This window comes from Saccostrea echinata, unplaced genomic scaffold (assembly GCF_033153115.1).
Source record: "Saccostrea echinata isolate AGI-Se365-2 ecotype Australia unplaced genomic scaffold, CSIRO_AGI_Sech_v1 ptg000009l, whole genome shotgun sequence".
Classification (NCBI taxonomy): Eukaryota; Metazoa; Mollusca; class Bivalvia; order Ostreida; family Ostreidae; genus Saccostrea; species Saccostrea echinata.
The window spans coordinates 14,117,501-14,234,039 of record NW_026889758.1 but is presented as its reverse complement, the minus strand read 5'-3'; the positions used below and the strand labels follow the sequence as shown (position 1 = coordinate 14,234,039).

Below are 116,539 nucleotides of genomic sequence, written 5' to 3'. Positions count from 1 at the left end.
TTGTGGCCCCGCCCTACCCCCGGGGGTCATGATTTGAACAAACTTGAATCTACACTTCCTGAGGATGCTTCCATATAAATATGGCTCTTCATGGCTTTACTGTTCTTGAGAAGAAGATTTTTAAAGATTTTTCCTATATATTTCTATGTAAAACTTTGATCCTCCATTGTGGCCCCGCCCTACCCCCGGGGGTCATGATTTGAACAAACTTGAATCTACACTTCCTGAGGATGCATCCATATAAATATGACTCTTCATAGCTTTACTGTTCTTGAGAAGAAGATTTTTAAAGATTTTTCCTATATTTTTCTATGTAAAACTTTGATCCTCCATTGTGGCCCCGCCCTACCCCCGGGGGTCATCATTTGAACAAACTTGAATCTACATTACCTGGGGATGCTTCCATATAAATATGACTCTTCATGGCTTTACTGTTCTTGAGAAGAAGATTTTTAAAGATTTTTCCTATATATTTCTATGTAAAACTTTGATCCTCCATTGTGGCCCCGCCCTACCCCCGGGGGTCATGATTTGAACAAACTTGAATCTACACTACCTGGGGATGCTTCCATATGAGTTTCATCTTTCCTGGCCCTGTGGTTCTGGAGAAGAAGATTTTTTAAAGATGCTATTCATTTTTCACTAATTCTTAATTATCTCCCCTTGAAAGAGGGCGTGGCCCTTCATTTGAACAAACTTGAATCCCCTTCACCCAAGGATGCTTTGTGGCAAGTTTGGTTGAAATTGGCCCAGTGGTTCTGGAGAAGAAGTCGAAAATGTGAAAAGTTTACAGACAGACGGACAGACGGACAGACGGACAGACGGACTACAGACAAAATGTGATCAGAAAAGCTCACTTGAGCTTTCAGCTCAGGTGAGCTAAAAAGACTATCTATTTTTAAAATTACTAACACAAAGAGTATTTTATCACATAATAGTGAGTTTGTAGTCTGCTAAAATATTTTGTGTCATCTACAAGTACATACTGGACTGGAAAATATAACAGATGATTGACATATATTTGACAATTATAAGTACATCTATTACGAAAGTCACACTACTATTGCCAAGGTTGAAGTGTAGCGTACTGAAAGAGTTATTCTCCATTTTACATAATTATGCATGGTTAGTCTATCTTTGCATTAAGTTAAATAAAAATGCATTCAATCAAAAAGTTATATTTGTAATAATAAGGTGTGAGACAGTGATTAACAAATATATAAAGCTAAATAATACCACTCCCCAACACTGGGTGGGACTAAATTCAAATAAAGAAATATCACAGATAGTGTGGGTACTCATGAGGAAATATATAATATATTGTAAGAGTTTTATACATATGCTGTATGTGTACCAATATCCAAGCAAAAATATATCTGAACAATCAGTTCTCAATATTAAAGGATAATAAAAAAAAAACAAGAGACCCATGGGCCACAATGCTCACCTGAGTAACTTTGGCCTTGCTGTATTTCACCTGATTTCTCCCCCCTTGTAGTACTTATTGTGGCCACGCCCTTCCCCCCAGGGGTCATGATTTGAATAATTAGAATCTACACTACCCCAGGATGCTTCCACATAAGTTTCAGCTTTTCTGGCCCCGTGGTTCTTGAGAAGAAGATTTTTAAAGATTTTTACTACAATATTTCAATGTAAAACTTGGATTCCCTATTGTGGCCCCGCCCTACCCCCAGGGGTCAGAATTTGAATAATTTAAAATATACACTACCCTAGGATGCTTCCATGTAAGTTTCAGCCTTTCTAGCCCAGTGAATCTTGAGAAGAAGATTTTAAAAGATTTTTACTACAATATTTCAATGTAAAACTTGGATTCCCTATTGTGGACCCGCCCTACCCCCGGGGGTCATGATTTGAGCAATTTAGAATTTACACTACCCCAGGATGCTTCCAGGTAAGTTTCAGCTTTTCTGGCCCAGTGGTTCTTGAGAAGAAGATTTTTAATGACCCCATCCAATTTTTGTATTTTCTTGATTATCTCCCCTTTGAAGGGAACTTGGCCCTTCATTTTAACAATTTAAACTCTCCTTTACCCAAGGATGCTTTGTACCAAGTTTGGTTAAAATTGGCCCAGTAGTTCTTGAGAAGAAGTTGAAAATGTGAAAAGTTTACAGACGGACGGACGACGGACAATGGGTGATCAGAAAAGCTCACTTGAGCTTTCAGCTCAGGTGAGCAAAAAAACTATTTAACCTGTAAATACATATGTTATATTCACCCATTCATGCTCTCAATTATAAAAAATTTCAAACCAAAATCACCCTTTTAACAATTAATACATCTCTAGAGCTAAAAATCCTAGATCCTATTTCAACAATCCCTTTATAACTGGGAGAGCTGAGAAAATTGTCTTGGTTTAGGATGGAATGTTTTCATTGGTTGCTGACTTTTTGAAGCCCAATTGTTAATGGAAGCTTGTTTAATAAAAAGGTAGTATTAATTTATGCATAAAATAGCAGCCTATGGACCAATTAGTCATTTGTCACCCTCTTTACAATTTCAAACAATATAATATTGAGTAAAGTCTTCATTCTTTCATTTACAATGATAAAGTTCTCTAAAATGTCACATGATTTGGTGGTGGGGGGGGGGGGGGGGGAGAACCAAGTTTGGTGAAATTTGAAAAGATAACAGACAGGTAACCATCAATAAAGTTCACTTGAACCTCTGGTTCATGTGAACTGGTCACTAGAAATCAAACTGTACGATGCCAGTTTTCAGAATTAGTAATATTTAATGTGATCTAGCTATCATCACACTATAAGTACATTTTTTTCTCCAATTAAAGAATTTTAGTTTCTAAACTGGGTAGAAAATAAACTAAAACCTATGCTGTACATAGCCTTTCTATTTAAATATGTTCAATTTGTAAAACTGAAAAAAGAAATTGGTTCAGTGGTTCAAGAGAAGAAGCTGAAAATATCTCGAACACTAATGCACTACTAATCCACAAACTTGAATTTATACTACATGAGGATGCTTGCATATTAATGACTAATTATAACCCCACTGTTCTTGAGAAGAATTTATTCCCCTGCATTACCTTCTTCTTAACTGTTAAAAAGATTACACCCCCCTCCCCAATCCCCATTTTGTTTTTGGGTTGAAATACTACATGTACTTCAGTTTAAAACTAAATGTTTAATTTATGAAGTCTCCCTGCAAATTCAAAAGTAAACCAGTTGAAAATGCAGTCTGAACTTGTAAATGAACTAATAATGAGCTAATGAACTAATAAGATGGAAAAGAATGATGTTACAACAGAAGAACGGCAAAGCCAATTCATGGCAGAGGCAGAAAAATCTATTTCCAAAAATAGACAAAATATTTGTATTATTTAAATCTCGATCAGTTGTTGAATTCTTACTTTCAACTCATGTCAAAAATTTGCTCTTAAGAGGTTATGTTTTCATTTTTGAAATCAGCTGATTTTAAATAAAGATTATTGTATTGTTTTGTATTGTATGTGTGCACTTGACAACATATCCAGATGTAACTCTGTGTTTTGACTATAGTTATATGAAACGCTATAGACTGGGGGTGTCATAATTCTTGGAGCTCTGGATGAATATGAGACAGAATGAAGAAAGCAACATCTTTGTCTGTCCAATAAGATGTATGTGAAGTCAGCATGGAGAAATAGCTACTGGAGAAACTAGCCTCACGTAGTTGGTAATCCAATCTATACTCCAAGTCTGTAAAATTTATTGGAAATGATTACTGGTGCAAAAATATTACTACCAAAATGAAAAAGTTGGTCTATTATACAGAGAGGTAGATAAAAAGCATAGCAATTAAACCTTAATCCTTAAAGGACTTACCGCATGTTTCTAAATTATTTGAAATTAAGTTTATAAATTTTGTGTTTTTACTGCGGAAAAACCGCGGTAATTAACCAATTATTGACTCAAATGAAAACCCCTGAATTAAAAATAAGTTAATTAGATAGCGATCACGTGACCCTGTGACATCAAAGGCGACAATGCTGATCAGCTCTTCACGTAAATCTTACTAAAATATACGCGATACAACCTGAATTTTTTGCATTATGGACGACCAAATCACTGATTTTATCGATATGATTTTTAAATATCCAACCTTATATTTTAGAATTGTCAGCAAGAAATAATCTGAAAAATCCGTTAACATTGTAAAAATAGCAGCGACGATATTGAGGGAGACGCAGCGAAGACGAAGAAACTCGCCATAACAATACAATTTGACTTGTCATTTTATCACATGTATGAACTTATTTGATTCACAAATTTAAATTACATAACTTTGTTATTCTTCGTTTTTAACATAATATTAATTTATGCAAGATTGCCTTCAAATGTTTTGTAAAGAATGGCGGTCTTGAAAAATAATTTTCCGATCACGAAACATTGCCGTAATCAGACCTACAGATTCTAAATGTTTCGAATAAAAAACGAAAATATCTCAAAATTCTTACACCTTAGAACTAGTTAATGTTTCTGTAGTAATTGAAAATCACGTTAGGAATTAATTTTTTCAGCATTTTTTCATAATAAGCTGCATTTGTCGTTGATAACTCCATAAATAGTGTGCAACTTCTCATCTCTCTATCACTGAATTGTTGCCTATGACGTCAGAGCAGTATTTCGCCAAAATCCGACTGAAATATGCATATTGCCGTATTTGAATTTCAACTCTCAATATCTCTTAAAATATGCTTTCAATAATGTTTATTGTATTCAGAATTTTAATAAACAAGGTTGTAGATAATATTTTTCATAAAATTAAGATTTTTGAAAAATCATGCGATAAGTCCTTTAATTGTTCTGATGATGACTGCAGTCTTAATTGAATTCGGTCAACAAAATATATCTACCTGTGCAATCTCAAAATATGTTGTGATTTGTTTATGTCTTTATAGCTCCAGACTCTATTGAATATCTTTCGGTATCCACTCCTGAGAATCTCTTTCGCAATTTCAACTTAAGGTGTTGGTTTATATATTTTCTTGTTTTTGTAAATTTTGACTATTCCAGAATACCTTTTCTCAAAGTTTTTCGTGACAAAAACCTGTCAGTTATTGTAAACATGGAGAAAAGATAATAAATGGATGTCACTAAACCACTGACTGCTTTGAACAGTGGCCTATTTTTACCTGTTTGATCAACTTCCTGGAGAACTTCTTTGCGTTCTTTTATATGTTTCTCAATCTCTTGGACATCCTTCTCCATCTTCTCTAACATCTTTAGCTCTGCGGACATGTCCTCCGATTCCTTACCCTTCAACCATTTAACTGTCAAAGGTATTGTTTAAAAATTTTACATTCACAGCTATCCTGAACAGCATTTTCATTATAAAACCAAATATTAGTGATTTTCAAATAATAAAATTATTTTGGCTATATAATAGTGTTAGTGGAAATAGTTGTAAAATGAAAAGTAACAAAAGTAATGGAAAATATGTATATGCATACTGTGAAATACAAATTTAACCATCACCAAAGGAAAAATGGAATGGTTAAAACCATCACCATACATACAGATACCCACAAACAGAAAAGCCTTGGCTACGAGCAGGTGAAGATTCACGGCTACTATGAGGAACAGAATCAGTGCTATCATTGCCATCAACAGGATCACCTTTGTCTGATATTTTTTCTGCAGAGACTGATGGTTTAAAGGCAGCATAAGCTTTTGTTTTCATGGAGTTGTAGGATTCTTTTTGTTTGCCATCAAATCGATGTATAGGAAGAGGCATAATTGTGGAGTAATGCTTCAGAATGAGTGGTTCAAGTCTGTATGCCTGCAAAATCCATGAAATGCATATCATAAAAGCACTAAGCAATGATATTTTAACCATTTGCCACTAAAAGTATCTAATGCACCAAACGGGGGCATTTTTTCAAACTCTGGAGGTAATTTCAGAGTTAAGAAGACTGAGAGGCATAAAACATTTTTTACAAGTATGCAGCATCACATCTATAACTTTCTTTGTTATTATATAAAATATTAACAAGGATTTCTATAGTACAGTTTCTCTTTGATTTTCAAATAAACCTTTAAAATAAATTTTCTTACAACAGGGTCGTAGGGATGGTAGATGTTGAAGAGACGTTTACAGAGACTTGAGGGCATGATGTGATCTAGGGTACCTTTTCCTTGAGGTCTGAACCCCCTCAGAGCAAGGAACACTGCTAGAGGGGAACCCAAACAGAACATATTCTCTATCTATAAAGAAATAATCAACATAATATTCTACAACAAGGCACTTTTACACATAAAATCTGACTATGAGTATAAATTACAGATTCCTTTGTGAAGATGAATGACATTAATGTTTTCTAAAATGCACATGCAGATATTAACATTTACATATTTCATGCAATCTCCTCCTATTCTCCTAATCTTATACAGATCACAAGCTCTTCTTTTCCAGAAAGTTTAAAATGGTCTAAAAATGGCCATGGCCACCAAGTCCTATTAAACAGCAAAAATATCTTACTGTGAAAGAAAGTGTTGGTCCACTTTGTTTCTTGTGCTTTTCTTGAACATCTTTTAGAATTGATTCAACTGCTGTAGCTCTGTTATAGTATAAAAAGTTAACCAAAATATCTACTAATTCTGAATGAAATAAATTCAAATCAGAGCTCAAACTTGATGTGTTAGAATGCAAAATTCCACTGTCACAGTTAAACTGTCTTTACAGTGTTTTCTATAGTGTAAATTAATATTGCCAATTATGAATTATATTAATTGTGTAATTCTTATATAAAACTATAGTATGTCTTGATTCTTCTGGTTACTATCTTATTGTGTATTTAACTTAACCTTGTTCCTGCAATAAACCCTATTACCTGGTATATTTGGTTTTACTGTAACTTTTTCTTCACTATGTAGAAACCTCATTTAGTCACATTAGTCACGGATTAACTTACTTTTGCCTGGCTTCATGTATTTCTTTTTTTATTTCACTAGAATCAGAATCCTTTTGTTCTTCCTCCTACAGAAAAGATGTTTTTTTTATTTTACATGTACAAAGTTTACATTTAAGACAAGAGCAACATTCACCATCCTGGCATGTACAAGTTATGATTTCCACAAACTGAGGATGTTTATTAAATTGACAAATAGTAGCTGTTTCATTGAGAATAAAATCTTCAAGGTCTCCATCTGTAATGGTATTCCATCATAAACCATTAAGAACCCACTGTGGCCCCATCCTAGGCCCTAACTGCCATAAATATAACAAACTTCAATCTAAACCACCACTGTAACAAAATGCCTGATTGTTTAAATGATACAATTTAGCTGTCAGTTAGATGTGATTTAAGAAAATATGAAAAAAAAATGAAGAGGTTTAGATTTCTGACTGTGGGATAATTCAAGCCTTGGGTGTGATCTATACATTTCTTGATTTACACTACATTAGTATACCTGTATATAATCCGATTATCGGTACTTACTTTTTTCTTGATCATTTTTTTATATATACTTACTGACTTTCTATTATAAAATTTTCAACCCTATATTTTTGACCACACCTTGCATTTTTCTGCTAAAGTTGAAACAATCCTAGGCCTAGCTACATTGCACATTAATGAGGAGAAATATATTCGAGTACCAAGAAATTTGAAAATTTACACAGAAATTCTTAGATATTTTTCATTTTGCCAATTTAGCTTTATAACCATGATGCCATGAATTGCAAAGATTAGAATCTACATCAAATGTGCAATGGTGCTTTTGTAATGGTTTTGCTGAGTAAGAAATTAAGAATAATCCTCATTAATTCAGATAATTCTCCAAGTTACCTAATTGTCTCCCTTAGCAATACAATGTCAAATGGTCTCAAATTTCACAAAATTCAGTCTAGGACATAACTCATCAAGAAGTTTAATAAAAAAAATACTTAAGTTACAATTGCCAGGTTCCATTGAAAATGCAAAAACAGCTTTGGAGATAATGTTGAAAAATACTGACATATATATTTAAAATGTCTGTTTATAAAATATTAATGCTGCATTTGAACAGTGCAATAAAAAAGTAATGTATAATGATACATTGATATGAACTTACAATGACTGAGTTAACGAACTGATCATAGAGCTGGATTGGATTCCAACCAGTTATAATGTCATAGGAAATAACAGCACCTAAAAGTATTAAAAAAAAAAATTAAGAATATTGCAATACAATATTTCAAAAATATGCATCAAATTACTGTGCCTTAATTAAGTAAGTTTGTATATTTTAGAATTCACTAAAAAGTCTTATTTCCTTTTATATCTAACATATGCTCGCTCTCATTCCATTATAAAAGAGACAGAGTGACATACGTCACATGATATACCAATCGAACCTTAAAACTGCAGATATTTAAATCTTGTGACTTAATTGTTTAAAGCCTACATAAACTTTAATTATCAAGCTTGGTGAAAGTTGTTTTAAGTACAGTATACCTACTATCATTTTATATGCAACATTTTTCACATTTGCAAATCACCAATGAAAAACCTGTCTATATAATTAATATTTGCAATGGAGTTTTCCCATTTCACAAACATTTTAACGTCTATTTCTATTTCAATGTTTAGATAATGGGCTACATAAATGTAAGTCAATCTTAAGAACATCTCTCACTCTGCCTACTCTGTGTGTTTCAGCAAAAGTATCAACACTGTCAATGTTCTTCAACAGATATCTTATTTCTAATACATCATAGTTATTCAGGTCGAGGAAGCTACCTTATATGGTAATTGTTATTATGGTACAAAGTGGAGTTTAGCGTGAAAAGTTGTCCAATCCGATAAATGAATAGCAGAGCATTATGGTTTACTACATGTTTACATTTAACTACAAACACGCGGTTTGGGTAAACCTAGGAGGTAATATTTATTGAAATGCAGGAAAGACAATCGAAACTCAATGTCACTGCTTTTATAAAAAAATACAAAGATAAGGCACTATAAATAAAGATGTTCCAAGTTCACATAAGAAACAAAGCTGTTTCTCTGAGTTAAATAATACATTGAAATTCCTGTACAAAACCATCACAAAGTTAGCATTTAAAACTTAATATGGCTTACAGAAGATAATATGTGTGGACATCTTAGTGACTATAATTTTGTTTCAGGGATTCTACGTGAAATTTGTATTCACTAAAGAACAAAATGGGACTATAGACGATTGTCCATAAGTTGCCTTAGACAATAGAATGGAGAGAAAGAGAATTCTATGTCTATAAATCAATTGTTTGTAAATGTTAGCATTGAAATAATATACAGTAATTTACATATAGTATTTAATCTGTGAAAGCAACAAAAAATTATAATGTGCTTCCCAGAACGAGTATAAAAATTGCCATAAAATTTCAGACGTATTCTTGTAGTAAACCCATAATGCAATTCAACTCATTTAGCCGATTGGTCAGTATGTAACAGTAAGTCACGTTGGTATCTTATTTAATATGTAAATTTATTCTGATGTCAAAGAATATAGTTTCCTCGACCTGTTATTGTTAAGCTTACATTGTTTTATTATTGTTGTGACATTATACATACTGACACCAAGGAAAGCCATAAAATTTTAAATTGTTGTCTATTAAACTGATGGTTCTATTTTTAAAGTTTAGTTCCAGTGGTATTAATAATACATGTACAGTTTTATGCATCTGTTATTTCAACATTTCTTATATTTTACTGCTGAGATTAAAGTCAAACTTGAGGCCCATGGGCCAAAACATTCACCTGAGTCAATATGGACCTGCTGTTCTTCAGCAGCAGATTTTTTTTTCTCCTGTGTATTCCTATGTAAAACTTCGATTCCCTGTTGTGACCTCACCCTACCCCCATCTGTCATGATTTGAACAAACTTGAATCAATACTATCTGAAGATGCTTCCATATTCACATGACTAATCATGGCTTTGCTATTCTTGAAAAGAAGATTTTTAAAGATGTGACTGCACTATTTCAGTATACCTATAAATATTTCACAAATCTTGCTGCCATGTGTGTAAATTAGGCTAAACTCTACCCAGAGCTATACTTCTTGCTTGGTCATATTTAAACTGTTGCACAGTTTACATTTTAATTTAACCAGGCCTTGATCTTAAGTAAGTTGAAATATAACACATTTCCCATTCTGATATTTTTCTTTAATTCAATATACGAAAATTAGTCCGTAATGTATATTTTTTTCAAAAAGACCAACTTATGATAGCCATCAATTTATTGACAATGTTGTTATTCAACCAGGGTTTTTCTTCCCAATGTCAATATTTCATTCTTTATCCGGAGTTGTTGTTCCTGCTATGCTCCCACATACATGTTTGTTATACAAGATTCTTGGAAAATTTGTAAATGGTGAAAAACTGTATTCAAAATTGTTTAATAATAATATTAATAATATTAATCAGTGTATGGACTGAAGTTAAAATTTCTTGAGCAGTTTCTTTAAGACTGAACTAAATGTAACATGTGACAGACTGACAGATGAAAGGACAGAAGGATGGACATGAAAAGCACTGTATGCCCCAGGTATAATAATAGCTTAACATAATAAAACCTTTAAAATGCAAATTCAAGGTTTACATTGATACATACCTAAAGAATGGGCCACAATGGAGACTTTTCCTCCATTGACCTGGAAGTAGGGATTTCTCGTGCAGAACATTTCAAATAGTCGATTCAACTCGTTCTGTAAACTATGGGTTATCTTGAATTTAAAAAGTAAACACATCTCAGTTACAAACGTGTATATATATAAATATATTGTAGACCTACTTTTTTCCGTGTGGGATAAATTTACGCCATGTACGCAGTCACAATTTTTCACATGAAAAGGCTGGACAGACAGATGGACAGGAAAACTAATACCATAATATGGCATGTAAAAAGAAGATGTATGAAAAGCTAGTGTAATAAAGAATATCAAATGCACTAACCTCTGATTGAAATATACAAAGTGCTGAATAGCTTTGAAACTTTCTAACCTCTTACCTATATATAGGATTGTAGTACAGAATGTAAGATTTATTAACCTTTACCTAACCTATAAATAGCATTTAATATGCACTAACCTCTGACCTATATAAAGGGCTGGTATAGTACAGAATATCCATTGCACTGTTATTGAGAATAGAACGCATTCCTCTCATTTTGTGTGGTGTTATCAAGTCCACCATGTCTAAATGTAGAAGAATTTTAGAAATTACCATCTTGTGATACCCACAAATACATGATCTAGCACAGGTACACATTTCAATTTGTAACAAACAGTTTTGTTTGATTTCTTTCATAATTTGATAATTAACTGTTTATGTACGAGGGTTGTTAGAAAAGTTCGCGGACAAGTTCTATTGTGAGCGCGCTATTTGCATGAAATCAGTAAAACTCTGCAGGTAAAAACTATACGTATTTTCCAATTAATATGCAAAAATTTGGTGTTTTCCGATGATCTTTAAAAAATAAACAGCGAAATTATTTAGATAAAATATGCTTCATGGAGCATGTTACTTTTTCGCACTTTTACATTTCAGAGACATAATTTTGAAATTAAAAATTGCACTGTTGTAGCGCATAAAGATTTATGATATTTCACCTCTCACTAAGATATTTATGAAACGTCATTTGAATTACATTGGAGGAGTTATGACTATTTTATCACTAATTATAGATGATCAATGCGTAAAAACAAAGCCAAGAAATGGTAACGTCATTGAATGTCTTGGAGCACCGAGCTATTAAAAATGTGTGCAGACAGGGAAATGCCCGAAAGAGACTAAAATGTTTTTAAATGCTGTTGGGGATGGCTTAGACATATCTAGTACCAAAATGTTCAAGTGGTAGCAACTTTGTAAGAATTAATGGAAGGATGGGCATTTTTGATTATCAACTCCTGCGATACCCCAATATCCTGCTCATCGCAATGGATTTTGCATTGTTTCTCATATCTGATCGCTGAACTGCATAGACATTGTTTTAAAGATCTCACTAATATCCGATACGCCACAAAAGACATTAAAAAATATATAACATGTCTTGATATACTTATTTAATTTTTAAGTCAGAAAACGACAGGAAAAGTCTATAGATATGAAAGATATTTACAACTGTGAAAAATCTTCACAGGTCTGGAATCAGGTTGTCACGTCACCTACCGTCATAAAACGTCAAGTGATTGCTCCGTGAATCCGATGACCGCGCAGTAAAAATCGAAGTATATTTTCAAAATGTTTGTAAATGGACATGATCTTTTACATACTAATAAACAAAAGATAAGAATTCAATTAGATATACGTCATTCTTCAAAGTTTACAATCTATTTTCCTTAAATCAAGGTGTCCGCGAACTTTTCTAACAACCCTCGTACTTTGTAAAAAAAAGAAAAAAGAAAAATTCAAGTTACCTCCATCCAGTTTCAAGTTTGATCGCCATTCTACTGGTAAAAACTCCGCTCTGTGAGAGCAATTTTCTATCAGGCTAAAATACTTGGATTTCATCTGGGTTACCTTTTCTCTCAGCCTAAAAATGAAAGCTATGTGCATGTGATTATACAATTTTGAAAAGTTTTCAAGAAGTAAATAACATTTTTTAAAATCATTTGTTCATCATAACCATGCACTTAGTTTGTCTGATAAATGTGAAGAAATAAAGAAGATTTTCAAAGAATTAATGTATTTTCACTATATGAACAATAGAGCCCACCCTAGCATTAATTTATCAACTTCTGTTCCTCTTTACCTATAGATGCTATATGCCAAAATTGGTTAAAATTGGTTCAGTAGTTTCTGAGCAGAAGCTGAAATTTTCAAATGTTAATCCACAACTAAAAACAACAGATATAAACAGATAGCAACAAGTCACCTTAAGTGACTCGTGTGACCTAAAAAAACCTTGATACCAAATCTACTCAGATTTATTTTCTTTGATTCAGAAATCCTCATGAACAAAGCAGAACTTAGATGCACACAGAAATTAAGAGGCCCATGGGCCACAACGCTCACCTGAATAACTTTGGCCCTGCTGTTCTTCACCAGATGATCTTTTTGTAATACCTATTGTGGCCCCGCCCTACCCATGGTGGTCATGATTTTAACAATTTAAAATCTACACTACCCCAGGATGTTTCCATAAAAGTTTCAGCTTTACTGGCTGTAGTGCATGTGACCCCCCCCCCCTTTTTTAAATGATGTAATAATAGTAATGTTAGGTTACATGGTGTAACTTTTTATTTTATCCACGACAGTGTTTAATCATTCTGAGTGAATGACTGTAATATTTTGCTATATTTGTGTGAGCTTGGAGCGGGTTGATTTTTCTATCAAATAGGGTCAATGACTGTAATATGTTATCATGCATTGTGGTGATTTGGAGCGGGTTGATGAAGTTTGTTTATTCACAGTTTTATTTTGTTTTATATGAATGTGCTGTTCGCAGAGTTGTACCTAAGTCACTTAATTGTAAATGTATATACTTGTGAAACAAGGGTAGATTGATATATTTTTATAACATAAACATGACTGAGACAATTCGAACTGAGTTAGAGTTTGGTAAAAGATTAATAAAGTATGTCATTTGTAAATCAGCACTTAAGCATACATCCTAAGACTATAACTGTGTCAAATAGTACGTAATTGTTGTTTGGTTAGTGTTATTTAGTAGATATAATACCTGTGAAATAGTCTAAACTTCTGTTGTCACATTGTTTGACAGTTTTGCTCTTCATTACGATGTACTTCCGGTTTAGAAACTTGTTAAAGTAATTGATAAATTTATCCTTGCATTTGTAATATAACCGATAAATATATCGAGTTTGAATGGCGGTATCTTATGAATGACTGTATTTTGAGATAAACTGAATATTGTTTTAAGTTTAATTTGTTTTGTTTTAATTATTTATTGTGAAATATATTTTTATTTAATTGATAAGTATGTAAAAATTCATTATTTCATACTTGTATAGAATATTTGGTGACACTTGTTCACGTGAAAGATCGTGATGTTTTACAATTGACCAATCAGATTGTTCGATATAATTGATCATTAATTGTTAATCCAATGAAATTTCATAATTATTAATTCCATTAATATCAGTCATTTTCCAGCATTTTCCGTTATTTTCTGTCATAGAGTCATATAAAAGTTAGACGCTGAGATTTTTTAGTCACTCTTCTGCTTATTTTGATTTGGTAGGTCCGTTTTACGGAACTCTCAGATTTTTTTTAGGATTTTATTTTAATTTTTATTTTGTCTATCTTTTATTTTATTTATTTATTTTTATTTAGGAATTTATTTTTAATTTATTTATTTAGGATAGGGTTTTACCGTGTAGGACACAAAATAGTAAAATACTATTGTCCGCTATCGGTTGTTTTAAAGACTCAACAGTCTATGACTGAGTAGTCTTCTTTAGTAATTAATTTATCTAGGATTATTTTATTTTACATTTTTACTCAATTTTATTTCATTTTTATTTTAATGCAAACTATGTAACTAAAGTTATACGTTTGCTATCTTTCTCTTTTATGATGACTAAAGTTGATTAGTTCAACGAAAGTCAATTATTTATTTTATTTTCATACAGTAATTTAATTATTCTAGATATGTAAATTTCTCTTCAATTATTTTTAATAGAAATTATTTTATTAGAGTACTTGGGAATTTTTAAACGTTGCTTCTCGATAAACTTACTTATAATTATTAGAGTTATCTTTCTTTGCCCTTAGTGTTTACAAGCTAACCTGTTAAATACAGTAATGCTTGTTGTTAGGTTTAACAAGTCAAAGTTATAAATAACCATGGCTTGTGTCCTTATTTAATAAGTATTTTAGGAGTTTAACAAGCTAACCTGTTAAATACAGTAAAGCTTGGTGTTAAGTTTTACAAGTCAAAGTTATAAATAACTACGACTTGTTGTCACATATTTTTATATGCATAGGAATAGATACGTTAGATTTTTGGGGTGGTTTTTCAGTCTGTTTTATGGTATGATTTTAATTATTTATTTTAATTAAACATTTATTATTATTAGTTCGGTATGAATGTGGTGTGAATTTTGTCGTCTAAATAAATTGTTTGTTGATAATGCACTTAATAAATTTAATTGTTTAATGTTTATAATCTTATGTCTTCTTTACGAATGGTACATTTATAAAAGTAGTTAAGCGAATTATTAATTCTATGAAAACAATTTCTAGCTGAACCGCTAGTGTTACACTGGCCAAGAGGTTCTTGAGGAGAAAATTATCAAAGATTTTTCCTATATATTTCAATGTAAAACTTGGATTCCCTATTGTGGCCCCGCCCTACCCCCAGGGGTCAAGATTTGAATAGTTTAGAATTTACGCTGCCCCAGGATGTTTCTACAAAAGTCTTAGCTTTCCTGACCAAGTGGTTCTTGAGAAGAAGATTTTTTTTCTATATATTTCAATATAAAAATTGGATTCCCTATTGTGGCCGCGCCCTGCCCCCAGGGGTCATGATTTTAACAATTTAGAATCTACACTACCCAAGGATGCTTCCACAAAAGTTTCAGCTTTACTGGCCAGGTGGTTCTAGAGAAGAAGATTTTTAAAGATTTTTTCTATGTATTTCAATGTAAAACTTACTTTTACTACTGTGGCCCCGCCCTTCCCCCGGGGGTCATGATTTTAGCAATTTAGAATCTACACTACCCAAGGATGCTTCCACATAAGTTTCAGCTTTTCTGGCCCAGTGGCTCTTGAGAAGAAGATTTTTAAAGATTTTTTCTATGTATTTCAATGTAAAACTTGGATTCCCTCTTGTGGCCCCAACCTTCCCCAGGGGTCATGATTTTAACAATCTAGAATCTACACAACCCCAGCATGCTTCCACATAAGTTTCAGCTTTTCTGGCCCAGTGGTTCTTGAGAAGAAGATTTTTAAAATTTTTTCTATATATTTCAATGTAAAACTTGGATTCCCTATTGTGGCCCCGCCCTTCCCCCGGGGGTCATGATTTTAGCAATTTAAAATCTACACTACCCCAGCATGCTTCCACATAAGTTTCAGCTTTTCTGGCCCAATGGTTCTTGAGAAGAAGATTTTTAAAGATTTTTTCTATATATTTCAATGTAAAACTTGGATTCCCTATTGTGGCCCCGCCCTTCCCCTGGGGGTCATGATTTTAACAATTTAGAATCTACAATACCCCAGCATGCTTCCACATAAGTTTCAGCTTTTCTGGCCCAGTGGTTCTTGAAAAGAAGATTTTTAAAGATTTTTTCTATATATTTCAATGTAAAACTTGGATTCCCTATTATGGCCCCGCCCTTCCCCGGGGGGTCATGATTTTTAAAATTTAGAATCTACACTACCCCAGCATGCTTCCATATAAGTTTCAGCTTTTCTGGCCCAGTGGTTCTTGAGAATAAGATTTTTTAATGACCCCACCCTATTTTTGTCTTTTCTTGATTATCTCCCCTTGTAAGGGGGTTTGGCCCTTTATTTTAACAATTTAAACTCCCCTTTACTCAAGGATGCTTTGTACCAAATTTGGTTAAAATTGACCCAGTGGTTCTTGAGAAGAAGTTGAAAATGTGAAAAGTTTACAGACGGACGGACTGACAGACAGACGGACGACGGACAACAGATGATCAGAAAAGCTCACTTGAGCATTCAGCTCAGGTGAGCTAAAAAACTGATAAACTGAATACCCCTGGTATTTTTTTTTTCATGTGTTGTTTTTTTTTTTCTTTGCAAAAACAGAGGAGAATTTAAGGGTGTAATTTTGGAATATAAGAAACTAGGTTGTACACTGTAAATGTTGAACAGGATAAATCAAAACTCTCTTACAGCACAAAGATCAGACCATACAGCTTTAATTATTATACATGTACTTAAAGAGGAAAAGCTAACTGGAACTTCTAATGCATCATGTACCACTTTGCTGTTTTTAGTCTCTAAGTGAATTAACTTTTTTCTGTAATTTATACTATAGATAATGATGCCTACAATTAGTCCTTTGCTTCAAGTCTCATACAAAAGGCTTACAACAATCCCTTCTGATGTTGTTTAATATTAAAAGAAGAAACCATCAGTTTCAGTGAATAGATACAAGTGATCATCACCACTACCCCTTACTTCTCATACCAATAATATATATCTCATTAATGATTTCTTTTGAATGCAAAAAAACAGGATTGAGATTTGAATACACTATGATTTGTATCCAATGTCTTATCTGGAAACACTCACTCTTTAGCTCTTTTGACAATATTTCCTGTCTCCATCTTCTGTCCAATGCCATGAATGACAAATATAAGATGAGAAATGTCAGCTGGTTTGTCATCCATCACTGCTTCATATTTATAGCCTCGAATCAGCCTTGTACCAGCTGGTAAAGTATAATGTAAAGTACATGACTATTGTATAACCATACATGCTACCTATACTATGATTAAAAAGAGGGAGATTCAGACCTCAAAAGTGGTAGCATTGCCATACATGTGATAAGTCAAAGACCACAAAACTGTACAGGAGCCATAAAAAAACTGGAATTTGGGTGAAAAAACTGTACACTGCCTATCAAAAAACGGTACAAAAAATGGTATAAAATATCGCTTAAATTCTTCTGAAATTCCATAGTATTCATTGTAATAAACATCGTATATTTTATACCTACGAAGATCTGGGTCAGATTCAGAGCTCCCACTGGACCGAAAATATTTTTGGCCATTTTTCACGTTGAAAAGAATTGCAATCTTACATCTCGTCTCGACAAGTGTATATAATGCTAATCACTCCACTAATAGCACTATTTCAATTTGTTTATATCACAGGCATTGTTTTAAAATTGTAAAATTTAAAGTTGTATCCACTTACAAAACTAATATAAGAATTATTTCTACATTTATATAATTAATTTGATATTGATGTGGTAGTGTAAGATACATGGCATCCTACTAGCTTGGGCTAGTGGGTTAACCCTTTAGCTCAATTGGTAGAGCACTGGACTGGCAAGCCAGAGGCCCCGGGTTCAATCCCCAGCAGAGGCACAAAATGTCTCTGTTACATTTGGCGCCCACGTTGGGACCCGGGTGTTCTCTGGCGGGTGAAAGTGATTGCCCCCAGAACTTCGCCCCACAGGCGTCGGCACTCCAAAAGAGATGAGGACATCTCATTCTCTGGAGGGGGACAATGTGGTAGTGTAAGATACATGGCATCCTACTAGCTTGGGCTAGTGGGTTAACCCTTTAGCTCAATTGGTAGAGCACTGGACTGGCAAGCCAGAGGCCCCGGGTTCAATCCCCAGCAGAGGCACAAAATGTCTCTGTTACATTGATATTAGCCAACTCTTGACAGTAGATGTCCTCTTGTTCATAACATTTTTTTTAGCCTGGGGAGGGGGGTTACAGACTTAGTAAAAAAAAATGAATTTTTTTTTAAAAATGAAAAAATAATATAATAAGTGAAAAATTTAATCATATCAACAATTTATCGTGAAAAGAAGTAATCAAAATCAGGTTTAAAATTTAACAACTTGGACTGTTGGACACTGGATGTATGCAATCATGTAAATTCATATAATTGAAAATAATTCAGCATAATTGTATTGTTTTGTTTCCAAGCCAGTATCTCTTTCACTCTTTGTCAGTTTATGGTATAAATGAACACACTATTTTGACTTTAATCAGGTAAAATTAGCAGCCATGCTCTGCAATTTTCGTCATGTTTTCCTACTTTCGGTTTTAAAAAACGATCTATATAGATCCAGATTTTATTGATTAAAATCTTTTATTAACTAACTTCATCTCCCAAAAACACTTTGTCTTTCCTTTTTTAATCCATCTTATATTATTTCAAGTAATTTTGTATCCCCTTACTGCTCCAGGCTGAAGTTACCTTGTCAGCTGTGTGCGTTCAAGCGAGACGTGATTTCCTACATGTACATTGTTTTGTACGTTTCACGGAGTTTTCACAGCCTGAATTCACACGTCTGCTTGCATTAAATAAACAAAGGGGCTAATCTGTATACATTGAATAAACAAAGGAGATAGCCAGGAGTACACACACTTTTGTTTGGTATATCTGAAAAAAATTCATTTTCACCACTTTTGAATTTCTTTTCGCCACTTTTGGAAAAAAATCGCAATTGGCGCAAATGGCGAATCACAGCTCGAATTATGGATGTTTCGGGACCGCGATGTTTCGGGACCCCGACGTTTCGGGACCTGACAACACGTTTCGGGACTTGGGTTAACACGTTTCGGGACTTGGGCTAACACGTTTCGGGACTTCTAAATATTTTGTAATGGAAATGAAATAAAACTTGTTTACTTGTGTTTTTATGTTTAGACATGTATAATTTCTCAGTTTGATACACAATTTATAATTTAAGAAGCACTGATTGGAGTTTTTATTAGTTTTAAAGTTTGCCTGCCGCATGGAGCACGCCTGCCGAGAAAATCAAACGCCCGCGGTGTTGTCTCTTTAATTTCTTATTACAGTATTTGATATATTACCTTTATAAAGTATTTGATTAACATCTGACCAAAATTTAATTCAATTTTTTTTTTTTTTAGAATATGTATTTGATTTATTTATAGTGTTTGATACGGGAGTTTGTAGAATTAAAGCCGGGAGACAATCGTAACTGCTGTGTGAAGACCACGGACGTGTTTTTCTTTCTAAGACTTTCTTTCTCTCCTTTTTAATAATAATTTTAGGTATTTGATTTCATATTTGTTTACAAAATTTACAAAGGCTCAAGCTAGCACATGTGTAGTAAAAACTTTACGTTTTACGGGTAGTTGTTTTAAATCAGAATCTGAAATATTCCATGTTCAACTTTTTAAACATCAATGTATAAAATTTATAATTATTATTTCAGGTTATATATGCAGAAAAATCATAAAAGCAAATTTATACAAAATGTTACGGGTAAGAGAAATGTTATAACTTAAGCTATAAACTTCCTACACATCCATGTATACGTTAAGCAGAGAAGGAAAAAAAAAACGAAATGGGTAAGAAAATCAGCATGTATTTATATAACGTCAAAGAACAGCTTGTAAAGTAAATTTTACTGAAAGTATGATGTGTATATATATACCATGTATGCAACATTTGGAAATAAACCAAACTTACTAATTTTCAAAATATAAACACGTTTAACTTATTTTTCATCTTAACGTTTCAAAGTTAGACAATTTCTTCGTCTATGCAAAGTACATGTACTCGATAGCTTAAGAAAAATGATGAAAGTAATCGATTTTATTCATTTATTTTAATTAGAAAAAAATTATTCCCACGAAAGTCCCAAATATTCCCGCTATATATTATTGTACTATCAAAATTGTTAATTTGTATACAATGATATGGATGTCTGCATGAATTTATATGTTTACTGTGTATACACAGACTACAAATCTCAATGAAACTCAATTATCGATCTTATTTACCCGACCAGTGCGTAATATTATATGTGGTGTTACATAGTTAGGTACATGACAAACTTTAAATAAAACTGTAAATAAATACTAAATATTATTTATTTTGCAAATATTAAATTTTTCATGCTACATGTACGTTGTAAAAGTGTTTAAAAGACATTCGACATTGACTACGTTAACAGGTCAACTTAAATTTCAAATTTCCACCTTGCCACATTAAATAGATAAAGCTATGATGAAATTTAAAATGTTTTTAAAGACATTATTTGAAACGATATCAAATGAAATCATGTTGTTTATACCATTTAATGCTTTTTTTAAAGTATGGTATTTTTTTTTTAAATTTAGGGCCAATGTTCTCGCAACATTTGTAAAATATGTTTATTTACAATGTTTTGGAAACTTTAAAAATGTTTTCGTAACATTTCCAGGGAAGAATCTTACAGATACTATGCCAAAACTTTTTGGAAAAAAAATATTTGAAACCGTTTGGGAAAAGGTAGACAAAATCAAGATCAAAACATTTTGAAAACCTTTATATTTTGTTGAACTATTGTTTGATTCTGAATTATTTCATTTACCAATAAACAAACGATATTTTTTCCATATTTTTAGATTTTTATTTTCTTAAAATAATTTCAAAAGAAACCACACATGCAATCTTTTTAGTTCCCATTACCGGCGGCGTCTTTATACATGTACGTAACACCTCCCTATGTACAGAGTATCAGTTGGGATATGTGTACCTGATCCCAGTTGTTGTTTTAACAATTTACTGACATGTTTTTTAAAGATATATTCGACGGTAGCTGGAGATCACTTGAATATTTTAAAATATCTATCATCAACCTGAGAAGATTAAATTTTGGACCCCCCCCCCCATCACTACACACAAGAAAAAATAACTAATAAAAAAAACTGATAAAAAAAATAAAAAGAAATAAAAATGAATATTGTAAAGATTTATTCTTCTTCGTCTGTTATGAAAAAACCTCCATCAAAGTATATCTTTATGACAATTTTTATTATATATATACATAAAAATTAAAATTCGAATTTAGCTTGGAATATTACGTACTAAGTGTAATTAGAATAATATGCTATATCACCATAATAAAATAATTTGTTTAGATCCCGAAAAAAATTAACTCAAGTCCCGAATCGTCTTTACCCAAGTCTCGAACCGTCTTGTTGCTAGTCCCGAAACGTCGTATTAGTCAGGTCCCGAAACGTCGTGGTCCCGAAACATCGTGCCTCACAGCTCGAGCACTGGTCAGATTCACGTATATTAAGTCCTGTATATCAACTTTAAAATTTGGCTTTTTTTTTTTAAATCAAGTTACGTATACGAAACATTAACAGTAATTAAGTACCCCTTAAAAAATAAAGCTACCTAAAGGGGTATTTGATACGGATTTATAGCAAGATAATTATCCCAATTGGCAGTTCACACCTTCGCACGGGATGGTTTGTGTACACTACACAATTATCAGAAGGTCAAGTGTCAAACACAGGTGACGTTTCCAGTGTCTCGCGAGCGAGAATGAGAGGAAAATAGCGGCATTTAGCGAGAAATTCAAAATACTGTGCAAATTTTCATATTCCGTGAATTTTGGTGTCCCGCCGGTACACGATGAATGGGCTCGAAAAACTGTACATTTTGCGTACAGCCGGTACATATCACATGTATGCATTGCATGCAGTGTTTGATACTTTGATTTTGAGAGTATATATATGTAAATATGGCCTCAAATGACCATGGCAATAATCAAAATCAATAGTCAACTGCAATAAAGTAAACAAAAACCCCATTTACATAAACTATGCAAATAAATATTTTTCATGCTTATTACTGTAGCTTTGAGTGGATGCTTTAGCCTTTTGAAGAGTGATCTTTGTTGATATAGCCTGGAAGCAATAATTGTTAATGTTCATTTATTTGCCAAATAGAGCAAAGGATGTCACTTAACAATTCAGATCTACATTACCTGAGGATGCTTTTATATTACATTCAAACCTTGTTATCTCAAACTCAGTGGGACCAAGAAAAAACTTTGAGATATCTGAGTATTCTAGATATCCAGGGTAAAATACTTAAAGAATAAAGGGTTGGGACTTCCAAAAGAGTGTGGCTCTTCATTTGAACAAATTTGAATCCCCTTTACCAAAGGATACTTTGTGGCAAGTTTGGTTGAAATTGGCCCAGTGGTTCTAGAGTAGAAGATGAAAATGTGAAAAGTTTACAATGACGACAACGACAATGAGGACAAGGATGAGGACAGACAACAGACAAATTCTATCAGAAAAGCTCACTTGAGCCTTTGGCTCAGGTGAGCTAAAAGCAAATACCTTTCTGCATTCCCAGTTTCTTTTTAAAGCCTCGTACAAATCTTGATGATGCTGCCTCACTGTACAGATAAATTTCATTAGGATGATTCCATTCTATGTAAAAGTCAGTAAATCTCATGGAATGCTGCACTACAAGGAAATCAAGAAATCAAATGTATGGGAAAAGGGGGGATAAAAAAAAATTTCTGTGACAGTCTTTTTTTGGATAAATTGCTGTAAGCTTAACCATACTATAAGTAACTAGCTGTTTCTCTCTCGATCATTACGTGTATTATTTTGTGTTTGCATTTTTTAACATACTGTATACAGGGAAATTTTCGCCTTTTTCGCCCTACTCACAGGTGGGAATTTAAAACGCGGCAAATTAAAAAAACAGTATAATATCTTAAACAGAATTGTGACTTGGCAAATTTAAAATGGGGCAAAATTGTTCGCAAGTGTAAAAGGGCGAAAATAACATGGGACAAAAATAACCCTGTATACAGTAATCTTTATATAAATATGCATCTCTGTTATACTCATTGGACTTAAGTGTTACCTGCACTTGTATGTTTATACTACATACAATGTAGTTATAAGAGGTGTAGTGGTGTTTTCAGTTTTGTTGTAGCTAGGACTATATACTGGTAGATATAGTACCTAGCTGGGGAGGGAGACATCGTAAGCGATTTGAATAAGAACAAAAATTTACACTGCAATGATCGTAGTTTTTTGACAATATTCCTATACCTGGTTTTGGTCCTTTCTGTGGAGAGAGATGTTCCTGCTCCAAACTGTGCCCCATGAATTTAGCAACATGTTCTGTCTCTATCTGGATTCCGTAGCCATCCTCCAGTGGTTGTCCATTATATTCATAGAACCAAAGACCCTGTGTAATGTCGGACTCATCACCTAAGTATGTCAAAATTGTTGAAGGTTAAACTTGTGTGATATAACCATTCTACTAAATCTGAAAATATATACCACAATAACATGTACATTTATATATATACCAGCAAAACTGTGAAAGAAAATTATCTACATTGAATCATGGATAAAGAGAATCTGCAGGGACAGCCTAATTAAATTGCTACAGGACATTAATCAAATTTTACAGTATATCAAGCAAGCAATTTGTCATTTTACAAAACACAGTAGAAAAAAAACCTGTTATACATTTAGTATGTATTAATCAGAATCACATAAATGATTAAATGTTAAAGATCTTTGAGTTCCTTATATAAGTGAGGATAGATAATAATGTTTTCTCTCTTTAATTACTGGGTACAGTGGGTAAATATGGACCAAATATGCTTCAAATTGCATTCATCATGAGGGTCATTTGTTCTTATATATGACTGTACATTCAACATGTATACCATGAAATTTTATATAATTATTTATATGCATGTAAAAATGACCTCCAGCTTGAACCACTATACGTTTTATAAAAAAAGAAATATTAATAAAGTATCACATGCTTCAGTGTTCATGCTGACCAGTCAAACTTCAATATTACAAGTACATATGAACTAGGTACATCTGTTACCACATGACCAATCAATATATACTGTTTACACCTTGATACTCCCTCCTATCTCTGCAATAATAAAAGGATAACATAGGCTTAGTATTATATGTAAACATCCACTGGCCATCTCTGTTTGAACAGAAGCACTGGTCGGGTACTTCATCTTAAATCAAGAACATATGTACCGGGGTACTCAATGAAAAAAGTATCAGAATTATACATGTAGCTTAGGTCTACAATAAGCTTCTTCGATCTGCAGAAATTTAAACTACAAAATTTCTGTGGCACATGCAGATAAGAAAAATATTCAATTTTATTTATTTTACTACCCTGTTTTTTTTTTTACTTTTTAAATAAACATACATCAACTAGCCAAGGTTTTGTTCATTCTCATAAATTTAATATTAGGAAATGTTATACATGTACTTTCATGTAAACTACATGAATTTGATTCATCGAGGAATATTTGTGAAAAAAAAGGCAGTTACCCTCTGAATAATGAAACTACACCCTGCAGCACAATTATGAATAGCCAATAGAACTTAGCAAAAGTCAACATTGCTTGATGACATGTGATATTCCAAAAAAAATATTGACAGTGCTGAATCATTGCACTGTGCTTCACCTTTATTTGTATAAAGCATTCAGTATATAATAAATACTGCATGTAGTTTAGGGTAACACTGAAATTTTTCACTCCCTGAGCCTCAGTTGACAATGGTTTTCTTAGGGTGAAAATTTTCAAATGTTACCCTCAGATAAATATAGTATCTATATAATAGTGCATTTAAATGAAAAATGCCAAATTTATTAGTCCTGAAATAGAAAATTTAGGCCCCTATAATATATACACTGCACACAAAAAAAAGAGTTCTATTTCTGTGACATTTTCATGCAATTTATCATTTTATTAGACCAAGATGAATTAATTAAACTCATTATTATTTGCATGTGTTTTCTCCATTTAAGTAATTAACAACAGTGATTTAATTCTGATCATCAATACTTTATTGGCTGAAAATCATTCTTCATCTGCTTGGATATAAATTGAAGCTTTAACCTTGTTTGACACAATTTTCAAAGTCTATAGAAATTAAAAATGAGAATTTCAGCCACTGGTGTCAATTTAGTGCACGAAGGAGTTGTCATAAAATATTTCCATAGATTATCTGAGCGAGACCTATAAATAGATTCCAAACATGAGCTACATCATTATCTTATTGATGGCAAGTAATGGAAAATCATGCATGCATGAATAATGATGGATCCCTTTCCAAAGTGGTGGCCATTTTAGTAATGTTAAATCCCATTAGGCAGTGTCAATATAATATACTTGAACTTTTGGGATTTCTTTTAAGCAGAAAAATGGGGGGGGGGGGGATTAATTGATCTACTGATCAAAATATTCATGTATTTAAATTGAGAAATAATGTAAAAAGTCAAGTTGGTACCATGGGATGGACTCTAGATCCTCTCTGAATATCAAAGCGTTAGAACCCGACTTCATATCTTGAGGCATCTCAAAACTGCAACTTAATAACTGGCCAAGAACACACTGTAAATTATAATTGTTTGACTTCATTATCATTTATTACTCACCTGAACCAGTGGTTCAAGTGAGCTTTTCTGATCACCTGTCATCCATTGTGTTTCTTTCTGTCCATCTGTTGACTTTCATCTGATAACTTTTCACATTTTTGACTTCTCCAGAATCACCTATCTCAATTTCAACCAACCTTTTAATATCCCAAAACATCCTTCTGTGAAGGGTATTCAAGAACTATGCACACTAACTCTCGATTCCCGCCTACATTTTACACCCATTTAATTCAATACTAATGGCAATTTGGCCGTAAAACTTTGTTCAATGCAAAACAAATGTTTAAAAAAAATTATTTTCATTGATTTCTATAGTGAAAAACACAAGTTTTACCAAAATTATAGAGTTACCTCTCTTTGTTTTCCCAAATAAGTAAAGTTTTATGAAAATTCATATAAATATCTACATAAATATGAAAAATCATTCAAATGTGTTAACTTTTGAAAATTGACTTGGAGGTAGGCGGGAGAACAATACTATCATTCGCAGTTCTTTTAATCAAATAAAAAGCCACAGTTTCTTTAAAGGGGAGATAATAAAAAAAAGGCATAAATTGAGTGGGTGTCATAAAATATCTTCCATATTAATATGAATATCCATGACATTGCTGTTCTCAAGATTTTTTTCTATATATTCCCATGTAAAACTTTTGCCTTTTGTAGCCCCGCCCTAGTCCAGAGGGCCATGCCTTGAACTTATCCTAAATTATCTCCCCTTGAAAGATGGCATGGCCCTTCATTGGAACAAACTTGCATCTTCTTTACCTAAGGATATTTTGTGTAAAGTTTAGTCGAAATAGGCCCAGTGGTTCTCAACAAGTTGAAAAAGTGAAAAGTGTACAGACGACAGTCAACACACAACAGACGGAAGTAGGACAGCCTTGGATCAGAAAAGCTCACATGCGCCTTTGGCTCAGGTGAGCTAACAATACACACCTGACCAATACACAGGTGTACACTTCTTTTTGGAGACATCTACTTGGTATAAACCACCAAGAACCAAAATTACATCAGTGTCAATTTCCTTTTCATCCTCTACATTTTGTAACGCCCGGTATCGACATTCTATTCTCAAGGAATCATATCCAATAAACGGCGTCCATTCTTTATCGCCATCCTGTTTGTAAAACCACCGAATTTCCTCTGGTCTTAACTTATCAACATACTCCTTTTTAGGAAATAGGGGATTTTTCAGTCTCACAGGGGGAGGTGTTGCTCTGGCTTCGCTGTCTACCGACAACTCACTTGCATTGTCACTTTCCGCCTCTTCGTCAGAAGGAAACAGACTTGGATAAAGTCTATCATTTGAACTCCGAGATGAAGGATTCCGAGAACTTCTAATTCCATCGCCAAGCGACCCAAACTCACTCATCATAGCTACACATACACAACGTCTACAACTTGTTACGTTTTTGACAAATAATTACATTATCTAATGTTTTAAACCCGTCAATCTGTAATCAAACCATCAACATCTGTCGTCTGTATGCAAAATCAAAGTTCGAACTTTGAACCTATGGCCTTCACCTTTAATTATTATTATAGTGAAAACTACGCATTTCCTCTTTTTCGACAACATGAAAAAAGGTCTTCGAGAAATAGCATGATAATCTTAATTTGAAGTGGGGAACCTAAATCCATACTGGACCAAGAAAAAAAAAAAGGATTATAATATTCGAAACTACGCCTACGTGCAACGCACATTGGGTTTGGTTAAAGTTAGTTCCCCGATTGCCCGATATCGATATAGTTTGCGACAAATGTATTGGACTAGCTCAAGTCTCTGTTTTATTTGTTTAAAGTGGTATGGAGGTTCAGATTTCCTAAAATAGTAAAAATTTGGACAAAAAATTAATAAAATAAATAACATAAACAATAGAGAGACTTGAGCAAGTTAACACATAATTATAATAATGCAAAAATTAGATCCTTTGACCCTGCAGCTCTACTAGCAGACTAGATTGTTGCATACATGTATATGTAGTGATCTGGTTACGAGCAGATCAAAGGATCCAATTTCAGTATGACTAGTAATTAGGAGGATAAGCCTATTGAAAGAGTAATAAAAGTAGGAAATAAAATGGATCATTTTTAGTAACCGTTAACTATTGCAACATTGTTCATTTAAAATAAAACCCTAGGTAAACAGACTTGTGTATCTAAGCCCAGTCTACTTGTGTATCAAGTCCTATTGTGTATCTAAGCCCAGTCGACTTGTGTATCAAGTCTTATTGTGCATCTTATAAGCCCAGTCTACTTTTGTATCAATTAAGTCCTATTGTGTATCTTATAAGCCCAGTCTACTTGTGAATCAAGTCCTATTGTGTATCTTATAAGCCCAGTCTACTTGTGGATCGATCAAGTACGTCCTATTGAAATCATATCAAAACTGTAGAATGATTATCATTTTGAAAGAATTTCACAATAAACTCTTCTGGTCTCTGACCAATCGGCAATCATCGGCTGACTCTGCTATGCTCCATACAAACCTTGGATGTGATTGGTGGAGGAATATGCATCAAATCGATACATTTCTCCGCCGGATAATGCCACGTAACTCATTTCATATTTCACTCTGCACAAAGTTCTTCAAAAAGTTTTTTTAACTTGTCTAATTTTTCCTTGTATATTGGTTTTGATTACAACTTTATGTTAGTTTAATCTTTGAAAGCAAAAACACAGTGTTGGCGTGCCACAAAGTAACTCAGATTTCAAAGGTGTAGCATTTGGAGGAATTTCAATTAAGGTCACATGGCTTTATCAGCAAAATGGTAGAACACCGTTTATGCCTGAGGTTAGTGTGCAAGGCACGAGCCACCTGAGGAGCTCAGAGTGGGTCTCTGACCAGTAAACCAAAAAGAAAAAAAGCATCTTTGCTACTAAAAATGGAGCCAGAAAATCCAACAGGCTAGACTATAATTTGAACCCCAACTCCATGAACTCTTAGACAGGTGCTCTACCAACAGAGCTAACCGGCCATTGTAATTAAGTCTGCCTGACTGTCACATTCCTCCCTCCTTAAGCATCTTTTTCCACTAAAAATACCAACCAAAGCTCTTCCATGGAAGGTCTTCTCCTTGTCCCTCTCAGGGCATATGGGATGGCTCAAATGCAATAGGAAGGGAGAGAAATTCAAAGAACCATAATGATTCTATAATTAAGACATGTGATCTCCTATATGAGATTTGGCCACTATAGTGAACAGAATGGACCGTCCAACACATGCCTGAGCCTCCTCAGTCCTGGAATGTCCTTGCACTTGAAGGTATATACTACAGTACGAACACTTGCTTCTCCCTGTCATATATTTTCACCTCTTACCTTCAGGGCTTTGACACAAATGACATGAAAAAATAGAGTAAGGTCATTCCAAGTTTTTTTTCTATGTTTAATGTTCGTGTGCACCTTGGTTTTTGACACCCAACATCAGAAAAAACAAACAAATACAGGAGTCCTGAAATTGATTATTCTACTCTAAATCTTTGAGTTCTCTTATTTTTTGTTATGATTTGCCTACAATATGTCATTTTAGGTATATTTTAAGCATTTAATATCATGACTTTGCTAAGGAATACATCTTTCTTTGATAAAAAAAAATTCTATGAAATCAAATCCTGTGAATGATTATAATGACTATAAGGTCTGTGTTTTGCTTTTTTTGTTCAGTATGTTTTTTTTGTGAATAGGTAGGTAGGATTATGAAAGATGGGTGGACACTAAACATAGAAATTAAACTGGAATGGCTTAAATGCAATGCACCAGATGAATGTTACAGTCTGGCTCCCCTGAACTCTCTCTTTCTCTAATATATATACACCTATATTATAATATCAACTTTGCCATTTGGACACTGGTGATCTAACTTTCCAAACAATACTATACTTTTTTTTGAAAAACATTGTTTTTATTACAGCTCCATGTATTATGTAATTTTCACTAATCACGTGAATCAAGATCCAATTTACTTGTTATTCTAACTATCAATTTCAATCAGAACATGAGGAATGGATATATATAGTCTCCCTTACATACATGGACCAAAATTAGAATATTAGTAGCTATCATACAAGTTTCAGTGTTTAACATAATTTATTCTATACAAGAGATCCATGGGCCACATCTACCTGAGGATGCTTCCATATCAATATAACATATGGTTTTCCTATATATTTCAATGTAAAACTTTGATCCCCCATTGTGGCCCCACCCTACTCCCCAGGGTCATCATTTGACCAAACTTGAATCTACACTACCTGCAGATGCTTCCATATCAATATGACTAAACATGGCTTTGCTGTTCTTGAGAAGAAGCTTTTTCAAGTTTTTATCTTTATATTCATATGAAAAAATTTGACCCCTCACTGTGGCCCCACCCTATGCCCAGGGGTCATCAGTTGAACAAATTTGAATCTACACTATGTAAAGAAGTTTTCCTATAAGTTTCAACTTTTTTGGCCCAGTGGTCTTGAGAAGATTTTTTAAACATGCAACTTCTGAATTACATGTATCTTCCCTTGAATGAGGGCATGACCCTTCATTTGAACAAACTTGAATCCCCTTCACCAAAGGATGCTTTGTGGCAAAATTGGTTGAAATTGGCCCAGTGAAAGCATCAAGTTTAGTTGAATTTGGCCCAGTGGTTCTGGAGAAGAAGTCAAAAATATGAAAAGTTTCAGATGGACGAACAGACAGACAGACTACAAACAAAATGTGATCAGAAAAGCTCTCTTGAGCTTTCAGCTCAGGTGAGCTAAAAAATGCAATATGCATAGATAAAGATGGAAGTGGACATAGGGGGTTGTTCTACCACTTTACTTTCAAAAATGGTAAGGGCTGGATACAAGTGTCACTGCTTTCCCTTTTCCAGTCTATGTTGAGTTGCACATTATATATATATATATATATATATATATAAACAAAAAAACTACCACCCCCATTCCCCAAATGAAATAGCTTTATTACCTTTCTGTACTTCCATTTAAATCAAACTATAGTAAGTCACTTCTAGCAAAAATGACTTTTTTAACTCTACAATGAAAGCAGGGCTGAGATCACACTTTGCAAATAAACAACAAACAATATTTTTTACACTTTTAATGTTAAAAAATTCTTGGTATACAATTGTTTGCCAAAATTGAGTATTTTTTCAGTCACAGCTTCAATAAATTAATTATATAAAGTTAACATTTCATTTTAACAAAAAGACTACCAATTCATCAGCTTTTATTGCACTGCATTTTGTCTATAATTCAGCATAAGAAGAATCAAATGATTAATACCATTCTGTAGTAGAAATGACATTTTTCAAGGTTACCAGAGAGGGGAAAAATTGAGAAGTTATAAAATGCTGATATTCAGATTTGATGCTTTCAAGTAAATCAAGAGAAATTCTTTGACCTCATCTCACTAACCTGGAGAAAGTTGACAAATTACCCGGTAACTATGAATAATGTTAGGTACAGATGCCATTCATTTCATTCTAAATCAACTCCCTAATGTTAAAAAAATTAAGTTTTGCAACCGCTGTTATTTGCAACATCAAAACATCTATTATGGTCTCATCCTGTTTTATTCAATTGGAAACACAGGGCTGCATAATAATGTGTTGTTCCATGTTTCAGCAGTGCCTACTTTCTGCCTTCCATAGCCCAGTTTGGGTTTGAAAGGAGTTACTGGCCTTTAGTAATAGAATCTGTGGATTTCTTTCTGTTCAGATTGTGTCTTCAGTCATCATCATACAAGTCAGGATCATCATAGTCTGAAAAGGTTATCTAAAGGTGAATTGATTTTACTTCAAAATGTTTATTTAATTCTCCATTCAAACATACACAGTTAATGAACCTCGAGTACAAACAGATTAAAATTATTCCAAAATTGTGATGAATGGTCATTTATTAACAGCATACAGGACTAAACACTGTATTTTTCTTGAATGATTGAGTGTATTACTGTATACAGGGTTCTTTTTCGCCCAGTGTTATTTTTGCCCTTTCACACTTGCAAACAATTTTGCCCCATTTTAATTTCACCCACTCAGTTTTGTATAAGAGATCATACTTTTTTATTTGAATTCGCCCGGTCTTAAATTCCCCAATTTGTGTCTAGGGCGAAAGAAGCGAAAATAAAACGGCGTCAAAAATTTCCCTGTTTACAGTAATTAGTCATGCTAAGCAAGAATCTCTGAAGGAAGAGGTAGAATTCTAACCTTGAACCTGATGATGACCCAGAAGTTGGGCAGCACTGATTGGTTCATCCTCATCATAAAACTCCTCCTCCTCTTCCTCCTCCAGATTGGCTTCTTCTGTAAATATCAGGACACAAAGAAATCAGAAATAATCACGTTACAAATGAACCAAAATTATGTGTACCTAAAGAAATCATCAGGATACTAACAACAACATTAAAAAAAAACATTCAGATACTATTTACAAAATTAAATGAAAACAAGTGGGTACTGTTTTTTTTTTTCTACAAAAAAACCCCACATGTCTCCCCTTCTTTACTAACATTAATGAGTGCAATAATACAATCAAGGTAAAAAATAATAATGTCGTGCATCTCAGCTCAAATTCCTCAATCTGTGTACAAAATTTTGAGTCTTCACATCAAAAGGATTTCAAGTTATGGTATGGTCGTGTTTTTCTTAATTTGACTTTGAATGAAGAAAGCAGTCAAGGTCAAATATTTTGATGCAGTTCATTTAGTCTTAATGTTGTCTTTCCTTGTTCCAAGTTTGAAATCCTAATGTCAAAAAGTTCTCAAGTTATGACCTGGACTATATTTTCATGTAAAAGATTGACCTTGACTTTATTAATAGGTCAAGGTGATAAAAAATGTTGGCATTCACCTGTCCTCTATTCCACCTCTCCATGTTCCAAGTTTGAAGTCTTAATGTCAAAGGGTTCTCAAGTTATGGACAAATCATGTTTTTTTCTCTATTTGACCTTGAAGGAAGTGCATCTTGTATCAATGTCTTCTTTCTATGTTACAAGTTTGAAGTCCTAATATCAAAGGGTTCTCAAGTTATGGATTGGAATCTTTTTTTATGTAAAATATTGACCTTGACCTTATAAATAGGTCAAATTAAGTAAAAAATTTTGGTGACATGCACCCCTTCTCAACGCCATCTATTTATGTTCCAAGTTTGAAGTCTAAATGTCAAAGGGTATTTAAGTTATAGCCCAGACAAAATTTGGATGAAGAAGAAAATTGACAAAAACAATGTGTTCCCTTGGAAGGGGAGACATAATAACATTAGATTATTATTAACAGAAACTAAGGATACCAATAACAGAAATTATCTACAGAAAGAATAAGGATACCAATAACAAAAATTATTAACAGAAAGCATAAGGATACCAATAACAGAAATTATTTACAGAAAGCATAAGAATATTACCGGTAATAACAGAAATTATTCACACAAAGCATAAAGATACCAATTACAGAAATTATCTACAGAAAGCATAAGGATACCAATAACAGAAATTATCTGCAGAAAGCAAAAGGATACCAATAACAGAAATTATCTACAGAAAGCATAAGGATACCCATTACAGAAATTATCTACAGAAAGCAAAAGGACACCAATTACAGAAATTATCTACAGAAAGCATAAGGATATTAATAATAGAAATTATTTACAGAAAGTATGAAGATACCAATAACAGCATTAGTATGAAAGTTGAAGGAACCAAGGTAAAAAATCAATAAAAAGAGCTTAACGTCTAAAAATCAGTATTTTTGCCCAGTTCTAATCAATATCAAAATAAAAAGAAAATTTATAACATAAAATTACATTGTATTTACATAGCACTGAACATTTTCCATGTTTTTATACAACATGATATATCTGATGTATGATAGCCACCTTCTTTGAGATTCTGGATGTACTGAACAGGCCCGTGTTCAACAACCACAGCAGATGTCTCTCCCTCTTTAACACCAGCATTCAAGTCCTCATCCTCTCTCTTCTCAAGCTTCATTCTCTTTTTTTCTGGTTCCTTTCAATATAAAAGCCATTCAAACTTAAATACATCGTATTTTTTTCTAAAGCTTGAAAACATTACTGCTTTCATTTGAGGATTTATAACTGTATGACATTCAGCCAGCAGAAAAACTTGTTACTTTTCAGCACAGAAGGCAAATTTTTAAGGTATTTATTTTAATTCACTGAATTTCAATTCCCAAATTTGGATTTTTTTTGGCTAATAAGTTTCAGAGCAGATTCAATAAAAAATAAAATTACAAACTGAATCAGACATTACCTCTGCTTCTTTCTTGACACTACTTGGCATGGTTTTCTTTGCTCTGCATAAAAATGTACAATTCAGTAACAATCATCAATTTTAAAAAAACAAAAAACAAAACAAAACAAAAAAAAACAAAAAACAAAAAAAAAAATATTCCATACGTAATTGTGTTGGAAAATTCATTTAATGCCCTGATTATCATGGGGGAAAAAACAACCAAAAGCACATATAAAGTTAAGGTACAGAAATAAATTGAACAGTGCTCAGGCAAATGAAGCTTTATAATGCATTACAAATTCTTACCAAATATTCTGTTTTTAATTAAAGGATTATATATCAGATTTAGAAATTGTAGGGTTGTCAAATGAGTATAACCAGTTACCGTGTATTCATTGAAAGGTCTCAGTATCAAATACTAAAATCAGTATTTGAGTACTACTTGGAAAAAATCAAATCATGCAATATTTCTCATTGCTATTGTTATTTGTCAAGCACATTCTACGTTGAATTCAGAGATTATTGTATCGTTATCTCAATTACCTAGTGTACATTTAAGATCCTGTCGAGTTTTGACAACAATTAAAGTCATCAGCATCCCATTCAGTGGCTACACCAGGGACACAATGATAATGATTGGAAATCACAGTTTAAATCAAAATAGTTCACATTTTAAGCATAACCACATAGAAGAAATACTGGAGAAACCTTTCTAAATTCTCATAACAGCAAAAAATTGTTTATCATACTTAAGTGCATTTATATCAAAAAATTTATATTCTAAATTCTTCTTTTTACCCTATGACTGATTTAATGTCAGTATTTAGGTCCTAAAATTACGTTCAATCTAAAAAAACAACATATGATCATGAAGAAAAATAAATTCAAATTTTGAATTTTTTCTTGAATAATGACCGAGTACTTGATCAAAAAGACAGGCGAGTATCTGGTTACTAAAAATTGATCAATTTGACATCCTTGAAAAATTGTCATAAAGTTGTTCAGTAAAACCATTCACTTGTAGGGTTCCACCTATATTGTGAATGAAACCTACTTTATAAATATTCTATGTACCGGTCTGATTTTTATATTTGTTTTAAAAAGTTGACTTTAGATTATTAGTATGACTCACAGATTGACAGTAGTTGTATCGTCTATTTTAGGGGTTGTGAGGGAGGTTTGGGAGGACGCAGTTGTAACAGGAGGGGGACCCGACTGGCACTTTAAGTCATTAAGGACATCATAATTTATCTTGTTGGAGATCTTTTTCTCGTGAATCAGCTTATATATTGCCTCCTCTGCTGTCGCTGCCTGAATGGGCACTCGTTTCTTTCGAGTTCTTTTAGGCTAAAAGTCATAAAATAACTTCAATAGATTAAAATATTTACATGACGTATTACAATTCATAACTACATTTGAATGTTTTGAAAATGCCAAATGAAAAATGAAGCTGCAGTGTACTGGTACTGTATAAATTGAATACTGGTGAGTAACATGCATTATGATTAGAGTTAGGTTTGTAGTCCTTAGTGATAAGCTACAACCATAAATCACCTCATATCAGCCGTAACACTGAAACTTAGGACAAACTTACTTTCTTCTTCTCTGGATTTTTAGCCTCTTCTTCTTTCTCTTTAGCCAATCTCTCCTCTTTCTCTGCAACAATCAAGACAGAAATGGTTGCATTATTTTACATATAGGAGAAAGATTCTAGATAAATTTAATAAATTTGTAGATCTCAGAATCAGAAAATATTCTCAGCGGTATAGAAAGCAGAAATACTCATAGGGGGGTTAAATTTTGTGTATTTTGTTGTTTACAATCATCAACAAAATTATATTTCAAATGAAATTTTTATATGGGTATATACTGAATACTTTTGAAACAAGTGAATAACTGCACAGACATGGAAAGAAAACATTTCTTGCTTGACAGTGTGAAAATGGTAATCTAACTTGAATCTGTCCGCCAATGTGAAAAGTTATCTAACTTGATTTCTTTCCACCTGTTGTGTGAATAATGGTAATCTAACTTGATTCTATCCGCCAGTGTGAAAATGGTAATCTAACTTAATTTTTTTCCACAATTGTTAAAATTGTACTCCAACTTGTTTTGAAAATGGTAATCTAACTTTTCTTCAGCCAGTGTGAAAATGATATCTCATTTCAGATGAATTTGTAGAATATTGATTGGCTAAAAATCAATTACAATGCCCTGAAATTTTTTAATACACTATCTCCAAGCACAGGGTGTATCAAAGATCAGGGACGAGATTCTGTTCTACCTATCCGGGGCCTGTTTTACAAAAGAACTGACATGTACGACTAAAACCAAAAACTTTGATTGTAAAATTATGCAAAACTAGTATTAATTGTAACGGGGACCGTTACAGATGTTCCCCAAACGCTCCCCAACTTCCTTTTGGTGTCTTATTCCCTGTAAGCTTCATTAAATAAGGCAATCAAGTATATTCGGTTTTTTACGCATTACACGCGCGCGCACGGGCATGCATGTACAAAATGACCATGTCAACTTGTCCACACTTTTAATACATCTTTATATTCAAATTTCATCAAAAGATAAAATAAAATTCGGCTATATTAAGTATATCTGTCATTTTACGCATTGCAAGCGCGCGCACGTGCATGCATGGCCATGATGACCATGTCATCTTGTCAATACTAATAATATATCTACATATTTTGAGTATCAAAGCATTTCATCAAAAAGTATAAAAGTTAAAGCTATATCAAGTATATTGGTCATTTTAGCATTGCATGCGCGCGCATGTGCATGCAAGTGCATGTTGACAACATCGTCTTGTCTACATTTATAATATATCTATATATTCTGAGAATCAAAGCATTACATCAAAAAATGTAAAAGTTATAGTTATCAAATATATTGGTAATTTTACTCATTGCACGCGTACGCACGTGCATGCATGTGTGCGCTGACCATGTCATCTTGTCCTTACTATTAATATACCCTTATATTCTGAGTATTAAAGTATTTCATCAGAAGATATGAAAGTTTTGGCTATATCAAGTATATTGGTCATTCTTCTCATTGTACGCGCACGCACCTGCTTGCAAGTGCATGCATGTGTGCGCTGATCATGTCATCTTGTGTACACTTCTAATATATATTTGTATCCTGAGTTTCAAAGCAATTCATCAAAAAATGTGCAAGTTAAGTCTATATCATTTGTATTGGTTATTTCAACCATTGCGCATGCGCACACGTGCATGTATGTGCATTCTGACCATGTCATCTTGTCTACACTATTAATATATCCTGATATCCTGAGTATCAAAGCATTTCATCAAAAGTTATGAAAGTTAAAGCTATATCAAGTATATCTGTCATTTTACTCATTGCACGCGCGCGCACGTGCAGGCACGTACATGCATGTGTGCGCTGATGAAGTCTTCTTGTGTACACTTCTAATATATATTTATATTCTAAGTTTCAATGCAATTCATCAAAAAATGTACAAGTTAAGTCTATATCAATTGTATGGATTATTTCAATCAATGCGCATGCGCGCACGTGCATGCATGCGCATTCTGACCATGTCATCTTGTCTACACTATTAATATATCCTTATATTCTGAGTATCAAAGCATTTCATCAAAAAATATAAAAGTTACAGCTATATCAAGTATATTGGTCATTTTACGCATTGCACGCGCACGCACGTGCATGCGCGTGCGCGCAAAATGACCTTCGTTCCGCAAATCTACATAACATTCCTATTAACCCTAAAAAGGTTTCACCTCAATCGGATGTGTAGTTTACGAGATCACTCACGGACAAAAAAGTACCCAGGAAGAAAAATAATTATAACTAGATGCGTTTCTTGTTGCTAGGGCAACAAGTGGTCTTCCGACCGAACTTTTCTCCAGATCGCTGTGCTACCTCACTTCATTTAATACTTTATTGAAGGTATTTTTTGTTTGCGTTTATGTAACACAGTCTTTCAACATAGATCATGATTATTAAAGGATTTCTGTAGAATCTCTGTTAAAAAAAGCTTTAAAAAATAAGCAAAAACTATCACACATGTCTTCACAGAGAAAAATATCATTTACAACTGAAAAAAGAGAGAAACAATCTCCCGCCCCAGCAGGATTCGAACCGCAACAATACGAGAAAGTTTGGATCGGTCATATCTTTGCAATAAATGCGGTCATATGAAAGATATGGAGATAACGAACAGTATTCAAGCTCAAAAGTCCATTAAACAATACAAAATAGGAGCAGAGCAAACACGGACCTCCAAACATCAGAGGTGGGATCAGGTGCCATGGAGGAGTGAGCATCCCCTGCCGACCGGTCACTTCCGCCGTGTGCTCCTTGTCATGATCGGGAAATCACGGGAAAATCCGTCGACAATTCAGTGTGTAAATAATGGCCTAACAATTAGTATGAAAAACGTCAGTCAGCATTTGACTCAATGATAAATTGTATTTGCTGACAAGGTCATTGTATCGACCATAGAACTTACGAAATGATGACTTTAAACGAGACAGCTGATATTCTTGTTTCATCAACTTATTTGTCAATAATTTACCTCGTTTTAGAAATTGTACATACGTAGAGCATGCTCTTGCGTATCGAATCAACTGAGAGATATATACCCCGTATGCAGGTGATGAAGGTATATTGCTGCATAAGTAAGGGAAGTTGACGATTGAAAAGTTAAAGTCATCACGTTTATCATAAAGCTTGGTTGTTAGATTACCATTAACATCTTTTTCAAGTAAAATATCCAAATATGAAACAGATGTTTCAGACTCTGTGGTATCTTTTATCTCAAGTTCACCAGGATATATCGTATCGACATAAGAATGGAAATAGCCATTGTTAATTGACAATACGTCGTCGATATATCTAAATGTCGAGTTGAAGACCACAGCAAGTGTTTTCTTCTTTTCTTGTACAAGATTTTGGACAAATTCTGCTTCATATGAATACAAAAAAAGGTCTGCTAATAACGGGGCGCAATTGGTACCCATGGGCATTCCAATAGATTGTTGGAAGACCTGGTCTCCAAAAACCACATAGATATTGTCAATCAGAAACTCAAGCATCTTTTTAATGTCAACTTCAGAGTACTTGTGTGTACAATCAGAATGTTTTTTAACAAAATAATTTTGCAAATGACCAATGACAAGGTAAGTATATTTACGAGTTCCATTTTTATTGAAAAAGCAGCTGTCAATGATATCAAAAAGCCTGGACTTTAATTTATCGTGGGGAATGGTTGTGTATAAAGTTGAAAAGTCGTAAGTTTTAAAGCTGTTGATTTTGGTAAAATCTTGTGATTTCAAATTTTCCAAAAGTTCCTTGGAATTTTTAAGTATCCACATCTGATTTACACCACTTCTCGAATATATTGTTGCACAGTACTCTTGAAGTTTCTCTTTCACCATTGTTAATATCTTAGTGAGTAGTAAAGATAGAGGCTTGGTTGAACATATACTGGAACCCGCTATGTATCTTTGTTTGTAAGGATTTTTATGAAGTTTCGGAATCCAATATAAATATGGTAATTCGAATTCATTTTGGTTGTTTGGAATATTAAAAATATTCAAAACTGACATATGATTTTGAAGAAGTTCTTCCTTAGAAAGGGAACTATGAGTATAAGTTGGATTACTACTTGTAGAATTAAATCCAAGTTCCTCTAAAATACATTTAATATAATGAGTCTTACAAACAAAGACAATGTTGTTACCTGCTTTGTCAGCAGGGACCAGTACGTACTGATCATGTAATCTATCTTTGTATTACATATCTTTGCAACAAATGCATCAATCAAAATGATAAAAACAGACTTAGAACTCTTAGAAGACTCTCTATTAACCCTGTAAATCCCAGAGAAAAATATTGAAAAACAAAAAAGTTACAAATTTAACATTTTTGAATTCACTTCCGTTTGCGACCGGAAGTACGAACGACGGAAAATAATGGTCGATCAACATATCTACATTTGATGTTCTATCACCTCAGCAAGTTTCATATTCATATCTTATCATATATATCGAAAGACCTTAATAATAACAAGTAAACTAATTGTTCAGAGAACAATTAGAGGCCTTTCCACCTTTTTAAGTGTTTTCGTGTCGTTTAGGCCGAAAAAAAGAAAAATGCCAAAAAAGCAAAAAAAAAAAAGAAAAAAAAGAAAAAAAAAAAGAAAAAAAAAAAGAAAAAAAAGAAATCCTCCTCCACCTGGGATCGAACTCAAAACCCTTGGTTTGAAAGGCAGGTGTTCTAACCACTGCGCTACACATTCCGATAAAATTGAGTAAGTTAATTGTTTAAGACTATGGAATAAATACAAGCGTATTTTTAGAATCGGTAGGGGAAGAAAGAAGTTCCGTAAAAGGAAATAGTTCCTGAACTTGCAAGCAGTATATAAAATAACAAGGGACGGGTGTGCGTGAGAAAACGTTAACACTGTTCCCTTGTTCCCTAATGAAAATGTATTAATGGACTGTAGCCCGATTCATCGATATTGTGAGCATGCTGAATTTTTTGAAAATAGCTTTGTTGTAAGCTGAAAAGATCGGGTTCGGATTTTAACATTTCTGACTGAATATCCTGAAATAAATATGAAACATTTAAATAAGCATTTCTTTGGGTTAAATTAAATATGTGTAGCACAAATTAAACTCCCAACATGCATTTTTAGAAGGGAAACACGACAATGAAAGCAAGAATTGTTTTTAATATGCCAAAAATCGCTATTTCTGGAAACTGATTAATTCTAAATAAAAATCAAATAAATTCCAAATGTAAAAGAAAGAGAGAATGCTTGGTATTAAAATGTCGTATCATATCAGGAAAATCGAATGCTACTAACGACATCTGAAGAAATAGCCGATAAAAGGTTTAGATCATTTCTTCATCCACCTGCACTTTAATTTCAAACACAACAGAACATGTAGTTCTTGCCGTGAAACTTCATGACTTCTATAAACTTATAAGACTCACCGTAAAACTCTCAAGAAAGTTTCTCTGAGGTCTATGCTACATATGTACCAAATATGTTGTCGATCCGAGGTCTGGTTTGAATTTTACAGAAATATTCTACGTTGTTGTTGATGTGATTTTTTTTTAAGAAGGGGGGGGGGATGAATTATTTATTTTATGCCTCTCATAAACTAAGAATTGTAACTACTTTCACATCTTTAAGCCTGATTGTGACCTTTGGGTCAAGATCAAAGGTCAAGGTCATTTCCAAAAAAAAAAAAATAAAAAAAAAATAAACAAAACAAAACAAGGAAATCTTTACTTTCTATGTTTTTACCTGATACTGGAGCTGGATGCATGTCCTTACTTTTCATTTGAACCAATGTCAAGGCCAAAGGTCAAGGTCAAAGGTCAAGGTCATTTGGTGAATTGCTATATTTTACAAATATATAAGGAATTTCTTATGTTTTTAAATGACTTTGACCTTGACCTATATTTGGTCCCATGTCTCTAGGATACACCGTTTTAAAAAAAAGCTCATTAAATGTAAGCAGCATAAACTTTCAGGGGCAGTAACTCATACAAGGGACCAAAGAATGCTTTTGCAATGATAGAATGAAGAGAGTATTAAATGAGTCGAAGACACTGCTGAAGGCTTGGAATCTCTACGTTTTACGGTTTCGGAGGAGTAGCGATAACAAGGTTTTATTGCAAAAGGGGTGACAACTTTTGAATGGGTCAAGCTTTGGGGACAAGAATGAAATCCTTAAAATAGTTTTAGAAGGACATATTATAGATGCAAAGATATTCAGTATATGTCGGAAGGTTTTCTACAGAATCTCTGACAAAAAAGCTTTTAAAAATCAGCAAAAAATACCATACATGTTTTTAAGGAGAGAGAAGTCATTAGCAACTGAAAAAAAGAGAAAAACAAAGAAAAAAAATTAACTACCTCCAGCAGGATTCGAACCCCAGACAGTGGGACAAAGTTTGGATCGGTCATATCTTTGCAATAAATGCACGCATCAAAATATTGAATACATATTTAGGATTTTTGTAAAACACTCTATAAACCCTGTAAATCCTAAAGAAAAATATTGAAAAACAAAAAAGTTGAAAAATTGGACTTTTTGAATTCACTTCCGTTTGCGACCGGAAGTGGCGACGACGAAAAATAAAGGTCGTTCCCCATATTGGAATTTGATGTTCTATTTATTCATTGAGTTTCAATTTCATATCTTTAGCTGTTGTCGAGAAAAATTCTGGACAAAATGCCATTTAAAAAATACAAATTTCCCCAAAAATCGCAAACGGAAGTGAATTTTGAAAAAATGAAAAACACGTCTGGAGATATTTACATGATGCATCTTCCGCGAAAAGATCTCTGAAATCTGCTCACTCACAGCTGAGATATCGCCATAACTATGAAAAAAAGAATAATAATAATAATAATAATAGAAAACAGACGGAAAACAATAAGGTCTTCCGAAGGAAGTCGGAAGACCTTAACTAGAAACTCATTGCGAGCAATGAGAGGTCTTCCGTCCGATTCTGAAAAAAAGAAAACTCAAACTGAAAAAGTGATAAAAGACATTCAGACACTCTGGAGATTTAACCCTGGTCGTCAGCCTGAAAATCCAACGTGCTAACCATTAACCATTCCCTTATTTGCATTACTTTCTGTCACGACCGGAAGTAACGGCGATACAAGATTTTGTCACGATTCAAATAAACTGATCACTGACTATCAGTCCTGAAAGTTTCAGACTTCAATCGTTTACTGTTGCCGAGCAATAGACCGGAAGTTGACGTTTTATTTCCGGTGGAATCTAACATATTTCAAAACAGCGAAAGAGATGCAATCAAGTGATGCAAGTTTTAGCTTAAAAAAGAAAGAAGAGAAATAATATGATTGCATCCTCTGATCTAAATAATAAAACAGGTTTTGTAATCCTCAGAAAAAGTTCTATCATTTTATAGTTGCATATTTAAGATCAGAGGTTACGCTCTATATTAAATATCGAAAAATTAGCTTTAAAAATTGGTTTGTTTTGTAGAATTTTTCACGATATACGGAAAATGTCGCATTTCATGACGTCATAATGCATTGGCTAGCCAGAAAATTACGTCATTTTTGATATGCAGTCATCAAAGGTCTAAATGATATTTAATGCATTGTCAACTAAAACCAAGCAGTTTCAGTTTTTCTGAAATTCACAGGACCAAAAAAGGCCCTAAGTGGACCTTGTTCTTTAATATTGATACCACTACACTAGCGCAATGTACCAGCCATCATAGATGTTTACCTTGCACTCATTCCCTGAAGTAACAAGTGTCAGGCAGGTTAATCTTTATTTCTTATAGTGTGGAATTATAGGATGAAAACTAGCCAGCTAAATTTTGTGCAAGTACTAGTAGATTTACATCGGATTTGTTACTTGAGTTTTAACAATAACTGATAGCAGAGAAAATAATCTGTTACTGATAAAAACTAAAAAAAAAAAACTATTGTGTTTACTTCCTTTATTCTTTATGCATTCAACTTTCTATTCTATGCAATTCCAAATTCAGACATGTCCGTGTAATCTTTTTCTGTACTTCTACACTACTGCATCAGACCATTTGTGAAAGGCGGGTCAAGATACATTATTTCGCGCCAAACGTCACGAGTAAATCATCGCGCCTTTTCTTTGGAATGTGTCTTCAATTGAATAAGAGTACGTGATAGCTTCAATGAAATTTTTAAAAATATGTTGCTGTAGCCTGATTTTCGAGTCTAAGAATGTATATTTATCACACTGTACATATTACATATCGTATACGGGCAAGTAACATAAAGGCAGCACTAAGTTTTCTTACACATTTTATATTCCTCTTTACCCCCAAAGTGGATTATTGCAATTAGTAACACATTAATGAAAAGACTGGAATGTTTCGCAACAAAACACGTCTCGCCATATGACGCTCAAGGAATCTGATACCTATTATGTTCTGTAACTTGCATCTATAAAGGAATATTGCCCTACTAAAATCAAAGAAAAATATCATTGAAGTTTATTTTTCTCTCATTTGAAATTGCTATATATGTTATTCAATCAACATGAGAAAGTAACAAATTCTACTTTCAAAATACAATTCCGCAACTCTCCAATTTATGATACAATTGCATAGGTATCTAGCTACATATACATTTGCACCAACATATTTTCCTCATTTTGTCATATCACAATTGCATCTATGCACATTAATTAGTGCAAAATTAAACTGCAAACTCTTTATGAGGGAGTAAAAAGACACGCTGATATTGTGCCATCAAACACCGCTGCTCTGACGTCTAAAGACATAGCCCCCCCCCCCCTTAAGATAAAATCTTATATTTGAGCCCCAAAAAGTGAGAAAAAATTTGGAAATTCTTTGGATTGAATCCAGATCGCCCACTAGAAAATTCAACATGCTAACCATTACACTATCAAACACCGTCTCTTAAAATTGAAAAATGATAAATATTCAGAGTATGGGTTAATCAATTTTTAAACAAACTACATATTTAGCATTCTTGTAAGACTCTTTATTAAGCCTATCAACATCATAAAAAAATATTGAAAAACAAAAAAGTTCAAAAAATTACCCTTTTTAAATCACTTCCTGTGACGACCGGAAGTTACGACGACACACGAAATGTTTCCATCACACATCTACAAACCAAATTCTATCATACCTGAAAGTTTCAGACTCCTACCTTTAACAGTTTCTGAGAACATTCATGGACTAGATTTTTAGTGTAAAAAGTGAAAAATCGTAATAATTCCCGACCGGAAGTAAATTTTTCCAAACTTTTTCAATATTTCAAAATGGCATGAGATAACAAATCATTCCTGAAAATTTGGCTGAAAATGAATGAGTAGTTTTTGAGATATCGCGATTTGAAAAGGTCAGAAAAATAAAAATGAAAAATAATAATAATAATAATAATAATAAGAAACAGTAGAATCACTATAGGTCTTCCGTTGAAAACGGAAGACCTAACTAGAAACTCATTGCGAGCAATGAGAGGTCTTCCGTCCGATTCTGAAAATAAAAACGAAAATTCAAGCTGAAAAAAGAGATAAAAGAAATTCAGACACTCTGGAGATTTAACTCTGGTCATCAGCGTGAAAATCAAACGTGCTAACCATTAACCATTCACCTTTTTTACACCACTTCTGGTCACGACCGGAAGTACCGGAAATAACGGCTATACAAGATTTTCTCACAATTCAAACCGATGACTGTGAGATCAAATTCTAATTTTGAGGACAGGTAAACACGAGACAGGAAGTGAATTTTATAAAAAATCTCAGACTTTTCTCTAGACATTTGCAGTATATACAACATACATGAAGTCATTTCAAGTACTTTATCGATGATCAATATTTATGAGAAAGTTAAATATCAAAATAAAGTAGTTTATCTCCTAAAACCGGAAGTTGACGTTTTTGTTTCCGGTGGAACATATTTCAAAACAGCGAAAGAGATGCAATAAAGTGATGCAAGTTTTAATTTAAAAAAGAAAAGTTAATTTTTTTTTAGATTTCTTTGACCACATACTGTGACAAGCGGAAGTGACGACTGACGCGTTTAACCCAAATGGTTTTGCCTACTCCTCAAGGTCTATTACTCATAAAAGTTTGGTGTTTTAATCTTACCTGGTTTCGAGATCTCGCTCAGACTTCACATTTTGAGGACAAGAAAACATGCGACCGGAAGTGAATTTTTGAAAGATATTTAAGATTACTCTAGACATTCGCAGTCTGAATAACATATTTGAATTCATTTCAAATACTTTATCTAGAAAAAAAAATATTGCTGGGAAAGTAAAATACTCAAATTATGCAGTTTTTCGCTTATACCCGGAAGTTGTCGTTTTTATTTCCGGTGGGACCAACATCTTTGGAATCTGCGAAAAAGATGCAATAAAGTGTTGCAATATTTAATCTAAAAAAGAAAAGTTGAAATTTTCGATTTCTTTGATCACTTCCCGTGACGACAGGAAGTGACGGCTGACGCTCTTAACCCAAATGGTTTTGCCTACATCTTAAGGTTTGTTGCTCATTTAAGTTTGGTGTCTTAATCCCTTACCGTTTCCGAGATCTTGCTCCGACAACTTCTCATTTTGAGGACAAAAAAAAAACACGCAACCGGAAGTGAATTTTACAAAAATATTAGACGTTACTCTAGACATTTGCAGTCTGAATAACATATTTAAAATTCATTTGAAATACTTTACCTACAAAAGATATTATTTTGGAAAGAAAAATACTCAAATTATGTAGTTTTTCTCTTATAACCGGAAGTTGACGTTTTTGTTTCCGGTGGGACCAACATATTTCGAAACTACACAAAAGATACAATAATGTGATATAGGAATTAATTCAAAAAATGAAAGTTGAAATTTTACGATTTTTTAGATCACTTCCGTACACGACCGGAAGTGCCGACGACGAACGAAAAGGCGATTCCACAAATTTAGAAGTCACGTTCTATGCTCTCCAATAAGTCTCCAGTTCATATCTTTAACCATTCTTGAGAACATTCGCGGACAACATTCCATTTAAAAATCAGGAAATTGCCCGTAACTTGGAACCAGAATGGAATTTTCCAAATTTTCCTTGTGATGAACAAACTTCATACAATGACTAATTTTTCCTGAAAGTTTCACGTAAAACCACTCAATACTTTTCGAGAAAACGCCTGCACAAAATTTGGTCAAAAAAATAATAATAATAATAACTAGAAACCTTGTTGCCATGGCAACAAGAAGGTCTTCCGTCCCTTCTCTGTCTTCATAGATGTTGATTCCTCTTTAAACAACATGTTATGTTGTGCATTTCCTGTCACACCTTCATACAAAAAATAGTTCCTTCGCCATGCGCTCGGCACTTTGAAATGAAAGTTGCGGATATTTTGTATGAGACCTTAAAAACGAGGCCCCGTGTCACGGCAGGTGTTGGCACGATAAAGATCCCTCACTGCTCAATGGCCCTGAGTGCCGAGTAAAAGTCTAAATTTGAAGCCCTTCACCGGTGGTTACGTCTCTATATGAGTGAAAAATTCTCGAATGGGACTTAAATCAACATATAATCAATCAATCAATCATACATAAAATATAATTAAACGTTTATATTTTGAAAATATTGCAAAACTGGAATGAAAAAAATACGAGATATCATTTTAAGGAGGGGGGAGGACCTATGTTCCAAAACATATTTGTGTGAATTTTTTTAAACTTTGAGATTCTCACACTTAATTGTACAAAATATAAAATTATGTTAAATATTTTTTTTAATTTAAGACCCGATTTCATGCATTTCAGGTTACCCCCCCCCTCCCCCCCCCGAGTCAGCACCACACACGCATAACAAAATGATTGACACTTTACGTGAAAGCATATTTTTTCAAATACTGTTTCAAGTATACAGATTTTTATGTGATTCATTGTGTTAATACTGTATACCATTAATTAACCATACCTTTATTCGCTAAGTCGCTTTGAGCTCTTAATTATGACGGATCTTGCTCTAAACTAAATGTCATTGAAGTTCCCTCTCATTTGAAATTGCTATTTTTATTCAATCAAGATGAGAAAATAATAAATTCTACTTTCAAAATTTAATTTGACAAATCTCCGATTTGTGATTCAATTTCATAGGTACCTAGCTACATTAACATTTTTACCTTATTTTGTCATATCACACACATATGCACATTAATTAGTGCAAAATTCAACTGCAAACTCTTTATGAAGGAGTAAAAAGACACAGTACCATTGTGAAGTCAAACACCATTGCTCTGACGTTGAACGACATAGCCCCCCCCCCCCCCCCCCCCTCCTTTAAGGATAAAATATTACATTTGAGCCCAATCAACAGTGTGAAAAAAATCGGAATTTTGGGGATTGAATAGTGCAAAATTTAACTGCAAACTCTTTATGAAGGAGTAAAAAGACACAGTGCCATTGTGAAGTCAAACACCATTGCTCTGATGTTGAACGACATAGCCCCCCCCCCCCCCCTTTAAATATAAATAAAATATTACATTTGAGCCCAAACAATAGTGTGAAAAAATTTGGACATTCTGGGGATTGAATACGAGTTGCCTGCGTGAAAATTCAACATGCTTACCATTACGCTATCAAAGACCATCGTATCAAAGTAGCAAGCAATAAATATCTAGAGTACGGGTTAATCCATTTTTGAATAAATTACATATTTAGCATTCTGATAAGATTCTTTATTTAACCTATAAATATCATAAAAAAATAATGAAAAACAAAAAAGTTCAAAAAACTACCCTTTTTAAATCACTTCCTGTGACGACCGGAAGTGGCGACGACACACGAAATGTTTCCATCACACATCTACAAATCACCTTCTATCATACCTGAAAGTTTCAGACTTCTTCCTTTAACAGTTTCTGAGAACATTCACGGACTAGATTTTTAGTGGAAAAAGTGAAAAATCGTAATAATTCCTGACCGGAAGTGAATTTTTCCAAACTTTTTCAATATTTCAAAATGGCATGAGATAACACATCATTCCTGAAAATTTGGCTGAAAATGATTGAGTAGTTTTTGAGATATCGCGATTTGAAAAGGTCAGAAAAATAAAAATGAAAAATAATAATAATAAGAAGAAGAAACAGTAGAATCACTATAAGGTCTTCCGTGAAGACGGAAGACCTTAATAATAATAAGAAACAGTAGAATCACTATAAGGTCTTCCGTGAAAACGGAAGACCTTAACTAGAAACTCATTGCGAGCAATGAGAGGTCTTCCGTCCGATTCTGAAAAAAAGAAAACTCAAACTGAAAAAGTGATAAAAGACATTCAGACACTCTGGAGATTTAACCCTGGTCGTCAGCCTGAAAATCCAACGTGCTAACCATTAACCATTCCCTTATTTGCATTACTTTCTGTCACGACCGGAAGTAACGGCGATACAAGATTTTGTCACGATTCAAATAAACTGATCACTGACTATCAGTCCTGAAAGTTTCAGACTTCAATCGTTTACTGTTGCCGAGCAATAGACCGGAAGTTGACGTTTTATTTCCGGTGGAATCTAACATATTTCAAAACAGCGAAAGAGATGCAATCAAGTGATGCAAGTTTTAGCTTAAAAAAGAAAGAAGAGAAATAATATGATTGCATCCTCTGATCTAAATAATAAAACAGGTTTTGTAATCCTCAGAAAAAGTTCTATCATTTTATAGTTGCATATTTAAGATCAGAGGTTACGCTCTATATTAAATATCGAAAAATTAGCTTTAAAAATTGGTTTGTTTTGTAGAATTTTTCACGATATGAGGAAAATGTCGCATTTCATGACGTCATAATGCATTGGCTAGCCAGAAAATTATGTCATTTTGATAGATACGCAGTCATCAAAGGTCTAAATGATATTTAATGCATTGTCAAAGAAGTTTCAGTTTTTCTGAAATTCACAGGGCCAAAAAAGGCCCTAAGTGGACCTTGTTCTTTAATATTGATACCACTACACTAGCGCAATGTACCAGCCATCATTGATGTTTACCTTGCACTCATTCCCTGAAGTAACGAGTGTCAGGCAGGTTAACCTTTATTTCTTATAGTGTGGAATTATAGGATGAAAACTTGCCAGCTAAATTTTGTGCAAGTACTAGTAGATTTACATCGGATTTGTTACTTGAGTTTTAACAATAACTGATAGCAGAGAAAATAATCTGTTACTGATAAAAACTAAAAAAAAAAAACTATTGTGTTTACTTCCTTTATTCTTTATGCATTCAACTTTCTATTCTATGCAATTCCAAATTCAGACATGTCCGTGTAATCTTTTTCTGTACTTCTACACTACTGCATCAGACCATTTGTGAAAGGCGGGTCAAGATACATTATTTCGCGCCAAACGTCACGAGTAAATCATCGCGCCTTTTCTTTGGAATGTGTCTTCAATTGAATAAGAGTACGTGATAGCTTCAATGAAATTTTTAAAAATATGTTGCTGTAGCCTGATTTTCGAGTCTAAGAATGTATATTTATCACACTGTACATATTACATATCGTATACGGGCAAGTAACATAAAGGCAGCACTAAATTTTCTTACACATTTTATATTCCTCTTTACCCCCAAAGTGGATTATTGCAATTAGTAACACATTAATGAAAAGACTGGAATGTTTCGCAACAAAACACGTCTCGCCATATGACGCTCAAGGAATCTGATACCTATTATGTTCTGTAACTTGCATCTATAAAGGAATATTGCCCTACTAAAATCAAAGAAAAATATCATTGAAGTTTATTTTTCTCTCATTTGAAATTGCTATATATGTTATTCAATCAACATGAGAAAGTAACAAATTCTACTTTCAAAATACAATTCCGCAACTCTCCAATTTATGATACAATTGCATAGGTATCTAGCTACATATACATTTGCACCAACATGTTTTCCTCATTTTGTCATATCACAATTGCATCTATGCACATTAATTAGTGCAAAATTAAACTGCAAACTCTTTATGAGGGAGTAAAAAGACACGCTGATATTGTGCCGTCAAACACCGCTGCTCTGACGTCTAAAGACATAGCCCCCCCCCCCCCCCCCCCCCCTTAAGATAAAATCTTATATTTGAGCCTCAAAAAGTGAGAAAAAATTCGGAAATTCTTTGGATTGAATCCAGATCGCCCACTAGAAAATTCAACATGCTAACCATTACACTATCAAACACCGTCTCTTAAAATTGAAAAATGATAAATATTCAGAGTATGGGTTAATCAATTTTTAAACAAACTACATATTTAGCATTCTTGTAAAACTCTTTATTAAGCCTATCAACATCATAAAAAAATATTGAAAAACAAAAAAGTTCAAAAAATTACCCTTTTTAAATCACTTCCTGTGACGACCGGAAGTTACGACGACACATGAAATGTTCCCATCACACATCTACAAACCAAATTCTATCATACCTGAAAGTTTCAGACTCCTACCTTTAACAGTTTCTGAGAACATTCATGGACTAGATTTTTAGTGTAAAAAGTGAAAAATCGTAATAATTCCCGACCGGAAGTAAATTTTTCCAAACTTTTTCAATATTTCAAAATGGCATGAGATAACAAATCATTCCTGAAAATTTGGCTGAAAATGAATGAGTAGTTTTTGAGATATCGCGATTTGAAAAGGTCAGAAAAATAAAAATGAAAAATAATAATAATAATAATAATAATAATAATAATAAGAAACAGTAGAATCACTATAGGTCTTCCGTTGAAAATGGAAGACCTAATAATAATAATAATAATAAGAAACAGAGTAAAAACAATATGTTCCCAAACTTCGTTTGGGGAACATAATTAATGATAATAAAAGTATCTTTCTGCATACCTTTTAAAAAGATTAAAACCATTTTCTATTTAATGTAAATAGGAAAGTAATAAGAATTAAATTTTTGTCTTAGTTGTAAGTTCTTTTGTAAAACGGGCCCCTGATAGAAGCAAATGGCTGCAAGAAAACGATTTGTTTGTTGAAATTTATAGTTTGTATCTTTAACTATGGTGATGTTATACTGAGAATACCGGTATATGATATTCAATGATATTTTGAATAATATTCTTATTTAATATGTTACTGAACTCTACTGTAAAGGTCTTTAACTGGACAAATTCTTTAAACAGTTAGTTTGTGATCAATACGGAGTCATTCAGGGTGTGAAATGAAAATCCGACTTCGCCTTGCGTAATATGGATTTCCATTTCTCATCCTGGATGATTCATTAGGGAACAAACTAACTGTGAAACTAATAATAACTTGATTTTTTTTCCACCTGCAAATGTAACAAATTCTACTCTTATTGCAGGTGATAGTATACAGATATTAAGGATTAATTTAAAAAAAAAACAACTTAAAATTATTTCCTTCAGAATTTAAGTAGGATAAAATTTTCTCACCTTTCAAAGCAGTGAGGTAGTCTTTGTTCTCAGCCATCCACAAACTAGTTTTTAATTTAATCTCCTCCTCCGTTAACACAAATTGCTGAAATTTTAGTATATGTATTGAATTAGTTTCTCTTAAAAGTTTTTCAAAATTGCTCTCAGAAGAGAATGTGTACAACACACTCTGGTATTGTCTCTGTAGTAATTTATTTTTATAATTCAAGTATTAAACACAGTGTCTTTTCAGAATGTTAAAACGTTTTCCATCATCCTTTTTTTTTGTTGTCGACAAATTTTTACAAAATAATGTTCTATTCCTGATAACACAATTTCTGAGACTTTTTAGCCATTTCCGAGTACAAACCTTCTCCAATTCATCATCATCAATCCCGGTCAGATCTAACTCCCCATCAGCTGTTTTCTCTGCTACAAATAATTAAGGAATCCTGTCTAGTTTGTTGGGTATGCTAGTTCATTATGTGGGATAATTTGCATTATGAACGAAGCTCATTATGCATAAATTATCCCACAATTCCAACTGTCATTTAGACCTGTCATACCCAATAAAGTAGACAGTGATTTCTTATATATATGTAACGTAAACATAAATCAAAAATGCTGTCTCATAGAAATAATATACATGAGGCATTCCATGTTAATGTCCTCACCCACTAATGTCAGACATAATGACAATAGGTACATGTACATGTATTACGAACTTTACTTTTTACTTGGTGAAATTTACATTCAGTTGCAAATTTCAAGAAATTAACTTTCTAGGCGTTATCAAATAGACAACAATTGGAAATGTGAGTATTTTGTTCTCTTTAGAAAAAGGAAATTAAATCTCAATTTTAAAATTATCTATTTTGTTCTCTTTCGAAAGTAGAAAATAAAACTCTTTTTTAATTATCAATTATCAAACTTTCTCCAGTCATAACCACAACACTAGAGATTATGCTGTATTTTTCCACACATTCTTTTAAGTACACCATCCTTCTTTCACTCCTTACATATCCACTCTGACCATTCATTCCTTCTCTCCAACTTTCATCTTTTATCTTCTCTCACCATCCTCGTCAACCTCCTCTTTATTGACACATTTTTTGACAACGTCAATCATTCCTATGGTTTCCTGCAGTGGTTTCTTATCCGTCATTATTACTTCCTGTTTCAGAGGCTTTTCATTGGTAACAAGGTCATCTTCATCCAGACATGGTTTCAGAGTCTCGTTTTCTAAGAAATCACTGACATTTTTTATCTCGCTGTCAGCCATGTCAGGCGAGTTGGCTCGAGAGTTTTCCGCACTTATATCTGGTGAACTGGAGGCATCTTAAACAGATAAAAAACACCTGATAGCTATCTCACAGGCTTAATGAGTAAATTAAGTACAATTTTCCTATGTGAGGCTTCTGAGTGGAAATGGTTCTAAATCACTATATATAATTATATTGGCAGTTTCAATCTAAAAGGCATTTCATCTATGAGTCATTGACCACATCATGACCTCATTTTAATTTTAATATTTTAAAGGAAATTGTATCTGGTCTTTACTTTAACTTGCCAATGTACATGTATGGTAGAATATTTATCAAACTGTCATACTTGCATAAGCTGCCCAGATTCCCCGAGGTTTAACAGGAACCAAGCCCTTTTCTATTTCTTTCTGCAGGTCAGACATTTCTGATTCAATTTGTGGAAACATGGCTTGTTCAATCTATAACAGTAACAATTACTGAGCATTTTAAAAATTGCAGAAATCAAAATAATGATATTGGGTATAACACTCTTAAAAGTGAGTGCAGTGAGCTGTATGAAGCACCACTTGCACTGCTAGCTCTTAAAGCAACACCTGGAGGAAGAGAAAATTCAGACTGTGCACACTGATCCAAATGAATTTTTTTTGACAGTAAATTATTAACTAGGGACCCACAATACTCTACAATCCTTTGCTCAAACTATGTTCTCGCAATAACCAACCAAAATTTACAAATGAAAAAGAAACTCCCCTTGCTTTAATGGAAATTTCAAATAGATGGATGCTTAAATGCTCTTTTTTTAAAAACTATGCAGTTTAAACTTTGTTATGAAATGTACAAACAATGGCAATACCACAGTCTAGACCTTCAGAATGTCTTGTGTCATTTGGAAGGGCGGTTCTAAGTTAAAAATGATAGACTTAGCTATCCTGTTATAAACAACTGTGCCCACCCAAACTGAGCTGCACCCTTAACATTATTTTAAAATTAATCATAATCTCAAGTCTTAAATTTCTGGGACATATTTTACATGCCCTTTGGCAGTGAGTGTTTCAGTCTCTTTGACCAAAGTGTGATATTAATGTTGATTACTGGACACAGGGTTTTTTCTTTCTCTCTGCTTCAAGTATTTACCTGTAGCTGTTTTGCCTTCAATGCTTTGGCTTTTCCCTCGGTATAAGAAGGGGGGTCCTGTTCCTCCTCTAAATCAATAGTCTGAAACTCCTCAATTGTCAGCTGACTCGATGGAGTGTTTTTAAACTCTGTTAATCTACAAAAAGGCATCCTCTGTTGAGTTACATAAACTTTACCAAGAAAGTAAGAACATTTTATCCCGTCTTTGTTTCCATTTGATATGGATACATCATATTTCCTCATGTCTGTTTTACACAGCATATGATAGCCTACTCTGGTTTTGTTTTGTTTGCTAAATGTTTCAGAAGTTGGGGATAGAGCAGGGGGTATTAACTAACATGCAGAGAACATAATCCAGCATTCAAGTAGATACATTTATACTTATATACCCTGTATACATGAATATAATTATCCTGAGTTGTGCATTCAATCAATTAGAGTTGGATTTAGACTCTAACAAAACTTAATACACAAATAATGTACCAATCTGCAACATTTTGTTTCTAAATAAAAAACTCCTTCATTTATTTTTGTATCCTGTAAGAAAACATAACCACTTGTGAATTTCCATCTAGTCTCTTAACTTACATTACAAGAACAAGCTATTTATCTGATTTAGATGTTAGTGTCAATACATACAGTACACAGCGGTTCCTATTTCACTTGTACTGTTAGTACAATTAAGTGTTTTTGTGTGTGCTATTGCCTTAAAAGTTGATAGTCAATGTTGTAAACTTTAATGCCCTAACAAGATCTGTGCTAACTGGTTGGTCTACATCATCACTGATGTTTGCTAAATGCAATAACTGCTATAATGCTATGTACAACTGCTAAAATGTTCACAGATTTCTGCATTAAAATGCTTCATAACTAAATTACTTTCATATTTTAAAGGCCACATAAACACATGTTCCAGATTCTTGTTTTCTAAATTCCAAATTCTGATTTGGAAAAAAAAAAACATGGGATGGGTGGATGGATTTATTTTCTAAACTATCTATACTCCATTTTTTTAAAAGAAATTACTCAGGTTTTTCTTACTATTTTAAGCTGATATGAGAACAAAAAACATTTTTATAGGTTTACAAATTTGATTCCCTATAAAACTAAAGCATGGATATGTTCCTTTTTATACGTATACCTAGTCAATATTTAAAAAAAATTATATTCCCATCCTTTTTAAACCATGGGTAGGGATGACAATTTAAAAAAAAATAATTTTAATTGCCTTAAAATGACAGAAAAACATAATGGATTCCATGTATTCCCGTTAACAGACACACACAGCGGGGAAGCTGCCTCCTCAGTGCTGACAACACAGTGAAAACAATGTTTTATAAAAACATACCTTTTCCTAATGGTGGTATCACAAACTTTGACAATCTTTATTAAGTCTTTAACACTTCTTGAAAAATCATGCATTCTAGCTGCCACAAGAAGAGCTGAAAAAGAGAAAAAAAATCATTATTCTTTTTATTTTATTTTATTCAAATCTTCTCTGTTTCTACCATGTAACTTAATTTTTGTACAAGTATCAATAAGTAGTTTAACAATTTAAGTATATTCTAAAGAAGAGAAGATTTTTTTTTAAATGTGCAACAAAAAAGACTCATTATCCAGTATGATCACTGCTTATAAATTTTGCACTAACTCTAGATGATCAGATGTAAAGAAGATTTTAAACATTATGTGCATTTTCAAATTCAGCCTTGATCAGGACATAAACCCACAAAAGAGGACATCATTAAAATTTTACGACAGGTCATTCAGTATGACTACACATATATTTTTTGTAGATATCCAGGAGTTATTTTGTAAAACGGACCCCTGTACTGTACATCGATCTTAAACCCACCTGCACCACATAGTCCTGAGGGTCTTCTCCCAGTGTGCATCCAGTCTCTCTTCATTCGAGATACAAGACGAAGTGCAGTCATAGAAACCTCATGTGTTTTGTCACCAAACTCAAGCTTGTGTGCAAATCTTGGAATATACAAACAGGGATCTGGAAAAATATAAATTAACAAGAAACTTTCAGAAACAATTTTAACAGACATTTACATAATTTCCCCATTATTATGCTATTTTATGTATAATCATCATGGTGTTGCAATAAATGAATCGAATAATTTTTTTTTAGCATTTCACAATTATACAGATTTATTTGATTAGAATTTATTATACTGTATATAACTGTAGCTGTAAAAAAAAAATGTCATCAGACGTTTTAATTTAGGGGGGCACAAGCATATAGTAGCTATATTTTCTATATTCTATATATCGGCAAAATTATTGGGGGCATCCCCCTCTCCCCGTTCCTACGGCCATGCTGTATTGTCAATTCATTTGGTTTGAGTTATCTCCCGTGGAATGTCAAGCACCTGCACCAGCAGTTGTCGTTCATAGTTGTGACGTCATGTAAAGAAAAAAAAAATATGTTGGTGCAGTTTTGGACTCTTTGAAACTTTGAGGTAGGATTCATTATAGATTATCCATATTATTTTGATATACAAACGGTTAAGATATAATGAATAATATTCGCAAGATAAAACGATTCAAACGTGATAAATTGTTCGTCTTTGTAAGGAGAAGGGGGGGGGGGGGATTTGCGTCCGATAATTTACCAATTTTCTATAATCCTTATCGTAAATATTCTCATAATATGAATTGTATCTGAACAAATTATCCAACTCATTAACACAGAATACACGCACATTTCGATCGCTACGTGTGTTTAGATGCAACATTAACGTTGAATGTGTTATATCAGTACAATATCATGACAGTCAGGTGGTCATTTGTTATCATGGTAATAACAAACTAGAGAGTGAAAGGACATGTTACAGATATAACTTCTATTTCCTGTTATTGCCTCTAAATTTAACTTAAAAATTGTGGGTTTTAATTGAAAAAAAAATCTTTTTCAGATGGATCGCCCACAGAAAAATGAACCTAAAAGTTGTCTAAAACAAAACAGAGAGTTCTCAGACGATGAAGTCAACCAAGAAGTGCCACAAAACTTTGTTGTTGGTAAATTAACAAATGTGCAACGTCCTGTTCGCCAGAAAGAAACATCATGGCAGATTCCTCTCTCACCCCCTCCCCAACTGCCAACGGCTAAGGTTTCAGAGGAGTTTAACTGGCAAGCTACCCTTCCTACAGTGAGGGAAAGGAATGCCGTAATGTTTAACAATCCTCTGATGGCTGATGTCCATTTCCTTGTTGGGACCAGTCCAAATCAGCAGCGAATACCAGCACATAAATATATCCTTGCCACAGGGAGCTCAGTTTTCTTTGCAATGTTTTATGGGGGTCTGGCCAATCAAACTGGAGATATTGAAATTCCTGATGTAGAACCAGGAGCTTTTCTGAATTTACTGAGGTACATAAGATAACAAAAGGATGACTGCACTTAACGACATACAAAATTTGCTTTCAAAAATAGAATTTTTCTTTAAATTACATGAATGGTTAAACATCTGAACTGCAACTTTACATAATTACAATAAATTAAAGTTTTTATTTACAAAGTGTGAATCCATTTCCTTAGGCAGGAGTCAACACGATTTCTTGAATCTCCATATGATAATGAGGACGACCATTTTATTTTTTGTTAATTTTATTGACCATATGCATATTCAGAGCATGTTTGTCTATTGTTCTCCAATGAATGGTAGTAGTATATTTGTACATCCAAATTTTTGTTAAAGGAGATCAATAGATAAACATGCACTCATGTTTTAAAAGAGAAAAAAACTCTTTTCTTCTTACCTTCATTCTCTCATATGTAACCAAGCATTGTGACTTATAACATATTATTCACCATGTGATTTCCTACTTCAGGTAACTTTGTGAATACTAAATTGTAATATAGCATGCCATATGCTTTACCAACTGAGCTACTAGGGAATATTGTTTGAAGACATAAAATTATCAGGCTTTGATTTATGATCATCTATAGCTACTAGTATGTGTAAATGACCATCAGTCTATGCGAAAGTCACCGGACCATCGGTTTTTACCGGTAAAATTTGGTTTGGGTCGGTAAAAAAAATCAGGATACAGGACCAATTGTCCGATGAAAAAATAAGGCCTAAAAATCAGAATTTACATGTAAATATGATGTTAACTTCCACATATATCCTTTATTTGATCCATTTAGCAGTAATACATGATGAATTTTAATTTATAAGAACCTTGTCATGATCGTTTATCTCTAATTCGACTTTCCTCTGTCATGGAATAGAGATCTATAGATAGCTCATACGTAGATTAGGTTTGGGGAAATTATTTTCATTATTAAACAAGAGTAACCATTATGAGTTATTTCAGAAAAGAAATAAATATGCATTAAAGTGCATTTTAAATTAAAATGTATATTTCGTTTTGTTTGTGTCAAATAAGCAGAAAAAAATAGAAAATTTTATGCATTTGTATACTACCTTTTAAAAAGAAAAATTATTAAGTAAGCTTGTTCATTTCAATAAAATAATTTTTATAATCTTATCTCTGGATTAACTTAAGGTTCAACTTAACAGTGAGAATTACCCCAACCCCCTTTTTCAATCTCTGTATCATAATAATGCATAAATTTAAAGAAAAAAGGTCGGTCTGGTAAATAAATGATTGGTCTGGTAAATTATATATTTTTACCAGACCGAATGTCCTGTAAAAATTTTAGACTTTCGCGTAGACTGGACCATACTGTTAATTTGAAATCTTTGTAAATACTGGTGCCATATAGAAAGGAGAAAGAGAGAGGTATCACATGTACAGTCAAACCTCGTTATCTCGAACTTGATGGGACCGAGAAAAAACTTCGAGATATCTGAGGATTCGAGAAAATAAAATAAAATACTTACGGAATAAGCATTTGGGACTTGCAAATCACTTCAACATATCCAGTGTTCGAGATCCCGAAGTTCAACTGTATATATATTTTTCTTTACATGGCATGATACATGCTATTGTTATGATAGAGTCCAATTTTAGACCCATTCTTACAGTATTTGCTCCACCTCTCATGCATATTTATCAACCTAATCTTCAATCAAGGGCAGGTAAATGAAAATGCTCCTTGAGATTTGCAAAGCAGCAACGGACAAAAGAACTGATTTTTAAAATTATATCACAGTCTATAAAAATCATTTTGATATTCAAATTCAGCACCAACTGACCAAATTCTTTGACAAATTAATAGAAATAAAATTAGATATGAAAGTAACAGAAGCTACTGAAAAAGAACTCAAAACCCAGTGTTCAATGCAGTCATCCTTTTTAAAGTACTTTTTTTTAAAGAACCACAGACCTTCTGTTTGTTATTTCTATCCTTCAAATAGCAAAATCCTCCTGGTATCATTTCAAATAAATTTTAGCCCTATTATGCTTTAAATTTTATTTGCAAGGATTTTTTCCCAATAATTATGGAATTCTGTTCATCCCCAAAGATTTTAATGAACAGCTCTTTCATTACAGATACATCTACTGTGATGAAATTCAGTTGGAGCCTGACAATGTTTTGGCAACTTTATATGCAGCTAAAAAGTACATTGTGCCACATCTAGCAAAATCCTGTGTGCGTTTCTTGGAAACTAGTCTTAGTGCCAGAAATGCTTGTATTCTTCTGAGCCAGGGAAGACTATTTGAGGAGCAGGAACTAATGCATCGGTGTTGGGAGGTCATTGATGCACAGGCTGAAGAGGCTCTTCATTCTGATAGTTTTTGTGAAATTGACATTAATACCCTTAAAACGGTCCTTAGTCGAGAAACCCTAAATGCTCGAGAAATATCTGTGTTCACTGCTGCCTGTAAGTGGGCAGAGGCTGAGTGTAATCGAACAAATCTCGAAACCACTCCGGAAAACAAACGTAAAGTGTTAGGGGATGCTCTATATCTCATTAGAATGCCCACTATGGGTTTGGAAGAGTATGCCAATGGACCTTCTCAATCTGGTATACTGACTTTACAGGAAGCAAACGATATCTTCCTTCACTATCTGGCTAGAAATAAACCTGAATTAAAATTCATCAAGAAATCTCGTTCTGGACTTACACCATTTAAATGCCACCGATTTCAGTCGTCAGCTTACAGGAGTAACCAGTGGAGGTATAGAGGGCGCTGTGACAGTATTCAGTTTGCCGTTGACACACGTATTTTTGTAGCAGGCTTTGGTTTGTATGGATCCAGTAATGGTGCAGCAGAGTATCAAGTTAAAATTGAATTAAAGAAAAACGGAATTATTCTTGGTCACACGTACAAAAAGTTCTTCTCAGATGGATCAAGCAATACTTTTGCAGTTTTGTTTGAAAATCCAATTCAGATAGAACCTGACACTTTCTACACTGCTAGTGCCGTGTTGGACGGAGTGGAGCTGAGTTACTTCGGTCAGGAAGGACTAACGGAAGTTCAATGTGGAAAAGTCACATTTCAATTTCAGTGTTCATCAGACAGTACAAATGGGACCGGTGTTCAAGGAGGACAGATCCCAGAAATCATCTTCTACAGCTGATGTCATTAGCTTAGCTGCTTTGTCCATGGATTTCATCATGTCACTAGTATATTCATTATCATATGCCATTCATGAATGAATCAGTAACAATTTTGGGTTCCTTGTGTATTAATATTTTCAGAATTTTGTTAGAATGATTTCAATAAAATTTTCCATATGTGTACTGTTTGTTCTTGGTTAAAATTCATTCTTGTCACATTCCATTACTGTAACTATTGTAAATATTAGGGATGGGACTTTTATAATTACCTATAGCAGGAATGTTGATACACAGAGCTCTGGAGAGCTGGAGATAGGTTTTTCCTAAACTGTATACATTTATCTGTAAGAAAAATAAAATGTCAATAGATTCTTAAACATTCCCATTCTTATCTGACTATAAAAACTAGATATGACAATATTGAATGAACATAATGAATTTCTATAGAATTCAATTTACTATAAAGAATTAGATTTGTTCTACAATTACTGGCACTGACAAACAGGATTCAAAGATCCTCATGCTGTACAATCATTCATAACCAGCACTTGAAGTATTTTTTGGCAAGAGAAAAAGGATCCACCATTTTAAGTACTGGTAGCAAAATGTATGTTAAATTCCTACCTGTAACTGGTCACTTATATCCAGCAGCATATGTAAAAATAATTGTCAAGGTCTAATAAATATCAAAATACTGAAAATTAATCAACAGATTTTTTTCTTCTTTTTATCTCTGTGGCAGTTCATATTCAATTCAGATCAGAAAAAATGGAAAACCAGTATCATTCTACGCTTTTTTTTTTAATTCATAAACAAAAAATCATCCAGTCTTGAACAAAAGGGCTAATAACTTTCGTAATATTTTTTCTAATAAAAAATCTGATAAAGTATAGAGACCATTTGAAATCCTTTACTTTGTATTATTTACGGGTACATAGATACAGATAACATGGTGCTATGATGGTAAATTTACTCTATCGCCATTTTATTTTAACCTTTTTTAAAGCACTGAAGGATATGAGGTGTGCCTTCTGTTCTACACACAATATACAGACAGGCAGCTATAACATGAGTTGTTTTTCTACCCTGTGTCATTCGTCTGTTTACAGCCATCTTGAAAAAGTTGAAAGCTGTATCTATGCAGTGCTGATTCAATTTCAACTGGACTCCAAGCTGTTGAATTCGTTTTCGACCTGAAAGAAAAAATTTGGTGATGTTTATATAATCACAATAATACCCTTAGAGGTTGACATCTCTGAATTTTTCAGTAAACAAACAAGAGGCCCATGGGCCATATGACTCATATATATATATATATAGATAGATAGATGGATAGATAGATAGATATAAAAAACTTTATTTGCCTGATGTGGTCCCAACCTAACTCTGGGGGCAATGATTTGAACTCTTATGAATAACTTTAAAAAATCTTGTTGATTTATTTATTACAGTGCACCCATGAGAACCCCATCCAAGGTATATTTTTCTTGCATGATGAAATGTTCCTTGTACTATGCAAAATAGAAAGATTAAGGTCATAGGGAAATTTAAGGTCAGAAAATTATGGCACGAATAAATAGTTCTCATTAATTATGCACCCCTTCAAAGAAGGCAGGGCATATTGTTTTGGTGCTGTTGGTTGGTCAATCTGTCTGTCAGTCCATCAACAGTTTCCATTCAATTTCTTCGCAGAGGTTGCACATACTGAAAGGACGTTTGGTTTACAGATTTATCATAAGAATATCTAAGTCAAGCTATGTTTTGGGTACAATCAAGAAATTTTTGACAGAGTTATGCCCCTTGGACTTAGGAAAATTCCAATTGTTTGCAGTTTCCATTCATTTTCTTTGAAGAGGTTGCAAATATTGAAATGAAATTTGGTATACAGATTTATCATAAAAATATCTATGTCAAGTTCTGTTTTGGGTACGATCGAGCAATTTTTGACAGAGTTATGCCCCTTGGACTTAAAAAAAATTCCAATTATTGGGGGGGGGGGGGGGGGGGGGAGATAAGTGTTTCACAAACATCTCTTGTTTTTCTTCTTTGATTTTCTTTCAAAATATAAATTTACACTTAATGCAATTAGGAAACATAGGTAATAAGAGATTACAGAGCTCACCTCAATGAATGTTCTGTAAGTATGATATGTTCGGGTGCGCCGTGTGAATGGCTGCATGTTTTTGAACTCTCTGTTATAATATCAAATTTTAGCGTTATTTCAAACGTAGAACTGTGAATTTTTATGTCAGCATGTTAGGAAAAACATCAGGAAGGCATTTGAGGATATCATTTGCGGATTTTATGGCTGTTTTATGCATATTATTTGGATTTATTTTCAAAATGCTGTAGATATAGACTGCAGGTAAATGATTCCTTATTGACAGGTAACGAGTGGGCGTGTACCTGTCTGTTATTAGCCAATGAAAGCAATCCACCTGTCTCCACTGTACCCACTGTACCTTGGTGACCTAGAGGTACCTTGGATAATTTGCTACTTTCATTTTCCAATGGTTTTGTGCTGTACCCTTTTTGTAACCTTTTGTCCATACATTTCATAAGAGTGTACCCTAGGGTACAAAAGTGTCACCTAAAAACGTAGTACCAATTTCTTGCCATATATGGCTGATGGCACTCAGGTATAACAATGTGCTTATTACAAGACTTGATGTAAGTGTGTGGAACAAAATAAAACTCCTTGGAATCAAGAGACGTTACCGCGGTCATCGGTCAAAAAAGAAAAAAGGTAAAATAAAAAGACTGGAATAATGGTATTCATCTGAATTTATTACGACCTCTGAGTAAAAGACTCATTGATTATTCTGAGAACAAAAATCTTTCTTTTGCGATCGTTAATACACAGTCAATATGTAATAAGGTAGATGAATTTCTTCACCATATTACTGAAAGCAAATTAGACATTTGTTGCATTACGGAAACTTGGTTAGCAGACAACAATCCGAAGTATACAATGGTCAGATCTGATCTGCATGTAGCCGGTTACAATTTTATTGATGTGCCCCGCAAAGGGAGATCTGGTGGCGGAACAGGAATCATATACAGAAACACATTTGATATCAAGTTGGTTAATTCTGGACAAAAAAATTCTTTTGAATTTTCCATATATAAATTAAAATTTCAATCAATAACTATTCATTTCCTGAATGTGTATCGTCCTCCCTACTCAGCAACTCATCCAGTGACTACAACGATGTTTTTCGACGAATTTACACCTTTTCTAGAAGAGTTTGCCACAACGAACCACTCTGTTATCATCTGTGGTGATTTTAACATCCATTACAATAAAAGTGACGACCCAGATACTATTGCCTTGACTGAACTTTGTGAAGTTATGGGATTGACACAGCTTGTAAACTGTCCGACACATTGATCCGGAAATACGCTTGATCTAATTATGGTGCGGAATAGTGGTAAGATAGTTTGCTCAGAACCAACCGAAAACTTTCAAATTAATGATTGGATGAATTTGAACAGACTTAAACTTAACCCAAGTAAAATGGAATGTATATTATTCAGAAGTCAAAAAATGCTATCTGCGTCTTTGACGAAATCGATCAATGTGGTTGGTGCAAATGTTCATGCACTCCCGTATATTAAATATCTTGGATATATAGCAAAGTTTCGATGAATCTTTACCACATCAGATACATTCGCCAATACCTTACTGAAGACTCATGTAAACAGCTAGTACAGTCTCTAGTAATAAGTCACCTGGATTACGCCAACAGTTTGATATACGGTTTGCCAAAATGTACCATCAAACGACTACAGTTATTACAGAATCGAGCAGCAAAACTCGTGCTTAAACTAAAATCAACTGACAGTTCTACAGAAGCTCTTAAAATTCTACATTGGCTACCAGTTACCTATAGGATTAAATTTAAAATAGCTTGTCTTGTTTTTAAGTGTCCTAATGACAGTGACAGTCCCATGTATCTGCCGGAAATGCTTAGCATTAGAACTTCCACTTACAAGATTCGCTCCATTGATAATTTGGCTAAAACTCTCACCGTCCCCATTGCAAAACGCAAAACATTTGCTTCAAGATCCTTCGCCATTTCAGGACCTTCCGTGTGGAACGAGGTACCTCCTAACATACAAACCATCAGTGATTTTAACGTTTTTAAGAGACATTTAAAAGCTTTTTATTTTAGAAGTGCATTCAATTGACATTTTAATTATAGGTTAACTATAGAACTTTGTTTTATTTTCAGTTAAAATAGTTTTTATACTTATTTTATTTAGTTGTTTAACTTTGTTTAGGTCATTTTAATTACATGTACATGTACAGCGCCATTGATTGCATTTTATTTGTAAAACTGCGCGCTAATAATAATAATAATAAGTAAGGCAAAGTCACAAACTAATAATCTAGTAGTGTGCATCCCTAGATTAACATTTATGCAATTTTGGTCTGATAGGGCTTACAGTTACTTGGGAATGGACTTACCTAAAAACTTTAAACTAGTCACTCATCCAGAAAATTTAAGTCATATCCAGCATCTGAACACAAGTTTGAGAGTGTTCATCCCGTGATGCATCATCCATGCAAGTTTGATTCAGATAGCCTTATAGTTTACTTTAACCTGGTCACTCATCTAGAAAATGTAGGTCAGATACAGCATCTGAAGCAAGCCTGGTAGTATGCATCTTTAGATGTATCATCCATGCAAGTTTGGTCTACATATGGCTTAAAGTTTCTTGGAAATAAGACCTGCTCCAAAAACTTCAACCTGGCTCCGGGGCCATAAAACTTAGACAAGCTCACTTTTGATCTGAGTCTAACTTTCCTACTACATTGTATTAATTCCTTTGGTAAAAGTGAAACTGAGATCAAAAGTGAGCTCAGATGTATCATCCATCAAGTTTGGTCAATACCGGGTATATAAAGGCTTATAGTTACTTGAAAATGAGACCTGCTCCAAAAACTTTAACCTGTTCCAAGAACTTTATTTTTTAAACCTGCTCCAAAAACATTAACCTGGTCATTCTTCAGCTGAAATTGCAGCATCTGAAACCTTGACTTGTACAACAAAACATACTAGAAGCATCCCCCATGCATCTCTGATTAATAAAGGGCATAGAAGTACTTGAAAAGAAATCTGCTCCAAAAACTCTAACCTGGGATGCCAACGCCGAGGGTATTACATAAGCTCTCCCAACTTCATTGAAGTGAGCTAATAAAAACAATTTTAACAAATGAATATTTATTGAATATTTTACCAAGAAGAATGATAGACTCAAAATTATGAAGAATGACAGGGCACAGGTAAAAAAAGTAACCTAGTACATGTACATGTATTGCTATTTAGTATTCATGTGTGTACTTTGGAAATTGCTAGAATTTGATCCCCTGATTAAATAGACTACCTGTCACATGTGACCATGTCAAGATTTCCCTTTATAGTTCACTTAATACAAGTTGGACTGTATTGAGTGTTCAAGCAGTCTGAATAAAGGACAAAGAAGCTACACTGACACGAAAAAAGTATTTTAATGAGTACTCTACTTTCACTTGAACAAAGCCCCTGATTATTCCATTAGGCTAACCAAATGAAATTGACATCCCTAGTATTATAATATATATTGATTTTTATGTTAAACATCCCATATTTTAATAAAGAAAAAGCTGCATTTAAAACCAGAGGAAAACTGAAAGATATGACTTCTTTAAACTCTTTTAAATCAAACATAAAGAATATAAATATTTGTTTTCTTATATATACTGTGTTGGAACCCAAATTAGTTGTGATATGACAGACACAGATTACATCATCTTTATTATCATTTTATTTTTTTTTTTTTAGGCCAAATGAGTTTTTATATAAAATGATATGCTCTGGGGGCAATTTTGGGTATACCTTTGAGAAACCTTCTAGTAAAATGCTTGCACTACTTGTACAATCATAAAATCACAATACAAAGTAAAAAGATAGTGCGTTCAAATGGTTGATCGAAAGAAAACAACATACCATTATCAAATGTAACTGTTCGTGATTCCCTTTTCATTCCATGAGGAAAACTGATACCTAATGAGTGTGATTTTGAGCCTGAAAAATAGATATAAACAAACATTTAAAATTAACCAGAAGTCCCGATGTGACTGCTGAGAGTCCTGGTTTAAATACTGACTACAAATAGAATGTGCCTGTGAGTTTATAACATTTCCCTTCTAATTTTGAATAGTAAGTGAAAGTTATTTTAGTTTCAGAAAAAGGCCAACTGCTATATATTGAAAAAAAAAAGACAGAATTATATACATACTTGAAAGTCCATGTACATTTTTATTTAGTCTACATCTTTCACCCTCTTCCAAAAAAAAAAAAGACAAGAAATAGCATTTTGGCATTCCCTGAAAGATTACTTTATTTTACTATAAACATGAAATAATGAAAAGGAGAAAAATATTTCTCTTGTGTGTGATACCCTGATGAAGCCTCTGTCACACCAGGGCTGGATGCATTCCCATCGATTTGGTACAGCATTGTGAAATTTCCAGGATTACCGTGGGATATCAGAAAATTCATCAGAAAAATAATGCAAATTTATTTGAAAGTTTCAAAAGATGATGTCATGGTCACATGGTGTCCTGACAGTGACCGAGGCGTTTCTACAGAGCTGAGTCTCATGCTCATGATGTGCTAGGAGTTGTCACCTTGTGTTCATACTGTTGAAGACTTATCATGCTTCTGAGTATCCTATGGCATTTCTACGTACTGTGTGTACATCAAAATGCAGAGCCATATGGCACATACTTTGTGCATGCTCAAAGTGTGCACCGTCTAATGGCATTCTAAGCGACCTAACTACCTAACTGCGTCACTTGGAGATGTGCCAGTGTGTTGCTGCAGTGCTCTAGGACTAACTCTACTAAGTGTACTTTGACATTCTGCTTTTTTCAAGGATGTGAGGATCGACACAACCTTGTTGTGACAGGGTTTTAGGGCACACTATATGAATTATCAGTACCTGTTTATTATATGTGTATTTTAATGCTCCTTTCCAACTATCCATAACAAATTGAATTTTGTAGATTCCAAGTACATACCATCTATAGTTGAAACATACATACCATCAGTAGAGACAAACTGTCCAATTACCGAAGATGCCCCAGTAGCATGCTCCTCAAACTGGATTTCGGACACGATAATCTGGTCCTCCAACACAGAGCCACAGTTTGTGCAGACAGCATCACCCCTTGCTGGATCCTTGTCAATCTCTGTACAACCACAGTGGGTGCACACACCTGTACTTGACATGCGTATAGATTTGACCTGCACAAATAAATATTGGCAATGTATCATACAAGTTATATAATCATTTTTTTTTCATCTAAATGCACTTCACAATATAAGTTTGAGAAAAATAAACGCTCTTCTCTATTTTTTCCTAACCTAAAAAAAAAAATTCTTCACTTTAGGATTCGAACTCTTACTTGAGTGCCCCAAACTCTATCATCCACAGGCAAAACTACTGAGCTACAATGGCATACACACACTCGTGGGAGCACACAGCTATATAAAATCAATGTTATTCCAAGTTACTCCTCATGTCTTCGTCCTCTATCCATGTATACATACAATTTCACTTGATACTAGACAGATAAAGAAAAAAAAAATAAACAAAGTTGTGGAGAAGAATTTTCTTCAGATATGGTAAAAACCACACGGATCACAACCAATGGCGAGCGAAATCTTTATGGACACGATTCATTTCATATTTGTATATATTAAAAACTCACAAGAAAGAATTACAAAATTTAGGCCTAATACAGCTATAGAAAAACAGCTTCAGGCTCATTCGAGTCTCAGACTTTAGCTTTATAATGATGCAAAGCGTGTGAAACCCAAACTATAGGTGGCGCTATTTGGTGAAGTGTGCGTTTAGAAACCTTGGAGTCAAAGCATTTTCTTAACCAAAAAACTTTTTTTTTTAAAGTTGCTTGTTAATCAACATCATTAATTTTTCTACAGAATGATATTTAATATTTCTCACACCAATGCTTGAAATAAAATTGTTTTTCTCCTAAATTTTTTCTCTACTTTTTTTTCCTTTAAATTCATAAACGTACGCTTAGCAAATCGAGTAGGACAGTTTTTCGAATTTCCTCTGTAAAATACTGTTTATACACATACTCAGAGACATATAACAGAGGGACCGCTGACTCATTCGGGGCGTCTCTAGACTTTTCACTTTAAGCTGGGTACTTTAATTCCGAATGGAAAATGATGTTCCGATTTTCGCAGCGCCCTCACCGGGAGGCATAGAAACTATTAACAGTATGGCGTTTCATCATAGCATGGGTAGTAAACATCGCTACAACTCCAATTTTAAGCAAAATTTACTCGTGGCATTAATCGTCGGGGGATGAGTTACTTTCGTTTTCATGACGACAAAGAATTGAGAACAAATTTATCTACAGTAAATAGATGGAATCGATCTTCTAACCCCGACTCGAGTTGCATTTGTTCATGATTGATGGCTTGTCTTCTTTACAACCTCCACACTAAGAAATACACTGTAACATGTATTTTATTGTGTAGGATAAGAAGACCTCTTTTGACGAGGCCATTTGTTTGCCGTGTTGGTTTTGCACTGGCATGCATTATATTATTTAGTGCACGGTTACCTACATGTATACGTATAGGTGCTAGATTTCATTCAGCTAGGTTGGTGTATTTCCCGTATTTTTTTTATATATATCGTTATATAAATATATACATTCAATAAAATTAAACTAAAAAATCGCTAAAATTAGCTTTTTTAAAAAAAAAATCATATTGCTGTATATAAAATATATTATTTTATATTTGATTTTTTATTATATTTATAACATATCTAAAAACACAAAATACACCATCCTGAAACCAAGCATAGATTGCGACTTGTAATCTAATCAAGCAACTCATACATTTTTTCATTTACTGCATTTTTAAAACATTGTTACAAGTGCCATTTTGCTTTAAAGAAGTTAGATGAAAAAAAAAATTAACTAAAGTGATGCTTATCAAGAAAACCCTATCAAAGTGCACTCGGTCTATGCAACTTAAGTAATGATCATAATGGTTTTAGGAGCCCTCTATTCATTGCACACTTTAGACGTATTATGTGGTACTTATATGCAGGAAGACTGACCTTCTGTTAGATCTACATTCTAATTAAAAATGAAATAATTTGAAATTTACAGTATATTCATTCATATTAATCAATTCAAGCATTCTTAAAATTTATTAAGCCAAAATAAAATTTAATGAATACTTTATTTACATGTATATCAGCCCTGCAAGCTGACACAGTTAAAGAATGTTTTGCCCATACAAAAACCCTTTATTTACTACAAAGTATATTTATATGTAACAAAGCTTTAAACAGTTTAAATCTGATGAAATGTAAAAAAAAAAAAAAAAAAAAAAAAAAAAATCAGTGAGAGGATGATAAAGACTCGATCTTTGTGAATATGTAGAGGTACTTGATTACTTTGTCTTTTATTCAAATCTAAATGACAAACATGTACTCTTGTATGTACATAACATTGTATATATATATATATATATATATATATATATATATATATATATATATATATATATATATATATATATATATATATATATATATATACTTGAAAAAGTAGGTGTTCAAAAAAGACAAAAATACCGGTATGTATTGGTTGACTTCAAGTTAGTTTTATTGTCACACATTTAGGCCTTGCACTAAATTCCAGTTCATATGCATCACATTGAAATTTGAAATGTACATCACATATATCTTTTCTTTACTCAGAATTTACAGTCCAAGGAGTGGAAAAATATTCAATCATTAAATTCTTGGAAGTCATGAAAAAAACCTTTATAAATGTCCTGGAGTGAGAGATAGCTCAGATTTTACCATTAAAAGTTAAGGATATCATTAATTCAGTTGCAGTATTGTTGAAAAACAGCGCAACAGTGGTGCGATACAAGCCAATGGTTGTTTCAATGGCATTTAGAGTTTGACCAAGTTTGATGCAGCAGCATGGTACAATTTTAAGCTTCGCAGCTTACTAAACTACTATTCTTCGCCTTTTTCATCCTAAGATCTCACTTAAAACACCCTTATAAAGCAGGTCAAGGTCCAAGGTCTTCTGGGAAGACAACAGGAAACTTCAGAATCTTGTTGAGTCAATCAGTAGAGGTACCATAATATCTGAAAATATGAAAATACAAAATCAATAAATAAAAGAATTAATAGCTCCATGAGATATACTTGTAAAACCTGGGTTAAGGCAATTGTCCATTATAAATATGTATATTTAAAAAAAAACAACACACACACACACACACACACACTACAAAAGCAGTTTAAAAAAAAAAAACATTCTCCCCCTAAAACAAGGGCACAGCGAGGCGGAGCATCCCCTCACAAAGGGCATAATTATCTTTAAATCAAGGCAGCATTCGACATCGATCCTGATGCAAATTAATTTAGATGTTAACAGTTACATGTAGCAGGTTGATACATTTTTTTAAATCATTGTGACATAATAGAAAGAAAATTGCCACTCACTTGAGAGATTTATGGTGGTGGGAATAAAGTCCCACATTAAAATAAGCATTCTGCATTTTTTACCGCTGGCAAGCTGTATCTGTTGCTGAGGAAAGTGATTTCATACCTGGAGATTACATGAAGAAACAATTTTCATTAAAGTGAATAATTAGTACATGTTTACATGATGTAAAAAATTAACATGCTGATTATTCACTCTTGGATATACAAAAATTCAATCACATGACAGATTACATAAAACCATTCAACATTTTATATGATAAAATAATACATCCCATGACTATCATCAGGTCTTATGTTGAGAAACTCTCAGGCCCCACAGGTGGGAAGGAATTTCAGTTTCTGGAACACAACCCATTTTAGAAATTTTGGTTGAGCCAAAAAAAAGTTTGACTTTAATTTAATATTTTTCTTAGGGGACACATTAAAGTAACTGTACAGTAGTTTCTAATGTTTAGGCTTTGTATACACTCTGACATGTAAGATGTAGTATCGGGGGGGGGGGGGGGTTCCCTTTTCCAAACATACCCTTTTACACAATCTTTTACTGTTGAAAATATCCACTGAAAACTGCCCCCCCCCCCCTTCTCCATGAAATAGGATTTTCGAGTTCTGACAATTTTACTTTTTTTTTTTTTTTTTGCTTGTCCAAGATTTTCAGATATAACCCCCCCCCCCCTTTAAAAAATGATACTTAACTACGTGCCTGTATACTGGCAAAATTATTTTCCCCTTGCTCACCGGTTCTTACGGGCCTGAGTCTACAATTATCCTGATGATATAAGGGAACAACCTATACAAGACAAAATTTTAACTCAAATTACATGTATTGTATCGATGTGACCATGACTTGCGTGTCAACATCTGATGATCTAAGTTCTACTTCTTTTTTTTAAATTCTCGTTATAGCTGGAAAATCACATCTAAGATATCGCCTTATGTAAATAGTAATTGACGTACAGGCTATATATAATAAAATATAGAATATAATCGCAATATTTACCCCAAAGGCTGTGAAGACAACACAGCAGCTGTTATGACAGGAAGTCTTTCTATGCCTCCCGGTGGGGGCGCTGCGAAAACAGGAAGATAATTTGGCGCGAAAATGAGTCAGCGGTCCCTCTGTTATATGTCTCTGACATACTCAACTGCTGAGGCTTGCTGCTAGCAACTTTGCACAAAACGTCAAATACGTGTTTTATAAGGTACAACGCAATAACCATGATATGTTTTAAATATTTCATTATTAGCTCAACATAGCTAAACGCTAAATGAAGCTTTTCTGTTCGAAAAGTAGAGTCACTTTACTTTAAAAGTGTTCGTCGTCCGCCAGTGCAGACTGTTCATTTTGTTTGTAAAATAATTTTCGGTTCAAGCCTAGTATTCCGACGGTCCAATAGTTCGACGGTCCGATAGTCCGACAGCCCGGTAGTCCGACGGTCCGATAGTCCGACGGCCCAATAGTCCGACGGTCCGATAGTCCGACGGCCCAATAGTCCGACATGTTGACCATAACCAAATTTTTTAATAGAGTTAAAATTATTCCTATCAGACTTTATTTCAAGGAAATTACGAGAACTGAAAATCAGAGAAACCGGGTATATAATAATGAAAATGTACATTGCCTACTGATGAAGTACAGGCAAAATATGTAGTAAATGACCATTATCATAGCAGAGAAGCTGCTTCAATTGAAATCTTAAGGTCAAGATCTAGTAAATGACTTTACACTGTCTTTTTGGTGCTAGATCCATTATGACGTCATAATCAAATTAAACTTTCTTTTTTCCAGTACTTTATGGCTGTAATAAAATTATGTAGAAAATAAAGTATTTTCCTGGAATTCATTTTGAAATCATGTGAAAAGTAATCCCGAAACCTATATTCAATTTAATATTATTTTAAAGAAGAGACTAAGAACATACAAATTACCATTTTCTGAGAGACTGTAGGCAATCTGGATACATTTAATTTGTCTGATTTAGAAAAAACTCCCATATTCATGACTGAATTTCTTAATTTTTCAATGAAAATGACAGTTTAAAATATGATTTTTCATAGATGTAATATTTTTCATTAATACATAACAAAATCGTTTCTTTTCTAAAATATTAAGGATAAAGTTAAAATTTGTGTAAGTGCAAAGATGTGTTAATCAAACAGGTCCCGGAATTCGTAGTTCCAATAATTTCCAGATAAATAAGTTTTTAAATATATTTTCGTGTGAAATGCTATTGCAATATATAAATCGTGATATTATACAGAAAATTTGAGAAAATATTAAGTTCAAATCTGTGTCTAAGCACCTTTAAGAATCACTAATACTGAAATCTTTTCTGTCATACAACCAGGGACGTAGCATACTTTTTGAAGTGGGGCAACAGAGAAAACAAATTCAACTTATCAGAAAAAAAAAATGACTAGAAAAAAAGAGAAAATTGTCCAAAATTCGAAAATCCTACTTCGTGTGGGGGGTGGGGGGTGGGGGTGGGGGGGGGGGGTTCCAACGACTTTCAGTACCAAATCACATATATATATATATATATATATATACTACATTACCCTTATTTGACTTAACGCAAATGCAAAAAGTGGGGCGGGGGACCGGCCTTTCATGAACATTTTCAATAGTAAAAATTTATGTCTGGAAAGAGTAAGGAGGGGGTCAGGCCCCCCTTCAAACCCCTCCCCCTCCCTTACTAATGATACGTACCTGGACAACAAACTGCGTGTGGTACGTGGAGAAGTGTAAGGGATAAAATTTTATTTCTATGGCGTCATATTTCTAGATACTGTTTTTGTTGTTTTTTTTTTAAACGAACTGTAAACTTTATCTTTACATTAATTTAAATTAGATGAATTTTTTCTCCGGTCGATTCTTTTCTTTTTTATTTGCAATCAACAACAGATTTATAGCAAAGAAAAGTATTAATCTTAACAATGAAAGATACATGTTACAATTATATGTAAACAGTGGTATATATAAAGTCTCTTAAAAGTTACTGTGAAATTTATTAGAGACTGTTTTGAACATAGAAGTCAATATTAATTAAGCATTGAATTCTTATTTTTGGATGTCGTCGGTCCTATAACACACCTGGCCGTGCCGACAAATTGAATACCGCGCGTTAGCGCGGTATGATAATTTGTCGGCACGGCCAGGTGTGTTATAGGACCGACGACATCCAAAAATAAGAATTCAATGCTTATATTTACATTCTCTAATTTTCTCTCTTCATAATTGTTTATTTCGTTAATCTTTATTATGAATTTAGCGCCTTTCAGAACTGGTGTGCTTAATTGATGTAAGAGCCGTTTGTGATGTTGGAAAGTTAAATAACGCAAATGAACATTGCGAGGGAAAAAAAATACAAATTAATTTTAAACGCACAGTTGTTGTATTTTACGTTAATTTAACAGGACCGTTGTTTTTTTTTTTTTTTTTTATTAAATTGAGTCAAAACAATATACAATTTTGTGTTCTTAAATATTGAAAATGCATATAGTTCTTACCGTGTAAAGAAAATTACACTGAATGTAAATATTTCTACATAACATAAAAATTATGTACATATCATCTTATGATGTTCAATGGGCCTTTGCCAATTATTGTAATTGTGTTTGTGTCAATAAATATTTGTATTTGTATTTATAAATACATTCAATACGTTGAATAGTAGATCTAATGAAATTACTTACAATTTAATTTCGATGACGTCACTGAACATCAAATAGAAAAAACTTACATGTAGATGTAGGTCGAACCCAATCAAATTTTCTGTGCGAAGTCGCTCTTGACAGTTGTGTCGGACGTGAAGAATTGCCCAGATACGCGGCTATTGGTCCTGTTTTCTGCTGTCTAAACATGGGAATTTGTTACATGTGACTACAAATTATCGGACCGTCGGACTATCGGGCCGTCGGACTACCGGGCTGTCGGACTACCGGGCCGTCGGACTATCGGGCTGTCGGACTACCGGGCTGTCGGACTATCGGGCCGTCGGAATACTGGGCGGTCACCAAAATTTTCAACTTCTTCTGCAGAACCACATGGCAAATTTCACAATGCATCCTTGGGTGAGGGGTATTCAAATTTGTTTAAATGAAGAGCAACACTCTTTTTCAAAGAAGGGGGTAATTTAAGAAAGAGTGAAAACAGATAAAATATATGGTTAAATCATAGGGGCTTGCCCACAGGCTCTTAATTTTAATTTCAGTTTAATTGTATGGGGTCACCCCTTCTTTTTCTTTCCACAAGGTACCTAACTCAATTTCAGGCACCCCCGCTTCAAGCTCATATTTTGTTCATGCATCACTCATTAACCTACTTTAAAATGACACTCACGGTTTGCTTCAAGAAACTTTTTTCTTGTCAAATAAATCGTTTCAGACATCTCAGGTGGAGCCTCTTTATTGTAAACCACTCATTTATTTCTCGAAAATTACCTCAATACATTTTAAAATGCTAGAAGGGATACAGGAACTTCCAATTGGGGTTATAAATGTACGATAAAACCAGAGACTTCTGAGTTTTCCATTCTAACTAAGGTATCTGGTTTTATCGTTCAGTATACCACCCCAACCTGAAGTTCATGCATATTCATGTACATGCAGTATCTGTAGGACTTGTGATAATCTAGAATAGATCCTGTATGTGATTTTTCAGCCAGTTTCTGTAGATAATTAATTCCATTAGATCTCTTAGATGATTAACAAGACCAGATTTTGTAGGTGATTAGATCAACCAGTTCATGTAGTGATTAATTCAGCCATATCCTGTAGATATTTAATTCAACCATTTCCTGTCTAGGTCACTGGGTCAAATATCATAGCACATTCTGAAACTTCTTGTTGCAGGAAATGCTCTTGTGAAATATGAACTCCTTATCTTCTCAATCAAAAGGTATAACCAAAGTTAACATTTTTGATAAGAAGGTCAAACTTCTAGGTCAAGGTCATGGGGTCAAAAATCATAGTATATTTGGAAAGGTCTTGTCACAGGTAATGTACATGTGAAAATATGAAAGCCATATCTCTTCTCATTCAAAAGTTATTTCCAAGGTAAAAGTAATGTTAAAATCTTTGAAAATAGGTCAAATTTCAAGGTCAAGGACACAGGGTCAAAACTCATAGTTTAATTGGAAATGTTTTGTCACAGGTAATATACAAGTGAAATATGAAGGCCCTGTCTCTTCTCATTCAAAGGTTATGACCAAGGTTAAAGTTTTTGAGACAGACGGACAGACTGAGATGAATGAGATTTAAGGGGATGAAGGACACATGGTCACATGACTTTGTTAAACTACGTCATGGTCTCCATTTATATAAGAGCAAAACGTGTAAAGCATCAGTTCTTGTAAAAAATTTTGACAATTTTTTTTCTTTAATTATCATCTTATATTAAAAAAATAAAAAGTTTAACATTCTTGTAAACATGATCAAATTATGAAAAAAGATTGATCCACTCCTCTGTTTCTTTAAACTGCGCGTCCAACAAGTCGGTGACGTCATACACGATCTGCTAGTACAGCAAGATCATACTCGGTGAATACAAGGGAGGTATTATTATGTAAAAACAGGTCATAATCAGTATATGATGAAGTATTTTGAGAAACGGGGAACACAAAAATTATTTTTGCATGACTGATGACGGAAATCTTATGTAGGTATATCTTATTTCGCTTATTTAGCTTACGTGTGACGTCATAGTTGGTTTTTCCCGTACTTGAGAAATGTAAACATGACAAGTTTTTGTCCTGCTTATGTCGTCTTCAACGATGTCCTGTGCAATATTGAGGTCAGCTTCACCATTCGAAATTTTTACAGTTAATCAATAATTTGAAGGACTTGCATTTCAACGTAAATTTAAAAATATTGAATGATAGGATTTTTTGTAAATTACGTTTTTTGTTGTTTAAGTTGTCTTAAAAAGTTCATAATTTTCCCTATCCAGATGCAGTGTGACAGATGAAACTTGCCTTTTCGAATTTTAAACCCAATTCATACTCTGAAATATTTTAAAAGATACATGTTCACTTACATATTTTTTATATATGCTTTAAAAATCCAATTATGGACAGAGTAATGAGCCCGGCAACATGGAGAATTAAAACTCCACTTAGATACTGTAGGGCATAATATTTGTCAATCAATATCTCTAAAATAAGGTAAGAAACCTAATGATATAACTGCTTTAAGATATGTGGGACATACTTAATTAGAAATATACAAAATATAAAAAAAATTGAATGACAAGTATTTTTTCAGCTAAAGGCCCTTCTTCCCCTTAAAGTCCCCTTGATTTTGCTAAAGCAGGGGACAAGGTTCTGAAAAGGTGGTAAAAGAAAACAAAAATTCTTCTATTGGATTTTCAAAAATATTATAAAATTTGTGACAATTTTTTACCTTACATATTACAGAATGGAATGAGAAGAGTGCAAACTTGTTGCAATAATTTTGCTATGCAACAAGTTAACAAGACAGAGAATCTGGATGAATATATAGACTCATGACATCATGTCATTATCCAATGTGGAAAAAGAGCAACAATGCACTTTACACTGGTTTCAGACTTGGTCACCTATGCAGAAGAGTGATTTTCTGAAAGACTTGGTGGAGAAAGCAATTCCTGGCAATGTTGACACTTTATTTGACGCAATGCATTCTTTGAACATGCGAGATAGACCCCCAAGTATATATCAATGTCAGATGAAGCTATTTAGCCAGTGGTTCGAAGAATGGTCTCAAAAGGATAGAAATGAATTTATGATTAAACTCCAGCAGATTGATCCTGTATTCATGAAAACATTTAATGAAGAAGTAGCAAAAATGAGTTAGAGTGATTTATTTGTATCAAGATGCAACTAACTAGAGAATGGACTTTCCATGAATTCTGTTTATCTTATTACATATTTTATAATTTTTGTTTCTTTTTAACTGCTCAAATTAAAAAAAATACAAAATAAGTATATTTGAAAATGATCAAGAGTAGATGGTATTAATTCAAAAAAAACTTTTGTGTAGAGATTTCCTGTTCAGATGTATTAAAGCAATTAAATTCTTGTGGTTTATGGAAATATAATTTTTAAAATGTGATTGCATGGCCATCAAACAGTTATATGATTTAATAAAAAAGCAATCATTTCATTTTTGCTTTCTTTTTTTTTTAAGAAACAGAAAAATCAGTTTCTGTACCACTGATTTTAGGTATTTTCATATGCCTGTCTTAGGACGAGACATATTTTGGTAGGTTGTTTATGTCCATGCATCCACACGTCTGTTAGCTTTTCGTGTCTGGCTCTTAACTTGAATACTATGAGGCCTAGAATAATCAAACTTTGTCAGGTGATATATCTTGGGTAGGTGTGTCCACATTAAAAGTAGGTCACTGTGACCTTTAAGTAAGATGATATGGAAAAATCCTGTCCGGCTCATAACTGGAAAACTATTAGATATAGAAACATCAAACTTGTTAATTTAATGCATCTTAGGTAGAAGGTGTGTCACATCTTACGTAAAGGTCACTGTGACCCTAAATTCAGGTAAAATTTTAAGAAAAAGTATGTTTTTAAGTTACACAATCCCAATAGATTTAAGAGCACTGCAGTAATTAGGAGACTGCAAGGATTTGCAGGTGCCCTATAGTAATTACTGTATACGGGGAAATTTTTGCCCCCGTTTTATTTTCACCCCTTTTGCCCTACTCACAGGTGGGCAAAATTAAAACGGGATGAATTCAAAGAACACAGTATAATTTCTTTAACAGAACTGTGACTGGGCGAATTTAAAACAGGGTAAAAATGTCACCAAGTGAGAAAGGGCAAAATTAACACGAGGCAAAAATAACCCTGTATATAGTACTCTGTCTGTCTGTCTGTTCATCTGTCATTCTTCAGACCACAATTTTTTTTCTAATAACTTTGTTGCAGTTGTCTTATTAAGTTCAATTTTGGAATGTTGGTTGAATAGGCAGTAAGACATATTTTGATACCAGTCCCATCTGGTTGACAACTGGGGTGGTGGGGGTAGATTCCTAATTTATAGGAACATAATATCATCAGCTATCTCCCTTTGCCCATTCAATCTTGTATTGTGAACTGTGAAAGCTGCAATGAGTTCCCTGTGATTAACTAGCCTGGTGCAGAAAATCCAGAGCCTGTTCTTTATCTGACACATTAAGATTAATTAACACCTCTGTCTGCAAGTGATGAATATTCTGAAGTTAAGGTCAAGCCTGGGTGATGTTTGCAGTCACAGAAGGGAGGATGATCATTTTTATTTGATGTGCAGTACTTTAGTCTGGTTCAAATACACATTTTAGACTAAGAATAAAAATATGAGAGAACTGTACAATGAATCCCCTGGGATTATTTATCTTGCCTGCTGCTGAAAGTCCAAATGCTTATCTTTATCCCTCACATTAAGATTAATTATTTTCTCTGTCTTATATCTATTCCGAAGTTAAGGTCAAGCCTACATGGCTGATGTTGGCATACATTATTAAAGGTTGGCATTTTATAAAATGCATAATTCAGTTTGGTTCAAACACATCTAAATTAAGTTATCTTCATAAGATATGATATGTATTTACTGCCTTTTGTAAATCAACAAGGATACTATTAATTACCCACAGGTAGTTGGATTATCACCTCACTTGTTCATTATCTTTAAGTTTTATGATTATAGTTACTGGTTCACATTCTTCTTCATAAATTTTTTTTATAATAGTTTTTCTTTATCAAAATCCCATTCGTTGATCCCTTAAACTGCACATTTAGTTGTATAATCCATCGGTGGGGCCCTTGCTGACTCCAGGTCAGTTTTCTAGTTACATATTGTATATGAAAAAAAGTCAATTAAAGAAAATGAACATTTTTTCTTGATATACTTTACAACAATATATAACAAATATATAATTTCTTTTGTGTCAGTAACAAGGGAATTCCACTTGTCCCCTGGATGTAGTTATCAAGCAATGGTGTTTCAAGAGCTGTTTGATAAGACAGGTTGCAGTCTGTCATATTAGAAATTAATTAATATTAAGTTAGTGTAAGAAGATTTCTGGTAGAGCTTGGTCTCTGATTAAGCAGGTGCTATCTACTGTATACATGGAAATTTTTGTTGGGCGAATTTAAAACGGGACCAAATTATTCACATGTGTAAAAGGGCGAAAATATAAACACGGACAAAAATAACCCTGTATACAGTATATCTCTTGGGAATTGAGGCAGCTGGCCTCTTACTTGCAGTTGATAGCGTCTGTCAATGCTGTTAATGATTTGTGTATAATTGAAGCTCTTATTATAGACAGTTATGCAAAGGCAGATTTCTTAATAACATATGCCCCTCCCATTTCTCTCTCCTTCCCCCCCCCCCCAATTTTCTATGTCCTGGTTGTTATTTGAATAACAAGGGTTACATTGTAGGATGGGGCTCTGTTGATCTAGTGAAAATGCATATATCTTTTAAAACCTTCTTCTCTGCTCCTGGGTACATGTATTTGGCAAACTAAGTGTATGGTTATGATGAGCAAGGGTTCTTCTTTCAAAATTGTGAAATTCATGGCCCATGAGTCAGGAATTCTGGTGTTTGGGTGGGGCTCTATTGATCATATAGTGAAAATGCACTTATTCTTTAAAAATTTTCTTCTCTGCCCCTAGGTATTTAGCAAACAAAAAACAAAAAATCATGGCCCCTGGATCAGGGGTTCTTGTGTTAGGGAGGGGGCCAAGAGAGGCTAATGTAATGTGCTAAAGCAATATTATTCTGTTAAGGCTGAATGATGATCATGACAGATGGAGTATATTTGCACTGGCAAGTGCAAGCAAGTAAATAGGTCTGTTTAATATGATTAGTTACTGAGAACCAGCCTAACTATTTGATCCCTGATCAAAGTATTTCTATTGGTCTTGAGCTATGTATCTTCATCTATAAATTTTTGTTTTATTTTATACTTCTATAGACCCTTTATGTGTTCGAATCATGGCCGCAACTCACCTCAAAGTCGATAAAAAATAGGTATCAACTGTTCCTTCACCAAGCGCTCAGCACTTTGAAGTGGGGACCATTAAGGCCCTTGGTCCTCTTGTACATGTACATTACCTGTGACAAAACCTTTCAGAAAGAAGTATCATTTTTGACCAATTAGTGACTTTGACCCAGAACGTTGACCTACTTTATATCTAAAATTTCAACTTTCGCCATCACTTTTGTTCAAAAAGAACAGGGGTATCATATTTTTTTTTTCAAATGCATTACTTGAGACAAGACCTTTTGGATTGTATTATGATATTTCACCTCATGGCCTTAATGTTGAAGTTTGATGTAGCTATAAAAAACTTTAATCTTAGCTGTAACTTGTATTAGTTCTGAACTTTAGGACACACAAGTCTTGAGTAACAATATCCCATAAATAGTTGCATCCCAACCACTAAGACACTGAAAGTGGGGGACTTCAATTCTTTGAATTTACTTGTTATTGTTAATATTTTTATAGATGGAAATACTCAAAGAGAGCTAGTAGCAAGTAAAGTTGCCACACTAAGTTAAAATCATGACTAAAATTTGTCTTTGCAAACATGTTTTCAAATTCATTAATTGCAAGCTAGTTGTTAAAAATTACACAAGCCTTTTCCATGACTGTACAAAAGTGCATCTCCATATAAATACATATAACCTATAAAAACTTTCATATTTAAATTGATATGTAATATACATACTGTATAAACTTTAATGTGGAAGTTAAAATAGGGCCTATATGTGGGTTATTTAACTGAATATACACTGTATGCCTTAGAACATTCACTCTGCCGATTGAGAAAGAGGTTTGAAGCAAGAGGCCTACACATTACACATAGTGTACTATCCCTACTCCGGAATTATGAGGGCTGAACGGTGCGAAGCCTGATCTTACTTTTGAGCTCGCAGACCTGACACGTTGCATTTTCTAGCACCCGGACTATACTGTTAACCAATTTTGCTCATCCTAAGGGATAAATTATTGTAGTATAATGTTATGAACCTATTGTGACAGTAATAGTTGTTTACTGATTTATTTATTGTTGATATTGTTGGAATATATAATGTTATATTAATAGGAATAATAGTAGTTAATGATTATTCCTGAGATATGAAGAAGTTACAATTGTCATGTGTATTGATGTTTATTTTTGTGCGGTACTGTACTACAGTGCATGTAAACAAGGATCGAATAATTCTTGTATCCAGCAAGAAATACAACCCCAAGATGATTTATCAATTAGTTAGAGGTGCAGAGACAACTATTTATCAACTTTGTCTATCAGCAACTTGTGTTATATAGAATTACTAAGCGTAATCACCCAGCTGACAGCCAGCTATAATTATGTCAACACGTGCTCAGCACATCGTCACCTCGGAGAGATGATTCAGCTTTAAATACCATTTACCATAATTTATAGACATAATAAACAGAATCTACACCTTTTAATTACTCACGTCTGAATATTAAGACATCGTTAAATACTTTGTATAAGCTGTATCGGTCGTCATCTCTAGGGAGAATTCAGCAATGTTTTCATACGCAGACGGCCATGTTCCTTCATGAATAATAATGAAGGGTCACGTGATAAACACTATATAAGGCCGATCCCGACCTGAAATCATCACTTCGGTCATCAAAATGAGCCAGCAGCAGCTTTTCCAGCCAGACCATCCGGCTCCGAAGGTGAATATTTTTCACCTTCTCTATTAGATACATAGATTTGAACATACATTCCATTCATGATCTATTGATGTTTAGTAGGAACACCATCACCACCTTCTGTATCATATTCAGCATCCCTACTCACCTTCCTTAGAAGGTGCAACTAGAGAGAGTTCAACACCTTCCATCACCTTTTATCAACTTCTACTAGAATTATAACTGCAATTATATAGCCTATATATTATTACATGTATTACACTATATGTACCTTGGTTAGGTACCATAGTTGTGTACACCTTCAGTTGATAGGTCACCTTCTACACCTTCTCTGTACCAAGTGTACCTTCTACTTATCAATAGAGATTATCACCTTCTCAGAACTTCTACACCTTCTTATGAATAGCCAGGCATCACCCCGAGAAAATATCAACATCTAGAGACCTGAACTACATTAAAGAGCGCGTTTGACTTTGTGCTTTTTAACTTAATAAATTCATAGATATTTTTAATCATCTTTGTCATTACTTGATTTCTGACAGGTACAGGAGGGCTCACAAACTTTGAAACGTCTGCAACCTTTACTCCATAAAATAGTGGGTCATTATAATACTACAGGTTTCAGCAGGTGTATGCGTTTCAATTGGCGCCCAACGTGGGGCCCTCATTTATTCTGTACTTGTGAAATTAAGTAGTTTGACAAGATGTCTACATCAAGCATAGAAGGTACATCAACCCTAGAAGGTACTGTCTCAGCACCTACAATAGATTCTAGTGAAGAGGTGATATTTAATCCTCGACATCATTCATCTCAGCATCCATTGTATGTTGATAGAGAATTAGACACATCCCCATTCAAATCTAAAAACCTCCAAGGTGCATATGATGCAGAAGGTGATGTTGCTCAGAAGGGAGGTAACTCCACCATCCTCCAAGAGTTACTATCTTTAAAGCAGAGCTTAAAACTTGAAATTAGAAATGCTTGTTCAGAAACTACAGAAATCTGTTATGATATGCAGCATAGGTTAGGTAGAGATGTAGCAGATCTGCGTTCAGACTTAGAAAATCAACTGTTATGCTTGAAAAATAGACTTACACAAATTGAGAATCAACACCTGAGCAATCACAACACCAAATCATATGAAGTTAGGCAAACAAACAAAACACTGACTTCTACAAATCATAGCTGCCAAACCAACACCATAATGACCAAGTCACCACAAACTGAAACAATTGTACCAAATGTACAGAGTTCTAATCAAACATCACATCCCCATGACTCATCTCCACACAATACAAGGGGGAGAACTCTGACACAATCACCTGACACATTTGGGCAAATTGAGGGTTCATATTATATTCAACCAAGAGTTTGCAATCAAAGGGAGACAACTCCTACACTACCATCACCTGAAACAAACAGGGAAAATAGGGACATATTTCATCCCTCCCATTCTTCAATTCACAATCAAAGGGCAACAACTCATACAAAACCACAACTTTATGATGGTAGTGAAGATCTTGAAGAGTACCTTACCCAATTTGAAATAATTTCTGAAATAAATGGGTGGGACTACACAAGCAAATCTCTTCACTTAGCAGGATGCTTAAAAGGCCCTGCACGTTCCATTTTAAGTGAACTCAGTCAAATAGAACGACGAGATTACAAAAGCATAGTACGCTCTCTAAATACTAGATATGGCTCAGAGCAAAGAGCTGAGATTTTCCGTGCCAGACTTCAAACTCGTGTCAGAGGAAAGGAGGAATCCATACCAGAGCTAGCACAAGCTATCAGAAAATTGACCAGGCAAGCATACCCCAACGCTCCAGCTGATATCACAGATATATTGGCAATTGATCATTTTGTAGACGCTTTGCCTGAGATAGACATGAGACTAAGAATAAGAGAAGCTCATCCTAAAAACATCGGTGAAGCAGAGTCACAAGCAATCCGCTTGGAAACTTTTAGATTAGCAGACAAACAGAGAGGGCGCCTCGTCAGAACCCTACAGAGAGAAACGGATTTTCCTAGAAGTACCGATTCCTACAGAATTACAAAACAGTCACCAGATGATATATGCAAAACAATAAAGGATGAATTCTCCAGTGTGAGGAGTGAACTGAAATCAGTATGTCAAGATCTTAAACAGGTTGTAAACAGTTTGAGGTCAACTCCTCCACACAGATACTATCAACAAAATAGAACAAGAGATTCTAATTTTCAAAATAGGGCTTGGGGAGGATATTACAACAATCAACCTTATCAGCCTATGAATCAGCATAGAAGAGAGCCAGAAAACTACCAGAGACAACAAAAGAATGCAAATCGAACACCCCCAAGAAACAACAATCAAAATGGAACTTCAGCACAGATCAGCAGTTATCAGGGAAACGGAAGAGCGTCGGACTCGAGGGCCAGAGGTCGACCCCAGATGTAAAATGGCCCAACACCATCATCATTAATGAATCTTGGTCAAAGAATGAGGGATTATTTGTTAAAGTGAGGGTGCAAAATGAAGATATCGCCATGCTTGTTGACACAGGTGCAAATGTCACCTTGTTGAGTGAACAATTTATCAACAGATTAGATAATTCTTTGAAACCAGATATTAGACCAGCCAACACCAGTCTAGTAACAGCAACAGGAGAAAGTACTCCATTTCATGGACAGAGCAAAGTTACTCTGTCGATTGGTTCTACCTGCTATGACCACAATGTACTGATCGCAAACATCGACAATGATGGAATTTTGGGATTAGATTTCCTGGTCAAGCACAATTGTAATGTCAACTTAGCCAAAGAAATTTTGAACATAGGATTAGAGGGTGAAGAAGTACCCTGCCATAGATTTGCAAACAATGCTTTGTCAACTTGTTGTAAAGTTGCGATTTCAGAAGATATTGAAATTCCCCCTAGAAGTGAAATGATTGTACCTGGCACCACAGCAGATGGTTATCTACCAGGACACTCCGCTTTCATTGAGGGCACACAAAAATTTATTGAACGAAAAGGACTTCTAGTTGCCAAGTCACTTATAAATGTCAGCAAAGACATAGTACCATTACGAGTTATCAACTTATTCGATCAACCCTGTAAGCTTTATAAAGGCACCATTGCTGCTACATGTGAGAATGTAGAAACTGATGATATCTTCACTTTTAACAAAGTTCAAAGTATTTCAAAGAAGGAGACAAATCCCTTGGAAACAAAATCCCAGCAAGTTCCTGAGCACCTTAAAGACCTGATTGAAAGATCAAGCATTCATTTAGCTCCAGAAGAACAACACAAACTTAAAGACCTCCTTTGCTCATACCAACAACTATTTTCAAAGAACTCTTCAGATTTGGGCCACACAACTTTGGTAAAACATGAAATCAACACCGGAGACTACAGACCAATAAAACAAAGACCAAGAAGAATACCTTTGGCAAAACTGAAAGACGCTAATGAGGAAATCTCTAAAATGAGGTCAGAGGGCATCATAGAGCCATCCATGAGCCCTTGGTCATCAAACATTGTACTTGTGAAAAAGAAAGATGGATCTCTTAGATTCTGTGTGGACTTTCGCCAGTTAAATGACATCACCATAAAAGACTCGCATCCTTTACCTAGAATTGATGACACCTTAGATGCACTGTCAGGGTCAAAATACTACAGTACACTTGACTTAAAGTCAGGTTACTGGCAAGTGGGTCTAGCAGAGGATGCCAAACAGAAGACAGCATTTTCTTATCCGGGGGGAGGACTTTATCAATTTACTGTAATGGCATTTGGGCTATGTAATGCCCCTGCCACATTCGAGAGGCTTATGGAGAGAATTCTACATGGTTTGTCATATGATATTTGCCTCGTCTACTTAGACGACATTATTGTTCATTCAAAAACATTTGATGAGCAAATTGAAAACCTAAAACTGGTGTTTGATCGATTAAGAGAAGCCAACCTAAAGCTGAGTCCAGATAAATGTCAACTCTGTCAAAATGAAGTACTCTTCTTAGGTCACAAAGTCAGTGAGAATGGTCTTTCAACAGATCCAAACAAAATCAAAGCAGTCAAAGAATGGCCAACACCAAAGTCTACAAAAGAAGTAAGAAGCTTTCTTGGATTGACATCCTACTACAGAAAATTCATATTGCATTATGCAGATAAAGCAAAGCCCTTACACAGATTAACAGAAAAATCAACAAGATTTCAATGGAACGAAGAATGTCAACAGTCATTTGAAACTTTGAAGAATGCTTTAATTACAGCCCCAATTCTGTCTTACCCCATTGAGGAAGGCACTTTTATCCTGGACACTGATGCTAGTCTAGTTGGGTTGGGTGCAGTATTATCTCAGGTCCAGGAGGGGTCAGAAAAAGTTATTTCATACTACAGTAGAACCTTTACAAAACCAGAGAGGAGTTATTGTGTCACTAGACAAGAGCTTCTTGCCATAGTTAGCTCTCTGAAATACTTTCATCACTATTTGTATGGACGTCACATTATTATTAGAACAGATCATGGAGCACTTAGATGGCTCCTCAACTTCAAGAGTCCTGAGGGACAAATGGCCAGATGGTTTGAGGTATTAGCTACATATGATTTTGAGATTCAACACCGAGCAGGCAGAAGTCACAACAATGCGGATGCTCTTAGTCGCAGACCCTGTGTTGAACCAGGATGTTCACACTGTACCAGAATAGAAAATAAAGAGTTAAAAGAAGAACAGAGAGAAACGACAACTTCTAGAAAAGTAGTAAATGCAATTACAAGATCAAAACGAAGAATTACAATACCAGAAATAACAACTGAAGAGTCCGCAACATTGAAGGAACAACAGAGAAATGATCCTATACTGAAATTCATTATAGATGCTAAAGAGAAAGGTCATAAACCTGAATGGGCAGATATTGCTGCAATGGGCAATACTTTGAAATTCTACTGGCAGAGATGGGATTCTTTAGAACTGAAAGACGATATTTTATATTACAGGTTTGAAAACACAAGAGGTTTTACCTCTTGGTTAGTCTTAATACCTGAATCAGCGAAAGAGACAATTCTTAGACAATTACATGATGGAATCACTGGGGGACATTTAGGAATTAAGAAAACTTTACTTAAAGTTCAGCAGAGATATTACTGGCATCGCTTGAAGAAAGACGTAGAGAGCTGGTGTCGCAATTGTCATTTTTGTGGAAGCAAGAAGCCACCTCCAAAGAAATGGAGGGCGCATTTACAACAATATAATGTTGGAGCACCTTTTGAACGTGTAGGCATGGATATTTTGGGTCCATTTCCTAGAACTAATACAGGAAATAAATATTTGTTAGTAATCGGTGATTACTTCACCAAGTGGTTAGAAGCCATCCCCATAAAGGATCAAGAGGCTACCACAATAGCGAAAGCTTTTGTCAATAGAATAGTGTCCATATTTGGAACACCTTTACAGCTCCATACCGATCAAGGTACGAGTTTTGAGTCTACAGTTTTCAAGCAAGTGTGCACCTTGCTAGGAATTCAGAAAACTAGAACGACTCCCCTGCATCCCCAATCTGATGGAATGGTCGAAAGAGGAAATCGAACAATAAACCACATGTTGTCAGCTTTTGTTTCAGAAAATCAAAGAGACTGGGATGAACATATATACTTATTAATGTTAGCCTACAGATCATCAGTGCATGAAACAACTAAAGTTACCCCCAATGAGATGATGTTTGGTCGACAAGTCACCTTACCTATAGAATTGCTATATGGTACCCCTATAGTTGATAGCAATCTTCCAGACTATAGCGAAGAATATGCATTTCAACTCCAGCAACGAATAGAGAAAATTCATCAATTTGCGAGAGAAAACCTCCAACTATCTTCAGAGAACATGAAGCGGCGTTACGACAAACAGTCAAATATATTACAACTAGAACCTAATGCATTAGTATGGCTTTTCAACCCCAAAAGGTCTAAGGGCCTCTGTCCCAAACTACAATGTAAATGGGAGGGTCCCTACACCATCATACAAAAATTGAATGACGTCATTTTCAAAATCCAGAAAAACAAACACTCAAAGCCCAAGATTGTACATCATGACCGCCTCAAACCATACGTGAACAACCATCAATAGAAAGCTCAACTCTTCACCATGAAGAAGACTGATTATGTCATTTGAGGACAAATAATTTTTCGAAGGAGGGGGGTAATGTTATGAACCTATTGTGACAGTAATAGTTGTTTACTGATTTATTTATTGTTGATATTGTTGGAATATATAATGTTATATTAATAGGAATAATAGTAGTTAATGATTATTCCTGAGATATGAAGAAGTTACAATTGTCATGTGTATTGATGTTTATTTTTGTGCGGTACTGTACTACAGTGCATGTAAACAAGGATCGAATAATTCTTGTATCCAGCAAGAAATACAACCCCAAGATGATTTATCAATTAGTTAGAGGTGCAGAGACAACTATTTATCAACTTTGTCTATCAGCAACTTGTGTTATATAGAATTACTAAGCGTAATCACCCAGCTGACAGCCAGCTATAATTATGTCAACACGTGCTCAGCACATCGTCACCTCGGAGAGATGATTCAGCTTTAAATACCATTTACCATAATTTATAGACATAATAAACAGAATCTACACCTTTTAATTACTCACGTCTGAATATTAAGACATCGTTAAATACTTTGTATAAGCTGTATCGGTCGTCATCTCTAGGGAGAATTCAGCAATGTTTTCATACGCAGACGGCCATGTTCCTTCATGAATAATAATGAAGGGTCACGTGATAAACACTATATAAGGCCGATCCCGACCTGAAATCATCACTTCGGTCATCAAAATGAGCCAGCAGCAGCTTTTCCAGCCAGACCATCCGGCTCCGAAGGTGAATATTTTGCACCTTCTCTATTAGATACATAGATTTGAACATACATTCCATTCATGATCTATTGATGTTTAGTAGGAACACCATCACCACCTTCTGTATCATATTCAGCATCCCTACTCACCTTCCTTAGAAGGTGCAACTAGAGAGAGTTCAACACCTTCCATCACCTTTTATCAACTTCTACTAGAATTATAACTGCAATTATATAGCCTATATATTATTACATGTATTACACTATATGTACCTTGGTTAGGTACCATAGTTGTGTACACCTTCAGTTGATAGGTCACCTTCTACACCTTCTCTGTACCAAGTGTACCTTCTACTTATCAATAGAGATTATCACCTTCTCAGAACTTCTACACCTTCTTATGAATAGCCAGGCATCACCCCGAGAAAATATCAACATCTAGAGACCTGAACTACATTAAAGAGCGCGTTTGACTTTGTGCTTTTTAACTTAATAAATTCATAGATATTTTTAATCATCTTTGTCATTACTTGATTTCTGACAGGTACAGGAGGGCTCACAAACTTTGAAACGTCTGCAACCTTTACTCCATAAAATAGTGGGTCATTATAATACTACAGGTTTCAGCAGGTGTATGCGTTTCAATAATTAATATTTTCTTGAAAAATAATTTTTTAAAAATAACTTACGGAATGCCTCATAAGTATATACCATGTTGTACTCTTTGTTAGAAATTTTCATTTTTTATATTGACCTACTTTCTTTGTGTGTATTGCCCCCAAAGTGGCTGTTAAGAGAATTAACAGTGTTCTACCAGTTAAGTATTAAATCTTGCTCAAGTCTATATGTTACGGTTTCATTTCATTTATTAATTGTTCCAATTTTTACTGTGTTTAAGAAATCTGCATCTCTGCTCTCCAACATACTTATAAATGTTATCAATCATCTATATTTGGCATTATCAGAAAGTATTCAATGATGTTAGAAATTCTTAACTTTATGTTCATTTAATTTATGTAGCTACATGTATATGATTTAACATCTTCAGAGGGCCATCATCGTTAGTCATATTAATATGCAACCATCCAAATGTAGTGCAGATATATAACTTTATTCAACATGGCTTTCTGGACTAGGGTGGGGACACAATAGTGGATCAAATTAAGTTTTACATGTAACATGGAGATAAATAGGAAAACATCTTTAAATACTGCCTAGCTTCCAAAGAACAGCAGAGCCATGCTAAACATTTGTTTATGTTAATTTATTACATGTATATGTTTGTCATAGTTAAAAAGAATTGATCTACACAACACAGAACATAATTTTGTTCCAATACTGGTTTAAACCAGAAGTCTCTGATGAGACTGTAGCTCTACTGGTCTGTACGTATAACAAAGTAGCACTTGGATTTGAAACTTTGCAACATGCAACAATAAACAGAATTATGTCTCTTAATGTAGTCTACTTGTGTGCCAAGTTATATTGAAATCAGACCAAAACTGTAGGAGGAGTAGCATTTTGAAAAATTGTTTACAGACAGACGGACAGCTAGACAGACAGACAGACAGACAGACGGACGGATGCCGGACACCTTACTATTGCATAAGCTCTTCTGGTCTCTGACCAGTAGAGCTAAAAATCTAGCTAGTAAGCTCTCATTAGTCAAGAATTAAGTCATCCCTTTGTTTTTGGTCCTTTTCTTTAGGTCTAGATAAAAATGGCTCAGCAGCCTGAACATCATCCAAACTGCAGTCCAGATCACAGGAACAGACAATCTGGGGCTACAGAAGATGGACATAACTTTGTCAACAACTATACCTTAGCTGTTGATTTTGATCTGGAATGCTTGGGCTGTTGTTTTGCATATCTCAGGGGAAGAAATTACCAGGAAGTCTTAGGGGCTTTGTATGACAGGGTTCACTACTCACAGGAAAACTTAGCTACTCCTGGAGCCCGGATCAGAGGGGATACGATGAACTCATATGTAAAAGTACCAAGGCGTGGAAGAAGAGGCCAAATTGCCACAGGACATGACTTGAATTTGGGGGAACTATCGGTCCGTCCATTTGCCAATTCTCGAACTTACCAACTGTACTCTGAAACAGGTGCTCTAAGTGTTGGTTTTGTAGCCAATGCTCGCATGGAGAGTGTAGCAATTGATGTTGTGAGGCCAGATGAGCTTGTCAATATCTACCTGAGCTATGCAGATGCTGCCCTGGTTGAGTTATACAGGGAACAAAACAATCAGGAAAGTTTGAGTCGAGCTGAGGCAACAGGTTACTTGCTTCTTCGAAATCCTGAGCAAGAGGGGCACTGAACTCAATCAAATATTCATAATATACATGCTTGAAAGAAAGCTATCATTTTGATATTCTTTGTATCAATTATCAAAAATATATAGAGCAACAAGTAGAAGCATTTTACAGATATACTCAGTAAATATATTTTTAAATTCATACATTTTAATCTTTATATAACCATTTTATATACCAGTGCATTTTTTCTATTTCTGCAATGTTATATTTTTTGCAAAGCACAAATGACATATGTATACTATTTTATGCATTTGTTTTAGAATAAAATAATTTAGAATGTATTCAATCTTTTATATTTGAGAAACTAGAGGTACTGTGAACAAGGTCACCAAATTTTACCCCCCTCTGCAATTTTTTAAAGTGCCCATATACATGTACATTCTTCTAAAAGTGATCTTAACTGTGCCAAAATGACCTTGGTTCAAGGAAATGACACATTCTGGTTATAAGTAATCTTTTTGCAGTTGATTTGTCAGACCGGTGTGCAAACTGTTGCCCAAGGCCGAAGGCCGCAGGCAACAGTTTGCACACCGGTCTGACAGATCAACTGTTGCCCAAGACCCCTGTCAACAACTGTTTTATTATACCCATATAATAAAAACTTAAAATCATTCTTGTATACAGGATTAAATCAATTCTTTGCACGATTTATCTTGAAGAAGAGGTAGCGATAAGTCCAGAGTCACCAGATATTCGCTGAGAATATTTTCAGCCGTTTTCACAACATTTTTCGTATGAACATCAGCCATTTCTGTTTATCTTAATGACAGGTTTAAATTACTCGGCACTCCTCGACTGAGTAATTTAACTCACGGTTACCCGAATCAACCGAGGTTTGCCGAATGAGGTATTGATAACTCAACTTAGCGCCATTTGACGTCAGCGGGCAACAGTCTTTTTTTAACAGTCTATTTTAACAGTTCCTGGACCGACAGTCGGGGAAAACAGTCGAACTGTTTGACTTTTTTAAGTAAGAAATTATATAGGGACTGTTTAGTAGGGGTATAACAACTTTCAATTTTATCCTTTGGAAACATGACATGGACACAAATTTTAATAATTTTTCTGCCAGGGTCAAGGTCACACCTTCAGGTAATAACCAATCTTTGTGAGGTATGACCTTCCCCTGAATTTCACTTAGAAGGTTATGAACTGGACAAAATTTTTCTACTAGTGACCTTGAACTTGTTGAAATGACCCTGTGTCAAGGTCATGACACACCATCAAGCAATCTTTGTAGAAGGTTTTTGAACTGTACAACAATTTTTCTGCCAGAGACCTTGAACTTGCCGATAAAACCTTGAGTCAAAGTCCTGACAAACCCTAAGCAATCTTTCTGTCAAGTATGAGCTTCAATTGCTTTTCTTTTATAAATTTATGGCCGAGACTCTATTGCACGGAGAGCAGACAGACACAGGGGCGGATATAAGAATTTAGGTTGGGGAGTGGTGAAATTTTCTCTCACAGGCAGGGGGTCTGGGGCTGCCTTAAGACCCCCATTGTTTCCAGGACAAAGCACTGGTGGGGACCCAGAAGCAAAGCCCCCAGAAACTCCTGAATTTTAGTGATTTTGAAAGTAAAATTTAACATTCTTTAGCTTTTATAAGTGTAGTTACATGTGTTCGAGGTCACTGCACACCCTCTACCAACGGGAGTTTGAGCCTGACTGGGCCAAAGGAAGAGAAAATATGCTCCAGACAAGGATTTTCTACAGAGATGTTTTTTTTACAATCAAGTTGAACATGTACCAATGTTTTACAATAAGCACATTTATCTCCAAAATTTGAACCTTCAGAGTGCCCTTTCTTAAATTCTGTGGCATCTAACTTTACATCTATGACCACTGATCGATTTATTGGCAACAGTGTCTGCCACCTTTGTGTTGCAATCACTTTGAAAATAACATGTGCAGATTTCATACCTTATATAATTGATAAACTTAGAAAATTATTATGGAGACTTCCTTATTTTCATAACTTTATCAGAAAAATATACCCACTGAGTAAACTACAAGCTTCTGCATCCATTCTGGAGAAAATGTGTACATTTCCAAATTGATATATTTCTACACAGCTGTTGGCATGTAAATTTTGTGTACAATTCTCTACTTTGTTAAATAATGAGTATGTACATAAAAAATTTTGTCACTAAAATTTAATTATAAGCATTGACTATATAAATTATTTCATTCATCTAGAAATGACTCTAAAAAAAAATTGCACACTTTTTTATGAAAACATTGGGCTTTCATAAAGTGTGCAATTCATTTTTTAGATTCATTTCTTAGTAAATAAAATAATTTACATAGTCAATCCTATAATGTTATTTTCATATGCAAAATAATTTTTTATCAAATAAAAAAAAAAAATATTATTGTCTACCTAACTCTTCCTGACATGTTTTATTAGATATTTGTATAAATAATGCAATAATTAATATCAAAATTTAAACTTTAAATTTTTAGTATTTCATATTCAACCAAAACAATTTTTCTATTTTCTTAAAAATAAACAAGTCTGGATGTGTTTGTGAAACACTGATGCCCCCGTATGGCAACTTGTAGCAAAGGTTAAACTTTCTCAAATGAAAATCAAATATGTTGGTACCCAAAGTAAGGTCTTGTCTCGAGGAATATACCAGTGAAATATGAAAGCCCTAGCAGCAACCATTGAACAGATATGGAAAAGGTTAAAGTTTTTTTTCAAAAGTATGTCAAACATCAAGGTCAAGGTCAAATGGTCAAAATTAATGGTACCCAAGGAAAGGCCTTCTTACAACAAATACACAGGTGAAATTTGAAAGCCAAAGCTCCAATCATTCAAAAATTACGACCAAGGTTAAAGTTTTCCACAAGTAGGTCAAACTCAAGGTCAAGGTGAAAGGGTCAAAGATGTTAGTATCCAAAGAAAGGTCTTGTCACAAGGATTACATATGCGAGCCTTAGCACCAACTGTTCAAAAGTTATGGCCAAGCTTAAAGTTTTCCAAAAGTAGGTCAAACTCCAAGGTCAAAGGGTCAAAGTTGTTGGTATTCAAAGAAAGGTCTTGTCACAAGGATTACATATGTGAAGTATGAAAACCCCAGGAACAACCATTCAAAAGCTATGGCCAAGGTTAAAGTTTTCAAAAAGTAGGTCAAACTCCAAGGTCAAGGTAAAAGTTGTTGTTATCCAAAGGAAGGTCTTGTCATAAGGATTACACATGTGAAGTATGAAAGCCCTAGCACTTACTGTTCAAAAGTTATGACCAAGGTTAAAGTTTTTTAAAAGAAGGTCAAACTCCTAGGTCAAGGTCAAAAAGGTCAAAGTTGTTGGTATCCAAAGAAAGGTCTTGTTACAAGGAATACACATGTGACGTATAAAAGCCATAGCACCAATTGTTCAAAAGTTATGGCCAAGGTTAAAGTTTGGTAAAATTTTGCAAAACTGGGTCAAACTCCAAGGTCAAAAGGTCAAATATGGTGGTACCCAAGGAAAGGTCTTGTCACAAGGAATACACATGTGAAATATGAAAGCCATAGCTCCAACCAATCAAAAGTTATGGGCAAGGTTAAAGTTTTTGCAGACAGACAGATGGACGGACAGGGCAAAAACTATATGCCCCCGAATCTTCGATTACGGAGGCATAAAAATCTTATAAAATAAAGCATATAATTTGGTCTTTCAATGATGAAATCATATTATGTCAAAAGAGATATTTTAAACATCCATTAAATAATATTTTGTTTTGTATACCTCCTTCTAAATAAATAAAAAATGATGATATAGCTACTGGTGTTTATTTATTTATTCAATGACACTAGTAGGAGAGACAAAAGATAAGTATACAGTGGCATATTTGTTGATCAGAATAACTTTATCTATACTAAAAATCAAGATTACTGGATCCCTTTTTTATGAGGCTGGTGTGACAGGATAAAAATCAGATGTTTGAAAATGGATAAATTATGACTTCTCATGGAATGAGCCATATATTGGTTTGGGCATGATTATCTGTCTATCATAAAATCATGTCCAGGCGTACTTTGGAGACTTGATTTGGAAGGTTCAAACCCTTAGTTTATTCTTATCAATGACCTGAAGATGTGTCAAAAACATTCCCTGAGCAATAGAGTCAAGGAACATATCTTGAATAGAGATGTACAATTATTGAATAATGAAGTGACAGCTTATCATTTTAATACTCAAAGTCATACGTCAATGGTCATTGTTATAAAAATTGATGAATGAAGTCCATGCAGGCTATAACTAGGACATTCTTGACCAGTACATTGTACATTTTTTGCTTATGACACACAGATGTATCAGAGCCTTGACTCAAGGTCATACAATGTATGACATACAATGTAACAAGTCAAGTAATTGAACAATGGGGTTGTGAAATTGTGTGCCAAGCTGGGCTGAACTTTGGAACCCTTGACTGGAATGAATTCAAACTTGAGCCTTTAGGTTAGGTTAAAGGTTAAGGTTGTAGTGTGATGGCCAGAGGTACATGTATGAGGGAGATTCCACTTCTCAAAAAAAAAATTCTAGTTTGCATCATTCCCTAAGCAATAGAGTCAAGAAACATCTTGAATAGAGATATGATTATTGAATGATGAAGTGACAGCTTACCATTTTAACCCTCTGGTAATTATAGTTACCATAGTAGAGGATTGTTGAAAATTTCATGAACTTTTTTTAGTCTTGCCTTCTCCCTTTTAATCCTTCCCATAAAAATAATAAGGCAAGCTAGTCAGTAAATGATATATAATCAATCCATATCACAGGTCTTACATTCAAAACATATCAGCATTGCACTTAAAGAAATTAAAAACATTTTGAACATGAAATATACTTAATAAATAGACATAATCTTAAAAATCATAAGCTTAAAAATACATAATGCATGACACTCTATGCACATTTACTATTGTGGACTTTGTATTTTCATTTCTTGTACAATGTCTTTTACATTTCGCTAATTAAAATTCATCACCAAAAAAAAAAGATATTTGTGAAACATTTATGCCCCCCTCTCTGGACATACATTATAGGGTGCACAGAGCCTTTATTATAGGCAATATACATTATGGGCAGTGTACATGGAAAAAAAATTGACCTTTTGAACTTAAAATCAATAGGGGTCATCTACTGGTACTATCTAAGATGCATCAACCAGAAATAGACTTCTACATCACATCTTTGGTAAAAACACATTTCTCATGATACATATACATCAGTAATTAATTTGTTCAACCTTTGCAGAGATAATGAACAGAAAGCAAATAGTTGGAATGTTTCCAAGTTCAAGGGGCATAACTCTGTAAAAAATTGCTTGATCATATCTAAAACAGAAGTTGACCTAGATATTTTTATGATAAATCTGTATACCAAATTTCATTTCAGTATCTGCAACCTCTGCGAAGAAAATGAATGGAAACTGTTGGTGGATCGACAGACAGACAGACCAACTAACAGACAGCAGCAGAGCAATATGCCCTCCTTTCTTCAAAGGGGGCATAAAAATGAACTTGTACAGAGTGTTAAACGCAAACATGAAAAACTTTAAGTCATGAATTTGCTAACTAGTCCATCACCTATAAATATGCTAAATTTAGCATTCATTAAAATAAGTATTCACAACTAATATTATACAATATCAAAAACAAAAAATAACAGAGTATCAACAAGATATGAAATAAATAAAGCCTAATAGTTTTTAACAATGTCTTGTAAAAGTAACAACTTATTAACAAGAAAAAAATTACATAGGAAAGAATCTGATAGAAATTTTGTACAATTTGCCTTGTAAAGTTTTGGTAAAATTATTCAAAATCAAAGAAAGGTTTACAGATAACATCTTGAAATCTGCATAAACAACCATTAAAACCTTAATTAGTTATAAACAGTCAAACCTCATTATCTCGAACTTGAAGGGACCAAGAAAATACTTCAAGATAACCGAGGATTTGAGATATCCAAGGTAAAATACATAAGAAATAAGAAGTTGGCACTTCAAAATGACTTCGATATATCCATGATATTCGAGATATCCGTGTTCGAGATACCGAAGTTCAACTGTAGTATAAATGTATTCCACACTGTGATACATTGTACCAGTATTTTAAAATGAATGTTGAAAAAGAATAAAATTGTACAATCAACATTCCATTATACTGGTAATGCACAAGTAAAAATCATTTGAAATAGAATCTTTGAAATTTTGCAGGATTATAGCTACCCCTTCCTCTCTTTTCCACTGCTTGGAAATCTACCATTCTGTTTGTTCTGTCTGGATTCACTCTGATGTATAAATAAAAACATTGAAAAAAAAATTACTGGTAATCAGGATATATACATTAGATCAGAATAAATACAACACTAGATTTCTACTGAAGTCTATGTTGATAGAGGAATTTCGACATCTTAAACAAACAAAAACAACTTGATTATCAATTATCATAAAAATGTCTGTAGCTTAAATTTGATATTCTGGTAATATTTTGAGAATTTAATGCCCTGTTCACACGGAGAGTTTAATTTGCAGTGAATTAATGCAAAGTAAAATGATGCGAATTAAACTAATGCGAATTAAATTGCGTTCACACGACAGCTAATGCGAAGTAAACTAATGCAAATTATAGTTTTATTTCTGCAACAAGACTATTCAGTGATCTCATTACTACTATGAGGGGAGGGGGGGGGGATCTTGTGGTAAAAAGAGCCATTTACAATAGGTAATAACACTTTTTCCTAGAGTTTATCATTCTACCTACTTTTCTGTTTGGCTGGAGTTGAAGTACTGGCATTTTCACTGTCAATCCTATTGTGTTCAAGTTTCACTTTTTCACGAAGCTCATCCTGAAATATAAAAATTGAAACATTTAATATCAAATTGAATTCAACTGAACATTTTGTCACTATTCCTTCAAAATATTATTATTTTTTACCTAACTTAACTGAATTAAATGACCAGTGATCATACTGCACACCTTTTCTAGAATTTTTTTCATTTTCTAATAAATATTTCGAATACAGTCAAACTTCGTTATCTTGAACTCAATGGGATGGAGAAAATACTACAAGATATCTGAGGATTCAAGATATTAGGGGTAAAATACTTAAATAATAAGTGGTTGGAACTTCCAAATCACTTCAACATATCCATGGTATTCCAGATATCAGTGTTTGAGCTCAACTGTATATGAATGTATAATTCAAAAGGTTAATATACTGAGATTGATTTTTGACCAATACTTACTCCCCGCCCTAACATGTCTGCCAGTTTGTAAATCTTTGACTAATACTTACTCCCCATCCTAACATGTCTGTCAGTTGATAGATCTTTGACCAATACTTACTCCCCATCCTAAAATGTCTGCCAGTTTGTAGATCTTTGACTAATACTTACTCCCCATAATAACATGTCTGTCAGTTTGTAGGAAAACTTTGACCAATACTCACTCCCCATAATAACATGTCTGCCAGTTTGTAGATCTTTGACCAATACTTACTCCCCACTCTAACATGTCTGCCAGTTGGTAGATCTTTGACCAATACTTACTCCCCATCCTAACATATCTGTTAGTTTGTAAACCTTTGACCAATACTTACTCCCCATCCTAACATGTCTGCCAGTTTGTAGATCTTTGACCAATACTAACTCCCCATCCTAACATGTCTGTCAGTTTGTAGATCTTTGACCAATACTTACTCCCCATCCTAACATATCTGTTAGTTTGTAGACCATTGACCAATACTTACCTCCCACCCTAACATGTCTGTCAGTTTGTAGAACTTTGACCAATACTTACTCCCCATTCTAACATGTCTGCCAGTTTGTAAACCTTTGACCAATACTAACTCCCCATTCTAACATGTCTGCCAGTTTGTAAACCTTTGACCAATACTAACTCCCCATCCTAACATATCTGTCAGTTTGTAGACCATTGACCAATACTTACTCCCCATCCTAACATGTCTGTCAATTTGTAGATCTTTGACCAATACTTACTCCCCATCCTAAAATGCCTGTCAGTTTGTAGATCTTTGACCAATACTTACTCCCCATCCTAACATGTCTGCCAGTTTGTAGATCTCTGACCAATACTTACTCCCCATCCTAACATGTCTGCCAGTTGGTAGATCTTTGACCAATACTTACTCCCCATCCTAACATATCTGTTAGTTTGTAAACCTTTGACCAATACTTACTCCCCATCCTAACATATCTGTCAGTTTGTAAACCTTTGACCAATACTTACTCCCCATTCTAACATGTCTGCCAGTTTGTAAACCTTTGACCAATACTAACTCCCCATTCTAACATGTCTGCCAGTTTGTAAACCTTTGACCAATACTAACTCCCCATTCTAACATGTCTGCCAGTTTGTAAACCTTTGACCAATACTAACTCCCCATAATAACATGTCTGCCAGTTTGTTAACCTTTGACCAATACTAACTCCCCATCCTAACATGTCTGTCAGTTTGTAGATCTTTGACCAATACTTACTCCCCATCCTAACATATCTGCCAGTTGGTAGATCATTGACCAATGCTTACTCCCCATCCTAACATATCTGTCAGTTTGTAGATCTTTGACCAATACTCACTCCCCATCCTAACATGTCTGTCAGTTTGTAGATCTTTGACCAATACTTACTCCCCATCCTAAAATGTCTGTCAGTTTGTAGATCTTTGACCAATACTCACTCCCCATCCTAACATATCTGTCAGTTTGTAGATCTTTGACCAATACTCACTCCCCATCCTAACATGTCTGTCAGTTTGTAGACCATTGACCAATACTTACTCCCCATCCTAACATATCTGTCAGTTTGTAGACCATTGACCAATACTTACTCCCCATCCTAACATGTCTGTCAGTTTGTAGATCTTTGACCAATACTTACTCCCCAACCTAAAATGTCTGTCAGTTGGTAGATCTTTGACCAATACTTACTCCCCATCCTAACATATCTGTTAGTTTGTAGATCTTTGACCAATACTTACTCCCCATCCTAACATATCTGTCAGTTTGTAAACCTTTGACCAATACTTACTCCCCATTCTAACATGTCTGCCAGTTTGTAAACCTTTGACCAATACTAACTCCCCATAATAACATGTCTGCCAGTTTGTTAACCTTTGACCAATACTAACTCCCCATCCTAACATGTCTGTCAGTTTGTAGATCTTTGACCAATACTTACTCCCCATCCTAACATATCTGCCAGTTGGTAGATCATTGACCAATGCTTACTCCCCATCCTAACATATCTGTCAGTTTGTAGATCTTTGACCAATACTCACTCCCCATCCTAACATGTCTGTCAATTTGTAGATCTTTGACCAATACTTACTCCCCATCCTAAAATGTCTGTCAGTTTGTAGATCTTTGACCAATACTCACTCCCCATCCTAACATATCTGTCAGTTTGTAGATCTTTGACCAATACTCACTCCCCATCCTAACATGTCTGTCAGTTTGTAGACCATTGACCAATACTTACTCCCCATCCTAACATATCTGTCAGTTTGTAGACCATTGACCAATACTTACTCCCCATCCTAACATGTCTGTCAGTTTGTAGATCTTTGACCAATACTTACTCCCCAACCTAAAATGTCTGTCAGTTGGTAGATCTTTGACCAATACTTACTCCCCATCCTAACATATCTGTCAGTTTGTAAACCTTTGACCAATACTAACTCCCCATTCTAACATGTCTGCCAGTTTGTAAACCTTTGACCAATACTAACTCCCCATTCTAACATGTCTGCCAGTTTGTAAACCTTTGACCAATACTAACTCCTCATTCTAACATGTCTGCCAGTTTGTAAACCTTTGACCAATACTAACTCCCCATCCTAACATGTCTGCCAGTTGGTAGATCATTGACCAATACTTACTCCCCATTCTAACATATCTGTTAGTTTGTAGACCATTGACCAATACTTACCTCCCACCCTAACATGTCTGTCAGTTTGTAGAACTTTGACCAATACTTACTCCCCATAATAACATGTCTGTCAGTTGGTAGATCTTTGACCAATACTTACTCCCCATCCTAACATATCTGTTAGTTTGTAGACCATTGACCAATACTTACTCCCCATCCTAACATGTCTGCCAATTTGTAGATCTTTGACCAATACTTACTCCCCATCCTAACATATCTGTTAGTTTGTAGACCATTGACCAATACTCACTCCCCATCCTAAAATGTCTGCCAGTTGGTAGATCTTTGACCAATACTTACTCCCCATCCTAAAATGTCTGCCAGTTTGTAGATCTTTGACCAATACTTACTCCCCATAATAACATATCTGTCAGTTTGTAGGAGAACTTTGACCAATACTCACTCCCCATCCTAACTTGTCTTCCAGTTGGTAGATCTTTGACCAATACTTACTCCCCACCCTAACATGTCTGTCAGTTTGTAAACCTTTGACCAATACTTACTCCCCATTCTAACATGTCTGCCAGTTTGTAGATCTTTGACCAATACTTACTCACCATTCTAACATGTCTGCCAGTTTGTAGATCTTTGACCAATACTTACTCCCCACCCTAACATGTCTGCCAGTTTGTAAACCTTTGACCAATACTAACTCCCCATTCTAACATGTCTGTCAGTTTGTAGGAGAACTTTGACCAATACTTACTCCCCATAATAACATGTCTGTCAGTTTGTAGATCTTTGACCAATACTTACTCCCCACCCTAACATGTCTGTCAGTTTGTAAACCTTTGACCAATACTTACTCCCCATTCTAACATGTCTGCCAGTTTGTAGATCTTTGACCAATACTTACTCCCCATTCTAACATATCTGCCAGTTTGTAGATCTTTGACCAATACTTACTCCCCATTCTAACATGTCTGCCAGTTGGTAAATCTTTGACCAATACTCACTCCCCATCCTAACATGTCTGCCAGTTTGTAGATCTTTGACCAATACTTACTCCCCATCCTAACATGTCTGCCAGTTTGTAGATCATTGACCAATACTTACTCCCCACCCTAACATGTCTGCCAGTTTGTAGATCTTTGACCAATACTTACTCCCCATAATAACATGTCTGCCAGTTTGTAGATCTTTGACCAATACTCACTCCCCATAATAACATATCTGTCAGTTTGTAGATCTTTGACCAATACTCACTCCCCATCCTAACATGTCTGTCAGTTTGTAGATCTTTGACCAATACTCACTCCCCATCCTAACATATCTGTTAGTTTGTAGATCTTTGACCAATACTCACTCCCCATTCTAACATGTCTGCCAGTTGGTAAATCTTTGACCAATACTTACTCCCCATTCTAACATATCTGCCAGTTGGTAGATCATTGACCAATTCTTACTCCCCACCCTAACATGTCTGTCAGTTTGTAGATCTTTGACCAATACTTACTCCCCATTCTAACGTCTGTCAGTTCGTAAACCTTTGACCAATACTTACTCCCCATCCTAACATGTCTGCCAGTTTGTAGCAGCCATCATCACAAGAACTCTCCATGAAAACATCTCTAAAAATAAAAAGATTGAATAATTCTAACTTGAGCATGTTACAGCACATGAAAATGTGTATCATGGTATTGACTTAAGATCATATCTAAAAATTCAAGGTCACTGGGTAATAAAAAAAATAAACATAAGGCAAGACAACATGTTCCTCAATAATACAAGATTTTTCCCAAGAATATGCCAATGAAGTATTGCTACTTCAACAAGTTTCCTTTCAAAAAATTGAGGTACCTTACGAGGCATTTATACAAGATACCAGAGGATGGTGTTTCTTATATAATCCTATTGGAAATCACTAGCAATTACCAATATCACAATTCTTGGTGTATTTATTTTTTAATATAATATGAAAACATTTTTGAAATAACAAGATGATGATAATTATGATTAATTTATATATAATGAACAGACTTTTGAGGAACGTGTAGTCAGACCTTAATCTGGCCAGAACTTTGGAATTCTTGACTGGAATATTGCTGCTGCTGATCTAAAGGTGTAACACAATTTTGAATCATACACCTCTGTCATACCTTACAGGTCAGTTTGAAGTGAGATATATAAATCATGGCCAGACCTTAACAGGTCTGGCACATTCTCTTGATTTAGTTTTATAGCTTTATTTACCTATATAGATATATAAAGCTATTCAGAATAGCTTGATTTAGGTATTCTATCACACTTTTTTCTTAAATGTGTTATTTTTTCAGCATGTACATAAAGTCACATTTTGGTGCAGTGATAATCTTTAACCTTGAAATCTTCTAAAAACAATGCATGTAAAAAATCACTCATCAATTTGCGTCTCCTTGAGAGACTTTGTACTCAACGTTCTAAAAGTTTGGGGCTATATAATTAAGCCATTGATTTGTGACAATACAGTTACTTGTTGAATGGAATTTAAAGGAGGACAGTTATGGTCCACAAGATAATTGATCGGTAATATCACATCCCTAGGTGGAATCATTTTGTCTTAATGAGAAGATCCTGATTTGTTCTTACCTGTAATTGTCTTCATCATCAAATTTAAAACCTCCTCCAAACAACATCATAGCAAATGCATTAGTCTGAAAAATGGAAGAAAGTCTCTGTCCAGACTGTAGCTATATGGTTTGAATTCATGATAGTCTTAAAGTGGACTTGTTCCATTTGTTTTTGGAATTTTGATTATTAAAGTTTGAATTATAAAAGGATTATGTACCATGATGTTTTCTAAACTTGTTACGAATTTAAATCAATTAAGCCATACAAAAATAAATTTTTCTGAAATTGGATCAAAGCTAAAGGAGGAGTAGCATATTATAAAATGCATGGTTAAAGGTGAACAATTAGCTAAACAAACAGATGCAACTCTTTTGGTGAATAAACAGAAAAACTAAACAAGAGCACATTGGCTTGGCAAAAACACTTCCATGTCAATATAACAAATGGCTTTGTTGTACTTGAGAAGATTTTCAAAAATTTTGATCCGCCATTGTGGCTCCTCCCTATCCCAGGGGTCATCATTTGAACAAAATTGAATCTACACTATCTGAGGATGCCTCGATATCAAAATGACTAATCATGGCTTTGCAGTTCTTCAGAAGAAGATATTTTCCTATATATTTCTATTTAAGACTTTGATCCTTCATTGTGGCCCCGCCCTACCCCCAGGGGTCATGATTTGAACAAAATAGAATCTACACTACCTGAGAATGCTTCCACATAAATGTGATCAATCAGGGCTTTGCTGTTGCTGAGAGGAAGATTTTTAAAAAATTTCCTATATATTTCTATGTAAAACTTTGATCCTCCATTGTGGCCCCACCCTACCTCCGGGGGTCATGAATTGAACAAAAATGAATCTACACCACCTGAGGATGCTTCCACATAAATATGACCAATCAGGGCTTTGCTGTTCCTGAGAAGAAGATTTTTAATATTTTCCTATATATTTCTATGCAAAACTTTGATAGTTCATTGTGGTCCCGCCCTACCCCCGGGGGTCATGATTTCTTCAAACTTGAATCTACACTATCTGAGGATGCTTCCATATAAATATGACTCATCATGGCTTTGCTGTTCTTGAGAAGAAGATTTTTAAAGGTTTTTCCTATATTTCTATGTAAAACTTTGATCCTCCATTGTGGCCCTGCCCTATCCCCGGGGGTCATGTTTTGAACAAACTTGAATCTACACTACCTGAGGACGCTTCCATATAAATATGATTCATCATGGCTGTGCTGTTCTTGTGAAGAAGATTTTTAAAGGTTTTTCAAATATTTCTATGTATAACTTTGATCCTCCTTTGTGGCCCCGCCCTATCCCCGGGGATCATGATTTGAACAAACTTGAATCTACACTACCTGAGGATGCTTCCACATGAGTTTCATCTTTCCTGGCCCTGTGGTTCTTAAGAAGAAGATTTTTAAAAGATGCTATTAATTTTTCACTAATTCTTTATTATCTCCCCTTGAAAGAGGGCGTGGCCCTTCATTTGAACAAACTTGAATCCCCTTCACCCAAGGATACTTTGTGGCAAGTTTGGCTGAAATTGGCCCAGTAGTTCTGGAGAAGAAGATGAAATTGTGAAAAGTTTACAATGACACCGACGACGACAGACAACGGACAAATTTTGATCAGAAAAGCTCACTTGAGCCTTCGGCTCAGGTGAGCTAATAAGGACAGAATTTAAGCCAACAAAAAGATATAGAAAAGAAATGGAAACCATTCACACCCACAGATGTTCTTCATCTGCCTTATCAATAGACTTACTGGCTCAGTTCCCGTTTTTTCTAGGTTGATGTACAGCCTTGGTGTTTCATCAAAAACCCTGTACCAAAATCATTCTTTATTAAAATTAAGTTATGGATTAAAATTTAAACTTCAATTACGGTATGCCCTTGTGATATTGAAATTTGTACATGACCTCCATGTAGTACACATTGCGTGCATTTATGACTTTAATAATTGTAATATCAGGCAACCAAAGTAAATTCTGTACAAAATGAGATGTACTGCTAGTATGTTATCAGATGATATTAATTTCATGTCTTAATATAATAGCATTACAAAAATAAATTCAGCTTAAAATAGTATCTATTTGAGCACGTCTATATTCCGTTGATTTCTTCATAGTAGGCCTTAACAGTGCTGCATCTCTATCCTCAGAAATGATGTTTCTAAGTGCTTAACAGAGTTGCAGAGTGTAATGTTAACTTATTCATTCACATAAATAAAATTCAATAGCTAGGGATGATGATCTGGTAAAAAAAATTCCAGATTGTGACTAGATTTGCTGAAATGAATGGCCCCATCAACATTCAATCAAGGCTATGAATTCAGAATAGCTGCTCTGATGATACGCCTAACTTTACAAATAACCTCTTATAAGAGAACTATGTAGCAAACCATGATCAATAATACCTAAGGGTTTTTGCTATTGAATTATAAAAGGATTATGTAAAAAATATTGTCAGTTTTGGTTTTTGAAGGTCACCTTGTCAAGGAAAATAAATTTCTTGGAACAAAAGTAATTGAAGTACAAGAAAACTGCATATTTAAAGAAACTTTCTACCAGTAGCTCTCAGAGTCATACCTCTGTAACCTCAACAAGTCTAATTTTTTGTGTAATGTAAATTGATCAGCTTAAAACTCAAACTATCTGTTACAGTAATTCATCATTTTAAAAACTGCAGCCCAAATTCTTTTTGTTCTGCTTAAATATGTGCTCCAAACAGTTTAAAAGCATTAATTTAAAAATAATCAAGAACTCAAAAACGAATAAAAATACAGTAAACACACTTAAAGGGAAGCACCAGTGACAAACAATTTCAATTCATTATGAAGGTCATTTGTTTTATCTACTAAGTTTATAATAGAATTTAAAACTAAAGAGAATGAAAATCACTTCACTTTAAATGTGAAATCATTGTAAGTGTATTCACTGTAGCAGTGTTTTACTGTAAAATGCAATTACCTGCTTGTAAGTGAGGCAAAAGGCTGCACAGTTAGAGAGGTGCCCATTATAATCAGCAAGTCACAGGTCTTAAAATCCTAAAATAGAGGAGATTTAAGCTAGCCTCAAGTGTGATGTGTATTGTGGATTTTTCTTCTTTTTTACAGATTTGAAAATTTGATATGCCAAAACTAGAGATTTCACCTCCGACACACATGTGGAAAATCTATCTGGTAGTCTCTCCCCAAAGAAAACAATATCTGTAAAACAAGAGGTTGGCAGAGGGCATCAAAGAACATATATGGATTAACATGTACCAGGGACATATATTTCATAATATAAATCATGACTTGGATGGGAACTCTGTATTATGTCTGATACAAATGTAGGACATTTATTTTGTGATCAATAACAATGATTATATTTACCCGGTTTGACAATTCCATCACAGCCTTCCTTCTCACACTTTGGAATTTCAAGTTCTTCACCTAAAATTTTCCCTGGTTAGAAAAAAGAAACAGACATTGACTAGAATATTCATAGAGACATTAATGTATGGCACACTGATTGCATCAAAGTAGAACTAATAGAACAATGATTGTGAATTTATACACAAGCATAATGAAACCCTATATTGTTAAAAATTACACACAAAAAATTTCTATACAAACATCAAGAAAAATAAATAGGAAGTAGACAATTTATCTACCACATTTTTCAGTATAAAAGTGTGTATTTTTGAAGATTAAAACATTTTTAAAATATTAGCTTTACCCTGTAATATGACCTCAATTAACAGGGGGACAGCTGATCTTTCATAATTAAGAGCACAGAATACTTTTTTTTTTTTTAAATAAAAGGCACAAACCATTAAAACTGAAAACTTCCTGTTCCAAATCGTTCAGATAACAAAAAATTTAGGGACAATATCTAGACCTTAATGATACTTTAGAGGGGATTATGCAGATGCAGGGAATTCAGACATACAGTGTACTAGTCAGATATATCTCTTAATTATGTATTGATCTGTCCTAGGGATGTAACATGTATTACTTGTAGGCAAGGTTGTAATGACTACAAGTGACTTTGTGATGAATGTTAACTAACCTTTCATCCAATCTTGTGTGTACTCAGCATTACACTGTAGACAGTGGCCCAGGCGAAATGAACCATGAGCTTCCACAATCTTGTCAGCATCAATGCAAGCCACACTCTCAAGAGTATCAATGTTCTGGAAACAGTCAATAAAAATATACTAGCATATATTTCACACAAATCACAGCAAACTAATACATGTTTTCAGCTACAACACATCAATACTGTCTATACCCTTCAGCTTTTACAATCCAATCTCAGTAATGGAGTTATTCAAAAAATTACAAAAATAAATTTGAAATCTAAAGCAAGATAAGTACATTATCTCTATGTAAAAAATATTAAAAAAAAATGTACTTATCTTGTATAATAAATTAAAAAAATTTAATTACTTGATAGAAACAAACATGTGCATTACTTGTGTGTTGTGAATATAAACATGCAAATTACATGTACCTGTTTGTAATAGATATAAACATGTACCTCACCTGTGTGTGGAGGATACAAACAAAACATGTAAATCACCTGTGTGTTGTGGAGATAGACATGTACATCACCTGTGTGTTGTGGATATAGACATGTACATCACCTGTGTGTTGTGGATATAAACCTGTACATTACCTGTGTGTTGTGGATATAAACATGTACATTACCTGTGTGTTGTGGATATAAACATGTACATTACCTGTGTGTTGAGGATACAAACATGTACATGACCCATATGTTGTGGATATAAACATGTACATTACCTGTGTTTTACAGTATAAACATGTATATTACCTGCATAAACATTCATAAACATGTACATTACCTGTGTTGTGGATATATATACGGTACATGTATGTGTTATAGTATAAACATGTACATAACCTGTTTGTTATAGTATTACATGTACATTACTTGTGGATAGCAGATATAAACATGAACATTACCTGAGTGTTGTACTGTAAACATGTACACAAAATGTGGGCGGTGAATTAGGTATAAATGTACATTATCTATGTGTTGTGGAAATAAACATGTACATTACCTCTGTGTTGTGGATATAAACCTGTACATTACCTGTGTGTAATGGCGTTTCAACAGTCCATGTTCATCCAACAGTTTAATAAAATAATGGCATGGTGTTGGCTAAAATGATTGGGGGAAAAAATCTATGAAAATTTGATGAATATGTAGAATTGGTTATTTATTGTTAAAAGAGTTACAGTGTATTAATTATGCATTTTTTTAATTTAGAAATATTTTTTTCAGTAATTCAACAACAATCCATGATTTTTAATCAAGAATTGATTAAATATTGTTCACCATTATAAACATAGGTAATCAAAGATTACGAAGCTCACCTCGACGAATGTTATCTATAAGTAAGGCAACATCATATTTTTTTTCTAGTTAGTGTACATGCAAAGATCAATATCCATGCAAGTTTGATTTAAGTAGGACTTATAGTTACTTGGAAATAGACCTGCTCAAAAACTTTTAACCTGTTTACTGATCAAGAAAATTTTGGTCAGTTCCAAAATCCACAGCAAGTCTGGAAGTTTTCATTTTTAGATGAACCATCTATACAAGTTTAATCATAACAGGCCATAATAATATATAGCTACTCAAAAAAAAAATTACCCTGGTCACTCATCTTGAAAATGTAGGTCAGATTCAGAATTCAAAGCAAGTCTGGAAGTATCCATCCCTAGATACATCATCCATGCTAATTTGGCTGAATATGGCTAAAATTTACTTGTGGAAAATCTAAGTCGAATCCAGCATCCGAAGCAGGTGGGCTAGTAAACATCCCTAGATGCACCATCCATGAAAGTTTGGCCCAGGTAGGGCTTATAGTTATTTGGGCATGGATCTGCTCCAAAATCTTAACCTGGTCACTCATCTGGAAAATCTAGGTCGGATCCAGCATCCGAAGCAAGTGTGGTAGTGTCCATCCCTAGATGCATCATCCATGCAAATTTGGTCTAGGTAGGGCTTATAGATACTTGGAAATAGACCTGCTCAAAAACTTTTAACCTGTTTACTGATCAAGAAAATTTTGGTCAGTTCCAAAATCCACAGCAAGTCTGGAAGTTTTCATTTTTAGATGAACCATCTATACAAGTTTAATCATAACAGGCCATAATAATATATAGCTACTCAAAAAAAAAAATTACCCTGGTCACTCATCTTGAAAATGTAGGTCAGATTCAGAATTCAAAGCAAGTCTGGAAGTATCCATCCCTAGATACATCATCCATGCTAATTTGGCTAAATATGGCTAAAATTTACTCGTGGAAAATCTAAGTCGAATCCAGCATCCGAAGCAGGTGGGCTAGTAAACATCCCTAGATGCACCATCCATGAAAGTTTGGCCCAGGTAGGGCTTATAGTTATTTGGGCATGGATCTGCTCCAAAATCTTAACCTGGTCACTCATCTGGAAAATCTAGGTCAGATCCAGCATCCAAAGCAAGTGTGGTAGTGTCCATCCCTAGATACATCATCCTTGCAAGTTTGGTCTAGGTAGGGCTTATAGTTACTTGGGAATGGACCTACTCCAAAAACTTTAACCTGGTCACTCATCTGGAAAATCTAGGTCAGATCCAGCATCCAAAGCAAGTGTGGTAGTGTCCATCCCTAGATGCATCATCCATGCACGTTTGTTCAAGGTAGAGCTAATAGTTACTTGGGAACAGACCTGCTCCAAAAACATTAACCTGGTCACTCATCTGAAAAACCTAAGTCAGATCCAGCATCCGAAGCAAGTGTGGCAGTGTCCATCCCTAGATGCATCATCCATGCAAATTTGGTCCAGGTAGGGCTTATAGTTACTTGGGAACTGACCTGCTCCAAAAACTTTAACCTGGTCACTCACCTGGAAAATCTAGGTCAGATCCAGCATCTGAAGCAAGTATGGTAGTGTCCATCCCTAGATGCATCATCCATGCAAGTTTGGTCCAAGTAGGGTATATAGTTACTTGGGAACAGATCTGCTCCAAAAACTTTAACCTGGTAACTCATCCGGAAAATCTAGGTCAGATCCACCATTCGAAGCAAGTGTGGTAGTTTCCATCCCTAGATGCATCATCCATGCACATTTGTTCAAGGTAGAGCTAATAGTTACTAGGGAACAGACCTGCTCCAAAAACATTAACCTGGTCACTCATCTGGAAAACCTAAGTCAGATCCAGCATCCGAAGCAAGTGTGGTAGTGTCCATCCCTAGATGCATCATCCATGCAAATTTGGTCCAGGTAGGGCTTATAGTTACTTGGGAACTGACCTGCTCCAAAAACTTTAACCTGGTCACTCATCTGGAAGATCTAGGTAAGATCCTGCATCTGAAGAAAGTATAGTGTCCATCCCTAGATGCATCATCCATGCAAGTTTGGTCTAGGTAGGGCTTATAGTTACTTGGGAACAGACCTGCTCCAAAAACATTAACCTGGTCACTCGTCTGGAAAATCTAGGTCAGATCCAGCATCCGAAGCAAGTGTGGTAGTGTCCATCCCTAGATGCATCATCCATGCAAGTTTGGTCCAGCTAGGGCTTACAGTTACTTGGGAATGGACTTGCTCCTAAAACTTTAACCGGGATGCCGACGCTAACGCTGACGCCGGGGGTATAGCATAAGCTCATCTCGACTTCGTCGAGGTGAGCTAAAAATACTTGTGATTTAGACACCTTATTTTATCAACATTACATACTCATGTCATAGACAAAAAAAGAGAGAGTCAGTCACTAATTTCGAGAATCCACAAACAATTCATAGACTGCTGAAATATGTTTACCTTAAAAGTCCCTGGCCATAGCTCTCTGGCCAGCATGCAGAAAGGTTCAGGATTTTCCTGCAAAAGTTTGGTAACATGCAGTTATTATCAGATAAAAACAGGACTGTATGTTTCTATGAACTTACACATGTCAATTAAGGTGAATACAATGAAATAAAAAATAGGGGATTCCAGGTTTGTTCAGCAATTGATTTTTAAAAGGTTGTCTTGATGCCATGGTTGATGTGAAAATTAAGTTCTTATCATGACTTCACTCGGCACACCTCGGCTGATTCGTACCTCATCTAACCTTGGCTGTATCATGTAAACCTCCATTGAACCGGAGCTACTTTATATGCAATATGGCTGCGCTCTACAATTACACGTGCACAGTGTGCTGAATTCGATCCGTTAACAAACATGTGTTTATGTAAAGATACTAAGTGCATGTTTCTTGGTAATTGTTATTCTTACCGTTACCTAAATGCTTTTGAAAATTTTAATCGTATGTCTGATGGATGTTTATCATCGTTTCAAAGCATTACGTTTTCCCTAAGCAGTAAACAGGCAGCCTTATCACAAATGTTAAGTGGAGACGCATACCATGTTTCCTCGTACAGCCGAGGTTTGATGAAGGTGACGGAATCAGCCAAGGTTTGCCGAATGATCATGACTTAGTACAGAAAATTTCTTACTAATCAATGTCATGGTATTGTTCTCTAATACATGTAAACGCAAAGCTATTGTTCCATATTAAGTCAAATGATACACTAGTGAATCAAAGTAAAATATTCCATTAAAGAATATAATTTAATTCTCATTGTAACGCACCATTTGATTGGATAAAAAATTTACTTTATATTGTATAAATTGGGTTGCCTATGTCACAATTACTTGCGTCAAAAACGTATCGATTCACCTGACGTTACATTTAAATTTTATACAATTTGAAGTCATTTTTTAAGAGCAATCATCCTTTTTCTTAAACTAAATGAATGAAATTTAAATTATAAGGAATGAAATTAATAGCTACCCAATTTATACGGTATAAAGTGGGTTGGAACAGTTTATCTGCTTTTTTATAAACCGCTTCTCAGTTTATAAAGCGTAAACTGACCCAACCCACTTTATACCATATAAATTGGGTAGCTATTAAATTCATTCCTTAAATAAAAAATCCCCACTGTTTTCTGTTAAATCACTAAAACTCATAGGAAAATGACTCCACACTAGCAATAAATATAAAAAGATTAAGGTCATCACCTTGAAATAGTCCAGACTAAATATGGCCTGGGGAAAAGGAAGGTCGTATTTCTCTAAGTTGTGGTACAGTCCTGTTTCAGGGGATCGGAAGTCTGGGATACCAGCCGCTAGAAAAAGTAGTTCACAAATGATTTAACACAATTCTTTAATTGTATTTTCAAGTCATTTAATTAGAAAGCATAACCTTAACAAAATAACTTTCAAGACTAGGGGAAAAAATTCATAATTTTGCAAGACTTCAACTAAATCTGGCCTCTTTACACCAAAGCTTTCTTGTCAATGCACTAGCTGAGTTACACATATTAACTTAGACAAAGATTGACTTTACCAGGCATTCTTTTTAGAATGTTATGCTTAGTTGTGTTACATTGCTGTTACTCCTTACAAGTAGAGATTCCAGCTCCAGCCATTGTAATGATATTGGTGGCTTTTTTGTCCTTGATAAACTGAACAATTCCTTCCAGGTCCACCGAGGATAGCAATTGTTTGGGGGGCTCCTCCACCTCCAAGTGCTTCATCAAATCCACCAAACCCATATCAGCTGAAAAAATACATGTTGTATGTGCATGCATGCAGTCTTAAATTCACTATAAGTTGTTTCAGTACACATTCAATCTTATGGATAGGCAATTCATACACTGACAAACAGACAGACAGAGGACCAGATAATTTGATGGACAGGTTGTAAATAAACCCAGAGACCAACAATGGACAAGCTAATAGATAGATGGGCAGACAGTAGACCAGAAATTTTGATGGACAAGCAACAGACAGACAGGGGACCCAAAAGTTTGATGGACGCCAACACAGACAGATGAAGCTAGACCACTTGATAAACTGGAAATAAACTATCCAATAGATAGACAGATGAAGGAACCCTGAATTTAATAAACGGGCAATAGACAAGCCAATTAAATATTGGATCCCTGCTTTTGACTTAATTAACATTGAATGATGTCTTGTTAGACTCACCTGGGTGCACCTTTTCCTTCTTCTCATCCTAAGAATAGAAGAAGAGGGATATGACAAAACTCATTTATTTCATTTATTCCATCCAACTAGTAATTGTGTTCTTTTTTTAACTTTTTCAATATATTAGAAAGTAGTTATATCTAAGTCTTAAACAGTCATCACTCAAACACTGTACCTGTTCTTTTGGTTGATCATCTGTTCTTTTCTCATCTGTTGGCCAAAAATATTTTTTATCATATTACACTGCCATAAATGTATTTAATATTTTTGAGAAGAAAGAAAAAATGTGTTTTTTATCAAGTAACATTGCATGGTATAAAATTTATAAACTAATTAAGCTGAGTTGTGATTCTAAATTAATTTGTCATTGACAATTTTTCTCCATTCACATAACTTCTCATTTTATATACACCTACCTTTTTCTGCCATTTTACTGCAAAAGCTACAATTAGATAAAAGACTGGTTAATGTTTTTTAACTAATATTTAAGGAATGTTTTAAGATTTGTTTGAGTTATTGGTGCGTAAATCACACAGACTTGTCAAGTAGGCATATTTCATGAAGTGTGCTAGCGCTTCATGAGAAAATATGCCTAAGTGCAAGTCTGTGTGATTTACCTCATAATAACATGCATTTCTCTTTGTATATTTCTACGCACCAAACTGCATTCAAATAAATTTCATAACTGACTTAGTTTCATAAAAAAAAAAACACAGCACATGTAAATATTTTATAATGATGATCTTGAAACCATCATTTATTTACACATACTAGAACATTAATTGTTTTGAAGTTGTATAAAATTAAGTCATGACATCATAGAGGCACTATTCCATTTTCATTGTGTTTAAGTTGTGTTCATTGTGTACAACAAAAATGTTTAAAACTAGTTAGTAATATTAATTTTAATTAGTCACCTCTCTCTGAGGGAAGCAAATAAATTTAAAAAAAACTTTCAACCCCTCGAAAAACAGTAAACTGATGGGATAGAAACAAGAAATCTGTGAGCTAATGCTCACTAGCAATATCCCTGTTCTGATGTAAATATACCCTTTCATGCGAACTGCAATGAGTAGTTGCTGAGAAAACTGCAACAGAAATTTTGATACAGACGGATGCATGGATAAACAGGAAGTTGACATCGGATTCATACAAAAATGGATCCCACTTCATGGCATGCCTAAACAAAGATTGTGCTAAAATTTCAAGCATCTGCAATAAGTACAGTGTAGTTGTTGAGAAAACTGTAAGGGAAATTTGGTACAGACAGATGAATGAATAAACAGGAAGTTGACATCAGATTCGTACAAAAATGAATCCCATCATATATGGCATGCCTAAACAAAGAGTGTGCTAAAATTTCATGCATGATCTGCAAAGAGTAGTTGCTAAGAAAACTGCGACAAAAATTTGTTACAGACAGACACACAAGGGTAAAACAGTATACCCCCCTCTCATTTGGAGTGGGGTATAATCAAGCATTGATTAATTCAGGTTATATACTATTGACATTTTCTAGATACTGCAAATGCAAATTCAACAAAGTCAAACCAACAAAGGCAATATATTTTATGTGAAAGTTACATCACCAGAAATTTATGTGTATGTCAAAAAAAACCAAACATATATAATTTTTTCACAATACATAAGCATGTGTAGCTGCTGT

The 116,539-nt window shown here is 34.3% G+C and overlaps 5 protein-coding genes and 1 long non-coding RNA gene across 6 annotated transcripts in view; 2 read left to right on the top strand and 4 right to left on the bottom strand.

The window, feature by feature from the left end:
- Positions 1 to 887: 887 nt before the first annotated feature.
- LOC133181823 (phospholipase DDHD1-like) lies at positions 888 to 27,305 on the bottom strand. Its single transcript, XM_061316446.1, has 14 exons — positions 26,802 to 27,305; positions 23,486 to 23,647; positions 22,757 to 22,885; positions 17,211 to 17,349; positions 12,401 to 12,516; positions 11,073 to 11,179; positions 10,597 to 10,708; positions 8,070 to 8,146; positions 6,929 to 6,993; positions 6,496 to 6,574; positions 6,072 to 6,221; positions 5,544 to 5,796; positions 5,150 to 5,287; positions 888 to 3,713 (listed from the first exon to the last, which is right to left on the bottom strand). Exons 1-14 carry the CDS (start codon positions 27,238 to 27,240, stop codon positions 3,562 to 3,564), a joined length of 2,118 nt encoding a protein of 705 aa, XP_061172430.1. The 5' UTR covers positions 27,241 to 27,305; the 3' UTR covers positions 888 to 3,561.
- Positions 27,306 to 30,986: 3,681 nt separating this feature from the next.
- On the bottom strand, positions 30,987 to 68,758 carry LOC133181829 (transcription factor IIIB 90 kDa subunit-like). The gene is made up of 19 exons (XM_061316456.1): positions 68,389 to 68,758; positions 68,026 to 68,227; positions 66,926 to 67,003; positions 61,952 to 62,125; positions 61,557 to 61,588; positions 61,202 to 61,274; positions 56,300 to 56,449; positions 55,793 to 55,886; positions 54,445 to 54,580; positions 53,657 to 53,768; positions 53,123 to 53,383; positions 52,416 to 52,477; positions 52,067 to 52,151; positions 35,709 to 35,770; positions 35,247 to 35,461; positions 34,133 to 34,175; positions 33,736 to 33,868; positions 32,071 to 32,166; positions 30,987 to 31,623 (listed from the first exon to the last, which is right to left on the bottom strand). Exons 2-19 carry the CDS (start codon positions 68,210 to 68,212, stop codon positions 31,589 to 31,591), a joined length of 2,028 nt encoding a protein of 675 aa, XP_061172440.1. The 5' UTR covers positions 68,213 to 68,227; positions 68,389 to 68,758; the 3' UTR covers positions 30,987 to 31,588.
- LOC133181824 (BTB/POZ domain-containing protein 6-B-like) lies at positions 56,820 to 61,120 on the top strand. Its single transcript, XM_061316447.1, has 3 exons — positions 56,820 to 56,915; positions 57,372 to 57,826; positions 59,920 to 61,120. Exons 2-3 carry the CDS (start codon positions 57,372 to 57,374, stop codon positions 60,950 to 60,952), a joined length of 1,488 nt encoding a protein of 495 aa, XP_061172431.1. The 5' UTR covers positions 56,820 to 56,915; the 3' UTR covers positions 60,953 to 61,120.
- Positions 68,759 to 70,615: 1,857 nt separating the features above from the next.
- On the bottom strand, positions 70,616 to 72,600 carry LOC133183340 (uncharacterized). Its single transcript, XR_009720627.1, has 3 exons — positions 72,502 to 72,600; positions 71,499 to 71,604; positions 70,616 to 71,138 (listed from the first exon to the last, which is right to left on the bottom strand). It is a non-coding gene; the product is annotated as an uncharacterized LOC133183340 (long non-coding RNA).
- Positions 72,601 to 91,727: 19,127 nt separating this feature from the next.
- Positions 91,728 to 92,464, top strand: LOC133183339 (uncharacterized). The gene has a single exon (XM_061318296.1). The coding sequence runs from the start codon at positions 91,743 to 91,745 to the stop codon at positions 92,340 to 92,342; it is 600 nt and encodes a 199-aa protein (XP_061174280.1). The 5' UTR covers positions 91,728 to 91,742; the 3' UTR covers positions 92,343 to 92,464.
- A 4,608-nt stretch (positions 92,465 to 97,072) lies between these two features.
- Positions 97,073 to 116,539, bottom strand: part of LOC133181827 (NAD-dependent protein deacetylase sirtuin-2-like) — a 44,567-nt gene continuing 25,100 nt past the window's right edge. The window contains exons 2-17 of the mRNA XM_061316453.1: positions 115,290 to 115,315; positions 115,049 to 115,083; positions 114,874 to 114,901; positions 114,287 to 114,442; positions 113,902 to 114,008; positions 112,660 to 112,716; positions 109,945 to 110,013; positions 108,895 to 109,018; positions 108,216 to 108,287; positions 107,992 to 108,047; positions 107,809 to 107,885; positions 106,605 to 106,662; positions 104,853 to 104,917; positions 103,789 to 103,855; positions 99,097 to 99,181; positions 97,073 to 98,623 (exon numbers count right to left, since the gene is read on the bottom strand). Coding sequence (XP_061172437.1) covers positions 98,619 to 98,623; positions 99,097 to 99,181; positions 103,789 to 103,855; positions 104,853 to 104,917; positions 106,605 to 106,662; positions 107,809 to 107,885; positions 107,992 to 108,047; positions 108,216 to 108,287; positions 108,895 to 109,018; positions 109,945 to 110,013; positions 112,660 to 112,716; positions 113,902 to 114,008; positions 114,287 to 114,442; positions 114,874 to 114,901; positions 115,049 to 115,083; positions 115,290 to 115,302 — 1,074 coding nt within the window. The 5' untranslated portion in view covers positions 115,303 to 115,315 and the 3' untranslated portion in view covers positions 97,073 to 98,618. The remainder of the gene's footprint in view (positions 98,624 to 99,096; positions 99,182 to 103,788; positions 103,856 to 104,852; positions 104,918 to 106,604; positions 106,663 to 107,808; positions 107,886 to 107,991; positions 108,048 to 108,215; positions 108,288 to 108,894; positions 109,019 to 109,944; positions 110,014 to 112,659; positions 112,717 to 113,901; positions 114,009 to 114,286; positions 114,443 to 114,873; positions 114,902 to 115,048; positions 115,084 to 115,289; positions 115,316 to 116,539) is intronic.

What these genes read in the sequence shown, in the direction of transcription:
- LOC133181823 (XM_061316446.1), bottom strand. Translation starts at nt 27,240, where the DNA reads ATGATGAGTGAGTTTGGGTCGCTTGGCGATGGAATTAGAAGTTCTCGG. An exon ending in CATTGTGGCCCATTCTTTAG is followed by an intron (nt 8,147 to 10,596) that starts GTATGTATCAAT and finishes TAATACTTTTAG; the next exon opens with GTGCTGTTATTTCCTATGAC. An exon ending in ACCATCCCTACGACCCTGTT is followed by an intron (nt 5,797 to 6,071) that starts GTAAGAAAATTT and finishes TGGATTTTGCAG; the next exon opens with GCATACAGACTTGAACCACT.
- LOC133181824 (XM_061316447.1), top strand. Translation starts at nt 57,372, where the DNA reads ATGGATCGCCCACAGAAAAATGAACCTAAAAGTTGTCTAAAACAAAAC. An exon ending in GCTTTTCTGAATTTACTGAG is followed by an intron (nt 57,827 to 59,919) that starts GTACATAAGATA and finishes CTTTCATTACAG; the next exon opens with ATACATCTACTGTGATGAAA.
- LOC133181829 (XM_061316456.1), bottom strand. Translation starts at nt 68,212, where the DNA reads ATGTCAAGTACAGGTGTGTGCACCCACTGTGGTTGTACAGAGATTGAC. An exon ending in ACAGTTTGTCTCTACTGATG is followed by an intron (nt 67,004 to 68,025) that starts GTATGTATGTTT and finishes TCTATTTTTCAG; the next exon opens with GCTCAAAATCACACTCATTA. An exon ending in GGGTCATCATCAGGTTCAAG is followed by an intron (nt 31,624 to 32,070) that starts GTTAGAATTCTA and finishes TAACCTTTTCAG; the next exon opens with ACTATGATGATCCTGACTTG.
- LOC133183339 (XM_061318296.1), top strand. Translation starts at nt 91,743, where the DNA reads ATGGCTCAGCAGCCTGAACATCATCCAAACTGCAGTCCAGATCACAGG.